General features: G+C 42.9%; 3 protein-coding genes across 7 annotated transcripts; all 3 read left to right on the forward strand.

The window, feature by feature from the left end:
* The first annotated feature begins 2,071 nt into the window (after positions 1–2,071).
* On the forward strand, positions 2,072–40,849 carry PLEKHA1 (pleckstrin homology domain containing A1). Of its 5 annotated transcripts, none has more exons than XM_076339180.1 (13): positions 2,072–2,233; positions 17,453–17,613; positions 20,235–20,291; positions 21,773–21,818; positions 23,876–23,973; positions 26,588–26,719; positions 28,387–28,530; positions 29,568–29,636; positions 32,716–32,780; positions 33,615–33,678; positions 34,923–35,012; positions 36,120–36,194; positions 38,355–40,849. In XM_076339180.1, the coding sequence occupies exons 2-13, from the start codon at positions 17,473–17,475 to the stop codon at positions 38,682–38,684; spliced, it is 1,311 nt and encodes a 436-aa protein (XP_076195295.1). In that variant the 5' UTR covers positions 2,072–2,233; positions 17,453–17,472; the 3' UTR covers positions 38,685–40,849. The 5 variants fall into 5 exon arrangements, with proteins under 5 accessions (XP_076195295.1, XP_076195292.1, XP_076195293.1 ...); XM_076339177.1 differs by having other exon boundaries at positions 36,154–36,224; positions 38,355–38,658; XM_076339178.1 differs by having other exon boundaries at positions 36,154–36,194; positions 38,355–38,658.
* Positions 40,850–51,961: 11,112 nt separating this feature from the next.
* Positions 51,962–86,972, forward strand: HTRA1 (HtrA serine peptidase 1). The gene is made up of 9 exons (XM_076339182.1): positions 51,962–52,420; positions 69,391–69,490; positions 69,819–70,023; positions 80,171–80,365; positions 81,062–81,094; positions 82,388–82,502; positions 82,627–82,684; positions 83,592–83,687; positions 86,252–86,972. Exons 1-9 carry the CDS (start codon positions 51,967–51,969, stop codon positions 86,418–86,420), a joined length of 1,425 nt encoding a protein of 474 aa, XP_076195297.1. The 5' UTR covers positions 51,962–51,966; the 3' UTR covers positions 86,421–86,972.
* A 14,776-nt stretch (positions 86,973–101,748) lies between these two features.
* LOC143160287 (scavenger receptor cysteine-rich domain-containing protein DMBT1-like) lies at positions 101,749–140,957 on the forward strand. Its single transcript, XM_076338013.1, is given in 21 exon segments — positions 101,749–101,812; positions 105,038–105,393; positions 105,867–106,218; positions 106,776–107,087; positions 107,645–107,956; positions 108,513–108,824; positions 109,382–109,693; positions 110,251–110,562; positions 111,120–111,440; positions 111,985–112,328; positions 112,498–112,527; positions 112,819–113,167; positions 113,725–114,036; positions 114,594–114,905; positions 115,463–115,774; positions 116,331–116,642; positions 117,200–117,511; positions 118,068–118,379; positions 135,276–135,300; positions 139,768–140,075; positions 140,620–140,957. Coding segments are annotated over 21 exon segments (5,919 nt in total).
* Positions 140,958–143,781: the final 2,824 nt, after the last annotated feature.

A 143,781-nucleotide genomic window follows, 5' to 3' on the forward strand; every position in this document is an offset into this window, starting at 1 on the left:
CTGTAATCTTTGCACACCTACTTTGTATTGCAGAAGAATGGGAAAGTATCCGTGTGATCTAATCACTTTGGATCTGAAGTTTACCTGTTTGTCACCACAATTTCTTTCAATTGTTACATTTGCACGCTCCACAGAAAGGAATACTGAAAATGTTTAATTGCTTCGAAGTCAGTGAGCTCAGCTGAGCTTTAAGTAGCCTGTGTACCAGTACAATATCGTAACACCAGAACTAGGAGCAGCCTCCTACTGAAAGTAAGTTTTGCTTTAAATCGAGGCATTAGAGATGACTATATTTATGTTTCTATACACATAAGGTTGCCTTGGACATCAAAGATTGATACCTAAATGGTTTAGCATGGAGACATTGGAGACATACCTTGTTGGGCTCACCTGCACTGTCTGTGTTATTCATGGGGGAAAAGCTGCATTGGTGGCAGGTGACTTCTCCATCTCACGCTGGTCGATGGCTGAGCTCTTAATCGTTTTGTTCCCCACGTGCATATTTTGTGAACATACCTTTATGAACAGTGCAACTTACCGAATTTGGCTATTTTAAAAAGTTTGTACCTCAGCTTAAGCAAAGATAGTTCTTTATATACCTGATTGTCTCCTCACTAAATTGCAGACATGGAAAGAATTAGGCCATCTCAAAAAGAAGGTTGCAGTAGTCTTCCACGATGGAAACTACAGTAAACTACAATATGAGGTTTGCTACTTGATTCTAATAAAATATATTCCCCCTTTTAAATGTAATCATCATCTTTTCCTTTCCCGAGCCCTATTATCACAACGCATGGTTATTCAAACCTTGTTTGGGAGGCTGAAGAAAGTATTTGAAAGTTAAGGCATATCAGACTGTAGACTGCCATGGTTTTCATTCTGCCACCTTCTGCATGTGCGTTATGAAACGGCTTTTGATTGCACGGCTTTTTGATTGCAAAAAGGGCGTATCGCTTTTGCAAAGGGCTCTTCCACGCGCAGTGCAATGGCAGGCCACATCCTGCAGTCGTTTAATGAGCTGCCACAGTCATTTTAGTTCTGTCAGCACGAGAAATGTCAAATCGGGACCTAAGCGGGGGAGGGACATGGTGCTGGCTACTGTTAACTGTCTTACATGAATGCCAGTAAAACACTGTTAAGTGAAAATCATCAAAAAAATGTATGAATAATTGTGAATGGAGTCCAGATTGAAAAGCTTCTGGCTCGTGCAGCTGCAGAGTGTGTGACCTAGCCAGGGTTTGATAGGAAAAAGTTGCCATGGGAATGGTACGGCATTGTTTGCGGCTGACTTCAGCCTTATTGTTGTGCTGTGATTACAGCTTTTGTTTCACTGTGAAGTACGGTTGTTAAATGCCAGCTTGAAACAAAGATGTATTTACATGCAACGGCTGAGTTCAAATGATTTCTATTTTCAGAGATATCACGGCTTTAAGTTAGGGAAAAAAAATCTCCATTACTATTTCGGAAAACACTAGGCATTTTAGTATAAAGTGTTTAAGTGTATGCTTAGAAGATAATTCCCATTAAAATCGGTTAAATATCATTACTGGAAATTGTTATTTGCCACTAGAACTATCGTGACCGATGGCTTCACAAAGCTTTGAGGCAGCACCTGAACCGACAAGCCTTCTGTGAGAAGCGTAGGGGAAGAGTCTCCACACATCCAAACGGTTAATTCCTTTTCTGCGGCTCCCTACCCATTAAATTTAATATTAAAAACAAAGTAATTGCATGTTCAAAAAACAAAGCTGCAGAAAATAAGCAGTGTCACATGTATTCGTGCAATGGCTGACAGCTGATGCTTTCCCCTCTGTACGGCGGTACGTTCCTCTCCACCTCCGCCGCAGCAGCCGCGGCCCAGGCAGCACCAGGCCCCGCCGCCGGGGAACTACAACTCCCGTCAGGCATTGCCCCTCAGGGTCGCGCCTCGGCGGAGCCGCCCGCGCCGCACTACATATCCCAGAAGGCTCCGCGGCACCGGGCCGCCCGGGGCCGCCCGGGAGGTGGGGCTGCGGCGCATGCGCGGGGCGGGGCGGGGGCCTCGGCGGTGTCGCCGCGGTCGGTGGCGGCGGGAGGCGGTGAAGTTTCTTCGGAGGGAGAAGGGGGCGGGAAGGGAAAGGGCAGCCCGCTGCGCCGAGCCGGGCCGGGAGGGGAGCGCGGCGCGGCAGGAGGCGGCGGGTCCCCCCGCGGCCCGGCTCTCCTCACGGGGGCTCCCGGACTGCCCTGGACTCCAGTAAGTGTCTCGGCCCGGGGCGGGGGCGCTGAGACGGGGCCGGGGGGGCTGAGGCGGCGGGGCTGCCTGGCCCGGCCCTGTGGGGAAGGCGCCTGGTTGATGCTCTTCCTTCCGTGCTTGCCCGGTGTTTGACCGGGCAGGGCACTGTCCTGTTCCCTCGACGCCTCTGCCTTTGTGTAGCTCCTCGGTCGTAAGCGGTTCGTGCCTTTCCCTTCCCTCCTCCCTCTCCTTTTTCTTCCTTTTCGTTTTCCCTCGAAGCCGCCGCCTTGGCGGGGGGGCTCTCCCCGTGTTTCACCTCGGGGGCAGTGTATAGGAGGCCGTGGCATAATTGCCTTGGTAAAGCAGTCAAGGCTCTGTCACATCCCCAGAGGTAAGAGAATGATCTCATTACCCGTAATATTTTTTTTCTTCGCCTCTCTTCTACTCAACTTCGGTCTTTGAGCATGATGGGAAGGAGCGATCTTATCTGGGCAGAGCCCTGCAGTGATGGTGCCTGGGAGGGTGTGGGCTCCCGGAGCAGCCCGCCTGCTCGGCTGCCAAGCCGGCTGCCAAGCCGGGCCTCTCTCGGTTGTGCTCGCGTTTGGTATTGAAATCTCAAGCTGCAGCTGCGAGGAGAGCTGACTGTGATTGGGACAGCTAACATTCAGTGGCTAGTTTGCTTTCAGCTTTCGAAGGCGCTAGTTCTGAAGAGGGCTGTTTTGGAAAGCTGTTGCCTGTGCTAGCAGTGCTAGCAATGCAAGCCTGCACCTCTGAGTTGCGTTCTAGCTTAGTTGTAACCTGGGCTGGTTATTTACTGAAGCAAAGTGTCTTTAAATGGATAACTTGACTATAAATTAATGTTAAACTGTAACTAATATTGTCATATTTGCAGTTTTTAGCACATGTAAAATTCCAGATAGGCAATTGACATGCTACTAACTTAACACAGACTTAAATACTGTATGTATTGTGCAGTTCCCTTAGGTGTAACTAATGCATAACCTTCATAAAAGGCATTGTATTATTGCATAAAATGTTTGCAAAGTAACATCAAGAGGACAACAATTTCTCTTTGGGGAACAGGCTCCTGTTTTGAGGCCTTTTTTAAAAAAAATGTCATTTTCACTAATCAATGTACTATGTAAGTTTATAAACAAGCAAAAAGAACAGTTTATCTTCAAGTGGGTGAACATTAATTTGTTAGGCTGAGCATTATGAATTAGGCATGAGCAAAATGGTGTTGCTCATCTGAGTAAAGCCGAGAGGGAGAATTAATTTTTTTTTAGATTCTTAAGAGCTAGATCTCTCCATGCTTCACCTTCTTATAAAAGTATAGTACTTTTAAAGAGACTACTAGACTTTGCTGCATATAGTAAACTGAATGGCATCAGCTTTTTTGTTGCCTTCTGACAGATTGCTTACTTTACTAAAAGAGGCAATAATGTCTGTAAAGATACATTTTCTGTTCTCCTCCCATTACCCAATCCCATACATGACACTGGAAGACAGAGCCATATTTGATAATACAGTTTGGGCCTATGAGATGCCAGGAACAGCTGCTCACTGTTGAATCCAGCAGGGTTTGGGTTTTTTTCCTTTGATTTGTCCACTTCCTTTTTATACTTGGGCTGTGTTCATTATGATGCAGCACAAACACAATCTTTACTGAGATGGAGCTGTGCGTGGCAACTTTGCTGATTGCTCTATGAGTTACTCTGTCTTCATGAATTTACTATACTGCACTTACAAGGATGGGGTTTTTTAATACTTTTGATTTGAAAGTAGTTATGAAGTATGATGAAGTCTTGTATCAGTTTATTTCACAACTGAGTTAAAGGTGCAACTTTAGAGCAAATTCAGTAGTCCTTGAGCAGGTCTATACATCCAATTATGTATAGGAAAACTTCTTTAAGTTTTATCGCTTGTTCTCATGAAGCTCCACGTTGGATAAATTCACAGGACACTCTCTGCATTCTAGTAAGTCTTAACAGTGGGTTTGGAACAGTAGACTTGCCTTTTAGGTCCCTGCAGTCTTGTCTCCTACTTCTGGTTGTTATTTTTACTTGAAAGAGTCACACAAGTAACGATATATAAAACTGTCAGGTATGTAAAGCAGAGAAGAGTAGTTTTCCTGTTTGTCACATGAGTAAGTGTTAAAAGTAGGCTGAAATCTCTCATGGTAGAGAAATTCTTAGCCTGGTTGATGTTTGGAGGAGAGCCTTTTAATTCAGGGATAAATAAGCACTTATGCTGCAGAAAGTGATAATTCAGGAGATAATACATTGATTTTTTTTGTGTATCCTAGATATCACTGAATACTAGACTGCTGGAGATAGCTTTGCATAAAAAGTAAAACTTTTTGTGACAAAAGAAGAACCAGTGTATGAATAAAGTAGGAAGCATCTTAATGCTTTTCCTCCTCCTCCTCTCCCCCTGTACTTATTCTTCCTCAGGAACAGTAACTGAGTGACAGAGAGAAGACACACACACACATGGGGAATAAGGAAGGCGTGTATATGAGGAAAAGACCTGAATGCAGGAAAAGGCCTTGGTTTTTCCAGGTAGCTGTGGCTTATTTCAGAAGACAAGGAAGCTATATCAGCAGGAATAATAAAGGCTGACTATATGTTAGAGTGTTAGTGTAGAAGAGAGGAAGTGCAAAAGTCAGTTTTTATTGACTGTAACAGATTAGAAAGAACTTGAGGACATTACTGAAATGTGAACAGATCTCTACTTGTAATACAGTCTCCAGTGTAGTGTTGGATGTAGCCCAAACTGCCAGGCCTGCAGAGTTCTTAATCTATTTTAGTAGATTTAGAATTCCATCGATGTCTTTATTACTAAATGTTCCCGGTTATTTGAGCTGACAGCTATCATAGTAAATGTATTTTCTTCAAAATGCAGCAAACCAGCAGCACTGGGAAGTGAGTGCATGTTGTGAGTGAAGTTTCCTTGCATGCCATGGTGTACACTTTCTTGTATCCAGCTGTATGTCAGTGTTTGTCTAAACAATAGCTTGTGATACAAGAGCATGTATCTTTCTTGCAAGATGTTTTTTTCCCCTGATAATTATGAACAATAGAAATGTTCTTAGAAAATACGTAATGAGGTTTGGAGCCAAATAAACCTTTGTGCAGTTATATAATTGCATGAAAATACAGGATAGTAACTTCAGTGCCAAAATACGGGAATTTAGGTAACTGGCTTTAGCATGAAACGCTTTTACAAAGTGGAGCAAATGCTGTAGATGTCACCAGGAAACAAATGATACAAGAAAGAAATACAACAGTCAGTACATGTATTCTTTTGTTTTTGAGCCTAAATGCAACAAGACATGGCTAGAAGCGTTGCTCTCAATGCTTTATAAAATTATGTAAGAAACATTAATATCAAAATTCTAGTGAGCTTATCTGACATACAGAAATAATGTAGCTGCTTTAAAAAAATTACCTGCCGAAGAGGTCAGAGTAACAAGTATGGTTCAAGTTCAGGTTTTGAAGTTACACTTTAATGCACAGAATGACTCAAATGAATTGGAATGGGAGATACGGCTGAGCTGTTTCAGAATTTTCTTCTACTCTTACGCTGATCCGAAATTAGGACTTTGAAAATTTGTAAGTCTAAGGTCATCTTGATACATGCTGTAGACTGACTTTGAGAAACATTTAGATACATATTTGTATATGGCTCAATTTTATAAATAACACTTTCCTGTTAGTGCTAGGTAAAGCAGCAGGGTTTTGTTACTGTTGAGGAAGGAAGCTTGGTTCATTGTCTCAGCACTAAGCAGCATTTTCTCCCTCCAGGGACTTGCAGAAGCATCTAGAATGTGTAGGTGTTTCTTTAATCTTGGAGAAGGAACTTATTAAGCTTTCTGGTGCAGAACTATATGAGCCACTTACTTTCAGCAGATGTTATCTGCACGAGTAGGGAGTTGCAGGTCTGGTAGACATTTGTGGCATTCAACCGTTTAAACAGTTTTCAGGTTTGAACATATGCCTTTGCCTTGAAAATCTGAATAGTTTCAGGTATTTTATGTAGAAGAAAGGTGGTTCAATGGTGAGGTTGCTGCTCTGGGACTTGGGAAACAGGTTCAGCTCACTGTTTTGCCAAAAGCTTCCTGTGTGGCCTGGGACAAGCTGCTTCTCTGTCCCTCCATTCTCATACTGAAACTGCAGAGCAGTAGCAGCTCTCTGCATCGCAGAAGTGTTACAAGGATATGTCAGTCAGGTTTGATGTGTTCAAGTGCGGTAGTAACACGGGGCATATAGCTCCCTTATGCTAGGAGGGAGAGGTCTAAGAGACTGCCCAAGTTTAAAGCTAGAGGTAAGCTCCAGGCAGAAGGAGTAAAATCAGAAAAATCGGGGGGGGGCGGCAGTTTTGACTGGAAATCTCTTGGATCAGTTAAAAAGAGAGAAAGCAAGTCCTTAAAACTTTAAGGAGCACTGCGTTGCTTTGTTTAACAAAGTATAAAAACGATGCTTAAAATACCTGCATGAACCAGGCAAATCTTTTCTATTGTGATTCTGCCACACAGGGAACAATAGCAAAGCTGCCTCTGTTCTGCTGTCAACTGTTCTTTTCTTTGGAAAATGCTTTTAATTCTAGCTAACCATTACATCCAAATGTTTTAGCTATCAATTTTGTTCATTTGTTCTGCTGGCATGATAGGCAGAATCTCTTAAATTCAGTCTGATTCATTGACTTTTCATGTGAAAGAGGTTGAGAAAAGATAGCTTCTCTACCTCCACACTCCCCCAAGGGGGGAAAGAATTTGCAGCCACCTCTAAAGAGCAGTGTCTTTAACTTTATAGAGCTAAAAGTATTTTGGATTTAAAATCCTTCTGGTGGAAATATAAGATGGTATTGTCATTGCTATAAACTGAAAATGTAGACTAGACAGCAATTGTAAAACTTTGCAAATGTGTTTTCATTGTTGAGAGTCAACACTCCCAGGAACAGTCTCTTTATACTGACAGATAGCTGATAAATTCGTTAGTTTAATATGTAATTGTTTTGATGTGTATGCTCTCCATGGGTGCTTTGGTACCCACCACATTTACATCCCATGTCCAAGAAAATGTGTTTGAACTTGTTCAGACTAGTGACTTAATTAAGTGTTCTTCTGTTAAGCGCTAAAACAGTTGCATGTCAGGTTTGTTGTAAGAGTGAGCAGTCCTCTTAAAACTGCACTTCAAAAGATGTTGTTAAATACATTGGTCAACGCTTTAGGGAGGCTTATAATAACAAATAGAAACTTGGGCTGTACTAATAATTCATCTGGCAAGTTATTGCTGTAGCTAGTAGACTCAGTGCCTGTATGTGTGCTAGTGCTGCAAGGTTAGGTAGCAGTGCTTAAAGGATGTTCTTGCTTCAGAAGTGTTCCTGATTATTCAGGACTTCAGGCTTTGGTTATATTTTTTTTCTCATTAACCTTTTTTTTTCCTTCCTTAAATCAAGTTCACTCCAGGTGCTGTAACTTACTTATACTATCTTGCTAATTTGTGCTGGTGCTCTGATTTTTGGGTGGAGGAGCAGGATTTCTTAGGGAGGTCCATTTGTTCCCTTCTTGGGGGAAGGGTGCAGTACACTACGTTGAAAACCAGTCTGTGGCATACTCATGGTAAGTTCAGGGTTTCCAGGCATGTTGCACATACACAGGACTTGCAGTTCTTCTGGAGTATTTCTGTCTTGCTGTGTACAGGTCAGGCAGCAATCCTGCAAAGTGCCAGGAGCCTGATGACTTCCTGGTAGTATTGGGATCACTCTGTAGGTGGAGCATTGTTATTCTCCATATGCATCGTAATTTACGCTTTGAGAAATGTCAGTGTCAGTGCAGAACAACAGCTGTGCAGTAAACTGGTATTTGTGTCATTGCACAAATAAGAAGAAAGGTAGGGAAGAAGGTCAGCAACCAGACATGAGCTGTACCTGATGCGAGGACAATTCCTTGGGCTCACGGCTTGCTTCCGAGGAGGAAGGCTGCTGGAAGTGAATTGTGTGAGAAGTTATAGTGAAGTATGTGCTCCAAGTGAAGTGTTAGTGTGCTAGCGCTATGCTACAAAACCTATCATTGCAGATAAGCTTTTATTCTATGGTGTTCCTCTCTGTGTCAGGTGAGACTCTTATTAAATTTACCAGAGTGGGATTTTATTTTCTTAATTTAACAAGTGTAAAAGGGGGGGAAGGTAATGACCTGAAAACCTTGCCGTTTGATGGGAGCTTAATTTTCTCCTCCCACCGTGGTAAACAGGAGCTGGCATATGTACTGTAAATGAGTATTGGTTCACTTACCTGAGACAGACAAAGCCTTATTCTTCCTAAAGAACTTTCACTAAACTTGCTCTTACTGAAGAGCTCTGAGGTTAGTCCTAATCACAGTGATTAATCCTTGTGTAGTACTAACATGATTGATAAGTAAGCTAGATTCTGGAGGAGACATCTGGTCCTTGCAGTAGTGGGAATTTTGGCCCGCAGAGTGGCTTGTGCAGTGAACTGAATGTGGTCTGTACTGTGAAGTCCACAGTATTAAAATAAGTGAGGTGAAATCTTAATGGCAACAATTTTTCCTTCCCAAACTATTAATGTAGATGAACCATTGCATTTTTTTGATTCTGCATTGAATTTGCTAAATTGGTTCTATAAAACCAAATTTGATAATCAGTGACTTGCTTTGTGTGCTTTGGTTTCATCAAATCTTTTTACATTTTTAAAAAAGGTCAGACCAAATATTCATCTGATAGTGTTCTTTTCATTATTTGACACTTCAAAGGAACTGAAAAATCAGTTATTTACAGTCCTTGTTAAGACTCCACAGTTGGTTATGAGTGTTAAAAAATATGCTTGCTTGCTTGCTTTGTTCTGAGCTCACTGTAGACAAAATTGTTAAATGTTGTCTTAAACTTGTGTTCAGATTGCCTGTAATATGCTATGCTACTAGTAGACATGTAGCGTGAAATCACAGTTTGCAGGTATTCAGCTATTCAGAGCTGGCTTTAGTGTGTCTTAAATGTTCAGTTTAATGGAATTAGTCTGAATGTGATATTCTTGCATTTAAATTTGGAACTTGCCTTTGGATCTGTATGTAAAAGGTAATCTTTTACTACTGCAATGCTCTTTAAGTTTCCCTCTGTTTGGCTTCTACCCAATGTTTTCAGCACAACATTTTGGTGCTACTAAGGCAGATAATTTTTTTTAAGTAGTACTTTCAAAATCAATTTAACACACTCTTATGTACATGTGATTTCTTTAACAATGTAAGAGTACTCTGTGAAAACAGAAGAAGATATTTTCAACTTGCTAATTTCCTAACCAGCTGGCCTTTTGATTTTTTGCATACTTCACAGGAAGGAGGTGTATGTTTGTTTGTGCTGGTGCGTTTGTACCCAGGATTCAGAGTGGAAATCAGCAACACTGGCTCAAAAATGGCAAACCTTTTTTTTTTAACCAGCCTCACCTTTTGGTATTGAACTTCCTCAGGTCAAATAAGCTTCATCAGCATTTGTAGTTTGATAGAGATAGTCTTAGTGCTTCAAAGTCATTGGGATGCTTTTGAGACTCTTGCCCTTTCATATTTGAAGACAAGTTTGGGTTGAATTTGAAATAGCTGGTAGTGTGTGGAATTTGAGTTCTCAGAGTGGTTGGCCTAGATGAAACAGTTACTAGTAATTGAAATTAAACAGTTTTTTTACTAATGAGTAACTAGTAGTAATAAGTAATTGTAATAAGTAATGTGCTTATTCCCTGCTTAATTTTTAATTTGGTTTAGTTGTAATGAATAGAACAATTTCTATAGACTAATGCATGTAAGCATTTTCAAGAACAAGGACCTAATTTGTCATATTTGGAGTTTTACATATAGCACTTATTTAAAATTTTGAAAAGGCCCATAATAACATTAAAAATAATTGTAAATAATAATTAACTCTGAACCTGCATCATTAAGCATTTTAACTAGTCTGTAACTGAATTCAATAAGCTTTTAAAAATTTATTTTAAGGATTTTATGCGATAAGTCAAAATGAATTGGCATAACTATATTTTGTTTTCTTCTGTTGTACTCATGTCTCTGGTTATAGCTCATTTTGAGTAACTGTATTACCGAGACTTAATATGAAGTGATGGAAACTGTACTTCTGACTGTTGTAAAAACTTTGTGTTATTGAACATATTCTTTCACTGTCTTTTAACTTCGTTTTACTTTATTGCTTTCTAGGCTAGGCATCACTCATATGTTATTAATAGGTAAATTTCAAGACTGTTTTTTATAATGGCCTCATTGCACAGGATGCTTCCTTTTATTTGTGTTAGCTCAGTGCATTTAGAGGGACAATTGAAATACTTGTTTTAGCTAGGCAAAAACCATTAATAGGTGAGGTTTTTTGTTTTGGCTGTCTTAAGAGATCAGCGATAGAGAGGAATTTTGCATCCTGTGCAGTGCATTTCCTCATTTCCTCATATCCCAAAGCCTTTGGCTGCTATTGCAAATACCTTAAAATGGAGAATAGGGGTTAAATTAAGAGCATGAAACATCACTTGCAGAAATTCCTGCAAAACTTTTTGAGGAAGTACCAGTCTGTTCCATTGTGGAACTTGTAGGTTAGTATTTGAAACAGGCCAGCGGATGATGGATTCAGGTAACTTCAGAACATTTTCTGTAGAACTCCAATCTTCCCCTCAAACATACTGAAATTTTTACCTAGACAAAGGTAACATTACTGCAGTTTAGCCTAAAGATGAAGAGCTTGTGCATGGAGTGATGTCGTTGTCCATGGTGAAGGATTGCGGCCTTCTGGCGAGCAGTGTGTCTGGAGTTGGGACGCAGACCGAAATGGCTGTGAAAAACCTTAACTGCCAGCAGAGTAGGGAGATGGTGGTCTGTGTTAATTAATTGCATGCATCTTTTGTGGTTAACTTCATCTCAGTTGTTTCTCGCTTCAGTTTAAGCCAACTGTTTCTCATTGGCGTATTATTATACCAAGGGTCTTGGGGTGTTGCAGGTTTTACTGGATTCAATCTGTACTGAAAGAAGGTATATCAAACTATACGCTTTGATGCATTTCTGTTGTAAAATGTATATTTTAATAAATGTTGGTTATATGTGGATGTTGAAAGCACCCAGGATTAATGCTGTAGCATTAGCATGTAGTAGTTAGTATGGAATAAAATTAGTCATTTGACTTAGAATCAGGGGATAGTTTGGACTTGCTGAGGTATACTGGAGAAGAAGGGAATAGTTGGCTTACACTGATTTAACAAGTCTTCCTGGAAAACAGCAGATCAGATGTGTTTTGAAGACAGAGTGATGACTGAGTAAGACTTAAGTGCAAGATAAGACTTCTGTTTTTGTTAGATGATTCATCAGTGCAAATGATGATTCTTCTGTATCATGGCCTGGTTGGAAGTTGGATTAGATGCTGAGGGAGGCATATATTGTTTGATATGTCTCATAGTTTGATCAGGGATAGGAGAGGTCAATGCTACTGGTACTTATTTCAGGTTTTTTAATTTTGAAGATTAACTGCTTATGCTTAGGAATTCTCTTCCAGGTGAATACTGGCCTTTTGCAGCTGCTTTTTTCCTTCTTCTTGACCACTTCAGAGAAGGAATCTAACTTTAGGGGTCAGTATATCCTGGAGACTTCCAGTTCTCATTTGTAGATGTAATTAAAATGTTGCTGCTAATTTCATGCTTCTAGCAAATCAAAGTTGTGTCTTCTCTGTTTAACAGAAGCATACAATATCTGTTGTGCCCTCCAGAACAAAAATGAATCAGTGAAGGATCTTTGGGAAATAGAGAAGCTCAGCGTATCATTTTAAAACAGTCAATCCTAAATTATCTTCTGTTGTTGTCAGAATTGTACCCAAGTCATCCCTCCAGCTCCTGGATTAGTGTTTTTGTCACGTTTTGGGTACTTAGAAAATTGTGGCTTTGAGGGGTTTGTGAAAGACGAGCAGAGACATTATCTTGGTTTAAATTACCTATATGGTGTTCCGCCGCTGCTGGAAGGTTTTCAAGGGGTTGAAAATAAAGACGTTTGAACAACTGTCCTGGAAGATTTATGTGACTTGTTTTCAGAGGCTGTTCCGAGCTGGTTGTCTCAGGGTTGTGGGTTCCCACCCCCCCTGCTTTGTTGTCCTGGATCTATGCAAGAAGGAAAGCTTTTATTGCTATGTTCTTCAAGGTATAAGCAGGACAGTCTGAACTCATCCCTTACCCTTGGGAGTCAGTAAATGGAGTAAATGGCAAGTAAAAGAGATAACCAACTGGAGAGTAGCTGATTTACAGCAGGAAGCTGATAGTAATTGCCTAGGCAAAAGCCAAGAGCACTCAATAATTAAGCTGTCCCTGAAACCGCAGGAAAGACTGGAGATTGCTGAGGATACTGCTTACCTTCCCTTTGCGGTGATGGAGCTAGTTTAAATAGTAGAGCTTAAAAAGGGGGGTGGAAAGGAAGGATGGGCATGACTCATGGCATCACTTTATGTTTATCAAGTGTAGTTTTATGAATGTTGTTCATCATTTCATACAGATGAGTAAGTAGTAAGGTATGTTTCTTAATCTTCTTAGCTAATAGAAGAACCCCAAAGTCATCTCCTGTGGTAGGTTAAATCCAAAGTTCAAAATGTCCATACGCTAATAGAGCAGGAAGGAGAAGTGTTACTCTGAAGAAATAAAAATAATAATAAAATTATACACTAAGCTTAGGGAAAACGCATGTAAAATAAAACTGAAAGGTATTAAGGAGCAGTGCTCATCTTGCTGTATTTCTTAATCAAGCTTTCATGTGGATAGTGCAAGGCCTATTGCATGGTCATTTATTCATACGAAGTTCCACTTTCTCTAGTAAGCCAGCGGTCCGTGGTTTATGCCTGCCTGTGGAAATCAAGCATTAGCTGTCAAAGGAGAGATTGGGCCACAGAAATGTTACCTTGCATGCCACTTTAATAGTCTTGTATAGACTTTGTACTTGAAGATACGGAGGCTGCAACCAAACTGTAAGGGAGGTGAACTCAAGAGCAGGTGCTGGTGTGAAACTAAAAATAGAAATTAATATAGGAAAGTTTAAGCAGTCTGTTACAAATGGTGAAAACGATGCTTGTGTGCCTCTGCAGGTTCTAGTCGTGCAGTCATGCATTTACAGTTATGGACTGGGAGAAGGTGATCTGTGATTTTTATTTATAGTGGTGCCCGGGAGGCCAGGCAGCCTTAGTTTGTGATATAAATGTTGAGGAATGTTGGTATATGGTATACCCGAGAGGAAAAGAGTGGTGAGAGGGGAAATCTGAGAGAAGCTGGGCTGATGAGGTCTGTACCTACTTAAATTAGCACACCGCCACTGGAAAGAGGGATGTAAGACTTCAAAAATAAGTGAGACGTCCTGTTTGGATTATAACACAACCCTCCGAGAAGGAATTTAAGGAGCTGAGAGTTTTCTGAATTCTTACATATGAGTGTCAATATACACCACAAAATGGGTTTTCAAAAATATTTTAGCTTCTGGTGGATTATGGCGAGAACTGAGAGGAAATGGGCCACGGGAATAATTTTTCTGAAGTACCACTATGTCATTGACCCATGTCTTCTCCCTCCCCTGTCCCCCCCTACTCCGGGGAGGGAAGGCAAAATAAAATGAAGTATGTAATCTCTTATAGATTTGATGCCTTCAGCTTTTCTCTCTAAGAACTCATAATCTTTTTATAATATTTGATTCTAAAAGTGGGCAGAAGAGTTATTACACTGTTCTGTGCTGCAGATTCTGCTGCAGAAAATAACTGTGTATGTAGTAAGAGCTGTAAAACGTACACAGACTTGGAGATTTTTGTTTTATAATTGCCTGAAATAATAATTTCATGAAAAATAAATCATATCTATGTAAGACAGCATCCGTATTCTGAAGACACTTTTAAGTTGAAGTTCTGGTGAATTGTTAGGCTGGTGATCTTCCAGCCAGACTTCCTACGCTGAAGGATTAATGTTGGAGTTCTGCAATTCCTTTTATGAATCTTCAGAAGTAATGTGGTAATTCCGTCTTTGTAGCTTTTTTTGGTCAGTCTGGAGTTGCCAGGAAGGGTGTCATAGTGGTGGTTTAGTCATGTGTGTTCAGTTGCTTTAGTAACTGGAAGAAAGGCACAAATTGATTTTTTTTTATGTGCGCTACAAATTGTGGTTTGTTAATGAAAGCTGAATAGAATTGGTATTAATTTACAGTGGAATCTTGCCAAGATGTAATATGATGGAAGCAAGACTTTTAAAACTTGAAAACAGTTGCATGATTTCATGTTTGACTTCAATTTTGTAATAAAGTTAGAGGGTTTCTTATCTCTTATTCTTTAAGAGCATCAGTCAGGTAGATGTCAGTAATCCCGTGAGGAATTTCAAACTAATCTGAAGAAAACAGTTTTACAACTTAAGTTTTTAAGTTAATGATAGTGTATCCTGTATTTTCATCAGAGGACAAAGGAACTGCAAATAGTATTATTTTGTAGGCTAGAAATTAGCTAGTAGTACTTTGAAATAGAAAATTTGTATGAATTTAGGGGTTTTCTTCTTTGAAAATTGGTTTATTGACAAATACGAGAAAGCTTCTGAATTTTGTCTTTTACCCTGGAAAAAAAAAATTTAAAGTATTGGAGTAGTTCAATGTTAGCTAATTGTATACTTCTAATGGAGCATTATGAGTATCCTTCTTTCATTTTTCGTAAAGGATTTTTGAAAGATAGAGGCTTTAACATTTGGTTGGCTTTATTCAAGGATTCTTAATCAATTTGTATCTTGTTTCAAAAACAGTTTTCCTTGTTTCGTTTTCTTCACATCTGCAGAGAATGCAGTTTAAGCCTGCTCAAACAGGAAACCAGCCACCAATATTTGCTTTTTTTAGGCACAAGGCTTTTCTGGGCTTCATAAACTGTTGATATTAAGCTGAAATTGTGTCCCAGAAGTGCTGTATATTTTGTTGAGGGACCACCTGGCACAATTGAGGACAATACTGGTAAATGACATTTTTTAGTTCATTTAAATGAAAACAATGTGTGATGCCAACTTCTGCCTGCTGAGAGGTATAATTTAGAGGATAGCTACCCTTAAGCTTGCCCCTAGCTACAGATGTGTTTACAGTGAGATGTTACTTCAGTGTGAAGTGATCCCAAGAGCCAGCATGTGAATTACTGATGAATGTTTGTTATGATTATGACATTGCCTTGAGAGTGCTCAAGTATTTGTTTTTGCTGTTACTTATAACTATAACTCAGTTACAGAACTTGTCTTAGATCTGTGATATCTAAATTGAGGAACATACCAATAAAATTTAGATTACCTTAGTAGATTTTGTTACTTTATTGAAGAACAAACCTATGCCTTTGAAGATTTAAACCATCATTGCCTACTTTAAATGTGGAGATTCTTTTACCTTTTGGAGGTAGAAAGAAAAATCAGTCAAGCACTCAATGGAAGGCTTAGACACGTTTAATGTCCTTGTAGCTAAATAGAAAATGTCTTGCATCTCAAACAAAAGTGCGTTAACTTTGTTATACGTAAAAATGCATTTAACTTCAGAATTTAATAGCTTATATTAAAAAAAAAAAACCCCTAAACCACTAACATTTTTAATAGTCTGTCATCACTGTGATATTGCAATCTTTTCAACTTTTTGCAAGTACTGCTGAATTGAGATTGTTAGATCTGGTCCCTGATGCCAAACTTAATGTATCAGACTTGAGTTCGCACCAGAGGATTAGTTCAATGTTGGGCACAAAAAAGGTTAGTTATCTTACAGATTGAGTTAAATGGCTTAAAACTCTTTACTAGAAATTCTTCTAATATGGTATCAAAATCATTATAATAGGTTTCTTTAAAAAATTGTTTCTCAAAGTGGTTGAAGCAAAATTTGACTAGTACTCTAATTAGTCATGTAAAAGGACAGCTGTAAATACAAGCATATATCTACATGTTTCTATATCTGATCCCAAAAAATAAATATATGTTTATCTGTATATCTGATTCCCCAAAACACTTTAAAATGTGCTTAACCGTATATCATGTTTTACTGTGGTGCATCAATAGCTAGCTACAGATAGTTACCAGGTATCTGCCTCATTGTGTGTGTATATAACTATATTTAAATCAAATAACTTTAAGCAAGGAAATAGTAAAGTTAAACAATTTCAAGAAATATTAAAAAGAAACTTCTATATTACACAGTGAAGGCTGAAAGATGTTAGGAAAAGTGTGAAGTGCTTAAACCTTTTATGTCTCATGTTAATATCTTTGGATATGTACTATTTCTGAGTTTTGTAACAAAATGTAAAGAAGACTGAATTGTTTCTTTCCTGCTCTGGGAAAATTTAAATGTTGGTTTATTGCCATTTGTAGAGGAGTATGCAAATTTATCTTTGGTCTTAAAAGGCTGGCTCTTAAGGTAAAATGACTGTCCTGTAAAATAAAAAGAAGCAAAAAAAATGATGCAATAGCCTGCTGTAAGACAGAGCCATAAAAGGTGAAGCAGGCAAAGTGGGAAAAGGTGGTCAGCAGTACAGATTTTTATTCTATTTATTTTTTAAAGCAAAACAAAAAAAGGCAACCCCCCCCAAACCCCCAAAAAAACCAAACCTCAAACTGAGTACCACGTGGATATTAAGGATTTCAGTTTCGGACTAGGAAGTGTGTTCACATCTCAGTTGCTGCACATACAACTTCATTTTGACTATTTAATGTATACGTATAAAAAGATGTCTGTTCTTAGACATTGTTAGACAGGAAGTTCTTTTTGTAGGAGAAAAGAAAAATGTGAACAATGTTTCTAAAAGCCATTTTGTTGAATTTGCTTAAGTAAAATATGAAAAATCACGTTGGACAGTAGAGCTGCTGATTAAGATCCTTTCTTGACCGTGAAAGGCAATGTCAAAGAAGGAAGTGTAAACCTAGTTGTGAAGGCGAATCTTTAATTATTCTTTAGTGATCTTGTAAAAGCTTGTCTTGATGGTTGTCTACTATTTACCACTTGTATCTTTGCACTTAGGGTATTAGATATCCTAAATATATGCTCCAAAGAAGTAAGAAAGACCTATCTAAAAACTCAGTGGTGGTAGTGGGGGGGGAAACAGCTACACTTCACTTACTCTTCTGTAGAAACTTCTTTAAGCTACTAGTTGAAACTGCTCAAAATGTCATGGGTAGGCACAGAACAGTCTTAAAATTAGTAACAAGGAACTTTGCTTAACTTACATGCTTTTTGGTCTGCAGTGTGATGTTCAGGGTCAGAAATGCCTTATGTGGATCGTCAGAATCGCATTTGTGGTTTCCTAGATATTGAAGAAAATGAGAATAGTGGAAAATTTCTGCGGCGGTACTTCATTCTGGACACACGAGAAGACAGTCTGGTGTGGTACATGGATAACCCACAGGTGAGATGTTCTTGGCAATAGTTGTCTGGCTTTTATCAATTTAAACTTTTTCAGATTTTTAACAAATTTACTTAAGAAAAATGGGGTTTAATGTTTATGGATCTGGAAGCTGGGCGGGGGCGAGTTACATAAGTGAAATCATTGTTAATCAGTGTCTCTTTGCTAATATGTGCAATATTTTAAAGAAAAAAATATAATTCATATTTCTGTTTAAAACATTACCAATTGCAGCTAGTAGCAAAACATTACAAACAACTCGAACATCAGTGAATTGCCGACAGGAGAACTGGGGAATAGATAGGATTCTGAATTTGATACCTCAGTAAATCAGTTATTTGTTTTTAATCATGACGTGCTATATTTATTTTGTTTTCTGTCAAGTGTCTTGAATGTGTGTTGCAGGTTCTCGCAGGCACTAAGTAGTGCTATGTAATAGAACCAGATGAGCCGAATCACATACTAGTTTCATTATTTCAGGTCTTTTAATTTACCTTTAACTCTATATGGAAGTATGTAGTTTTCCTTGCATTGCATGGGTCAGTTAGCAGTTTTATGTTACGTCAACTGAATCAGTCATTGGAACGCAATTTCTAATGATGCTTGTTGCAGTTTCAATATAGCGTGAATGGTACGTGAATGTGAAAAGCTTGTATCCATTATGGAGAACATCCTTTATATAAAAGCTACTTTTACAATGTACACGCATCGATGTCTTTTCTAGTATAGGGGAGAACAGGTAATTGCTTAGGGTTTGGGTACAGAGACAACGAAAGCATAGGATGTAGGTCAGCTGACAACTATCTGCCAGAATATTCATGTACCATTCTGCCAGGAGGACCACAGTTAAAATGCAGTAGAAGTCTACAGTTCAAAGGAACCAATGAAAAAAAATAATTAAACAATGTGTAGTTCAATGAATGTGACTTGTGACTGAAGCATTCAGAAGTTCTTACTGAGGAGAAAAAAGAAACAATTTCTGGAAATAAGAGACTTCAAATGTTTGATCTCAACAAGTGATACGAAGCAGTTCTTTTCTTCAGCTTCTCCTGTGATATAACCAGGGCATGTGTGCAAAAACTTGAAATGCCATAGAAATTGCAGTTCATCGGAAGCTTTAAGACATCAGTCTTGCAGTGTACACCTCTTAAAGGTTTTAGTTTAGGCTTTCTTTTTTTTTTTAATGTTAGAGTTCATGCACAAATGAAGAGGTGCCTTGCAAGGGCCAAGTTGAAGCTTCTTGATTTTCTTCTACTGCTGCTTTAGTTTTGAAGAACTGCATAGCTTTTATAAAGCCACTGTGTGAAGACCGTTCTTAATCCTTGAAGTGATGAAACTCTTCATATAGGATGAGTCTGTGGCGTGTGCAGAACTTCACTGGGCCCTTTGATGCGGATAGAAGTGCTCTATTTGTATCTGTGAAAATCAGTTCAGCTGTTCAAAGAAATAATGTTTTTAAGTCTACCATTAATCACACATTATTATCCTAATACAAAGATTATAAAACTGGTGTATGCTGGGATCAAAATCATTCTGATACAGTAAAACTTAAATTTATTTGGGCAGAATGGGAAGACTTTTTTTTTAAATTTCAGTGTTACTAGTCTATAGTAAACATAACCTACTTCTTACCTTTGAAATATGAATGGAGTATAAACCAATTATTTTTCCGTCTTTCTGACTCTGTGGGTAGCATTAGGCTCCTCTTTGCCATGTAGAAGTTCATGAGGCGCTATGGAATAATGAAGAGCTCTTTAGCTGGGGCAAGGATCAGCAAGCAGATGCAGTACCATTCTTATGGTCTCCAGGGAGGCCTGTAGTGGGAAGAATGATACTGTAACGTAAAGGGCCATTTTGAAAGTAAAAATTGTAATGGAAAAAAGTATATGGAAAACAATGCTTTATTTAAAGGAATAAAATTAGGAAGACTGTTTCATCAGAAACAGTTAATAAAAAAGTTAACCATGGTTTGTGATGCTCAGTTCTTTAACTGTTGTATTTCTAGGCTACTAGATGATTGTAAATAGTAATGTAAATGTTAAGACTAGTGTGCTAAGCAAGGGTGTAAAAACAATGGACAGCTCCTTTTTGGATTGTAAATATATTTAGGCTTAACTCAACTTTAGGAAGTATCATGGTCTTTCCCTGCAATAACTTCAATATTAAATGATAAGACTATGATTTTTCAATCTGTTTTGGGAAATACGTGGGACAGCCTTTGAAGTATCTGACATAATAGATGAATGTCACTTCTTGTCCCTTCCGCCTGCCCTGGTCAAAATACATAAGACTCTAACATCTGTTAAGGAAAAAGTATTCTTTCCGGATTTCCTGGATGCAGACCTGCAAGAATCCTTTTTCCTTTAGTAAAATACATAAACCTCTGAAACAATTACTATTTGTATTGTTTCTAGCAGTCCTTCTGTTTTTAGTTGATTAACAGATGTGTGTATAATAAACAAGTAGTTTAGATCCTGTTTCAAGCATACATTGTATATTGTCTATAAAAACACATAGGATTTTCTTTTTGTTTGTGGAATTGAGTTGTTTGCTTTTCATGCGTAAACACTGACTGTGATATGAGAATAAACTAGTTTCACTTTGTAACATATGATTTGTTTCAGAATCTTCCCTCTGGATCTCCACCTGTTGGAGTCATTAAACTTACTTATATTTCAAAGGTAAGATAATATGTAAGACACTTGTTGCTAAGTTTTGGTGATAACTACCAAGGGCTCCTTCTGAAGGCCTCAGCTTTAGACAATTTTAAAAGCCTCTTATGTAGCGCATGGGAAGCTTTTTGCTTGTGTGCTACTCCTGAATTTTAGAGAAGTGTTACAAACACTTCAATAGTATCAGGTTAAAATAAGAACAGACTAATTACTGTTTTGTCTAAGTTTGTTTTGTGATTTCAAATGGCAGCTCTTTGTGCTGCATAGAATTAATGTTTGAGCTGTATGTTTCAGTTGTTTGAGTTTTTGATTTCTAATTAGTCTTGGAGAAAAGGCAGGCCATTTATGAAGTGGAAGATAAGTCTTTGGGTGTGATAGTCTGCAAGTAATAACGATCTTTAATAGATAGAACAGAAAAATTTCTAGAAAATACTTAGTTCATTACACTCTGTATACACTCACTTCTGAATATGTCTGAAAGAAAACTGTGAACTAAGAAAGTCTCCATGGTTCAATTTGTAGCAGATACTGCATTAACAAATAAGTGGAGAAAAATAATTGACCTTCTCTTGTCTTTCTGCTCATTTCTCATCCTTCCTTTGCTTTTCTTGTCATACTGCATCTTCCCACCTTCCTTGTTTTGTGTTCTTGTAAAAGGTATCATTGATGCTGGTTGTATCATGAGTACATAAATGTCAGTGGAGATCTGCTTATGTCCTTCTTGGTTTCCTTCTTCTATGCTTACTCTGCCCCAAACCTCACAGTTGTCATCTTAAGAAATCTGAAATCTTGTATCTCACTTTTAATGGGAGCAGGGGTGGTCACCTGTGCTTTTGCACCTGTGTGCACCTTTGAAGGCAGCTCAAGCGTGCCTCCTGTGCAGATGCTCTAACTTTCCATAGTTCTTCTAGTTACGTAGTACGTGTTTTTTTTTTTCTGGCCAAAAAAAAGGTTTTGATGTGAGAGTGCTTTGCCTTCTCCCCTACCCTTGATAGAAGTGCTCTATAATGTAAAAATGTTGACACCTCTCTCAAAACAGGACACCCGCTTCTCTCCTTCCCCCAACACTGCAACATTTTAGAGACTTCTAAAGAAAAGTGGCTGCTATTCTTTTTATGTTAATGAACTAAAATAGAACTAATGTCCTTGACAGTATGAAATGTCCTTGAATTTTTAGTTCAGTTGAGATGTAGAACTTCAAAATGCAAGTAGAAGTGTTATGTTTTCAGATTTCAACATTTGTCTGGTAATGAATCCTTAAACTTAAGGAATAGGAACATATGGCTTAAGCTGTCTTCTTACCATAGGTTGCACATCTTAAACTGAATTTTATATAGTATTTTTTGTTATATCCGTATATCTTTATACCTAACAAGCTTGCTATGCTGCTAATCTTCAAATTTAGCCACTTGAAAGAGGAAAAAAAATTGTGATATCTGATGTATATTTTGTATGCACAGTGATATTTATAATCTTAATTTCCCTGCTAGGTTAGCGATGCAACTAAGCTAAGGCCAAAGGCAGAATTCTGTTTTGGTAAGTTCTTGCATGCAGTGTGTGCATCAAGTACATTCTTCAGAAATTTGAAACAAAGATAAAGTTCTGCAATTCTGTTACTAGATACAGCTGGTAGTGTATTTCTTAAAAATAGCTTGTATTCACTGTTTCTTCTTTAGTATGAGGGAAATACTGGCTTCTTCAGAAGGTGTTTTTGTGGCTTTTTATATTGCAGCTTAACAAGGAGTAGGTGAGAGCCGTTTTTCAGATATTTGAAATTTTTGAGGCATTAATAAGCTAATCAAAAATGATGGGTGTCTTCAGAAACGTGGCATGCCTGTCAGCTATGAAGACAAGTAATTTAACTATTTTAATCAGTATTACTGATAAAAGAGTTGATTTAATTGATCTAAAAATACTGTCAGCCAATGCTCTTACGTTAAATTTCAGCCTCTATTGATGCACCGAAGAAGAATTTGCTTGGGGTACCTTCTAGGCTTATTGGTACTTAAACTTATTTAAACCTGAGTAAAGCTTTAGATAATCATAAAAGCCCCTTGTGGTCTCTTTTTAGATTTTTCTTATAAGTAGTTTGTCCAGAATTTACCATAATTCCAGATTTGTTTGACAAGCAATTGGCATTCACAAAAGTATGTGTAGAGACTGGAATCAGCCTCTGCTCTGTTTATGAATAACCATTCCTTATGGCTGCATTCATGTTAAGAGTTATAGCTCAGATGAAAGTACTGAAAATGCCTGAAGGTTTTGTGACAATTAGTTAAGGCGTCCTTTGCCATGTGCAGTGTTGTACAGGCCCAGAGAAGGCAGCTCTACTGGACTGGTGCAGTCTCTGTGTTGGAGCTCATGAAATGCTTGGTAAATCACCCCTGTGTGTAAGGCATCAGGGATTCTACACTAGTACCTAGCATGGCAATTCAGTGCCATCTGCAGATTCCTCTGCACGTGCATGTGTAGAGGTGTTTGGCTTCATCAGTTGTAAAGTTGCTCTTGTCAGTGGGCCAGCTCTAAAAAGCCTTAACGGTCCAAGATGCTGGCTGAAAGCTTTTAATATTTCTGATTTATTAAAGTGGTTTTGATACTTTTTAGAGGAAAAAATTATGTTTATTGCCTTTTTATTTAAATGCTGGGAGTTGTTGTTTTAGTCAACTCATTATACAGTTCTGTATTTTGAATTTATATTTGCATCTAATGATGTTTGCTTCAAACCATTCACTTTGGGGAGAAAGATGATAGAAGAGTAAAAAGTATCTGTTTCTGGCATGTGTTTGCTGTTAGCAAAGAACTGTTATGTTACAGGTAGAGCAGCAAAATCTGTTCAGACTTTAGCTGCAATGCTTCAAAGTTCTGGGAAGGTTTTAGTCACTGTTCACCTTAAAACTAATTTCAAGAGAAGTTCTTAATTTGTGAGAAAACTAGCCAGGATTTTTTTGCTGTTACACAGAAATATGTTTGTCCTTTTTGGATAAAGGTATGCTGGTGTTGCCAGGTAGATATATAAACTTATTAAAAATATGCTTTCTCTGTCAAGTCACTAAAGTAGAATGAAGGTTTATGTTCTGGCTATTTTAAAGTTGTTTGGTCCTGAGCATCACATACTTAGTAATCAATACTGATTTTTTCCACAAATTAAAAAAAAAAAAAAAAATCAGTGATCATAGTCATGTTAATGAGTTTGTTGCAAAGGATAACAGATACTGGTCAGAGGATTAAAAGGAGAAATTGTAGAAGTCCCCATGTATAAAACTTTGTTGCTTAGGGAAATTGAGAAAAGGGAAATGGAGCTGTAGAAAATTCTGATAAAATTCAAGGCTTTATTTCTATCTAATAAAAATTATTTAACAAATCTGTACGATGTGGTTTAAGTGGAGAGCTTAAAAAAGAAAAATAGGTGGTTTTAGAATAAAGCAAGCCTGTCAAGTGGATATATATCTTAAGATGACTTTCTAAAAAGAAGTGCAGCAGAGAGCTTAAATACTTCCACTGGATTTTCCATCTGGAATGAAATCTTTTTATGATGGTGTTACGTTTGCTCTTAAATTTCAGTGTTGTTAACTTTTCATAATGGTTTTTAACAGTTATGAATGCAGGGATGAGAAAATACTTTCTACAAGCCAATGATCAGCAGGACCTAGTTGAATGGGTAAATGTTCTGAACAAAGCTACCAAAATCACAGTAAGTGGTTTAGTTGATATTTAGCAATGCTTTCAAATGGTGACTGTCTCAAGGTGCTTAAATGTAACCTTTGCCTCCAGTTTTTATGCTAGAGTAGTCTTTTTTATCTCTACAAACAAGTCTTGGCTTGGCTTTCCAAGACTTGGAGAAACTGTACAGAACTCTCCCTAAACTTGAGTTTGTTGTGCTTCTTGCTTTGGAAATTGGACAAAAATGTGATTCTTTTTTATTATAGCATATGATGGTTTCTAATAGTTTAAAATTAACCATACACATTTAATATTAATTGAAATATCCAGAAGACAATTGCAAGCAATGAAAAGATAGACAAACATTTGCCTGGTGTCAAAAGTTTGTATTTCTTAAAGTATCACTAAAATAATGAGCAAACACATCATACCATGTTCCAAAGATGCTCTTCTGATTTCAAGAAACATCCATTCAAAGAAACATTAATGCATTCTTCTGATAAGTGTTAAATTACTTGTAATTGTAAATTGTTTGTACCAGGACAACTTGTTGTCACATGGTAGAAAAACCCACGTATTACCTCAGTCTTTTCAGGAGGCAGAAGTTATGGTTTTATTTTCTCGCCAGTTTTGGGGAAGTGATGACATGAACTGTTTTGAGAGCATACCCTTACAAAGAAGCGATTTTGAGCATGGGTGCACACATTCGTATTTCTTGTCAGTAACTTTCTCATTTTTAGGTTATCTAAGGATGTTTCCATGAGTCGTTTGCATTGTTTTAATGTAGCCCTTCCTTTGGAATTATAAAAACGTTACTACTAATAATAAATACAAAACCCAGAAACACAAAGCCTTCTCACTTGGGTTTTTCATAAGGAGGATACACCACAACCAGGCTTGAAGTGTTTCCAGTTCAAGAAATAGAGTGAATAAAGAATTAATTGCATCAAATTAGAATTTAGTCTGCAAGCTGTTTATCATGTGTTTAACTTGCATTCTAAATGGCTGGTGAAATCATTAGTATTGTTTGTCTTTGAAGGAACAAGCCTTTGAACTGTTAATCTGTTCAGAGGTTATTTAGTAGGGCCAGGGACTTAATCAAATAATTAAGGTTATTCAATTATTAATTTTCATATGAGCTTTACTTGCTGCAGATTGTAATCCTCCAAGATTCGTTGCATTTTTATACTCTGAGTGCTGATAATCTCAAAATAACTATGAACCTTTGCAGTCTAGCACGTGATGTACCTATTTGAGTACTATTTGAAAATGCATTCATATGAGAAGGTGGTTGTGGGTTTTGTCTGTAACATTTTAAGTAGGAGTTTGTGATGGCTGAAGCACTTACCCATAAAGCTGTAGCTACAAGCCCCTTTTCTTGAAAGGCTGAGGCGCATCATCTGTGTGCACTAGGAGAATGTCTTATCCTTCAGCGCCAGAATTGGCTGTGAATGGAGTCACCTTTTACCTGTGCTAGCAAAGCTGGGTGTTGTGCGAGGCTAAGGGGACAGTGGAAGTGAGAGAATGAGCCTGAGGCCACAGCTGAGCAAGCTGCTGAGTGCCACCTTCACTTGGCCAGGAGGAAGCTGTCCTAGGCTGACATTTGTGCTCTCAGGGCTCTTTGTACTTTGCAGGCTGTTTTTTTGTAAAATAAGCAGTCCTGGACATAGGAACTAGAATCACAGCAGACTATAAAGTAGCTTTGTTTTTGTCTAGATCAGTTCAATTTCAGGTTTTGAATGTGCCACAGTCTTGCGTGGTAATTCACTGTGTAAAGACAATTTGTGTGTCCTTTCTGAAGGGATTTGCATGTCCTATGTAAATATCCAGTAGGTTGCTGGCTAAGATATTTTGGTGTGAGACTCTCGATCTCTTCTTGTTGAAGTCACTTCAAATTTACTATATTAATACTAGGGGTGAAAGGAGATTATAAATGAAAATGTCTTAGGTAGCCAGTTAGTGCATTTCTTAAGTTACAGGTGTTTACTTCTTGCACAAACTCAGAAATTTGAGTAAACATTTTAGATCAAAACACTTATTGGGGAAATTAAATTCCTGTGGTGTTTTGATTGCTTTAGTTCCACATTTGAGAGAGTTATCTAATAGTTAATGATAGTTAGAAATAGGTAGTTAAGGTCATTTTGGACAGAGGCAGTACACACAGTCTTCATGCCAGGTATTGGAACGTGAGTACAAATGTCATACTGGTCAGGCATCCTATTTGACAAAAGTCTTAATGCTGTAGCCCTGTGTTTATGGCCTTACTGTGCTAGCTCTACAGGCACTGGGGCATCTCCAGTCTAAAACACTTATTACTAAAACTGAAAGCAAGTGAAAAATAAAGAACCAGTTCTTCTACAAATTAGCAGTGCTTCTTGAAGATCAAGTATAGCACTTATGGCAAAGCTGGGAATCAATTTTTAGATTTCAGGACACCTGGTGAAATGTCTTTACTGGCACCGGTTTTCTTCTGAGAACTAATGCATAGCCATTGCGACAAATTTTCATGTAAGCTATTTCTAGCCTTTTACAATTAGAGGACATTTGTTAAATCCTGCTGAAGATAAATTAAAAATTCTTGAGTAATGATTAGGGCTTTTTTAGGTTTCATAAAACTTACGTTAATTACCGTATTCCACTTTCAGGTACCAAAGCAGTCTGATCCTCTCTGTCAAATGGATAATGCAAATCGTCAAGCTGAAAGCCCAGGTGGAAAGAAGCAAGTCTCTTACAGGACAGAAATTGTGGGTGGCGTTCCTATCATTACACCTACCCAGGTAATACCCTTAAAACAAGTGGGCTATTATTTGATAGAGGAAGCTTTGTTGTTTGACAGGTGAGAATAGGTTATGTATCACAATATAGCTGTCAGCTTCTCACCTTGCTCAAAGGACTCATACTTTGATGTGCACCGTTTATTGATACTGACTGGGTTTTTTTGAGGATTTTATTCCCTTTATAGAAGATCATAGAGAATTATACAAGACTATAAAGAATTACTTGAGTGTTGATTTTTCCTCACAGGTATCAGTTAGTATGCTGAAAACGTATTTTTGTGCGTGTGAAATGAATTGTTGGCGTTAACAGTGCCAAAGTTCTGTCTTTTTAACTGCCAGGAAAAGTGGGCAAAAAAAGAGGTGATTAAGTCAGCTGATTATATATACACTATGTTATTAGAGGTAGTAAGGATGACAGCAGATTAAACTATTGCAGAAGGGCCTTGAAATGGCATGTGTGGATAAGATAGCAAGTGAAAGTCAGTGAAAATAAATGTGATGTAAGGGATTCTGGGAAAAACAATCCTAGTTTTTATAGAAAACACTAGATTGTGAAATAACCATTTCCACTTGAGTGAGAGGTAAGAGTTGTAGTCACACTATGAAAACATCATCTTAGTGTTCAGTTACAGTGGAGGAAAAACCCCACAAATATTAGGAGTTACTACAAAAAGAATAAGGAGTAAAACAGAAAACATCTTTGTTGCTGTATAAATCCTGTCTTTGACCAGACCTTGATTACTGTGTCCAGTTTTGTTCTCAACTTAAACTAGAATTGGAAAGTTTCAGAGAAAGATTTCAAGGATGATTGGTCCATGTGGAATGATCTCCATATGAAGAACAATTGAGTGGGCTAGTAGTACTCTTCCGTGTGCAAAAGAAATAACTAGAGGAGGATGTGAGAGCTCTGCAAAATCATGATTGGCAGGAGTGGATAGTGTAAACTGTCTTTTCCAGTATGAGAGCTATGGGCTTTTAAACAAAGCTAATGGTGTAACCAGGTGAAACAAAGGGAAGGAGGAGTTCTTTCAGTGAGTAATAAAACATAAGGTACTCCTTGCCAACAGATGGCATGGATGCAAGAAACTTTCCCGAGTTTGAGAGATTGGACAAGCTCATGGAAGAAGAATCTATGCAGTGTTAAAAGATACAGACCTGTATCTGTTTCTGGAAGTTCCCTGAGCTGAAAATAGTTACAGTTTGGATTAATATCATGTAAATGACATGTATACACCTGAACTGCATTTAAAAAGTTGGTGAATTCTGATGTGTGTTACAGTCCTAGAAATAGCTTTTTCTTCACTGTAGCCTCCTCTAGTGTTTTGCCTTTAAAGTCACGTTATGAGTTTGCACTAAATACATGCATATATCTTGTCTTTAGGTCTGTAACATTCTTCACTGAGTGTCTGTCAATATTGTTTGAGAATACTCAGCACTTTCTTAGTTTAGTTTCTAAATGGAGCTTGCAGGTACTCAACCAGAGCCCTTGGAGAGTCTCGTATATTGTCTCTAGAAATCAGTTGAAATATTTTATCTTTTCAAACAAATTGTAAATGGGATTTGGGAGCATGGGATGATACAATTATTTCCTATTATAACTAGTGTAGTTATTCTTTGACCTTCAGAAAAAAACTGAGAGTATCCTGAACTTTCCTGCTTTTTTCTAGAAAGAAGAAATCAGTGAGTGCAGTGAAGGGGGTGATAGGAGTTATTTGAAGCGGTCACAAAGTCACCTTCCTTATTTTACTGCTAAGCATCCCCCAGATAATGCTGTTATCAAAGCTGGCTATTGTGTAAAACAAGGAGCCGTGGTAAGTATTTGAGATCAGTGTGTGTCGCTAATCAAGAACAAAGGTCCTAGGGTGGTAGTTGTACTTATGAAGTAGGTGATTAAAAAAAAAAAGAAATAATTACCAGTAACTTTAGCACTACTGACAATATTAAGGATGGCTAAAGATAAAACTTATCCTCCAGTAGCATGTAATTTATGTCTGTATTACTTCTTTTCATTACTTTCTTCAGTGTTAGGTTGTTGGAGACGTTTTGGAGAGGAAAAGTTGTGTGCACAGAGACTTTCACATTATGGTTAGTGCATGCAACTAGGAATTCTTCTGTTCTACAGTTATGTAGAGATCCTTATTTTGCTTACTAGAAGCATCTAAATGAAGGCAGAAGTTCAATGTCTGCATGCTTTTTAAACCACTAAAATGTTTAGAAAAAGCTAATTTTTCAGTTCAGAGGAAGAATTGTACAACTTGACAGACTGATTAACACAAGTGGAACTATTCATAGAATCGTTTAGGTTGGAAAAGACTTTCAGATAATGATGCCTTGCTAAAAGAAGGAACAGATAGTTCAGATTAAGCAAGATATGCATGCTTTGTGAGTTCTCAGGCTCATTTTAGATTATGAAGCTTCTTTTTGTAACATTCCTTTTTTAGTTAAAAATAAAGTAGAAACCTTTAACGTACTGTCTTTTAACATTTCTTACAGGGTATTTGTGTTGCTGAGTTGCTACAGTTTCAGTGGAGATTGCTGAAAAATTCTTATAATAGAAAATAGTGGCTTCCAGAATTGTTAATTTTTGCAGTTTAAAAAAAAAAAAAATAGGCAGTCTTGCAGAATTATTTTGGGGGCACTCTATATATACACAACATGCATAAATATATGTAATATATAAAAAGTATAAATATTATAGATGAATAATTATAAATAAATAGGAATTATACAATATATATTATAAATATAAGCTAGAATTAGAAATATAATTAAATACATAAACATGAATAATATATAGCATGTAAGTATATTTGTATTTTATATACAAATATTTGTTTTCCTTTAACAGATGAAGAACTGGAAGAGAAGATACTTTCAGTTAGATGAAAACACAATAGGATATTTCAAGTCTGAACTAGTAAGTTTCCAAATGTGTGTTATTTTTCCAGTGATAGTTGCAAGAAAATCTAAAGAAATATGCTTGTATTTGAAAAATGTGCTCTGCTGCTCCTGCAGCTCTTAACTCTGTCCTGTAATAACTTTTCATGATTGGGAAGAACAAAAAATTAATAGGGTGGCTGTTAACTTGGACTTTTGGGAACCTGTCTGTAGGGCACTGAAGAACAGTAGTAGGATATATTCTACAATCAACGTAACTTTTCTATTAGTATCTTACATCACTTTACTCACATATAATTAATTCTGTTCTTGAAACAGCTGATCATTATGTAGAGCGACAAAACCGTAATCTTGGAATTCTTAATGTAAAGTTAGAATTACGGGGTGTTTTATTATACAAATGACGGGATCTTTTCCCACGCACTTGTTTCACCAGGGCAGCCAAGACAGGCAAAGAACCCTGCTGTTCAGAAGCAACACTTACAGAGTTTGTTTCGGTTTCATGATCTTCCTTCCCCACTAACCAGTATTCAACCCTTTGACCAAATGTTAAGTGCCTTCAGGCTTCATTTAAAAATGAAGTGGCTGGTACTGGAGACAGTCTGTTTTCCCCAAAAAGGAATTCCACACTTACTGAACATGAGAAAATCTGTACCTAAGGAATGAAGTCTGAGTTATAAAGTATTATAAGTTAAGGAAAATTGAGTTTACAGGCCAACTGTAAGATGTAAAATGTCAAGAACCCAAATTTCAGGCTGTTTCTGAAGAGAACTTTTGCTTTACTTTTAATGAGGGAGTATACAACAGTAGCAGGAGTTTGATCTTGCATCATTATCTTTGTTAAACTGTCAGCATAACACAACTCTGACTCATTGCCTATAATAAACTGTCTATTTAAAAAAAAAACAAACCTGAGTGCAGATTGCTCACAAGCAAATTCTAACTCAGTGAAGAGTTGTGCTGTGTGAGAGTATACTAGAAAGATGGTAGAAATACATACATCATGCTCCTTTCTAGTTTAACTATTTTGAACAATATAAAATCTTGTAGTGTCCTCTATTCTTCAGGCTAATATGCCCTTGCTGCAGTTTGAGGAAGGTACTGGACTGACCAGCTGTCGGTCAACAGGGAAGTAGATCCTGCTTCACAATTTTTACTGAAACTAGCTTTTTTTCCATTTTAAGGGAGTCATCCCTGTTCAGGGAAGCATGTACTGAATAGGTAGGGAATATAGTGTCCTTTTTATTGGACTACATAAACAATTAGGATCTGCCTTGTCTGAAACATACATGTTGGAGAGACATTCAATCTGTACTGGAAAGAGCAAAACTTCCAGAGCACAGCCCACCAAGAAGAAAACACCTGCAACAACTTAACCATATGTCCATCAGACTTTTATTTATCTCCTACAAACACAAAAAGGGTAAAGCGCTGTCTTCTGAAGATTTCAAGTGGTGAATTATTTCTTTCAGCAATGTGTGGGATCTCCGTTTCCCCAATAATCTTCTGTTCCTAATGAGAGTAATACAAAGATAGGAAAAAAAGTTCAATAGTGATTATTTGTCAAGCCTTTTGTGGTTAAGAAGGCTATGGCATGGAGGTCGTATTCAGCTAGTGTAGCATCAGACTTCTAATTCTGGAAAACTTCTTTCTATTGGACTTCAGTTCCCAATAGTTGCGGTCTTCAGTCAAGTATGGCTCTTTCTTGAAGTTAGTTTGTCTTGACAGCCAGCCTGCTCACCAGTACTCCAAATGACTTACTGAGTATCTTGAAGTTTGCATCTGTAGAAATATATCCGAGTTCTCTGCTCTCAAAAATGTAAAAAAGTTTTTTGCTTTTTTTTTAAATTCAAAAATGTGTAGATTCTGGGAATTTTTTTTGTTGTGGTGGTTTGGTGTCATGTCATCGTCCCCACCCCTTAGTCATCTCCTCTTCTCAGTTGGAGGAAGAGCCCATGTCAGTCTTCAGGTGGAGCATAGTGGAATACAGGCAGTGTCAGACTCAGAAAATTATCATTTCTGAGCTGAGATCTTCCCTGCAACAGGTGTCTGTATTCCAGGAATGATCTTGCAGTTCACGTTTGATGTATTACTTTGAAAACTCTTGTAATGGATGAATGAACCTAGGAAGAGCAGGGAGGGGAGAGGGGGGAAAGAGGGGCAAAATAACTGAAAGCATTGAGTTTTAAACTCGGTACGTTTGATCTGCTATAGAGACAAGTGATCTAATGAAAACTGACATTTAAGGATGGTTATATTTGTGTGACATCCACTGTTTGCTATAACAACATAAATCTCAAGTATATGTAATAGAAATTGTAGAGAAAGTAGTCATTGCAGAGTTGACAGCTTTTGTTTTGTCTACCAGCTGGAGCAGTCCATTGTAACATTGCTTAAAGAAAACACATTAGGAGGTAAAATAAGTTGTTTGTTTGTGTTTTACTGTAACAACCACAGAAAAATAATAGTATGTATGACATTACGTTGTCATGGCAAAAGAGAACATTCAAACTAATACTTTCACACTTTTTTCCTGTTGTGTGAAACTTTGACAGAATTGTAACACTTATTCTTGTTACGGTAGCAGAATTTTCATATGCTTTAAGAATACTTGCTCTTTTACAGGTTTTGGTACGATTGATTTCTTTGTATTATTTTTAATTGTATTGAGTATAGGGTACAATTAATCTGACTTAAAGCCACGTCATGCAGTACAATTAACAAAGCATCTTGTATTGTAGCATTTCATAGCAAATGAATATCATCACAGTTTTACTGAAATAAACTGCTTGAGGCCAGATTCAATTTTGTGATCTAGTTAGGGGAAGGGGACAGGGGTGGTTGTCTCCATTATGGTAAGGTGAATGAATGTTTTTGGGTTTTTTACTTCTTGATTGCGCCTCCTCTTCGTTGCAAGTGCCATGGTTTGTTTCATACTTACAAAAGCAAATTAAATTTTGGTTGACATCACCTTTTGAAAGTCTCATTTATGTAAATCTGCTGCTGTCAACTGCCGTGACCCCTGGCTTTTTGACAGTATTCTAGTTGTTAGATATACTCTACTGAACTATTTTTGCCTTTTTTTTTTTTCCCCCCAGGAAAAGGAACCTCTCAGGGTTATACCACTTAAGGAGGTCCATAAAGTTCAGGAATGCAAACAAAGGTGAGGAGAGAAGCACTGACATGGTTACATGAGATGTAGTACACTGCTTTGTGATGGCTAGACTGCTTATTGGAAACAATGGAGAACTTTTTAATAGCTTTGGTTGATGTATGCATGTGTGATACTCTTATGGGACAGCAAGTAGATTTGTGCATAGAACTGGTTTTGAGGGTCCTGCATTAGTGTGTGTTTCCAACTTGTAACATACACTAGGATGTAAATGCATTGGACAAGGGTGGAACAAAGGAGTATCATGCAATCATGAGTCAGAGATGCATGGGTTCTGTCTGATTTGAGGCAGCAATTTTAGGAATCTTGGTTCTGCTTATATAATCTCTAAACCTTTAGAGGACATTAGCTTATGTTAAATGTCTGAATTTAGATGAGAACACTCTTCCTCCTGCTGTTTCCCTCCCACCAAATGGCAATATAGTAAGGAATTAATTGCCTTTGTAGTAGGTTTTTTTTTAGCAAGCTGCTGCTTAGGATGAATACTTTGCAAAGACATAACAAAATACAGATGTGAAATTTTACAGAAATTTGACTAGGACAATAAATATTTTTAACTTAACATGAAATGGTTTAGAATGTTCTAATTAAAAATACATGCAGTAGCATGCATGCCACTGATAAACTGAAGAGTCTTAGGATTAAAATGAGTAAGAAATGCTGGTTTTCTTTTTCTACTTGGTATTTACCAAAAAAACAACAGTAGAATGATAAAGAAATGCAAAGGTCTTCAGACAACAAATGCTCTGCTTCTCTGCACATCCTAGTCTCTCTTTAAAATAAAAAGTTGTACTTGCTTTTAAAGTATTTGTGTTTCATTTACAGTGATATAATGATGAGAGACAATCTCTTTGAAATTGTAACAACTTCTCGAACCTTTTATGTACAGGTAATTTCTTTTTTAAACATTGGACAAAACCAGGAGTCTGCCATAGTCAAAGCAAAGAAGCGCTGCTATTTTGCTTTTTAAGTTGTATTTAACTATGCTGTGATTTTCAGAGGGAATGTGGTCTTTGTTATGTTTCAGAAAGATGCATATGAGAAACATTCCACATAACAGCAACTGTTATGTTGGTAGTGTATGAAAGCAATAACTCCTAATGTGATTTTGTTGGCATTCGGGTCTTCAAATTCTGTAGGATCAACTCAATATTTTAAAATCTTTTATTTTGAAGTACAGAATTTTTCTCTATAGTAATTGACTTCTCAGATTCAAGTTACTGACACATTAAAATATCTAGTAAAGCACAGCAATATTTCGATTTCAGTACCTATTTGGTAATATGTATCCATATGCACTTTATTCACTGCATCGTTACCATGTTACCTTTTAAATGTTTGGATATAATGCGAATCACAGACTTGCTTTTCCTAGCTCTGTGGGAATGTGGTGCTTGTTGTACTGGAAATAACTTTTGAGTTTCCCTGGTAGGATCAGAAATGCCTGTGTAGTCTAATACAGACAGTGGTGCCAGATGCTGAGTAATGAGCTGTCCTATAGCTGAACATAATTAAGTGACATGTGGCAGATGTTTCTTGCTGGGTGGATGTGCTAGTTTAATAAAGTTGCGACCTAATTAGGAGACGGCTTTAGCTTTTTGTCTGTCTTCATCCCAGATATGTACCCCCTTGGTATTCACTGTTAATCTATTGCATCTTTGTTGGATTGTTGTTCTAAGTAAATGTGCAGCTGACCCCCGACAGAGACTGATTTTTAGTTTACTGTAACTCTTCAATAAATACCTCATAGAAGGAAAGTGCAGCAGTGACTGAAAAGTACAGAAGTTACGTCATTGGCCAAAGTCTGCTAAGAGGGGTCAGCAGATCTCCTGTAAGAATTTCTGTGGGCGCTTTAATTTTTTTGTTTGCTGAAAGTAAAAATTTGAGTCTAGAGTATGCAAATAGTATAAAAATACTTATTTCTTGCTTATTATTTTATATAACCATATACATACAATAGTAAATTCAGGGTAAGATTTTAAGAGATGTCTGGGTTAAGAAATGGAAGTCCCTATGGCTTTAAATAACAGACTACTAAAGTAGGGTAAGGCTGTCATTTTAATGCAGATGGTCAGGACACTGGGAAAGTTGAGAGTTGGTTATGTTAAATGTAATGCATATTGTTTGATCCAGGCGGACAGTCCAGAAGACATGCACAGTTGGATAAAAGCAATTTCTGGGGCCATTGTAGCACAGCGGGGACCTGGAAGATCAGCAGCTTCCGTATGTTATTCTGAACCTCAGAGAAAATGTGATTAGTTGATGTTCGCTTGTGCACGTTAAGTTCTAGTTGTTTTTTCCTTTCGCCTGTCCTCTATCCTGTCCTGTAGTAACATGGCATCTTTGCATGAACTTTCAGACAGACTGGCATAAAATATTTTGCGTTTTTAATTGAGCACTTATCTTAGTCTTACATGTATGTAACTTTATGTGCATTGTATTGTCATGAACACGTAGATAATGCAAGTGCTAACCTAGAAAAATTCTGAGTTCACTATGATCTTTGTCACTATGCTGCTACTAGTTTGGAAGTAAAATTGAAACTTTAATTCCTGTGAGGTGTTTCTGTTAATTGCTGAATTTTGCGATCAAATGACAATATCCTAACTTGTTTTTAACCACTCTCACTACTAAATTGGCATTCTCTATTGTTGATAGTTTATTGTATATGCGGATATAGATTCAAATTTAAAGTAACTTCTCTGAGATCTCTGCTCACATGAATTAGTTTTTGCTGTTGGAAACGTAGTGTGAACACCATGTAGCATTACTGAACTGAGGCACTGTGACAAATCTTAATATTTGTGAAGCCATGTGGATGCCAACATTTCATACATACTTGCATTTAAATTGTATTAGACGTTCAGTACAAAGTACATTAACTTGTGAACAGTGAAGGTTACTGTAGTGTCACAGTGTCTTCAAGTATGTCCAAATTTAACAAATGGAATACTTTACAGTTCAGATGTTGCAAGCTATGGTTTTCACTTTCTGGCTATGGGATGTTTTGTAATAAGCTGAGTGTATCATTACCCCCCATAATCTGAAATCTAGTAACTTAAATCTGGCTTTTGACTATACATTTGCATTGATACTGTGTTTCTGTTAACTCAATCTAAGCTCTCAGTTATTTTTTGCAGCTGGGAGCTGCTTCATGCTTTTAAATAAAACTTCCTATCATAAATTTTGTTTCTTTTTGGGGGAATGAAAATATGCAGATAATCTTTCTTTGTGTATCTTTTTTTTGTGGGGCTAACTGAGCAATCTAGCTATTACTGTCTGCATGACTTCTTTCTTTTTCCCTCTCTTCTCTTCTTTCCCCAAGTTTAGGTTACTCTAATCTTAGCTTTGCACTGTGTTCCAGATGCGGCAGGCCAGAAGGCTGTCGAATCCTTGTATACAGAGGTATACATCAAGAACTGGTGAATGCAGCACGTATGTGGGCTCTCATGTAAACTTGCCTTCTTAACAGAGGGCTAGGACTAGAGACTAATTTGCACTATAAAAAACTAAAAATAATGCTACCTGTTGTCATTACCATTACTGAAAACTAACGCATAAATTATATCATTCGCTTACAGGTTTGCACTGTTTTTTCTTACCTTTAAAATAATTGGAAATTAAAAATGGCAAAAACATGTATTTATACTTCAAAGCATACTATATATTTAAACGTAAGTTATGTGTTGTCATTTTAATAGGAAAGTATTAAAAATTTGCATGAGAGTTCATATTTCCATTTTACTTTACATTTTTTTTGAAACTGCGCAAAAGCAAAATTAAATTTAAGCTACCCACAAACTAATACAGATGCGTGCACACAAAAAATGCACGTCGCAACTCTAGTAATTGGAAGGATAATATTGTAGCCTGATTTGCATGGCTTATAAGTCTCTGCATGGAATTATTAGTTCAAATGTAGAAGCATTATAATGTATAATCGGTACGCTGTTCAAAGCAGTACACCTTAGGAGTAATGCAGCAGCGTAGTCTCTTAACTGTGAAATTACAGTCAGTGTGGGTAGTAAAATCTGAGTATCCTTCAGTTCAATTTAGCAAAAAGTTTGTTATAGAGATCTTGTCTTAATATCCCTTATTTTTGTCCTGTTTGTTGAACTAAAATTATTAATAATAAGAAAAATAGTAAGTAAATCACTGAATCACATTCTCCTAAACAAATGTTTTTCTTAAAGTGGAGTATCAAGTCAGGTATGAAATAAGGCAATGTAAATAATGTGAAATACTTCACTGAAATCGAACACACAACTAAAATCCAAAAAAAGTTGCACAGCTCCTTTATCCAATAATGTTAGTGAATTTATAAAAAGAAATACAGTAGTACTTGGCAGAATCCATTATGATTAAATTGATGAATTCATGTCATAGCATTCTAAAAGAAACTTGGAAAACTGCTGTGAAAAAATAAGTATTTGATTTAGGATGTATATTTGCATCTTGGACACACATCTGTGATGGTTTTTTTGCTAACAAATGTGCTTGAAAAGTGACTTGGTTTGTGTACACACATGGGTTCGCAGATTTCTTTAATTCATGTACTAACACTGGTGATGGCAGAAGTGGCAGCAGCTGCAGCTCCTAATACATGCAGAGTGAAGCATTCACTGCATCATCACACATCATTTTGATCATATCATTTAACACTGTATCCAGCGCTGGTTTAGATATCCCTAGGTATCTGAGACATCCTTACAGAACTGATAGATAGGATGCAGAACCCGAGGAATTTCTTGTTTTGGAGATACAGCTGTAGGTCAGGCAGGATATCCTAGAACATCTAAAATGGCAGTCTGTGCCTATGCTTTAGACATCTGAATCATTCCTAGGTGGCCTGGGAACTTGTTTCTATCAGTAAATAAATGGTGGAAGATTATTTTCACAGTATCAATCTAATAGAGTTATGTAAAAGTCAACAGAATGGCAGTTAACAATAACAAACACAAGAAAATAACTTGACCATTAGAAGGAACAGCTTAAAGATCAGTTTCTTTTCTAGGTCCACTAACTTTGGAAATTGTTATACAGTCTTGATAGCATAAAATAGTTACTGTTTTTGTTTGGTCCCTGAAACAAATTGGGGAGATTGGTACCCTAAGAAGAGGGAACAGTAAAATGTGCATTACTTCAGGATTTAGGATATGAGCGCCTGAAGTATATGAGTATGTTTGAATACATTTTTCTCTCGGAAAGATGTCACTTTCAATGCCCTGTAAAGTATGTATCTTCAAAAGGTTACTTAACATCTTAGTAAAATGAGAAGGTTCAATTTGCTGGACTATATCATAAAGTCTAAAGAGCTGCTGAGCTTGATTTGAGAAATTTAATTTCCTTGAATGAAGAAACTGATGTTGCTGTCACATACTGCTGTAAGCTCACATTTAATAATACACTGCCTTGAGAAAGCACCTGCCTCCTGCTGCTGTGGCTGATGCTTCGCTTTGTGTATTTTCTGTCTTGATTTTTTTTTTTCCTGAGTGTGAAATCTGAAACTGCAGCTTTCCAACATGACGTCAATGACTTCATCTGACACGTGCTGTTCTTTTCCAGGAGCATACAGAGTCTTCTTCCGAACCCAACCATGCTCTCCGTTCTGCCGTCCCAGCCTCAGCCACCTCACATTCCACAGCCGCTCACGGCAGCCCTCTGGTCCCAAACCCTCACGCCAAATACCCTGCCTTGGAGAAGCGAGGATTTCACGAATCTTTTACCAAGGCCAAGCCAGGGAGCTACAAGATCCAGGTTGTCGCTCCAAGAGAATCAGCTTCCAAAGTGACTGAACGGGGCCACTCGGAACCCCAAAGTAAAAATGGCACTCAGGAACAGGATCCTGGCCTTGTGGATCTGGATGATGCAAGCCTTCCAGTTAGTGATGTGTAGTGATGGAAGTGTTTGGAGAATGATCCATTTGTTCGGTCCTCTAATTTCCGTGCTTGGACTTTTAACCAAAGAGAATTATAGGAAATGAGAACAAAAAACCAGAACACTGATATTTTTTTTATATATGTGTGTGTGTGTTTCCATGCACACATGTGTATATATAATGTGTTTGTATATTGCCTTTCAGCTGAGGGTCAGAATTGGACCTTATGCATTTTCTCAAAGCCTGATAGTAAATCACTTACTAGGGAGGGGCCAAACTGCACAATTTAAAAGGAAAAAAAAACCCAAAAGACAAAAACAAAAAAGTACTTCTGCAAGTAAGCAAGGTACCAGTAACTTTGCATTCCTAATTTGGGAAATTTACTAAACTTATAACTAATGCTATATTGTGGAGAACTTACTGCCAACAAATGTGATGATTTAATTTCATTTTGAACTACAGTAGGATTTTAGGCATAGATGAGAATATGACTTTCAGATACCAGGAAATGCACAAAATGTTTCTTCTGTTCTTTAGGATCAACAGTGTCAACTGATTTGTTATCAGAACAAGAATTCTGAACTCCCTTGGGATTCTAATTATGGTGCTGTAAAATTTCCACTAAAATAATACTTTGAATAGTCAGCCTATTTTTGATGCACTCCTAAAGGTGGGTTATAACTTTTTGCACATTTGGATATTAATGGACTGCATGTAATAGTGTTTCGGAGCGGGGAGAAGAGAAATTGGACTTTTGAATTTGGACACTTTAGATCTTTTGAACTAAGTAGGGTTTATATTGTGTTATATTAGGCTTTGCAGCAATTATTTTTCTTAAATGTCTAAACGTATCGTTTGATTACTGTCTTGAGAATGGTTTTCTTATCAGTGCTTTGTGAACAGTTCTTGTTTCTATATTAATCAGTGGAAGACCTCCTTGTTTAGTTTTGTCATTATTGGTACTGAACTGTTCATAGTCACGCAACTGTGGCCTATAACTTTTGGTGCACTAATAATCTTAAGTGCCTGTGTTTTTTCTCACATTGTTGAAACACTTTTGGATTAGTTATGTACACAAACCATTCTTAATGGTTTTGAACGTTGGCTTGGAGTTGCTCTGAATAGCATAGTTCAAAACAGCTATTCAAAATAGAAAATTTATGCTAGGGATACCAGTGTTCTGGTATTGCACCTACTAGCTGTGCAATATGTTTTTAAAAAAAATGGGTGTTTGTTGTTTGTGTACACTGTGTTATGGGGCTTCAGTGATGCAAATGAAAAGAACCTTTACATTTCAAGTATTGGATTAGGTTGAGTGTGTACTTTTCATCGTTTTTGAAAAATGCTTGCTTTAATCAAAACCCCACAAATATCTCATGCTGCTGCTTACTGTGATTCAGATTGTCCAGCTTTATGATAGTTTTTTTTTTGTCTACTGTAACCTAAGATACATATCATACAAGTCCATCTTCTCTCCAACTTCCAAACTGACTTCCTGCTTGAGAGATACGGATGGCTTTGCCACAATAACTTGTTGATCCAAGGATAGAATAATTGGTGTCATATAAGAATGAAATACAATCTAATTTCAAAACCTTAAATTATATCAGCACCTTCTTTTTTTTCACCCATAAGCTAACTAACCACTGTCTTAAGGCAGTGGTGTTTGTAAATTACTGGTTTTGTTTGACTCTTTAGATATATGTGAAAACTAGCACAGAATTGGAAGTTACTGTAAATGTCTGAACTAGTATTGTAGGTTTTAACTTCTATAAAGATAAAACAATAGCTCTTTAAAAGCTTATTTTTTCACAAGTACATTCTGTGTGGAAGACACTTTGCATTGAAATATTTTTACTGTAGTCTAACATCTGAAATCACTTCTCTGGTACAGCTTTCACACTGCATGTTCATTTTATTATATTTTGGTATTGGCAATTTTACACATTGGGTGGAGGTAAAGCAGCTCCATTATGGGACTTATAAAAAGAGGAAAAAAGAAAAAAGAACTACTGTTGTAGTTCAGTAGCATAGGGAAACATTTGTGGTTGGTAATTGTCAGGGTCTCCTATTTATCAGTACTTTTATAAATCTATGAAAATTGTTAAATTATTTTAGAAACAGTGCTGTAAATATGTCACATTTAAATTGTCAATAAATCAGTTTGGGTAATTTAAAATAACATCCGACTGAGTTTCCTTGCACCTCGTTAAATATTTTATCAGAACAATATATTCCTTTTTAGCATATAAGAGGTCAGATTATCTCTTATCCAGCTATAATGTCTTTTTAATTCTTCAAAACTGATCAGGTTGTGTAGCCTAAGAAAGAAATCGAACAGAATGAGCTGTTCTTCTTTTACTGTTCTCGGTTTCTTCTGTGGAATTTTTACATGTTATGCAAAGGAAGTCGATCGGGTTTCTTTTTAATCAATGGAAGGGAAGAGATGATGCATAGTAATGTCAAGTTAACCACTCGGGCACTGTCTGAAAGGAGGGGGAAAAAAACCCACAACAAAATGTAACACGCATTTTTCTGGCATTATACTGTTGCATAACAAAGTTCCTCTCTCAGAAATGCTTTCCTGAAATAACCGCACCTATATGACATCTGGAAGCACCTCACTATCTGTACAGCAGACAGTGTGATCACACTTGAGTGACTGCATTTGTCAAGTCCATTTTTCCCTTTTGTAAAGTGGCACAGTTAGTCTGTCTCAACAGTGTACAAGCTTCAGATAACGAACAGTAATCTAATAAGATATTTTATATAGGCTGTACACAGTTACCCAAATGCCAGTTTGACTCTGACATCTTCTGACTGTGAATTATTCCAGGTATGTACACGTCTGCAGTTACACTAGTATCAAAACGTGCATGCTATTGCCCCCAACATTTTACTCCATAACATACGACTTCTAGAGGAGTCACTGCACTGAGTGTCTTGAAGCTTCCGTTCTAACCAGTTGCACCACTGGCCAGAGTTGGTATGAAATGTGTATATAATTGTACCTTTGGTTAGCCCATCTCTGTTTAAAATAGACATTTTCAGCTTTATCGTAACATCACTAAGTTCCAAAAGCAGCTTGATTGCAGCAGTATGGAGTTAATGTTCTGGTAAGGTCGTTGGTATACCAAGTTACATACTAAACAGACACACCCAGTCTGTTCATACATGTGTCCGTGGCTGGTGTCACCGCCACAATTTTGGGGTTTTTGATAATGGGGTGGCCTACGTGGCACCAGGCCTGCTGGCATTCACCTTTCTCAAAGGGGGAAGAGGGTCTTTGCTCATGAGCTAGCAGTGCCTATTGACAGCTTTAAACTATGCTTGGCGGGGGAGGGGGATAATATCAGGCTTGCCTGTGACAAGCTGTGGGGTGACGTGCCAAGGTTAGAGGGATGGGGTGCTAGTGAGGGCACTCAGCCTGTTGCTCTGAGATGTGCTGGCTACACTGGAGCACACCTCAAAGGAATTAAGGGGTGTTCCTCTAAGAAGGTGACATGGCCGACAGCCCAGCTGAAGTGCCTCTACACCAACGCATGCAGCATGGGCAACAAACGGGAGGAGTTGGAAGCCACTGTGCTGCTAGAAAGCTACAACCTAGTTGCCCTTACTGAAACTTGGTGGGATGAATCCCGTGACTGGAGTGCGGCTATCGATGGCTACAAACTGTTCAGAAGGGACAGGTGAGGAAGGAGGGGTGGAGGGGTTGCCCTCTGCATCAAGAAATGGATAGTGTGAAGAGCTGTCTGAAGAATAGCCAAGAGCAGGTTGAAAGCTTATGGGTAAGAATTAGAGACCGAGGTAACAAAGGGAACCTTATGGCTAGTGCCTACTACAGGCCACCCGATCAAGGGGAGCCTATTGACAAAGCCTTCTTACTCCAGCTACAGGAGGCATCGTGCTCCAGGTTCTCATTCTGCTGGGGGACTTCAACCACCCGACATCTGCTGGAAAAATAGCACGGCGAGCTCTAGGCAACCTGGGAGACTCCTGGAATGCATTGAGGATAGCTTCTTAAGCCAGATAATAGACAGGCCTACCAGAGGGGATGCGATACTGGACCTGATGGTCACTAATGCAAGTGAGCTAATCGGTGATGTCAGGATTGGAGGCAGCCTGGGCTGCAGTGGTCATGCACTGGTGGAGTTTGCAGTCCTGAGGGATATGGGTCAGGCAAAGAGTAAAGTCAGGATCCTGAATTTTAGGAAAGTGAACTTCTAGCTGTTCAAGGAGTTAGTCAATGGGACCCCCTCAGGGATAAGGGAGCAGAGATGGCAGAACAGAGATGGCAGATCTTTAAGGACCCTTTCCATAGGGCACAAGAGCTCCTGATCCCCAGGTGTAAGAAATCAGAAAAGGAAGGCAAGAGACTGGCATGGCTGAGTCAAGACCTGTTGGTCAAACTAAAGGGCAAGAAGGAAGTGCACAGGCAGTGGAAGCAGGGACAGGTATCCTGGGAAGGTATAGGGACACTGCCTGGTTGTGTAGGAATGGGGTCAGGAAGGCCAAGGCACAGCTGGAGCTGAACTTGGCAAGGGATGCAAATAGAAGAAGGGCTTCTACAGGTATGTCAGCCAGAAAAGGAAGGCCAAAGAAAGCGTACCTCCCCAATGAACACGACTGGCAAACTGGTAACAACAGACAAGGAGAAGGCTGAGGTACTCAACAAGTTTTTGCTTCAGTCTTCACTGGCAGCCTCCCTTCCCACACCTCTGGAGTGGATGGACTGCAAGATGGGGACTGGGGGAGCAAAGTCCCTCCCACTGTAAGAGAAGATCAGGTTTGTGACCACCTGAGGAACCTGAATATACATATGTCTATGGGACCTGACGAGATGCATCCCAAAGTCCTGAAGGAATTGGCTGATGTAGTTGCCAAGCCACTCTCCATGATATTTGAAAAGTCATGGCAGTCAGGTGAAGTCCCTGGTGACTGGAAAAAGGGAAACATTGCACCCATTTTAAAAAAGGGTAGAAAGGAGGACCCTGGGAACTACTGACCTGTCAGCCTCACCTCTGTGCCTGGGAAGATCATGGAACAGATCCTCCTAGAAGTTATGCTAAGGCACATGTAAGACAGGAAGGTGATTCGAGACAGCCAGCATGGCTTCACCAAGGGCAAGTCCTGCCTGACTAACCTAGTGGCCTTCTATGATGGAGTGACTACATCAGTGGTCAAGGGAAGAGTTACAGATGTCATTTATCTGGACCTCTGTAAGGCCTTTGACATGGTCCCCCACAACATCCTTCTCTCTAAACTGGAGAGGTATGGATTTGATGGGTGGATTGTCAGGTGGATGAGGAATTGGTTGGATGGTCGCATCCAGAGGGTAGTGGTCAATGGCTCAATGTCCAGATGGAGATCGGTGACAGGTAGTGTCCCTCAGTGGTCCGTCCTGGGACCAGTATGGTTTAATATCTTCATCAATGACATAGACAGTGGGATCGAGTGCACCCTCAGCAAGTTTGCAGATGACACCAAGCTGAGTGGTGCAGCTGACATGGCAGAGGGATGGGATGGCATCCAGCGGGACCTGGACAAGCTGGAGAAGTGGGCCTGTGTGAACCTCATGAGGTTTAACAAGGCCAAGTGCAAGGTCCTGCACCTGGGTGGGGGCAACCCCTGGTATCAATACAGGCTGGGGGTTCAATACAGAGCAGCCCTGCCAAGAAGGACTTGGTGGATGAAAAGCTGGACATGAGCCAGCAGTGTGCACTTGTAGCCCAGGTGGCCAATCATATCCTGGGCTGCATCCAAAGAAGCGTGGCCAGCAGGTCGAGGGAGGTGATTCTGCCCCTCTACTCTGCTCTGGTGAGACCCCACCTGGAGTACTGCGTCCAGCTCTGGAGCCCTCAGCATAAGAAGGACATGGACCTGTTGGAGCGGGTCCAGAGGAGGGCCATGAAAATGATCAGGGGGATGGAACACCTCTCCTCTGAAGAAAGGCTGAGAGAGTTGGGGTTGCTCAGCCTAGAGAAGCGAAGGCTTCGGGGAGACCTTATTGCAGCCTATCAGTACTTCAAGGGGGCTTATAAAAAAGATGGGGGCAAACTTTTTAGCAGGGCCTGTTGCAACAGGACAAGGGGTAATGGCTTTAAACTAAAGGGGGGTAGATATAGACTAGATATAAGGAAGAAATTTTTTACGCTGAGGGTGGTGAGACACTGGCACAGGTTGCCCAGAGAGGTGGTGGATGCCCCATCCCTGGAAACGTTCGAAGTCAGGCTGGACGGGGCTCTGAGCAACCTGATCTAGTTGAACATATCCCTGCCCATGACAGGGGGGTTGGACTAGATGATCTTTAAAGGTCCCTTCCAACCCCAACTGTTCTATGATTCTGATCCATGTACAGCAATACAGTTTACTCTTCCTAGTAAAAAATGTCAGAATAAATATTTAAAAAATAAACTGGCTGCAACTCATAAACTCATTTAAAGGAACTGAAAATACCATTTCCAGTTCATCTATCTTATCGCATGCACCTCTGCTGTTTAGCTTTCAACTTTTTTACCCTCTAATTATTTTCATAAAAATCCTAAGTTATTTTTTACAGCCTGTTGAGACCTGAACTGTGGTCCCTGAAAGGGCTCAGATGCTCTGTCTTACTGTGTGCTGTCTTGCCTGTTTTCATTTGCTATGAACTTGCTATTGCCCCTTTACTGAAGAGGGAATTGAATTATTCTTTATGGTTATAGATTTAAACCCACCATATTACGTTAAGAAATTTGCAGAAATTTAACTGCTAAACCTGCAATCTGCATGCCTGAAGGTAACTGCCAAAGGATAATGGTCCAGAATACAGTTTAATAAACTGGCATATGCCTTAACCTCATGGAATGACAGGATGTCAGCACCACCTAGAGGTCATGCTCTACCTTTAAAAATGATCCGGGTCGGGCTTTTACTTTTTAAGTATATTTCTGAATGTTAAAAATTAATTTTGAAACTCCAGTTGTTAAGTCACTGGACTACACAACGTTTTTTTAAAACTCTTGCTCCTTGTAAGCTTTGAATAGCAATGGCAGCAAAGTGGTTGATGACAAAACAAAATCGCCCTTTCTCCCTGCTGTTCTTGTTTATGATACCAGTTTACTCCTGAGGAAACTATGATGTTATAGGAAAAAAGTGAATAATCTGTTAATTTGTGCAGTGAATAATGAAAGTGTGAGGCTTCTCATGATGCTACTGACTGTGGAGAGCAATTACAGGCAATCAGAATATAGTAAAAAATAGTTGAAAAAGAAGAAATTGAAGAACTGACACTTTGGAGAATCTGCTTGTTCATACTACAAAGTAGCCAAACTCAAACCACAGCACTAATAAAATATATCGACGATAAAGAACTGATGTTTTCCCATGATAAACTAGTACAAGAGAAACCTATTGCTAATAGCTAGATATTCAGTCTGATAAGAGCCACCTTTTTTGAATGAAAAGCAAGTATGTGTTAGATGATTGTATAAAATGTGCATGCTCAAAACATTAATTATTGCTTGAAAGACGTGTATGTCTAGCAGTGTAAGGCAGTAACTTTCTGTACTAAGACGTCTTGAGCTGAGCGAGTTGTCTTTCGATCACTGCAGTTTAAAAACTCTGGAACGTACCTGGGAAACTGGTTATCCAGAATGATGCAGCTGGTCAGAAGGACCTTTAAAATGTCTCAACCGAGTGCAACCTCTTTGACTGCTGGACTGGAAAGGAAGCATCTCTGCTGCTTTTGGTAGGCAAAGTAATGCGACACAAAGATATGAGTTTGGAGGTAGACCAGAGTAACTGGGGCCACAGATTGAAGGAGGGGACCTAACCAGTTTGAAACTTCATTCTTTACTAACTGAGCTTCCATTTTAATAATTTTACTTTTTGACTTTGAGGTTTTGCAATTGCATATATAGGTTCAGAAGTCAAAATTCTATATAGAAATGAGTTAAAAGTGCATACGGCATCACACTGTATCTCCTGTCATAAGAATGGCTGTATTAGTAGAAAATGTTGATATTAAAAGGTTAATTTTTTTAGGCTTTATAGGAAGTCTATATTATAATGGATGGAGAAATTAGTGAGCACACCAAAAAGGTGCCCGCTGAAGGTGTGGGACAGAAATATTACTGTTCTTATAAAGATTCCATATTAATTTGAGGTGGGAGAGAGGGAAGAAATGAAAGAAGGGGAAATTTGGACAGGGCATTTCTGGTCTAAAAGTTAAAATGAAATTAAAAAATTGAAGCCCTCTGTGCTATGTATAGTTTTACCTTTTATCAGTTTTATTTAATGTCTTAATATTCATCTGTATTTTGGAGCACAACCTATATAACTATTTGGTGCTCCAAGCCAGTAAGCTGCTAAAGTACTTCTGAGATCTTCCATTGAAGTAACGAAGGCTACTGTCTGGAAAAGTTAACTGTGAGTCCTACTGTGTAACTGAATCATGTCTGCCTTGGTTTTTCACTTCAGATTTTCTGTGCAACACCTCTGAGAAAAAGAAACTGGTACTCATTTGCAGAGGCACTACGTAATGGTGCAGTAGTAGCTGAATATGGCTCTTCAAAGTGGTACCTTTGACACTGCAATTAGGGATTTGCATTTAAAATTACTGTCGGCACTGTAATTTTGCATATCAATATGCATAGTGAACACATCTTTTAAGAATTTAAACCACTCTGCTGCACTACATTCCTATTGCCCCCATTCTGCTAATGATAACTGAGCACATCAGGACACCTAAGTAATGTCTGTTCTCAATAGGTGGGTGTCAACTGCTGTTTTCAGAGCAGCACATTTGTTTTCTCTAAGTTAAGATTAAGTTAACTATGAAGTTTCAACGCTTGTTTTACAGTCCCTGCCTGCAGTGTAATACTTGCACTCCTAGTTGTAGGATTGCCCTCTGACATCAAGGAAAAACCATCTGCACACAAATACATATTTAATTTGTTCAGATTGGCAATTGTTTCTTGGGGCAGGTTGCTTGGTTTCATATGAGGCTTTACAAAAGACACCCTGATTGTTCACTTATTTTGTAAATTATGCCAACAGCTATGCTTGTCAAGCACCAGGGCTGAATTCACATCTGGAAAAGAATATGTAGTTTTAAATTCCCTGGTTTGCAGCCATTCTCTTTCAAAGTAATGGCATTTTTTTCTGTATGTAGCAATGAATCCAGCATACATTTTTAAAAAGGTTTGGTCTTGTTGGGTTTTTTTTTTTAAAAAAAAAAAAGTAAATCTTTGTTTAACAAGATAGAGAAGACCCACAAGGTAGAGAAGTCCTGGGTTTTTGGGGAGTAGGGTTGTTATATCCTGGCCAAAAGTATGCAGGACAGCATACTTTTTTCCCACAGAAAATCTGGGAGAAAGCCATTAGTGAATGAAGCAAAATGATAACATAGTCATAATAAACCTAGGAAAGCTTTCTGCAAAGTCCAAGCTGTTAAGTTTGCTCAGAATACAGGCATTCTGGCCATCTCAAACTTCCCCCATCCTCTTTTCTGGCCAGGATCCTTCTAGCCCCAGACCATGATGTGTTAACCCCTCTCTCTCCTGCCAAGTGTACTCTTTTTTTTCATCCTTTGCTTGCTTCTTGCTTCCCACCCGTTCCACGTGTGCCCAGATGCTCACTCCAAAGCCACCTCCTTGTCCCCCATGTGCAGCAGCAATGCAAGAATCCTGCGGCAAGTGCTGCTGGCTTCTCTCGCTCCCTCCTTTGCCCAGGAAGCTACTGGAGGTAGCCGCTCTTACCACAGGGCGTTTTGCTTCTTTCCGAAACTGAGATTTCAAAGGCAGTAAATGGTACATCTTGGGTAACATGGCAGCATCTTCCTGGGTGCCCAGGAAAACTTGCTTTCGTAATAGGTAATATAAAGCATACTTTCCTGCAATATATTGCAGGAAAGGCCAATCTCTTCTGCCCTGACCCCTACTGTGAGCAGGGCTGAGGCCGAATGTCGGGGCAAATTCTGGATCCCTGACAGCAATATCAAAACTTTCATTCCTTTAGAAGAATTTGTAGTATGTGATCTCTAGATGGAGCCTCCTACCATCGAGTTCCATTTGAAAAGTAAGAGATGAAATATTTTACTAGTGAAGTCTCTCAAGTGTGAGTATTTTTCAGACCACATTTTTAGCCTCTTATGAGTATTGATAAATGTCTTCTGGCTTGAATAGCCATTTTGTCTGAAAACGTTATGATGGGGGAGAAATAATAATTTCTGGGTTTATAGCGCCTTTCAGGTGTAAGGCACTTCTGCACAGATTAGATAGGTAATTAACAAATATATTTTTCAGTAAACTAAGTTATTAAACCCCCCAAAGGCTTATCTCAGCTGTTCTGGAAAGCAAGATGGGGGGGAGGTCCAGTCTTTTGTGCATCCATGTGAAACCTATAAAATTAGTATTATAAAATATTATGGTTTTAATACTCATAGAAGATTCACATCCTTACCTGGTTTAAGAAACAAAAAATGTAACAGCAGAAGGTCCTCAATACTAGTCCACTTATTTGAAAGTGAACTGCTAATTAATGATTTTCACATAACACGTTGGGATATATTTTATTTCCTTTGCAGAGTTTAACCCTTGACTGTCTATTAACAAATGTACTTCCCTTTTCTGTGCTATTTATTTAAGAAACAATATTGGCTAGTGTATTACAGGTCTTTAGTAGTCTGCAAAAGAGCTTGAAGCTGATAGTGCTGGCTAAATGGTGCAAAAAAAGAACGATACATCACTGAAAAGATAAATATACTCAACTGGTGTTTCAAACTTTTGTGTGAGACCACTATAAACTTGCAGTAGTTCTTGAAGTAGTTAAATATTTAGCTTAAGATTTGCAAACTTTATAAGATGAACAGTTAAGTAAACACTTTGTACTTTCATTGATTAATTAATCCTTTCTTGAGGTAAGGATGCATTCACTTTACTTAGATTTTGAACCAGGGTATTGACGTACTGAACTATAACCATTCCAAGTGGGTTTCTGTCAACGGGACTTTTGTTAATGTGTTTTGAGCCTCCCTTCATGCCTTGCCTTTGCTGCATAGAGTGATTGGTATCAAAGGATACCAAGCTAAAAAAGACACAAACATCCACGGAGAGAGGATGACTGAGCAAGGAGGTTTCCCACGGCATGTAATTTTTTTCCTCCCTCCGGAGACAAGGCTCCACTGGCTTCAAACAGTAAGTTATCTGACAAAGGCACAGTGATAGAAAAGCAGATAGCCTTTCTGGGCGGGGTAGGACTAAACACCACAGTAATTCACTGGTCTTCGAATATTTTGCTCCTGCTTCCAAATGGGAGCTTATAAGATCTTTTCTGAACCTGTATTTCTTTTTTCTTTTAACTAAAAACTGTTCATCTTTCCTTAAAGACTTGTCTTTATTTAAAAGTAAAGGGAAAACCAAACCAAACCAAAAAAACCCCAAAACAAACCCCAAAGCTTATTAAAAGTAGCCAATAAGTAATGGATAAACAAATAATAATTTGGAAACACTTTACCATTATATCTATCCATATTTTTTTTATATATATGTTTATATATACACATACATTTAAAAATATTTAAACTTATAAACGTTTTTAAACTTTTTCTTAGACTTTTTAACACTGTAATGATTTTAATACTAAAGAAGTTTTGCTGTGAATTGTTCCAGATTACTACTTTACTACTTTGGTCACTTCTGAAATCAAGCAATTCTCCTGAAACCTCTTTTCTTGCACAGCATAGAAGTTATTGGAAAACAGCAGATGTAAGGGGTTCATACTGGAGCTTTTATTGGGAACGTTGGAGTCTACGTGGTTTCCCACCTTCAGGTGGTAACCAAGCAGTTTTGCAAGTTTTGCACGTTTGTTGTTTTGTGGTCACAGTTTGATAAGATTTTATAAGTTCCCTGGAACAATTAGGTTTGAATTCTGACAATCCTGGGATGCTGCTTCCACCTGCTCAGGTGGCTCGTTGTCAAAGATTATTCCACTTTTTGTAGGAGAAAAGACTTTTTATTCTTCTGTATTAATGTAGTTGCTGGCATCCTCAATTTCTTAGTCGCAGCTCATCCAACAGTTAACAGCATTTCATCTTGCCTAACGGTTTGTAAAGTTCATTAGGTCCTTGGTTATCGGGTGCCTGATAAAGATGCACTTAAATAATTACAGATTGGTAGTCTGTTCAAAAGTTTAATCGGCTCATAATTAAAAAATTGGCTGTGCTCAATTTCCAGCTATTAGTTCTTGTTACATCTTTCCCTACTTGCTTTGGAAACGATGTCTTTTCCCTCGGAAGGTACTTGTGTGTAATCAAACTGCCTTTCAAACCACCTTGTATGTGCTGAAAGAGCATATGGCGAAGAGGCCTCTGTCCATGGGTTTTGGCGGTTGCACAGCTGCCAGATAAATCGGATCAGCCCGCTTGTGGGATGATGGAAGGCTAGGGATTTGGTTGTTTTGGTTTTTTTTTTTTTCCCTTCTTTCGGTTGATTAACCTTCTGCTAATTGCCAGTATCCACCTTACCCTGAGGCTCTGAGAACCTCAGGTGACGTGAGAGGGCGAGCAGAAGCCACCCGGGAGCAGCCTTCCTCCGATTCCCGGTGCCTTTGGGTACCAGAGGCGCGGTTCAGCGCCGGCCATCGCCTCCCAAGTCCTTTCCGAGCCGGGAATTCCTCGGGTCGCCGCATGCGGGAGTACCTGCCATTCCCGGCGGGGATGCCTGACATTTGCATACATTTGCATGTATCGCTTTACTCTCTCTACCACGGGACCGCCTGGCGGCCCTGCCCTCCGCATCTGCTCTTCCACCCATCTTCTTATCAGACAGAAATGTTATCGACGCTGACTTTAGATTGCCTTTCCCGTAATTCCTTAAGTGGGGAAGAGCGTTCAGCTCCACCCCCCTTGTTGGCAGGAGCCCGTTATCAGCCTTTCCGCCGTTCTTAATCCGTCTGTCGGGTTTTTGGTGCTGCACCGCGGCCGCGCCTTTCAACGCCAAGTTTAACAGCTCCCCGCGGTTACGGACCATTTAAGTTTGCCCCGAAAAGACATAGACGGCGGGGAAGGGGGGATGTTACGGCCCCGGGGGAGGCGGGGAGGGGGCGTTGTTACGGCCCCGGGGGAGGCGGGGGGGTTGCGTGTGTGCGTGTGTGTGTGTGTTACTGCCCGGGGGAGGCGGGGGGGGCCGTGCCCGCCGCTGCCGCCCCGCCCCGCCGCCCTCCCCGGCCGCGCCGCCCCCCGCGCCGCCGCTTAAAACCGCCCGCCCGCCTCGCCGCGCTCACCGCCCCGCGCCTCCCCTCGCCTCTCCGCCCGCCGCCGCGATGCCGCTGTGGGGCTGGAGCCTGCTGCTGGCGGCGCTGCTGCCCGCCGCCGCCAGCGCCGCGCCGCCGCCCGCCTGCCCGGAGCGCTGCGAGCGGTCGCGCTGCCCGCCGCTGCCCGCCTCCTGCCCCGGCGGGGCCGTGCTGGACGCCTGCGGCTGCTGCCGCGTCTGCGGGGCGGAGGAGGGCGAGCCCTGCGGCGGGCCCGGCGGCGGCGGGCCGCCCTGCGGTGAGGGGCTCCAGTGCGTCGTGCCGCCCGGCGGCGGCGTGCCCGCCTCAGCCACCGTGCGCAAGCGGGCGGCCGCCGGGCGCTGCCTGTGCTCCAGCAGCGAGCCCGTCTGCGGCAGCGACGCCGTCACCTACGCCAGCCCCTGCCAGCTGCGGGCCGCCAGCCGCCGCGCCGAGCGCCTCCGCCAGCCGCCCATCATCGCCATCCAGCGCGGAGCCTGCGGGCAGGGTAAGGGCAGCCCCCGCGGGGAGCGGGGGGGTGAAGCCGGGCTGGGCGCATCCCCGTGGGTGCTGCGGAGCCGGGACCTCGCAGGCACTGAGGTTTGGCCCGATCGTCCTCTGCCCCCTCCGCCTGGATGAGAACTCTCATCCTTCGGGCTCTGCTGCTGCTGAAGATCCCCCCTTCCAGCGAGGAGGGATCGCGCCGCTCCCGTGCAAACAGCTCCGCAGCAGAAAGGCATCCCATCCCGCTTGGTGGCTGGCGTCACGAGGAGAGGACCAAAGGAAAGGGCTGGCCTTGGCTCAGGTTTGGTATTCAAGTTCAGTGAGAAACTAGAGCAAGAATGCAGTGTTTGTGTTCGTTTGCCAAGTGTCGGGGCAAAAGAACCCTATATCCAACTTTAAAACTAAACGTCTCCTCCCTCCCCCGAGAGAAGTGATGCCGGGCGCGAAACTGGGGGAAACTGGTTGCAAAACTCCAGAAGCCGGTACGGACGAGGACCCGAGTCCGACTGTGCGGCTTCAACGAAGTGTGGAGAAATCCTTGAGTGCCCTCCCACCCAGGCGCTTTGTCACAAAGAGATGCCTTGGGGAAAAAAAGCCAAGAATGTAGAAGCTGTTCAAATCTGATCGCAGCGAATGGATGCGGCGTGTCCGCGTCGGCAGAGCAGGCAGCTGGCTGCCTTTGCCCGTTTTAGCGGATGCGCTCTGATTATTAATAATAGGTTTGCAGGAGAGGGTGATGCTTGTAACTAAACAGCGTGTTAAGCATACTTCAGGGTTTTGGGGGTTTTTTTTTGGAGGATGGGAGTGGCCGTCGAGAAGTAACAATATAACTAGTATTTTTCCTACAGCATTATTATTGTTTATTTTAGTTGAATCGGATGTCACTTGAGCACTCGGAGCTGCAGGACGGGTGCTAATTATTTGTAAGCCATATAAAGACACATTGCTGGGTTATGAAACCAGATGGAATTGCTGGACTGAACAGCCCGGTGAAATGTTCAGTCTCGTAGGAATGATAGGTGCAGGATGTGACACAGCGAGGCAAAACCGTGCTGGGGATAAACAAGGGATGGTCTTTACGAGATGCAACCCCTAATACAGGCTGGCTTAAACCTTGTACGCTCAGGCTGCATATGCCTTCCAAGCCATTCAGCACGTTTAGGGGGTAATATGTAAAAATTAGCATGAATTAAGCCTTTATTTCTGAAGTGGGAGTCACCTTTTAGTAAGTCAGTGCTGTTTCACTGAGGATCGATTCTTTTAGTATAGGTTGTACCATTTCTGCGCTTCTTTCTCTAAAAACAAATCTTTTTCTAGATTTAGCCATCATACCTCCAGCGGAAGAATATTCTGATGTATAGCGACTATATGTTCAGGTTGGGCAAAACACTGATCCTGCATTACAGGTCAAACTTACAACTTTGGTATCAATACAATCAATTTTTTGTACCACTGGTTTTCCCCTGTTTCAAAGCTGCGTTGTGCTCTGTGGAACACTGCTGGCATTTACTCACATTGGAGACAATTAAAGCTTTCACGCGACAGTTTCCTGATCTCCAGTATAATATAATGCCTTGTGATTTTTATTCTCAATTCATGAAACCAATATTGTTTTCTCAGTCTTTTCTGCTGAACCTTTGCAGAATTTGGGCTGGAGAGTAATGTGTGCCTCCGGTAGGTTGTACAGAAAATGCATAGGCTGCCTATAGACCTTGTGTAGGAAAACTCCAGTGTAGTAGATACATCATGTGTACGTCCAGACAATCATTTTGCCCTGTTGCCTCTGGTTAGAGCGATGCTTATTTTCTGTATCGCTAGGGACAAAAGGAAGATGCTAGAGAAGCTGACCAGTAGCACATGTTTATCACTAGACCAGAGCAAACATTGCTGCAAGCAAAGCTTTTTTCATCTGTAAAGAGCCTAAAATAAAAAGAAGTGGAGAGTAGGCTGTAAATTGCTGTTCCCTGGAGGCAGATCGAATCGCTGTTTTGAAAAGCCGTTGCCTAATATGTGACTCCTTAGAGTTAAGTTTTAATTTTATTTTTAGTTCATTTTCATGAGTGCTTTTGGTACCTAGAGATGGAGTTATCTTTGGTAAAATATTTTTATTCTTTCATAGTATAAATAATTTGGTGAATACAGTGCAGTGGCCCAGGGAAATGAGGGAATGGGGATGGAGAGAAAGTGTTTGGAAAGCACTTTTTTTTTGTTGTTTTTAAGTTTCACATCACTTTAGTAGCTGGTCAAGTACAATATTGTGTATACTGCATAAAATAAAGTAAAACTTTCTGTCTTTTCCAATTTTCATCTACTACAGTCCACTCCCGGTGCTGCTTTTGTCCTTCAGTGATTCTCAGTGCATCTGTTCAAATACCAGGTGTGTTTATGAGAGGATGCGGGAGAGGCGGGGGAAGGTTGCTCTGGGTCTGTGTGTGTAAGGGGGATGTTTTCCTATTCAAAATGGGAATCATGAGACTTAAAAAAAGACTCAATAAAAATTTCACAAGCCTCGGAGCTTGCTCTAGCCTTGGCCCTAAACACTGCTGAGAGGACGGATGGTGGCAGGGTGCAGCTGTGTGGCACCGAGGCGCTGAACAGGTCTCTTGCACCATGGTGATGTGCTCTGGGGTGCAGGATCAGCCCGCAGCTCGCTCTGCGAGCTTCACAAAGCTGGTGAAGGGTCTGGAGAACAAGTCTTATGAGGAGCGGCTGAGGGAACTGGGGTTGTTTAGCCTGGAGAAAAGGAGGCTCAGGGGAGACCTTGTCGCTCTCTACAACTACCTGAAAGGAGGTTGTAGCGAGGTGGGTGTCGGTCTCTTCTCCCAAGTAACTAGTGACAGGACGAGAGGAAATGGCCTCAAGTTGCGCCAGGGGAGGTTTAGATTGGACATGAGGAAAAATTTCTGTACTGAAAGAGTGGTGAAACATTGGAACAGGCTGCCCAGGGAAGTGGTTGAGTCACCATCCCTGGAAGTATTTAAAAGACGTGTAGATGAGGCGCTTAGGGACATGGTTTAGTGGGCCTGGTGGTGTTGGGTTGACGGTTGGACTCGATGATCTTAGAGGTCTTTTCCAACCTTAATGATTCTATGATTCTATGACATGCAGAAAGGGCAAAATGGGCTCTACCTGGAGAAACCCCAGGAGCAGCGAGGGGAGAGTGGGAAGCCTGGCTGTGGCTTTCAGTCAGGAAATGCATTGGTTAAACTAGTACAGTGAGTGCATGGGATGGGAGCAGGGCTGAAGCGCGCCCTGCCTGGGCTCACCTCTGTTAAAGTCAGGCGGGGCAGGCGGTGAGCAGGGTGACACGCTGTGCAGTGGCCGATCGACGCCTTTCATTAGTGCTGTGTCCCTGCCTGGGGCAGTGCGCTCTTTCCAGCTCTCCCTTCCGGCGGTGTGGCCATGGGCAGTGTAACCAGCGGTACCCGTCCTGCCAGTGGTGGGCAGCCTCCCCAGGGCATCCTGGGCAGATCTTCTCTCTGCCTCAGGCAGATGATGTAGCCCTGCTTTTCATATCAAAACCGCTGGCAGATGAGTGCTTGCAGCACCAGCAAGTCCATTTCTGCACCAGCCTGGGCAGGGCTGCCGAGCTGCAGCTTTCACAAAAGAAATCTTCACTTTCCATGAAGGACATGAGTGATGTTGGTAGACAGCGTTCAGGCCTGCAAAGCACGGGCTGGTAGATGCTCAGCGCGTGTGGGGCAGCATGGTGGTGTGGGGCAGTACCGATGAAAATAGAAAGGCACAAAAAGGTGAACATCCTCTGAGCAGAAACCATGACCATGTAAACACCGTCCCGTGCCCAGGAGTGAGGTTAGTGCAACAAGACCTCAATATTCTGTTATGAGGTTCATCGTGCAGGGAGGTTGTTTTCTTTTTCTTCTGCAAATATGTTTTTGGTGCTCTTAAATCCCTCCGGCTGACCAAGGGAAGAAGGCTTGGGATGTTCAACACACAACTTAAACCAGTCTTCCTTCCCCTCCTCACTTCTCCCAGCAAATGCTGGCAGGCGGTTCAGAACAGTGTGCCCTTCTCTCCATGTTGTGCTCCTAACACTGTAAAATACAAACTAACCTGGATTTGTCCTTTCACCTTTAACCAAGTAAGAAGAAAGTTCCTTGTGGTTGCTCTCAGTTCCTAACTTTTTTCTGCCCCTCTTTGAACTGGATTTTTGTGTTTTCATATTTTTATTAGGCTTATTATGTCTAATGTGGTATCCCAGTAACCTCAGCAGTCCTCAGCACACTGTAGCATCTGTCACAGGCAGTTCACACTTCTCTGTCACAGGCGTGCTTGCACCGTGATGTCATATGATGAGTTTGATGTGAGCTCTTCTGGTTTAGATTAAAGCAGGTCATTACTGCTTGCTTTGGGGGAAGGTGGAGGTGAGTTTAGGGGTAACTCTCAGTTCGAGAAAGGTGTGTATCACTAACAGATACAGGCTTTGCTATTCTCTTCATCACATTATCATTTCATAGTTCCAGAGATGGGGGGGGGAAGAAAAAAATCCATCACTCAAACTCAGTTTCTTGCAAAGTGGCTGACTTTGTATTTTAAAATGCACCAGGAGAAATTGCATCCAAGTGACTCTGTGTAATTATCTGGCAGAAGAAAAGGACCTCTGCAGTCAATAAACCATCTGTCATTAATTGAATCCTTCAAAAACAGCGTAAGAATGAGATCCATGCAGCAGAGGATGGGAAAGAGCAGTAGATGGACCTGCCTGAATTCCTTTGCCTATAGTACGGATAGGGCTAACGGCTGGCAGTGCTAAGCCTTGCAGGAATGAATAATAAGGGCAGGAAGAGAAACTCAGCTGAGAAATCTGGGAAGGTCGGGAACTAAGCCAGATATTTATCAAGAGGAAAGTTGATATTGTTGTTATGAACTAGGCTTTCAGCTGTTTCCCGAAAGATAACAACAGGCATATGATGGTTAGTGCGCTGAAGAAATGTTGGGAGACCTTCGCAGGTTACTTGGCACGTGTCGAGTCTTTTAAAAATGACCTGGCAGGACCAGGTGTTAAGGAACTGGATGCACAAATAAGCGCTCCAGTGCCGTTAATTTTTTTTTAGCCACCTTCATCTCCCTCAGTTGCTGTGTTTGGGTGGTCTGAAAGTCATTATCTTCTGACTTTCCTCAGTCTCTTTTGCAGCAGCAGGAGAAGGGGAGGGAGGGAAGAGGCAGCTGAAGGCAATGGAAATAAATAGCAACATATTTCCAGAAGAGAACCAATTCCCAAGTGTGGGATTAAAAAGCTTTTCCAAAGCCAAGTATTCAGCTCTGAGAGGAGGGAACTGTAAGAAGTGGTTTGTCTGAAGAAGCTCACCTTTTCCCCTCTCCACATCTAGATTTCCTTCCTGGGGAGCCGGCAGTAATTCTGTAGTCTCTAGACTTCAGACAATCAAGTCGGTAAATACAGATTTGGAACAAGGAAAGATTCAATCCTTTCATCTTCTGGGCTTTGAAATTTAAAGGTACCTGTGGACTGAACAGGAATACTTAAAGCCATGAGTAAGCAGCAGGAGTCTTATTAAGTAGAGTCTGGATGTGATGGAGAGCAGCGTATCCTCAGCAGTTAAAGGAAAGACTCTGCTGTCCAAGAAATAGGAGAAGCTGGAAAATATTTTTCAAATGTGAATTTACGTGTGCTTGGAGTGAAAGAAAGCAACGTTAGAAATAGAAACTGGGGTACTGTGGAACTTTTGTTGTAAATAAAAGTCATTCCTCACTCCCATAAACTGCTGGGGCCTCTAGGATCCCTGGCTGGACTTGGCAGTAAGTCTCACAGTGTTTGTAACTGGGCCCAAGTGAATATCTAGTACTATTTTGGAGGCTGTGTTCAGGATGTAGAAAAAAATAAAGACTTTATTTTGCCTTCTGGATATGGGTCATTGTGATTCCCAAATTGGTTCGCTTGCATCAAAGAGAAGAATATAACTAAAAAATAAGTCTCAACTCCCCTATATCTAAGGGCTATAAAATAATGCATTGATCTTACACTAACTGATGATGTTGACCTCATATCTGTAGGTAACAGGAGACTTATAATTTCTTAAACTTGTAAGACAGGACACAGGTGACTAGTTATTTTATTTTAAAATTTAGTGAATTGAGAAGATATTGGCTACCATATTTTAGTGACTGGAGATGAATTGGGCAGCCATACAGAGTAGCTAGCTCTTGAATTTTTGGGTTAATATCAGATACCCTTGTGCACTGATAAGACGAAGCACAAAGCTGGAAGCCAGCTGGATTGTGCAATTTGTTGCGAGTGCTCTGCCAGGAGCTTGTTTCTGGAGACAAAAATGTGTGCATGCGTATGCGCGCACACTGCAAAAAAATACATGTGTGTAACGTGTGAGTAGATCCATTAGCCTCTGCTTTTATTGCACACTAACTCTGCAGGTATTGCACACTAACTCTGCAGGTTGGCACCGGGACAGTAGCTGGTCCTGTCGGTGCGAGCAGCGCCGTGTTAATGGCACCAGTGCTGGGGCTGTGCTGAGTGTCACGGCATAGCTATGCTATAGGCACCCCGTTAACATTTTCTGTGTTACTAGTTAACCAACCTTGTTCTTGTGTCCGTCATTTTTTCCCATCAAATTCTGTCAGGGTTTCTCAGTCTTTCCATTTCCCTGCTCTGGTAAAGCTGCCTTTTTGGTGAGATGGGAGTGACGGATACGCAGTGAATAGTTCCTATATCCAGTTTTACAGGCTTGTTGCCAGAATATTGATGAGATGGAGCTCATCAAATTAAAAAAACACTTCATGTTTCTGATAGCACATATTTGTCCTGCCAAACAACTGACGGATAAAATAATGCATATTAAATCTAGTAACCGTGCATAGAAATTATCCAATGGTCTAAAATTTGAAATAGTTTATATAGCAGAGCATTAGGAGAAGCTCACAACGTTTTTCCAGAGGCCAATGTCGTTACGCCATTTTACAGATAGTGAATCTAGGGCAGGGGAAGATAAAGAGCTTTGCTCAAGGTCAGCCAGTATGCCAGTAGCAGAGCTGAGAGCAAACTGAGGTTTTATGAGTCCTTGCTCATTTTTCTGCCCCTTGCCAGCATTGCTGCTCCATTTTCCATTACTTTTCTTTTCCATTACTCTATTTCTTAAACTTGCAGACTGTAGTTTTGGCTTCGTTCTGCAAACAGCATCGATGATCTGTCAATCTGCATCTGCAGAAAGTAATTTTGGAGAAGGAAAGAAGTGGGTGGACCGAGCACTAATAAGGAAGAGAAGCCCAAACAACTCTCTCCCCTCCCACCATCCCACCCGCAAAATAAACACAACCCCCCAGGAATCTCATACTTCAACATTTGTGGTGGTAAAGGGATGATTCATTCTTTTTTCCAGGACAGCGTATGCACTGTTTGGCATGTCTGCCCATTCTGTATCAGAGATCTGTATGTAGACCTCTATCTATAAAGGTAAAGCTTGGCTAACCCTTGTTTTCTTTTGTATTCGGGCAGTAAAAGTGGGCAAGCAGAGAGCACTTATAAATCAAATAATGAAAAATATTCAGATGATCCAAAAAATAAAGCAAAATAGATGTGCAGATAAAAAAGCCATTATGTAAATAGCTAATGTTGATAGGGGAGCAGTGAATGTAATGATTAGAACTCTAAATATCATAAAAATATGCGTATTCGAGGGCGAAATAGAAACCTGCTCTTCTTTTAACCTTTAAGGAGAAACAGTGGAGCAGGGTGCTGTGTGATGGTGGCTGTCTCACCAGTGGCAGTGCCACCTCCTTTCTGTAGTGCTTAAAATAGGATGGCAGAAATACCATCTGCATTACTCCAGTTTCATTTCCCGAACACTCATTGATTTCTGATGTCTACATTAAAACAAATCTGGACGGTCCTAGTGTGATTCTTAAGACGCGTAGAAAATACTGCCAGAGGCTGAGGGATTTGTTCAATATGTAGATATTGTGGCTTTTGTGATATAGTTATGCTGGGTTGATGTATTGTACAATTATGAAGCCCCAGAGTAGGAGGGGTGTGTATGTTTTGTTATTGTTTTGAAGTTTTTATATAGATTTGATCCTTCTGCGTATCATCTCTGTGTCACTCTAAGTCCTGCCACAGCAAAGTGGTGCAATCAATGCCTTCTCCAGCTGCAACGAAGCAGCATCTTGGGAGGCTTTTTTTAGGTTTCTCGTTAGAGAAAAAAATGTTTAAAAAGCATGAAAACAAGAACTTGTTTTTATTCCCTGGTGTCTTCGTACCAGGGTTCCTGGAAGTTGAAACCAAGTCTCTCCAAAGCAGGGATTTCTTCTAAAGATTCAGTGTGAAAGTTTCTCACATACTTAAAATGAGATCTTAATGTTTTTGTAATGTTAAGAGGAATTTTGAAGATCGGACAGCTGTTGGTTACACGTAGGATATAGGAATTACCACACTGTTGTTCCCTAATAGGTGTTTGGGGGATGTTTTGCTGGTGCTCCACCTGCCATGAGTGGAGCTGGGTGATGACCCGAGTTGGAAGGGGCGTAAACTGAGCAGGGCTGGAAGAAGGAGAGGAGAAATTATTCCTGACTCATCTGTTATATTTTCAGCCTTCTACAGAGAAGAGAATACGTCTGCTTTAACCTGTTGACTGAAATATTCTTTTCATCTGTCTGCAGGAAATCAGGCAGACTCTTTTCCATAACTACCTGACTTACATTTCTTAATGTTTCCAGTTCAGACAGGACTACCGTTAATGATGTTTTCAAGCTGAGCACTCTCTGCCCTTGTCCTGAATTGCTCTTCACCTTTTTTTTTTTTTTGTGTCTGAGCATCTGCCTGCACCCTGCCCTCCCTCCTCATCCCCTGGACAGACCGGTGCACCCATGCAGGGCATTGCAAGCAGAGGGAGTGTTGCTGGCATGGCCACCTGGAGCCATGCATCTTTGTCAGCGACCTGCTGAGTTGCGATTAATTTGTCGTCTCCTCTGATGAGCCCAGGCTCGGCATTGCATTAATATGGCGATGCTGCTCCGGGAACAGTGTGTTCCTCCTTGCAGGGCTGCGTTCCTCCGGCCCGGGGCTCCAGCCTGGCTGTTTATGCAGAAGTTGGGTTTCCTCCCACCTCACCGCTGGTGTTTACAGAAGGAATCGCAGTTTCCTGTTGTGTTAGATGGAGCTGTCGCTCTGCTCTGGATGCCTGCCCTCCCTGCTTATGCCAAATTGCTTTTTAGCCTCATCAGCTTGAAAGTCTGTTGCTTTTGCTTGCTGCTACTATAATTGTGAGACTTTTTTGCAGGGGCAGCCAGTGCACTTGGGTTATAGAAGAATTTCTGGCATTTCTGAGAGTTTTTATAACATATTTTCTCCCTGTGAGGTTCTGCAAGGGTTGCTAAAGCCCGAGACTATTCCCCTGCGAGAAAATAGAGGTTATGTCCGTTTTAAAGATAAGTCTAAGACACTGAGGATTCAAATTACTTTTCACAAGTTGCATAGAGACTGGGTAACACAGCTTAGACCAAGATGCACGCATCCTTGGTGTTCTTCCTTCTGCACAACATTCCAACCATTTGACGTCTATCTAGCCATTCAGTAGTTGAGCTGTAACAGAAGATACTCTGTATCCGATTCATTTACTACTTACTCTGCCTTGTAGACAAGTGGTAGGAAAAGTTCATGTTTGGCTAAAATTTTAAGTTTTATATCTGAAGTTATATAGGAGCTTCCTACAAGAAAGCTGTAGGCACATTGCCCAAGGACATTACCCATTGACTGCTTTCAGTGGCAAGAAAATCTTGAATTACATCAGGACTGGATGCCAAAGAGGTCTGTTTCATACTAAGAAAGAAGCTGGACGGAATAGGCTGGACCAAAGTTCTCTGAAGACTCTGTGCTTTACAATTTGTTTATCTTCAAATACTTTTTGTTTTCTTGTTTTATAAATGCAGAAGAGGTCTGTATGCGTTGTTCTCTTCCTGTAGCCTGGTCATTCACGTGTTACCAATATCTGCTTTACTTAGTCATACATTTGCATTTTCAATAACTTACCCTCTTAAACTCTGATGGGGGGAAGCATTAATTTGTGGCCAGTAGTTGGGAACAGGATGCGCACAGAGACCAAGCTATCCGGTGCATCGCAGCAGCCTCTGCACCAGCAGCAGGAACATCCTGCTGCTTGGTGGGGTTTGTCTATTCTTTCACACCCTTTCCCTGAAAATCAGTAAAGTCAGCTTTTGTTCTTGAGAATATAAGTTAAAACGTGCAATTTATTCACCTTCATTTTTGTACTCAAAAGAGCTATGTTATGTGAGCGACCACACACTGGTCTGATAACTGTTCTGTGTTATCATTAATTTGAGAGTGTTTCGTTCTACAAACTTTGTATAGATTCCCTATTTTGTTTAGCTTGGCAACTTTTTTTTGGTTTGTTTAAAATCAGTGTTTAAAATTAATGGTTTCAGGCTTTTGGATTAGCAGGGAAAATACAAATTTCAAAGCCTGTTACTTGCAAGATCTCTGGTGCATGTGCCAGTGTCCTTATTAAAGGTTGCCAAGAAAGAATTGATCATCTAAACATTCTGATGATGAAAATGGACTTTATTTTCCCTTTGCAAGTTTGCATTCATGCCAAAAAGCAATTTTACTTTAAATCCTCACTTTAATTTTGCAGTGGTTCTTGCTGCAGGAAATATTTTAAGTGAATACCAGGTTTGTGCAGTTTACTATTTGGTAGAATAAAATGCTTGAAATCTCTCCATTATTTAGCGCTATGAAAATATTTTTGCTTTTAGGGATGTCACAGTAATACAGATTTTCTTCTCAGAAATCTGTGAAGTGTCTTTAGTCTCTCCTTGAATTATACAGGGAAAAAATAACTGATGTAATAGTAGCTTTATTAGCAAGGTGCTATGGTTTAGACCTCTCAAAATTCCCTCCACTGATCTGAAAGTTGTTCTTAAGCAAATCGTCTACAATATGTAAAATGTTGTTTCTTATTTTCTTAGTCTTTCCATTGTGTAATATCCTTTTTTGGTGTATTACACAATTTATCCTTGAACAGGAAGTGGAATATTTAGGCTTGCAGTTTTATGTAATTTAAAAAAAAAAAGAGTGGCAGCAGATTCCCATACATCATTTTTTCCTTGCGTCTCTCCAGCGGAGCCTGCCGATACCACCATTTTCAGTGTGAGCTAAGCACATTTGCTGGAGTTTTTGTTTCCATAGTAGCGTCAGAGGTTTTAACGTTTTCCTATATGACATGAATGGGATTTTCTACAAACATCAGCGGTTGGAGTTTTATTTGGGAGGGTGGAAGTTCTCCAAGTAAAACTTTACAGTCTTGTGGTTTGTGTTAGTAGTCACCGATTCTGCCAGCCCAGAGGGTTCGTGAGTGCTTAAGCCCTTCTGGTTTTGTTCTGCAGAGAAACCCAAACCCAAGCTGTTCTTTCAGACCCTAGTGTGCGTATGCAACTGGGATTGTGTATCTGAATATAACGCTAAGCAGGCAGTGAGTACAGGAGGAAGTAATCATCTATTTTCAGCAACTTGGGTAGCTTAATACATTTAGTTAGCCCATAAACTTCAGCAGGTTGCAGTGGCTCCGCTCGTACTCTGTGTTACTGGGCAAGGATTTCATAGGCACACTTCTGATCATTATGGAATTAACGGGAGAAGATAGATTAGCCATAGGTCCCTGGATTCGAGCCCCATTTTCTTCCGCTGGCACTGTTAGCCTGATGTTAGGAGACCATGGACCCCACCAGTTGAGATGGTAACACTGGGTCTGATGAACAGGGCAGGGGTGAAACAGTCCTCCCGGCTGAGCATGCCGCCGCTCAGGTGCAAGCATGAAGCAAACACAAAGGATATTTTAATTTGGGTTCCCTGGAAGGACAGGGGCGTTCATATTTTCCAATATGAAGCACCTTTAATGATGAACCTGGAGATGGTGCTCCACTGCTCCACCCTCCCTGCAATTTGCATATGAACATCCTCTTTAACAGTTATAAAATTACAAATACTGATAGTTGCAGCTGTCTTGGATGATTAGTTTCATGGAAAGTTGTGGGGTTTTTAACCTTAATGGGAATGAAAGTTTCTTGCTGTTTTTAAAGAAATTGAAGGCTCGATTCCAGACTGAATCTGAGCTTTTTGACTTGGGACATGAGGATATCTGGTATGGTCACATCAAGCGAGGGTGGGAGGGAGTGACTTGCTGGGGTGTGCCTTTTTTTCCCTTCCTTGTATCTAGGGCAAAAAGTCCCATTGAATGAGATAGTTGTATTGGTTCTAACTTCAGACAGTGGAAAGGAGACACAGGAGTATTGAGGATGCCTTAGCACAGGCTAGCTGCAGAGGGTGCAGAAGAGAATGGGCAGTGAGCTGAGCTGGTCCTGATGGATGACAGCAGAACCCTCTTCTTTGAAAGGGGGAAGACACATGAAAACCGGTTGGGAAAAAGATCCATTTCTGACTGTGATGTGCCTAAAGCTTTATGTGAAGAACTGTTCTCATGAGAGGTGGACCTACGGTGAGAGACGACCTTGCAGAACAGCAGATACAATTCTCACAACTGAAGGGGAGAGGTTACTTCTATGAGATTTCTATCTCCAAAGCATCCTTTCAGTTTAGCTCAAGATATTACCAAAAGCAGCATGTATGAGATGTAAGCATTAAAGCATCAATGCCACTTTGAGTAATGACCTAATCAGAACCTAGATCTTAATACGATTTTTGGCTCACCTTTATGTAACCAAATTATTTCAGTTGTTTACAGCCGGGTGTGCTTTTTTTTTTTCCATGGCTTGGTATTCTGTCTTGCCTCCTAGCAGTTTGTTTACCGATATTAGCCCATTAATGTCTGTTGGCAGAGATTTTCCTTTTCATTCGAGGGCTGACAGCCAGCACACCTTTGAAGTCCTTGAAGAATTAGTTGCCGTGGGAATTTTTCATGCTGTAACCTATTTATGGTTTTTTAAGTCAGTTTTTGATCATTAACTGAATTCGCAACAATCATCTTCATAATGTCATTAATAAAGGTTTCTTAACCATGCTCATGGGCACCTAGGGCGTTGTGCAATAGTTCAACAAAAACATTACAAAACACAAATAATCACAGCATATAAATAGAAAGAGGGACAGTCTGCAAAGATCTGAACATCAAAGCCTGAAGGTATTTAGGAATTAGAGCTTTATTCAAGCCCACCTTTCAATAGTTAAATAAAAACCCCAAAAAACCCAACCCTAAACACAAAACAAAACAAAAAAAAAAAATGAAAAGACCCTACTAGGAACAAAACTCCGGAAGGGTGTGGTTTAAATAAAAAAGAAAAAGGCCAGAAAATTGGGGTAACTTTATTCTCATGAATTCCACACTGGTTATACCAAAGAAGCAGTTTTTAACAGAGGATTCTACATTTTGGGGACCAATTTAAGTATGGAATTAAAGAGCTACCCACCTGCTTGTAGGGTACCTATAAGTCAGGATGGACGTTGTGGTTAGATGTATGTATCAGAATACACGGGCAGTGGGGATTAAATAGTCAAAACCATATCATCAATCAAAGCTATCGTCTTTTTTGTTGCTTAATAGTCAAACACAGTCCGCTAAACCACTACAGAGTCTTCAGCTCTGTAAACCTGAAAACTTGAAGGATGCTGCATGATAGCCATCCCACTCCTAAACCTGTCTTTTCTACTAAAACCGTGAACTGTCAGTACAGCTGGAAAAATGTGTGTGTTAGAGAGGAAGGTATCTCCTGAGAAGTTTTGAATTTCACTGCTGTCTTCTACAGTGGCTGGTGATGGCTGGAAACTACCATGTGGTGGTTGAGGAATAAGCATCTGCTCATATTAGGTTTGTATTATTGGCATTTTTCTGGCAATTTAGGCTCCCACATAGTAAGTAGCCTGTGCCTACTGGTGATTCAAATCTAAGATAAAATTTTACATGGTGGTGGTTGCTTATAGGAAAGATAAGTGCACCTCTCACGTGCATTGCTCAGTAATCCCAAAGAGCAATTAGCTATGGTGAGCATTAAGTATGTAAGTAATGGGCAAATGGTATGCATGCACACGTGTCCATTTTGGTCTCATTTTTTTCCCTCATGATATTTTTTCTCAGCAATAGAAGAAATTTTCAAAATATTAATACTTACACTATAGCCTTCAGATTTTATGTTGTCACGTGATGGTAAAGACCAGTTGATAGGAATTTTTTTGGTTAGCATTCATCACTGAATTCATCTGAATGGTACTTTGACTTTTGTTTATTTGCTTTAAAAAGGTATGTTTTCCATTTAAGTGGGCATTTGTTCAAAAGCTGTTGCAAAACTGTGTTACGCAATGCAAGAATTCCTAATACATAAGCAATAGGCAGGCGTGGCGAGCTGTTGTACGCTTTTTAGGTCAGTATGCCATGAATCAGTATTTATTACCTAACTTTTTCAGAGTATGAAATTTTGACCTTTTAACTGTGCAGCTTAGTTTGGGACTGCGCAAGGAGGCAGATTATATGCAAAATACTGTCACTTCTGAGATCTTGGCATTCGTAGCCTCCGACTCAAAGTGAAGGCAGCTCGGAGATGAAGTATTAGTAGTCTCACCATGTACAGCTTAGGCATCCTTTCTCTTCTTGAATAGCTAAATGCAAAAAAGATTGAAGGCATAAAAAAAGCTGTGTGTTTCCTGTGCAGTGTTCTCATCTGGGAGCTCTTTTTTTCAAGGGCAGGATGTGACCTTTGAATGTCTTCGGCGTTGTGACTGAGATTAAATCATTTTATAAGCAGCGATCAAAAAGCATATTGATGGATACAGTGGTGCCCTGTGGCGTTTTATCCCAACATCACATTAATCCAATCTGATAATCTGTCAAAGCTCCTATTTAATGTGAGTGAATACTTCTAAACTGCAGTTCTCATTCTGCTACTCGTTTTCCAAAACACTCCCATTGTAGTTGTCAGCTTTATAGCGATGACGTGGTTCATTTGATACTGGATATTTCTAATGAAAAGAACATAAATCCTTTGGTAAATTGATGTTTGTCAATTATCAAGCCCTTATGCCTTTCTGGCATAAAAGTCCAAGGATAACAGCTTATGCATAAGTCAGACAAAGCACAGAATGCTTTTGAGGAAAACAGTAGGTTGAGGACACAAGTTTCCTGATCAACATTCCTGCTTCATAAAGCAGATTAACGTCTCCGAACCATGATCTGAAACTGCATAGCGGATTATGTGGTTACTGCTGTGGCTGCTGTTCATGACTGATTGCATTTAAAAGCCCCTGAGATGCTTTGCAGGGTATAAATGGGAAAAAACATGTTCTTGAGTGATCAGATAGTGTTTGGGTTGAGCATCCACCCAGTTCTTGAGGGCAGTATATGCTAGTTGGCATTGGTAAGTCACCTGAAACCCCTTAATCAAACCAGTATCTGGTTAATATTAAAAGCAGCAATGTTTTGTTCCCAAATCATTCCTCTGAATCTCCTGCCGTGCGTTTTTGCTTCCAGTATGTACTTAAAAATTCGCATAGTTTTCCAGTCTTGTTTTCAGATAATGAAGGTCATTCAGGTATCGGTATTGGGATGATTTTATAGGATAGTCCTGTGTCTCCTTCTACAATTCTGCGAATAAATAGTCCTGTTACACCATCACAGGCATTTACAGCATCCACAAGCTGCTTACTGCTTTAATCTCTGGATGGATTTAGAAGCCAAATGGCAAGGATGGATGGGAGCAGAATAGCACATTAATACTCATCTGAAAGTCAATTGCAGATTTGGCTTGTGCCTTTATGACGCAAGATGGATGCATCAGATAAAATGGGAAGACTAATGAAAACAAAGGGTGTTTCTTGCCTCTAGGGAAATATAAAATAACTTCTTGGGGTGTTCCAATTGCTTAGCTGCTCCCAATTTAAAAAAAAGTTTTGCCCCCAAACTACTTGAGAAGGCAAAGCTGTGTCGGAACTGTGAATTTTTTCCAGAGATTTTTAGACATCTGATGGTGCAGACAGGTTTTCTGTTGGCCACAATGGGAGTTTGGTATCCAGTTGCTTTTGAAAATCCCACTGACCTCTCTTGAATGCTCAGTGACCATGAGCTTTTGTGTTACAGCACTGCCCAGGAATGCAGAGCTTTGTGGTCCCATTGTTTTCGTGTGTGTGTGTATCTATTTTATAGCCTTGAGGGTGGTTCAGAAACTCCGAGTACTTGGGATCCACTCCTCTGTGGAGCTGATGGACCACAGGTGGTTGCAGTGGAAAGGATGCCTTGAGTATGGTTGTGTAGAGCCTATGTAATGTGCATCCACGTTTAGGTGCCAGGCAGAGGCTGGTAGCTCAAGCTGTGTGGGGACACTGGTGGGAGAGGCAGCGCAAACCTCGTACCCGAATTAAACTTTCACAGCAGCTGCTGTAGGCTTACAGAGGGGTTAGGACCTTGTTGTCCTCGGCATTTTACAAATGCAGCAGCATGAGACTTCAAAAACCACTAAGAAGGCGTATTTTGGCAGAGGAACAGAGCCCGTTTGTTTAATCTGAGAAGACCATACAAGCTAAATAGACCATCCAGAAAAGAGGTGAGAGCAGAAATGGAGGCATCTGAGTACAAAAACCCTCTCACAAAGGAAGAGCGGGTCAGTGCCGACATGGACTAAACCCTGCGCTCCTCCAATGCCTCAGCCCCGGGAGCCACCAGCAGTGGGGCGTGCTGACCCAGGGTCTGCAGCTACAGCCACACTTGGAGCAGCGGATCTGCTGCCCCATGGCCCAATTACGTGCACTTGAAACAAGAAGGTTTCATGGATCCGTTTGTCCTAATGATAAAGTATGCTGCCTCTTCTGTGCAAAGAGGCAGAAGGGGAATCTGGGGGCAAGGGTTATGCTGCAGATGACTTTTAAGGAGGGAAAAGATATCCACTTGGAGCCTTTTTTAATTCAGGTGTTTTGCAATGACCCTTCTCCTATCACTTGAAGAACTCATGACATGTTTTCTGTTTCTATTTCAGGCCAAGAACATCCTAATAGCCTGCGGCACAAATACAACTTTATTGCAGATGTGGTGGAGAAGATAGCTCCTGCTGTGGTTCACATTGAATTATTTCGCAAGTAAACAAGATGCCCAGTTTTGATTTTTGTATTCTTGAAAACAGCTGCCAGTGTGCCAGAAATGTTGATTGATGCTATGTAATAGCAAAGAGGTTTTTGAGATGATAAATATTTGTCATGCTTAAGAATTAAAGATAATTTAAGAGTCCTGGGGGAAAAAAAAAGTTAAACTAATGCATGTGCATTATCTTCTTAATGATAGTAGGTAACAGCAGATATCCTAAAGCATTAAAAACCACCAAACTCTTTTTGGCTGTGTATTATTTGGAATGATTTGTGATCTTTCAACTTATTGCAGCGATAAATGTTGATTTCCCATATCTTTTAGACTTCCTTATTCGAAGAGGGAGATTCCTGTTGCCAGTGGTTCAGGGTTCATCGTCTCAGAAGACGGACTGATAGTGACAAATGCCCATGTTGTCACCAACAAAAACCGGGTGAAGGTGGAACTGAAGAACGGTGAAACATATGAAGCTAAAATTAAAGATGTTGACGAAAAAGCTGACATTGCACTAATTAAAATAGATTCTCAGGTGAGTCGTTAAAGCAAGACACATTTTTATTCCTCTTAATTTAGTATCCTGCTTTCCCAAAAGCTATTGCTAACTTTCAGGCTTGAAGGAAAGGCTAGTAGTTTAGTGGTCTGAGTTATAGAGAATCCTCTAGCTAGGTGGATACACATTTTTAAAAGCCAAGTTTGTGGTTGGTAGTGGTTAATTTTATCACTTCTCAGTGTAGTGCAAGCAAGTACGTCGCACTTTTTTATGCATCCTCAAAATAAAAACCAACATCGTTTACTGGCTGGTTTACACACACATTGGCTAATATAACTCTCTCCCTCTGAGAATAAATAGGGGTTGTTCCTTTGTGGTTGGTAGAGGGACATATTAATCTTTCTTGTGTGCCTATACTGAAGTCACAGGTTGCTTTTAGAAAATACATTTGTGCCTGTGAAGGGCTGCACCACACTGATATAGGTATTAAAATGGGAAGATATCTTGGGAAGCATCTTGAACATGCAAATTAAAGCCAGCTTGGAAAGATGCTCTTACACTGCAAGTGGTTTTCTGGACAAACGGGAGTGCAACTGCCCATCCATAGTCTTCCTCCATGTCAAACATAAGGCTGTCAGCAGAAAAGCTGTCATGCGGTTCTGCACACGTCAACAGCGTGGCGCAAGTGGAATATTGTGTCGAAATACTACTGTGCAATGTAGATGCAATTAGATCCATGTGATTGCTTGGGGTGCTGCTCATTTTGGTTTCCCTTGTTTGGACTGTTAGTTAATGACCTCCAAATTTAACGGGCAAGAACGTTTCATTTGAAACACATGACTCAAAAATGTGTAGATCTTGCAGTGTTGTTTTAGTTCAGACCTATTCCCCAGTGAGGTCAAAAGTGTTTGTGCCAGAGTCCATGACTAAATCAGACGTCTAATGCAGAACTCTTGGGTGACCCAAGATATGAAGCGCTCCTGCTGCTCCCTTGCCACTTTTGTCATTTAAAAGTTCTTTCTTTTTTCTTATTTAAAAGCTTCTTCACAGCAACATGGCAGAAAACCTTAACAATACCAAGAATGTTTTTTTGCCATGTTGTTTTTTTCCCTCTGTTTTCCTGAGGTAACCTATTTACACATTTACCAATCATTTATTTTCTCATTTTTATATTAAAATAAGCAAAGGCAGATCTGCAGTAACAAAGCAAAGGGAAAGATCCGCAGGATGAGAACTGGCAGCATTAGGCTGAGTAGGATATGGCAGGGAGCGAGGGGCAGCTGGAAAAGTGATTTAAGATTGGAAGCACAGTATGGTGGGGAAAGTAGACCAGAAAATGCTGGTGAGAAGGAAGGGACTCAAGACGATAGGAGGGTGAGCTTCAGAGAAGGAAGAAGCTGGTAAGTCAATGAGAGATGACATTGAACTGATGTGACAGATTGTTTTCAGGACTTAAGACAAGAGCAGACATAGAGTTTTATGTTATTTTTTGAGCCTAAAGAAATGGCTCCAAAATTTCCCTGGTAAGCTGCTTGTGGGAAGGGAGAACCTGGAAGACTGAAAGCAGCTTGGAAAAAAGAGAATGCAGCCAGATGAGTTGCCTGTAGTGGAAACCACTGCTAAACAGGACTGGAACTGGCGATTCTAGTTATGACTTGCAAGATGGCAGAGACTCTTCTTTTTTAAAAATCACTGCTGTGTAATTAAATGATAGTCATCGTCTTCTTCCATCAGTTTAATTTTTGAACGTAGTTGTGACCCTGTTTGCAAACGGCACATCAGCATTGCAACCTAATTTATTTTTATATATATTTGCAAATTCTTTAAGGCAGGAACTTTTTCTGTCTTAGAGCTATCTAGAGCCAAATCAGCTACATTTTTCTTTGTGGGGGTGGAGAGGGGAGGAATTGATCCGTTAATATTCAGTTGTCTAGGAGAAAAAGGGTTGGTTTTAACGAAACTTTGGGAAGTGTCTCAGTGCCTGGAGGCTGAGCTCTTGCAGAAGGAGATGAGCGGGCCCCGGCTGTCTTCCTCGCGTAATGTCAGTTTAGCACGTCTGTCTGGGTAGCAGGAGATCAAATTTCACGTCTCTGCTCTAAATTAGATAAAATATGGATATAAACTTGGGTCTGACATATCCTTGGTAAGTGTCCTATCAGATGTACAACCCAGTACTTTGTGTGTTGTTCCGCCCTGGCCCTTACCTGTTGCATTTCAGGATAATTTTGAGAAGTCTTGGGGAAAACTTCTTGTATGGCTTGTTTTTTTCTGGGATGAGAGACCAGTTTTCCAGCTAGGTCTAGTGACATGGCACTGGGAAATCCCAATCCAAGGTGAGGCCTGAGGCACCTCTGTTTGCAGGACAGATGATGCTTTGCACTTGGAGAATTAGAAACACAAAACTTTAAGTGTTCACAAAAAGTTAAAATGGAAACGCGGTCAGCTGAGAAGTTGATTTTCAGACTGAACTTTCATGTGACATTTTTATATATCCATTCAGGTTCAGTGTTTGAGCTTTCCTTTTTGTACTGAAATGCCTTACAATCATTCAGATTCATAAAAGGCTTTTTAAAATCACAGAGGTAATAATTTGTTGGAGTTGAAATGTATTTGATGACTAAAGCGGTCAATGTGACGGTACAAATAACCCTTTAAAAATCTGGATATAGCATGAAAACAATCCCTAAGAATTTTGCTGAAGTAAGAGATGAAGTTCTTCCTTTGAATAAATTATTTGAAGGTGACATCAAAGATGCAGAAATTTTTTTTTTCTTCTGTTTTTCTGTGGCATGTTAAGGCAGGATCTGAAGGATGAAGAATGCCTCTGTGGTTAGGAACAGAGCTGGGCTTGAAGTATGAGTTTAGGCTGTCAGCTATTTCTAAAACTGTTAAGATTTTGCAGCAGCCTGCATGCTGTTTTTCTTTAAGCTGTGAACATCTGGCCAAAGACATTACTAGAACTAATTTGGCTTTGCTGAGTGCAATAGGAAATTGAAAGAGGGTAGTAAAATCTGGGCATCAGTAAGGATGAACAGTTTCCCTGATTAAATTCTTCTCCATGGAAAAACATACTGCAGTCAATGAGGAACAGAAATCTTGGAGGAGTTCTTCTAATCCTAAAATACACTTATTTTTACAGTCTATAAAAGAGATAAACTATATTTCTTGTGTCCATAGAGAGACACAGCAGTTTGCTGAGGTGTTAAAAGTGGGAAGTAAGATTGGAGTCATGTGGTAAATGCGAAGGCAATATAACTATCCTTCCAAATGCAAACAGCTTCGAGGAGACAGCAATACTAGAAAGAAACGGTTGCAGACAATTTGGATATGAACATGTAAAATTTATAAAACTTCCCTAGGAAAATTTGGACTTTGGCAGCATAGGCAGAGGCTGCTGAAATAATCCATCTTGTGTGGCACGTGTGATACTGCAGTGAACCTGAAACCCCTCAAAAATATTGCACAACACTCCAAAGCTAGCAGATGCTTTCGAGCTGGCAAAGCTTGATTATGAAATTAATCTCAAGACAAATAACTACCTTGTTAAATGAGAATGTGTGATACAGGTGCTGAAAACTGTGAACACCAGAAGAAGGAAAGAAAATTTTAGGGGTGGTTTAATGGGCAATGTCAGGATTAATGGAAGGTAGGGTTACTGGTGTCTGTATCCCAGGCAGGATTTGGCATCTAAGTGATACAGCAGTAGTGGGTTTGTGACTGATCTTTAATTTACGGTGGTGTTTCAGCCCTTTTGCTTAAGGTTTTTCCCGCATTTTACTAATAACCACTTAGTTTGACACTCAAATCGACGAGACCTTCTGCCCTCATTCCTTTGGTGGTTTCGTGAGGCAATGCAGCATCTGTATCTTTGTGGTCAGAAGGGATTTGCTTTTTTTCCCCTGTGTGTACAAACTGGAGGAAGCAGGAAAGCAAACTTTCCTGTTTATGTATCAATATTTTAATAGCCCGCATTTTGAAAAACCAAACTACTTGAATACCAGATGTAAGTGGCTTTTCTAAAATGCTATTTTACTTTGAAATCTGTTGCTGGATATTACGTTGCTTCCTCTCGAGAGCCTGAGGAAGCCCACATATTGGTTCCAGAAGTCCTCAGGACCGATAGAAATGAAATAGCTTGTAAAAAGCTTGCATGTTAACTCCTGTTTACTTATCAGTTTGGGCAGCAGTGGTTTCCTGCCATCTTCAGCTCCTAGTAGCCCTCGCGGCAGGGACGATGTGCCGGTCCAGCTCCCCGCACAGCGAAATGCTGACACAGCTCCAGCGTGGGTCTACCAGCACCAGGGTGTTTTATTTTATTTTAAGGGAGAACAGCAATATCTTGCCAGGTAATTGAAATCTTGGCATAGGATTTGTCACCAAATCCTGGTGACATAGCAAAACAACGCTTCATCCTTTTTTCTTTTTTTCTGCAAGCTTCCCATGCTCCGTCTTTAGATTAGGAGACTCGGTTTTGTTTTTCTAACTATAGATGAAATACTTTTGGAGGCTCGTAATGCATTCAGCTTGGGTTTTTCATTTTCTTTGGCATTTTGTCAAGCAGTTTCTAGATTGTAGATGTTACTCTACATTTTCATATGCTCATGGCCTGTGTTTTTATTTTGCCATAACATATTCTGAAAGTTAAATAGTTTCATTAATGAGAACAGAAATGCAATTCCCAGGGAAGTTACATGCCTTGCCAGAGTTACTTACAGCTGAATTAGCAGACCATACAAGCATCTGTTTCTTTTCCACCTAAAAATAAAAAGCATGAAGGAAATCTGCCGCTATTTAAAACAAATTGAACTCTGAACATTTGTCTTCTCTTCATCAGTTTATTGAACTACTTCCTGCAAATTCATGATCTTCCTTCCACAAACGAAGGGGATTACAGAGCAGAGAAGGGATTTACTTGCTTTCTGTGCCAACGTAGAGACAGATTCACTTACTTCATGGATGAAAAAGTTCCAACCGAAACACCTACTGGTTATGGCCGTCTGTCTCTTGTTTTTTATTCCTCTGTGGCACTGGCTGTGCCCGGTGGTGGTTACGTGCTGCCTCTTCTTTTAGTTTCAGAGCTGATTTGTCAAGGCTCCACTTACTTTATCTGACTCGAGCTACGTTGCTAATGTACATCAGGTGAACATCTGGCTCCTGGCTGATGATGCTGTTCTTCTATGCTTGTCCTAATCTCTCGTGCCACAATAGTTGTGTCTTATTGTTGGATGAAGCCGTTTCTTGTGGTGGTGTGCAGCTCTCCACTTCATGGGAGTTATGTTTATCCAGGGTTTGAGTCAAATCTGTATATGAAAATGTCTGAAGCCCTTTGGGATGAGAAAGGCTTAAAATATTAACGCTAATTAATGGCTCCTTCTCTGGCTGGGTGTAAACAGTGAGTCATGTGCCACTTATGGTTTTGCATGTTTAGTCCTATTTCTGTGTACTTGCAGAATGCCTGCTTGCAGATTTGTTTTACTGAGTAGACACGCATCCCAGCAGAGCCCCGAGGCTTCATCAAATGAAAAACGGAGGGAAAGAATGTGTTATGTGTTGCCCAAGGTCACGCAGTGAGTCACTGGGAAAGCTGTTTAGGTGCTGGGTGTTTCTGGCTCCCTGTTCATTGTGCTGCAAGGCATGTTCGTTTGCCTGGATTTTAATTAACTGTTGTGGCAAATCTGTAGTTAACCGAAGAGAATCACGATTTGTAACAGTAGTTATGTCATCCTGATGACCATCAGATGTTATGTAAAAATTGAAGAGTGCCCATTTATAAAGTATAGTTATTAAGGGCCCTAGACCCAACCACTTAAACTTGGTTGACTGCTTGAACATCCTAGGCAAGAGCTTGCCAGGGGAAGGGTATGAGGGCACAGGCAGGGTGTTCTGATATGATTCTAGTTACAACTGCTGCTGTAAGTGCTTGCCCTGCATTTCCAGCACTCCTCTTGTGGACTGCAGAAGGACATACTTACCACTTGATCACTTGATGCCCAGGGATTTTGATTGGCTTTATACTGATTTCACTTCAAAACCACCTCTACAATTTAAATAAATACTTGGAGTTTTTTGAGAATGGAAAGTTTAGTTCTGAATATGGCAATGTTATTTTTAAGCTTTTTTAGAGAGAAACCCCAAAATTTGAAGTCACTACAATGCATATATTCATCACAACCAATTCTTTATGGCATTTACTTGTAGAGGCACTAGTAAGAGTATTTACATGCAGTGCTGTTAGTGCACTCCGCACCACACTGCAAAATTATAAGGAATAGAGAACACATTTTCCAAAGCTATGTTTCATAATATGTGCAGAGCAAGGCGATTTTTGCAATTGATTTTTGTTCCTAGGAAAGGAAAGGTTAGCCAAACTCTTTCCAGAAGAATCACACAGATGACCCACAGCCAATCCATACAGCGTTAGACTTTGAACTGAAGCCTAGCTAGTAAAGGCAAAGGCTTGAAAACTCAGCACAATCAAAAGTAATTGTATTAGTCAGAGATTGTTCATGTATTTTCTTTCTGCTGCCAAATGCGATTTTGGCTTTGTGACTGTTTTTGTAACTCAGGAACATTGTATAAATCTTTAACTTTGTACACGACCAGTCTTTTTTTTCTGTTATGAAAAAAAAAAAGACTTCTGTTTTCTTTTGCTTGTCTATGTTTCATTTGCTGATAAATGTCCTCTTTCTCTATAAAGTATCCATTTTCAGTGCACTGGGATAGAAACAAAAGCCACTTTTTGTGTTGTTGTTTTTTTTTTTAAATAAGGAAAAGGAGTGCCAAAAAGAGATGCACTTCTTGACCAACGACATCTTGAAAACACGTGCTACGTAAGCTTAATAGCATCTGGCAAGGGAAGGAAGGGCCAGGGTGCTCCCTCTGTCCAAACAATACCCATATGGGGCTGTTTGTGTTGCATATACTGCATGCTTCCCAGCACAGCTAATCATAGCTGCCTCTTCCCCACTGTACTGGAGAGGTCCCTTGGAGTCAGGGCTGTGGTCTGAGGTTATGAACTGCTCAGCAGTGTTGCCTTGGGATGTTGCTGCTTGTCTGCTGTGCTGTAAACACGATGGGGAAACTGGGTATCGCCGTTGAATCCTTGTCGTGGTTTAACCTCAGCCGGCAACTGAGCATCACGCAGCTGCTCACTCACTCCCCCCCACCCCGGTGGGATGAGGGAGAGAATCGGAAGAGGAAAAGTGAGAAAACTCATGGGTTGAGATAAGAACAGTTTAATAATTGAAATAAAATAAAGTAAAACAGTAATGATGATGATGATGATGATAAAAGAATATACAAAATAAGTGATGCTCAATGCAGTTGCTCACCACCCACCGACCAATGCCCAACCAGTTCCCGAGCAGTGGTCACCCCCTCCCCAGCTAATTCCCCCCAGTTTATATACTGAGCATGACGTCACATGGTATGGAATATCCCTTTGGCCAGCTGGGGTCAGCTGTCCTGGCTGTGCCCCCTCCCAGCTTCTTGTGCACCTCCAGCCTTCTCAGCCGGTAGAGCATGGGAAGCTGAAACGTCCTTGACTAGTGTAAGCACTACTTAGCAACAACTAAAACATCAGTGTGTTATCAACATTATTCTCATCCTAAATCCAAAACACAGCACTGTACCAGCTACTAGGAAGGAAATTAACTCTATCCCTGCCGAAACCAGGACAATCCTTCTCAGAATTAAACCACAGCCTTGGTTGGGTTTATCTATGGCTGTGGCACTTGATAGGGACCATGGATAATTATTATTTAATAGTAGGGTACTGCTGGTTGTGAAAACTTTCCTCATAATATAGGGATAATTACAAAGGGAAATGTTTTTCTCCTTACTGTGTTGCCTATTCTGTTGCTCTTCCAACTGATTCTGTTTAACAAGCAGTTGGTTAATTATTTTCTTGATATCTGGAGACTAAAAGATAAGTTTCCATCAAGCATCTTATCCTGTCTGGAATTTGGCAATGAGTTTTACTGAAACAGTCTGTTCATCTGAGTAAAATTTTGCTGGTGGAATTGTAACAAAGTTGGATAAAGGATACACAGGACCAGGCTTGTTAAATATAATAAAACCATAACTTCTGTATTTGCAGCAGCATATAGTGATGACTGATGCCTTTATTTTTTACTTTCTACTTTACAGACATTGTGTATCTTCTAGGACATTTGAAATAAAACTGTAGGTGAAAAATACAAAGTGATGGGCATTTGGGTTAGTTTATATTAGTGGATTTTTGTCCCTAAGGGTGACTTACCAATACAGGCTTTCAAACTGCTGCTGACGAAAGACTCCTAAAGAGCTAGCTCTCGATTTCCAATTTAAACACATAATATTTTCCCTTTTTGCCAAAATTTAGTAACGATTCAGCTTCTATTAACTTCTGAAACAAAATTATCACTTAACTTGGGAATCTGTACAAATAATCAGGGCATACTAAATATTACCGTGTTTCTTTGCTACGTGAGCACACAGTATATACCTTTTGCATCCCATCAAGTATAGGTGCACAAATTTGTGTGCTTTGGAACAGGTATGGGATGAAAAAGGCACCTTCCGGAAGTTTTCCAGAAGGAGTGAATTACAAGAAGGGGTATTAAGCCAATATGTACCTCCATTTTAGGTACACAGCTCAAGAATACCTTGAAGGTATGCTGTTTTTTAATAAAGTGACTATGTTACCCACTCCTTGGAAATTGGCTTAAGTTAATCTCTAGGTGGGGCTTCCACTGCATCTAGAATCATTGGCCTGTTTTGAAAGTTTATACTATTGGGGACGGGTTTGTTGAGCAAAGGAAAGAATTTTGAAGTGGGCCGAGCTTGGAGGAAAGCTATGTTAAAGTTAGGTTTTCCAAGCAAAGATACATCCCTTCAGACTTCTGTTTTGATTTTGGGTTCAGTAACCTCCTAATCCTCCAAATCCTTAAGTGGAAACCTGAATTTATACATGTCCAGGTCCATTGATGCTAATAGAAATAGTCTAGTGACATGATTAAATATGTAGTTAAATACCTGGGGAGGGTCAGGATCATTTGGACAAACATAAAAGGAGTGAAAAACGTGTAACATCACTGAAAGGGTAAAGACTGATTTTTAAAAATGCAAAGCAAAGGAGAAGTGGAGCTTAATGTGTATTTTACAGGCAGGTGATAAATAAAGGCAAAGTATTTATTTGAAATATGATCTGTTTCAGAACACCCTTCATAATTATTTGGTGAGTAGGAGGCCTTAAGAACTTCCAAGCTGTTTTCTGATTGCTGCGGGGGGTTTATTGGTCCAGTTTGAATCATCTGTTATCCAGCCAGTTCAGTTCCTGTGCGGATACAACATGTCTTGGAGAAACCATACTCGGTTCCCTTGATCCATTGCATTGGCAAGGGTGTGTGGATCCAACCTTCCCTCCTCTTTTTATTTAATTGCTGTAAATTGCAGTGATCTCTATTGTTGCTGGATTTTAAGAATGTTTTGTGTCTTAGTGGGAATGTCTTCAATAACATGATAGTTAATAAGTTTAGAGATGAGATCTTGAAAGCAAAATATAATGGTATCCCCTACTGCCATAACAGAAAAATCCCATAAAATCTTTAAATCCTAACATCTTCAGAAGAAGACATCAGTGTATGTAGGAGGCAATATAATTATTTAGAAGAGATACTCCATTGAAAAAAAACATAAGATGAAACATCAGGTGGTGTCTTATGAGAATATAAAATGCTTTTAACTACACATATGCATGTTTGATACACTTTGCTTTCATGACTCTTTAGTGTTCACTCTTAATATATTATTTTTGCTTTAGCAGCTGTTGGCTAATTATTTCAAGAAGCTGTTGGAAACAACTCATTCCTAGTATCATCAGATGTTTGCTTTGTACAGCAGAGCATTAATATTCCTTTGGTCTTTTAATTGTTTTTGGTTTAATGGGTACCCGTTGTGGAAAAAGTACTCCTGCAGTCTAAAGAGCCCACCCTTTAGAGCAGAAGTTCGTTGAGATGTTTCTGTACAGAGCCACATGAAATATTCAAAGAAAACAGAGCGAGCAAAATCCCCAAGGAATAAAAGCCTTTCTTTTTTCCTCTGCTCTATTAATGTAGTCACATTTCTGTAGAATTTGTTCTACTGGTGTAGTAGTGTCTTAACATTTGAATTTTGTTTTTTAATTTTTTTTCATTTTGATTTGTAGGGTAAATTGCCAGTTCTTCTGCTTGGTCAGTCTGCAGACTTGAGACCAGGAGAATTTGTGGTCGCGATTGGAAGTCCATTTTCTCTTCAAAACACAGTGACTACGGGGATTGTTAGTACCACTCAGCGTGGAGGGAAGGAGCTGGGGCTCCGCAACTCCGATATGGACTATATTCAGACCGATGCCATCATCAACGTACGTCCTGCTCTGAGCCTCGTCCCCTTCAGCTCTTAAATTTCTTGAATAGTTGCTTTGAAAATTTCACCAGTGATACAGTTCTTAAGAACAGTTGAGCATAGTTGGCTTTTCTTTCATCCATGTAAATACGGACATCTGTGCTGCAGCAGCACTCGATTGTTATTTAAAACCACAGCAAGTACAGTATCTGCCTTCACTTCAAAATTCTTATAAATTACAAGGGGGAGGCGATATTCTCTGGCAAATAAGTCTCTTTTTGAAATCTATCATGTTTTCTAAAAAAAAAAAGCCAAGCTTAGTTTAAGGATTCAAGTTTGTTTCTGCATTAAGGCAAAACAATAGTTTTTGTACTTATACTGTTGGCCTTGTAAGAAATCTTCAGTAACAGCTCCCAGAGCTGTCCTAAAATCTTGTAAGTTGCTAGTGTGGTATTATTAAAACAAAAGAAAAACCTTGGCTTTCTTAACTTACTCTGGCAAGAGAAGAAGGACTAAGCGTTTGCAAAGCTCAGCTGAAAGGGATGATGTTAAGTGTAGTTAATGGGTTTGGATGTTAAGACTGTTCTATTGCACGTATTTAATAGACAATGAAAAAATTACTGCAGAAATATTTCAAAAATTTCTTTTATGTTTTGCTTGCCATGAATTAAGAGGTAGATATTAAAACATGTTCTTGCCATATGTTTATTTTCAGTATGGAAACTCCGGAGGACCCCTAGTAAATCTGGTAAGAGTTTCTTTATGTTTGTTTGCTTAGTGTTAAGCTTTTTAATTTTTACTTTTTAGTTTAAAAACAAAACCAAAAAACCCCACCCAAACAAATACACAAACAAAACCCCACACCAGAAATGTGATTCAGAGTATTCGATATCTGTCTGACTACACAAAATTTGCATGGTTCTTACGAATCACTTGTCTATGTTTATGTTGGCAAATCACAAGATGTGCTTGCATTTCAGTATTTAAGGTGCTTATGGTTTGCATAGTTTTGAGCAAGTGTAATGCCTAATTTTTTTTGCCCATGCCTTGTAAAAAGCACATTTTAAGGTTGAGGTGTTTGCCCTCACTGTATACCATGCAGGCAGCAATATATTTTTTTGCATACTGAAACTCAGCTTAATGGTTCAAAAACATATCTACCCCTTTATTTTGAATCACACTGAGGGGGTTGAAAAACCCGCGTATTTATCAGGGTTTATTTGCTCATATTGTAGAACGTAGTCAGCACTGACCTTGCAGCAGCTGTGGATAAGCCCAAGAGAGAGCAACTGAAGCAGGTTGCAAAACCCAACTGCTGTGTGAGAGCTCTCAGATGGGGGCACGCGGGGTTGAACAGAGGAGAGGCAGCGGTCCTCAGTGGGGGACGGCACAAATTGGAAGAAAGAACTAGTCAGAGTTTCTGCCTTGGAGATTTGGCAATTTTTTTTCACCCAACTTGCAGTACAATTTCAGCACCAGTAACCTCCATTTAAAAAATTGTAGTTGGCTAGTTTTTATCTGGGATAGATCAGGGAAGGAAGCTGCTGAGATTTTGGAAGTGTTCGAATCATCAGGTGTCAGCAGTGATGTTTAATCTGAAATTCTGTCTTGGAGTCACATTACCGGGAAAAGCTTTTGATTGTCGCTGAAGTGTCATTTTTCTTTATATTATTATGTGATATTTGCTCAGCACCTCACCGGCTGATCGGTGCCATGCTTCGCGAGGTGCCTGCTGAAATAAACAGACCGAAATTGGCTGTAGAATATGCTGCTCATCTGCTGCAAGCTGGAGAGCTGCCCAATTCTGATCTTTCTTCTGCTAGTGGCAATATGAATATTGACATCGGTTTTCCAAAATTGTAGAATAGTTTTTTATCAATAGATGATTCAGAGAAATTAGACTTTAAGAAACCATTTAGAAAATTGAAAACCAGTTACAGAATGTGTTGTATGAATTTGTCTTTGTGATTGCTTGGAAGAAATCATCCGTTTCTCTTCAAGACGTTTCACGTTTGCTAATAACAATTTCTTATTTCTCCAGGATGGTGAAGTCATAGGAATTAACACATTAAAAGTTACAGCAGGGATCTCATTTGCTATCCCATCGGATAAAATCAAAAAGTTCCTAACTGAATCCCATGACAGACAAGCTAAAGGTACTGTACTTCACTGCTTTGAAAGAGAAAAACATGAAAGTAGTAATAAAACAGAAAGTCAACAGCCGTTGAGGCTCTCTTTATGGTAAGAGCAGTTGATCAAGACCTGTTTTCCTTTTTGTAGGAAAAGCTATAACCAAAAAGAAATACATTGGCATTCGAATGATGTCTCTAACTCCTAGGTAAGTAAAAGTGGTGGTTCCTCACCTTTCCGACGTGTGGTCACTGCATGCATTTGGATCAAGCTCATGATCTGCAGAAACAACCAGGAGGCTCGAACCAGCAGCGTGTGCCTCTTTAGGTGCTGGTGACAACTCACAGCCAATTTTTGCTACCTTTTTCTCTGCATCTGCTACATGGTTGAACTCTCCTCTAGACTCTATGAGCTAGTTTTTAAACAACTCCCTGGCTTTTTCTTTTCCTTAATGCTTCAGAAGAGAATAGTTAGCAATTGTTAATTTGCCCTGGGGCTCTATCATAGTTGTTACCAGCTGTCCTGTGCTGTCATGAGGGTCAAGGAGAAAACAAGACAGTATGTTTTCAAGAATTACAGCAGCTACGTGCATATTTCCATTTATATAAAATTATTTTCATTGAACAATTCACTTAATGTAAAATGAAGCTTTTGTGTGGACTTGTTTATTCATACTCAAACCAGAAAAGGCTCATGAGCAGGTGATACTACGTCCTGTAGAAATACCTAGAAGTTTTTACATGTGCAGGTGCAGGATCAGACGTATAACAAAGCATTGAAAACTGAAGGGGTTTTTTTAGGTGTTTTTAGGTGTTCAGGATCTTCTAGTTCTAAAATAACGACCAAGTTTTGAAATGTTTTAACTCAGATCCTCTGTATTTATTGAAATGATGGTCTTTACCAGAAATAGGCATTAAAAAGCTGTATGCACGCAAAAAGTGTAATAATTCTTGAAATACTTCTAAGGGTTAAAATGAATTGTGAAGTGTCACATCAACATGTGTAAAATACCTCAGCTAGTGAATGTTAAGTGAGTTAACTAAGTAAAAATGCGTGATTTTTTTTTTCCCCCTATCTTGTCAAAATATTTTTGTTGCTGTTTCTTCATTTTCCAGCAAAGCTAGAGAGCTGAAGGATCGCCATAAAGACTTTCCTGATGTTGTCTCTGGGGCCTATGTTATTGAAGTAATTCCAGAAACACCAGCTGAAGCGTAAGTTGAACTACTTTTTTCTCAAAACCACTGCCACTGACTTAAGGGGTAATGATGGAGAATGTTCTCTGCTTAACTGGCTATCTTGATTATGCTAAATTAACAAAATTACAACCATCTGATAGCTATTAGGTTGTCTGCTGGAAATCGGTTTGTGGTTTCAGTCCAGTCCCCAGTGGGCAATATTGCAAACGTATCAGGGTTGCAGCGAAGCCCTGTCAGCGTTCCTGGCTGAAAGTGCGAGGATTCAGTGGGCGTGAAAACTCAATTTTCATTTTTCTGAGAGATTGCTTCCAAGACATCTGTTGTACCAATGCCAGTGCTGAATAAAGACGTTTGCTTGTGCATGCTCCCCATGGCCCTGCTGGTCACTCCTGTAGAAGAGCAAGGGAGAAGCTTTGCTTCCACCTTGTGAAGACGTGTCCATCTCAGCCCAAGCACCTCAGTGTTGGGCAAACCCACCAGCTCTCCTGGCATGCCTCTATCAGGGGTGAAATCCTCTCTTGGCACAAGATACTCTTCCATGTGAGAGCTTTGTCAGGAGTCACGTTACTAGGAAGTGCTTTTGGTTTTGGCCAACTGGTCTTTTTCTTTGTATTATTCAGTATTTGTTCAGAACCTCACCTGCTGGTTGGTACCATGCCTCACGAGATGCCTGGCTGAAGTACAGCATCTGGTCTATGGTCACCTGCACTGGTCTGGCTGGCTCTTGCTGGAGACACTTTCCCTTCAGAGTTCGGTTAATACAAAACCGCTTAGTAATCCAGGGTAGGAAATAGGAAACTTTATTCATTTTCTGAAACTAGAGATCATTTAAGAGAAGAGTAAATCTTTGTGGCAAGAAAGAGGCGTGTGTAGCACCAAAGGCATGTAGGCAGAAAGCTGCTTGGAGCAGGCATGTGTTATCTCTTCGGGAGGCTGCAAGGATGGTTGGATGATGTCTTTTTGTTACAGTTTGGATGCCACTGTAAGACATACAGTGTTAGCTGTCAGGCTTGCTTTCTAAATTATTGCTGCTTTGTGTAGGTTATTCTTGTTGGCAGTGCTGTTCATGCAGAATTACTGGTCTGTAATGTGAAATTAAACTGCAGTTAGCGTAGGAATAATGTGGCTGCTCCATTGTGGCACTGAACTTACTGCCTTGACATGCAGGTCCCATATGAAGGTGCAGAAAAATCATTATAGGAGTATGGATAATAGTTAGCAGAGAGTGGGAGAAGGACATTAGAGAGGTAGAAGAAATGTGAAGCAATGTAGCCCCGTAACTTGAAGGCAAACTCAAATCAGGATGCTTCATCCAAAGGCTGGCCTGGCAATTAAAATGCAGCCCATGTTAGCTCTGTCTCCCCCATTCGTAGTCCCCTTGCCTATGGATTTTCCCGTTCTGCTGATTTCCTCTCCAATGTGCATTGTGTAGACCTGCTGGGTAGGGGATCAGAGCAGTTCTGCAGCGACCTGTCCTAGGTATGAGTCGAGAGGAGATGCTGCATGAGAGACCAGGATAATCCAGAATGGTTTGTTCCATGAAAATGTTTTAAGCCATGCCTTCGGTAGGCAACCAGATTTGTTGCAAAAGTTGGCCAAGGCGTCCTGCTTGCAGGAGACACTCATGTAAGGCGTTTTCTGCGGGCAGAAGAGGCCGATGACTGCTCTGTGGTTTTGTGAAGAAGGATTATGCTGAAGGGCTGAATCATGTCTGATCTGGTTACTTGGTTAATATTTCCATAACTTGGAGCCAGATCGTTGTGCAAGACCGGGCAAGACGTTGTGGTCGATGGTATCCCTCACCACCCCATTTCTCGGTCCCAGCAGCAGTCTCAGCCAGCTGGGGGAGAGACCCGCAGCCCCGGGCAGGGGAGCCCTGTGGTGCCGGCTCCGGTTCTGCCCTGTCTTGCTTTGAGTCGGGAGGGGTTTGGTTTTGGTTTGCATGTGGTGCTGAGGTCAGGAGAAGGGATTCTGAGGACTACGGGCAGGCGGGCAAGGGGAAGGACAGGCATGCATTTTTGGTGACTGGGCTAGATCACTGCGTGTGTTATTCTGCTTAAGTTTAAAACACAGGTAAGGTGAAGTGGCTGCCAATAAGCTATGCATGGAGAACAGCGTGGATCCGGGACTGAAATTCCTCATGTGTTCCCATATGGTGCCGCTCAGATTGCTTTGCTATGTATACACGAATAAAAGCTTGGAAAATTTCCCCTCTAAAATGAGTGCCTTGTTGCAATTATTTTAAAAGAAAAATATGCCTCTGTCTCTTCTACTGAATCAGCATCTAGGATCCTTATTGCGGAATTACTGCACTATTTGCAATTGCAAATTCCTTTGAAGACAGTGAAATACGGGATTCATCTAACTTGTACCTCCATCCGATTTCTGAGGTTTCTGCATTGTTTTGTAATCTTCACCGCTTCTTAAATTCTGATTGCTTTTTGCATGCCCGCTGTGTCTCTCTGCAACTGCTGTTGGGTGGGAAATAGGAAAAATCCAGCAATCTTTTTTTTTTAAACAATATTGTAAAGACAATAAAATGGCAATTATAATAATACATTGCTGCTTTGTATTTTCAGTGGTGGCCTGAAGGACAACGATGTGATTATAAGCATCAATGGACAGTCGATAAGTTCAGCCAGTGATGTCAGTGACATTATTAAAAAGGACAGTACGTTGAACATGGTTGTACGCAGGGGCAACGAAGACGTTATGTTAACAGTAGTTCCTGAAGAAATCGATCCCTAACCACAAACATGAGCTGGATTTCATGTTTTCTTTTAACAGCATTGGACTGCTTATATTCTCTCTGTGCTGGTACAGGAAACGTTAGACTTCTGACCAACATTCTGCTTGTTCAGTGGATTAGTATTGGCCAACAGAGTACTTCTAATAGGTTTAAGGTGCAAAAATCAGTGTAATTTCACATACTCCAGATGATAATTTTTTTCCTTCTGTATTATGTATGCAATGTATTCTTTACTGGCTGTTACATTCCCCGCTTAACAAATCAACGTTTGCTTCCCTCTGTTGAATAGATTTACCATTATTTCCGCTAAGATTTAAACAAAACCCACACACACAATGTGTGTTGTGGTATTCAGGTATTTATAGGTTAGCTGTGTTTTAACTGGAAATACCATTGTAAAGGAGTAGTTCGTTTAAAAGAAAACACAATTGGGAAAAAAAGTTTGGTTTATAAACACGAAGAAATCCCAACCAAAATAACCTTTTGAGGATCCCATGCAGGATTTTAATACTATGATATTTTCCTAGTGTTATTAAAAGAATTCAACATTACTACTTCTTGTGAGTGATTCATTTTACTTCCCCTTGTGGAGTGTTTTTCTTTGAACAGCACATCTACCTGAAAGGATGTCCTGATGGTCTCCTTTTTATCATCATAAACCGAAATACTTATTTTTCAGTATGTGCTTGTATTTGCGCTCTTGTGCATCTGCTTTTCTTAGTATGGCTGGCTCGAATTTGTCATATTGGCTATCACAGATTGCCTGTCTTCCAGATGTTAATACATTTTCCTTATTGTTTTAATTACAACTTCACCAACGCCTGAAATCTGTTTGCGCACTATAGAAATTGTCGTATTGTGGTATTGTGGGTCACAGATCCTATACCATTCTAGTTCAGATATTAGGATGATTGTAATCATTGTAGATCTGGCCTTAAGCTCTTTCAAACAGGATGTTTTATTCACAATCTTGAGTGCTGGTGTGTGTATGATAGGACCTGGTTTTGACTAGGATATTGGGCATTCCTTTAACACAGAGACTAATCTTTATACATATATTTATGGATGCCCTTGAAGCTTGGGTAGTGAATAGGATTGCCTTATTGTGAAGGAGAACAATCAACCAAATTTAATTACAGTGTAATTACTCATTGGGTAAACAATAGGCTAAGCAGCTTTTCCTTTCCTCTGTTGAAATATGTATCTCGGAAAATAAATCCGAGGGCTATAGACAAGTTTCGGTGACTGTCATTCCTAAACATGCTCTTCTTTTGGAAACTGCTTCTTAGTAAAACTCTTCAACTGGGTAGCTGGCAGTTTATGATTTTTAAAGAAAGGGCTGTATTCCATGCAATTACAGCAAGAAATCTTCTGGACCCGGATCCCTGACAGTGCTCCTTCTCCCACCAGCTGTATTTCAGTTCTGTTTCAGCTGGCTTATCCCAATTTGGGAAGCTTCTGTATCCCCAAGTGCCAGTGCCTGCCCTTACTCACCTGGAATTGCTATAATAGTCATACAGTGTATTGACACTTGGCATGACTGAACACCTCATCACTGATTTACTTGTTCTGTCACTGTGGTAAATCACACGTCTGAAAATCTGCCAAGATATTATGGTGCCAAGTGCTGAAGGTCTACAATACTTTCTAGCATGAAAGATTCAAAGTAGAATGATCTTGCGGAGTTGCTTTGTAGTATATTTGCACTGCAAGTTCATCTTACCAATGTAGGTTAATGTTTCATCTTCCTGTTGAAGTGGTACTATATCTTGCAGACCATCCATGCCCTGTGTAGTGCATGGTGTGGTGACATACAGCTCTTGGCAAAAATGAATTAAAAAATCCCACCTACCTTCTCTGCTTCTGCACCTAACCCAACTAGCAAAAAAATAAGCTAAAGACCCAAAGCCAGGGAATTGTGTTTAAAACAGAAGTTATTTTTCATCTGCCTTTTTATTTCAAAACAATTAGTTGCATAATTTACAGAGCTGGTTGATTCTCTTTGTTCCTATTGTTTGTTGTTGTGGTCTTTTAATATGCAAAACCATTAATTTTTTTTACTTGGTTTCTAGCTAGCTACTTTGGGCTTACCGATGATGTCCCTAGCACAGCACATCTTATGCCTGTGCTTTACGTAGATACTGCTGTGAGGCATAAATGCCTCAGGACGACAGCTCGGGTTTGCATGTGCAATAGGAAAGAGGCAAATGAACTTGACTTCTGTAAATGGTTTTCCTTCGCCACTGGGATTAGTGAAATATTTGACCAGATTTCTAGGCTCTGTAGTCAAGGCCCATAGCTCCATCTAGTGGGATGCGACATGGTCTCTTATTGCAGCCAGTCATTTTCCATCATATGTTTGAAAGTGGTTTTCTGATTTATCTTTTTTTTTAATTTATAATTAATTTCTTTGCGTCAGATATCCAGAACCACATGCATATCCTGAGAAATGTTTAGAATTTACTCTTCTAGTATTCAACCATGTTTGCAGCTACCCAGGTGGTTTCTTACAATCAAAATTGTCTCTAAATGTTTTTTAAGTATTTAAAATAAGATTACTGATAAGCAGAGACACACAAGCAAAGTTTGTCTTGAATACAATTAATTAGCATGTATTTTTGATGTATTTTTGGGTTATAGATTTGGAATGGTTTTTATTCTTTGTTGCTTCAATGCACAGTTCTTTCCAAAGTGCAACTTGAAAATACTTTGTACAGAGTAGCTTTGGCACAGTTTGTATAAATATCAGTTTCCTGGAAATTTTAGCAAGTGTTGGACGCTAAATCAGGGAAATTGGACATTCTGGCTTGATTTTCAGTATTTTGGAATGTCTGAAATGGAAACTGGAGTTGCTGCGTATGTGATGCCGAGTAGATGGCTACGTTTGGCTACACTCAGAGGTAGTTTTGAAAAGCTAGTTCACTTATTCCATGAGGGAAATGTCTCGAGCTGTAAAAGAAAATGATCATGACTAACAATTGTCTGGTTTCTGTGGCTTATATGCCAAGCAGTAGGTCCTGTGGTTTCAATACCAGAGGACACTTTTTTCCTCCCCCCCCCCCCCCGCCCCTATTTTGTATTTATGTTAAGGAAGCTGAGGATGTTTTTAAAACTACATCTTTCCAAATTACAGTGAGAGACACATCTAGTAGGGCATTAGATTATGTACATGTTCTTATTGTTTATCAGAAAAATACTGTAGAGGTGATTAAAACTGCAGTTGCAAATATGCAGGAGAAATAGTGGTGATCAAGAAGTTAGTAGTCACCAATCCAGAGCAGTGAATGAGTGCCACTGAGTATTTATTTGCATGCGATGGTAGGTCACTTCAGGAGTCCTTTTCATCCTTAGAGTGAGGATAAAAATATGTTCATTGGAGGTTCCAGGGATCTCCTTGCTTGAATTATATTTGAGATTATTCCTGTTGTTCCTGAATTCCCATATTATTTTGCACTGTTTCCTCTTCCAGCCAGAAAATAAGGATGTGACTTGGCATCCTTTATGTGGTTTCCCCCCTCCCTTTGCTCTAACTCCCTCCCCATTAGCACCGCTGATGACTGTCAGTGAAAGGAAACCGAAATTACACCCTGGGATGACGTTAAGTCAGACTTTGAAGTTAAATGTCAGCGAGCTGTTGTGAGGCTTTCTTCACACCAAGAGGCAGAAACGTCCCTAAGAGACAGGAAGGAGCGAGGCGGAGAAGTGATGGCTAAAGGTCTGCCTCATCTTGCTGTACCCTCGACTTTAGGATGCAAACCTCAGCCTGGCAACCTCCCATCTGGATCCCGAAATTCAACCAGCATCGGATAAAGTTATCTGGAGGCGAAGGGATTGGTAGCATTACTCATAATGTGAAGGGCAGCGTCGTTCTTGACTGTATAGAAATGTGTAGAAGAAAGCTTTGCTGATTTTACATTCTTAGTGTGTGTATGCTGTACGTCTGTACACCCTATGCTGTGTGTCCAGCTGTGCTGTACGGGTGTCTGACACACTCCATCTGTTTTGTTCCCCTCAGCCTCTGCAGAGCAAAATACAGGTGTGAGGTGTTATTGAGAAAGCTGTGATTTAGGCTGTGTCTGTGCAGTAGCTGTGGGGTCTTGCTGTGTCTGCCTGGCTGCCCCCATTTTCCAAAGCCCCTGAAAGCTGAGAGAGGAGCAGCAGCCCGTGGGGCTCATCTCCACCAGAAATAGGTATTTATAAGCACCTCTGGTCAGGTAAGTCCACGAGGGGGCGAACTGAAGCTAAAAACTCAACACGATCCTCGGTGGAAGCTGCGCGTGCTGTGATTGTGATAATCACGTGCTGCACTGTGATTATCAAGCACTTTCTGCTGGTGCTGTGTACAGTGGTGCTGAGTGGGGGCGACCACTCGGAGGAGGAGGGTGATGCAGGGGGAAAAGCAGACGTCCATGAAAGCCTGAACTGAGTGTCTGTTCAGAAAGAAGAGCTGCAAGTTGTTCTCATAACAGAGTTGATTCCAACTTTCTGAGGGACTGGGCAGGTCTAACAAGGAAAGAGTAGGTTTTGTCTGCATCTTGGGTAAGTTCACGTGTCTGGCAAGGAAGGAGAGTTGACAGTCTGGATTGGAAACCTAGAAAGTTTCAGGATGCTGTGACTGGTTTAAAATCCTGTACAGCTTTGCTCCTATAGGAAAGAAAAATCCAAACCTGCAAGTCAACCAGAAACGGGCAAATATAACAGAAAAGAAGCTCTAGCTGTCACCCTCTGGTGCAAAACAAGCCTGTAATAAAACACACCTGTAATTAACTGGAGAATAAGAGTACATTTCCTCACATCCAAATCAGAAAGCATGGTCAGAAACAGTATCTTGCTTGAAAAGCAGGGTATTGGTGAGGCTGGGGGAGGCCGAGAGCTCAACTACAATTTGAATTGCTGAATGCAGTCGTGGCAGCACAATCACAGCATTACTCCTACCGCTTATGAGATGCGGCTTGTGAAAGGAAGCAGCAGGGTTAGTCATCATCTGTGGTTGAGGGGGTACGTCTCATTTGAATTGGAGGCTGTGAACTTGAAAGGAAACCTTCCTTTTCAAGAGGGGAACAATCTAGTCACTGGCAAAAGAATGCTGCGTTTCACCAGCATGGTTAGCAGGAGCCAAATATTTTATTGATGTAACAGAAAAGGGTTTACAACCATGCAAATGTTACCATTACGTATACAGACTTTCGTAAAGAATAATACCGTACTGAAGCTATGAAATGCATCTTATTTCTTTCTTACAATCTATTAGCTTTGCTTTTATTCATCCTCAGCTAAGTGGGGGTTTTTTTGTTTGTTTAACGAAAAAGCACTTCACAAGAGAAGGCAGGAGTGCTGTGCAGAAGGAAGAGCTCTATTGGGATTGGTTCCAGCCTGTGCAACAGCTTCCTGCAAGCACTGAGGGACGTTGCAAACCTTGCCACCACGTGCAAGGGCTTCCTCTGCTCAAATTGCTTTATTGCCTGAAGAACAGAGTAATTTTTTTTTAATTTTATTTTTTTATTAAAAGAGAGTCTGCCAAAGCTCTTTGCTCAACACTGTTTCTGTCCTGGAGGAACACACAGAGTGAGATCAAATCAAATCCCATGCCACAGATGTTCATAGTGTCATTTGATTTGCTACTAGAAATGCTAGATACTACAGCTCCATTCTTGCTACAACTCAGGATAGGAAGTGGGAGCAGCTTTAAATACCTTGCCATTTCATCTCATTTGGAGCCTCATGTTGCCAGCTCAGTCCTTGGTGTACAGCAGAACAAACAATTTCAGGACTGTTGCCTGACAAGTCACTAGGGATATTCCTCCAACCACACATAATATCTCCATGGCTGGAGAGGTGATGCATCTCCTACGCACAGCCCAGTCATCTGCACTTGAATCAATCCTGTCTGAGGTTTCCATAAATTTGCTGACTCCCATCAGCTGTACAGTTAGTTTTTTTCCTGACGCTGAAAAATCTTTCAGGTTGTTACTGAAAAGCTTTACTACTTACCCTGTCTGCTATAGGCATGGACGTTGCATGTTGCCTGCTTCCTCTTTTCAGCAACTTATTTGTATTTGAAGACTGCTATCACATCGCCTCTTTGGGCTTTTTTCCTCTGAAGACAGAGGACAATTGTCCTCAGCAATTATTTTAATCTCTTTTTATCTCAGGTCACATTTTCTATACCTGTCCTCATTCCTGGGCTGTTTTCAGTTGATTCAAATCCTTCTTGACGTGAAGTGCCTGGCCGGAGGGCATCACTTGCAGCCATATGGATAAAGTGCAGCCACACGCAATGGTCCAGCTGCACCTTCTAGCAACTCAGGAGAGACTGAAAATTCATTTATCTGTGGCTAGCAGTGGAGTGATTTTATATAGAATAATATTTATTCTTTAACTCTAGCTTCAGTCTGTGAGGGTTTGAAATTCCAGCCTGGTTTTGGCACCTAGTTCCCCTCTCCAGGAGCTGCTGTGCTGGCTCACAGTGCTCGTGTACCCCGTGGCACTGTGTCTACCAATCGTTAGCACCATCCGACTAGACTTCTCTTGGTTATGTTAAATATTTAGTGGTATTGTTTTGATGCAACGTGGATATGTAGTAATAAGTTGATGAATTTACAATTATTTTTTCCACTAAATTATTAATCCATTTTCAAGAAGAAGTATTGCACACTTTATTTTATGTGTGATTTCATGAGAACAGGGAGGCCTTTGTGTCTCATTTCTCATTGTTCACATCATCTCAGCGGTAAACATTATCAAAGAATCTTACGTTTACTGCTCAGTTCTACATAGCTTCCATATAAAATTACATACAGTATACTAAGAGAAATATATATATATATATATAAAAAAATATACTATCCGTATTACTGCAAATAACATGTTTTCTGGTGGGATAGTTTTCTTTCTTGATAGTCTATCTGCTCTTAGGTACTTCTGCAGGCTGTCTGTGCTGATTGAACTGGTCTCTTGTAGCTCTGACTCACTTTTTCTTCAGCTGTTTCCCTCACAAGTTAGGACATCGCGCACAATCTCCCATGTTAGAAAATCTTTATACATAATGGGCTTTCCCCTGCAGCTGCAGCTATACCATGCAGTTGTGGGCCATCAGATAAACTGAAGATTGAACAAAGCAACATATACGTTCTCATCTTTATCACAGAAGTGCTAGACTTACTTAAACAGAAATCAAGTGGCAGAAGCTTTATTGCTAAAATTGAAAAGGTTATTTATTTTATCTATCTTGATCTAGATTTCATGATATCCAGCTGTTACTGTAGGGAAATCTTCACGTAACTTTCATATAACCATCAAATATAACATGCTATTAACCACTTATTTTATGTAATTGTAAATCCTGTTATTTAGAATCAACCATTAATTATTACGTTCAAATATGATAATTGCCTGTGCAAACCCCTTTGGTCAAAATTACATCCGCACGTTATATTATGTTAACTATGCTGCTACTACTAAAACTTGAAATTTGCATGGATTACAGGAAAACAATTCAAGGAACCTACCAAACATGAGGTTAGCTTCTGGATATCACGATGCCTACATTAAAATTTGTTTTATGGCAATTCATTTTCTTAAGTCTATTTTCTTTGCCGGCATTTCTCCCAGGCAACAAGAACTCAGAAGGGTTAATGCAGTCTTTCTAAGATGAACTGATGTCCAAGTCAAGTGTATATAGGTTCTTCTACGGAAGTGGGCATTGCTCAGAAAGGCAACAAGACGTATAGTCTGGGGTGGACTTTGCAGGAGTTGGACAGCCTCGTATTTACAAAAATGTATCATATTATGACTTTTTTTTTCTTTTTTATGTTGTTTGAGCCCTTCTGTGGTAGATCTTGAATGAGAACTTGGTGAAGGTGCCCTGTTGTTGCAGGTGTCATTGAAAGTGAAGTAGATCAGCATGATACTGGGCAGATGGCTGGTGCAACGAGTGGGGTGGTGCCACCCTGGAGTTCCCCTGGGACTCAAAGTCCTATTCAAAGCGTCAGGCAGGGCTGGGTGCTGGTAAGAAACATGGTTTTCTGGGAGGATTTTGCCTCTGAGTTTTGCCTGGCACCTCATTATTGTGATATGCTGCCTGTATGTTTTTTATAAAATGGTGTTTGCAATTCTCATAGCTGCTGCCCTGCAGGGAATCAGTTTGGGATCTGCTTTATGGGATTTTCTGTTTCTGAATCAGACCCTTGCGACCCCTCAGCCACAGCAGGGAAATTGTGCTTCCAGGAGTGTCTGCTTCAGCAAAGAAGTATAATAAATTTATTTAAAACAAAGGCCACAGAAAATTATTCCTATACACTATGCAGTGATTCTGAAGAACAAGGAATGGGAAGTGGCACAGAAACCCAAGGCAGAGAAAAGTGCCTTAATCTGACCCCAAACCTCCTGTATAGAAGGGCAGTGCAGGGATAAGGAGAGCTGGGGCTATCTCCACCGAGAGCATTGGTTCCAGGCTAGAGCCATGGCCAGGGGCTGGTGCCTCAGAGCAGGGACCTGTATTTGGGTGCTGTTGGTCATTCATGGCTTTGGTAAGTGCTTGAGCTTCTCTGAGTGGGAGACTCCCAGGGTACAGCCTTAAATGTCTGAACTTCTGGCATTTGGTGTTGGAAGTCAATTTTGCCTTCAAATATTGCTCTGAGTACTCAGGAGGCTGAAGGACACTTGGCAAGTACTATGCAGTATTTTGGAAAACACGTTACAGTAATGAAGAAGGACACAACTGCAGAATTCAGTCATGTGTCTGTGCTGGTCAAACAGTTGTTCCCCTCATGAAGCATATTTTTGTGGTTTCCTTTTTTTCTTTTCAATGTCTTTATGGGCACAGTCCTTGGCTTTGATATTTTGTTTGTCTGTGGGCTTATTTATTTTGTCAGGATGGCAGAAGTATTTGATGCAATCATGTCATATTGAGAAAAGGAGGCATAATTGCTAAGTTTAGAACTAGCAGTGACCAGCCCAGCCCAGCTGAATTCATGAAATTGTTGCCCTAAATTCAAAACTAGGTGGGATGGATTGTTTAGGAAGTTGGCCAAACTGTATAGGCAAAAGTATGCATTAATAATATATAGCACTGTTAATTTTTCTCCCACTGCATAAACAATGTGGGAACATTATCAATATTTGTGTAAAAGCAGTGTTTTAAACTTTATTTAATGACAAAACAAAATGTTTTGTCATTTTTTTTGGGTGAAGCAATTCATAACAGGTTGTGAACTTTAGCACCAACTTTGGTTTTGGAGTTTTCGGTTACAAGAAAATGTGAATTTTCAAGCTGTGACATCTGTCAAATGCTTCTGGTTACCATTAAGTTTATGGTAACATTTTTACCTTTCAATGAAATTTTATGGGATTGTGGTTTAATGGATCATTCTACTAATTATTTTCCTTTCTTTGTTCAGCAAACAATAAGAGACCCATCCTCCTTTTGCAAGCTGCTGCTCACCCTTTACAACTTCTGCTGTTTTGTCGGGTATTAGATCAAGTTTATTCAACAAGCATAAGGCAAGATTTAAGGGAGATCTTGTATGGATGGAAGCTGAACTGCCCTTCCCTATCTCTTGCTGGCATCAGTTGCCACCAGTCTTGGAGGCGCTTAAATTTAGTTATTGGGAATCAGACATTTAGCACCTGCCTAAAAGGTCTGAAATGGTGGGTGATCTCAGTGAGTGCCATATGCACTATAAGTGGATGAGACTACTTGCAGATGGGAAAGTAGAAGCTATTTTCCTTCTGAGCATGGGTGGTTCCCATCTTAAAATGGCTTAAGAGTTAATCTGTTCAGCAAGGAAACGTTCAAGGTGAGAAGGGGTCAAATCCGTCTATCTCATCCCAGAAAACCAATCTAAACACTTGACTATCAGTTGGCCAGGGTAGGAGAGGTCTCCGTGCTTCTACCTGCATGGTGCCAGACACAAAGAATTGTAGGGTAAGGAGCAGCTTTTTAGCAGTGGCTAAAGGGTGCTTAAAACTGTGCAAGCCTCAGTCCTCATCCCTGCTCTATTGTCTCTGTTCCAATAACTGTTTATGTAAACCTTAGGTATTCAGACTTCATAGTGACAAGGATATTTTCTGAGATTATATTTTTCATTTATTTTTCCTTTGCCATTGAGCCTTTATCTATCTTTACCAGCTGCAGGTCTGAGTGTGTTGATTTAAGGAATGAAGAGCATATGTTTATATAAGGACTAACTCATGCTCTGACACACTGTATAATACATTGGGGTGTTTGTTACCAGAAAGGAAACAGGGATCAAACAGTTCCTGCTCTGCAAGATGTCCCCTCATTGTAAGGTAAAAGCATTTGATTTCTGTTATCTCATACAGACCTTTGGTAAACAGATCTTGGTGCATTCAAATGTGGTAATAAGTTTGCGTACCTCACTTGGGTGTGAAGAAGAGGTTAGTGTTCGTTAGCTGGGGTGGGTTGGAATCGGTGGAGGTCCAGGAGAAGGAGAGGAGCTGGAAGCAGATGAGGGGCAACCAACAGAACACAAAATGGAGACAAGGCACAAGTTGTGTGTCTTCATGACCATCTGCCTAGTACCTTTCTCAGATAATCCCAAGTCCCCTCTCTTCCTCAACAGTTCAACATCTCTTGCAGGCATGGGCAAACAGTTCAATAATAGCAGAGCTGGTGAATAATAAATTTTTCAGTCGCAATCTTACACTGCCTCAAAGGAAGAGTGTAGTTTTGCTCTCAGGTTCTTCAAGCTTTAAAAAATAGATTGGGTCAATTTCCAACAACTTTAGTTGAAACATTTCATTATGGCAGGTACAGAACAGAGATTTTTACACTTTAGCATTTTGCTCAAATGAAATCGTTTGCTGAATTTGACCTGAATTTGTGATCAGCCTTTTTTCTCCCCATTTTTCAAAAGTATTCACTACAGCCAGGGGTACAGTTACTGTTCAGGAATGTGTTGTAGATCCTGAGTATCATAAGAGCAATACAATTATTTCCTTATGCAGCTCTTGACTCTCACAAAGAGCTGTCCTCACCTGCTTACTTGGATACTCTTAGCTGTAACACACCAGGCACAGGTCTTGGCCAAACACTTGCTACTCTCCTGCACAGGCCCTGTTGTGAGCTATTAGTGTGAATCTAAATGTCATTCCTCTTGGGAAGAAGGAGCCAGCAATGGAGCAGAGAGGAAAGGGCTGGGAAAGGAACAGCAAGCCAAGAGAAAGAGGGTGAATAAGAGGAGTGGTAGCCCCACATAGCCACGTGGTGGGAACTGCAGAGTCTATGCAGTTGTCCACAGCTGTGACTTCTCTGTTGCTGGTACATTGCAATCAAGTAAGATCTTTAATCAGTTTTGTCCTAGCTGTCCATGGGCTCTCAGACATCCATAGCGAACACAGCCAGAGCTGTGTAACACAAAAACAGGGCATGAACTGAAGAACAAGCTTGCAGAAGTGGTGCTGAGAGAAGCTGTGGAGTATGAGCTAAAGGGCTGTATGGCTCAACAAAACAGCAGGAGAGGATGGGAACCAAGGAGTGCAAGCAAGTCTTCTACAGGGAAAGTCAATTTGACACCGTATTCTATTGTTTACAGATTGTCAGATGCACCACCTTACTTGTACACATTTATTCCTTAATAGCTATTGAGAAATGACCATTACTGGAAGAAAGTGCAGCAGAGGGGTGGCAGGAGGCCTGTGTACAAGGAAAGAAGCCAGTATTCCCATGGCCAAGCTGCACAGCTGTCTCCAGTTGCTGACTGAATTAATTAATCTTCACTGTTCCAAGCAAACATAGCTTAATCATAAATCTTGATTTCATTATGCAACAAAACCATTCCGGCCTTGCAATTTGCTTTGGTAACACTTGTGTAAACAAAGCTTTGGACGGAGGTGCAAGGAGAGTGAACAAATGGGGAGACAGGATGGGGACCAGGGGAAGGTGTGTGCTCTGGAGGCTATCTCAGCTTCAGCTGAATGATCGGTACGTGCTTTCTGCCCCTTGCTGTATCCCATGCTAGGGAAGCACCATTTGACGCTGCAATAGAAACTACGGTATCAGTTGAATTTAAAGGAGGTAGTGGGAATTTATCAATAATCAATTAATAAAGAAGTGTGAACAACTTTCATCCTTTCTCCCACGCAAAAGACAAACGTTTCATCACATAGTTGACTTTTGAAGCAAGTATGGATTCAAACTGAAGCTAATGTTTGTACACCCTCACCAAGCTCCAGTTGGTGTCAGAGTCAACAAACAATGGCCCACCCCATCAGCCATCCTACCTTGTGGGAAGAAAGGTAGTTTTGTGCAAAAGACAGGTCAATACCAAAGGACTGGTTTTGCCACTGGCTCTTTGGATTTTTTTTCTGCAGTATCAGGGACAATGTAGTGACCACTACAAATGAAGCAAATGCAATCCAGTATGGTAAACGGAAGGAATGGTTTCGTCTTGTGCCAGCTAATGTCTTGATCTCTGACCCAGCGTCTCTGGCTCTTTGGCGTGTTCCAGCCGGTCCTGCAACAGCCCCACCTCAGGGCACAGCTGAGCCATGCTGGTGGCTGGGAAACTATATTTAAGAAGAGCAAAATGCCACACAGGAAATGAGGACTCAGGGGGGGAAAAAGTGTGAGGAACAGCCCTGCGAACACTGAGGTCAGAGAAGATGGAGGGGGAGGAGGTGCTCCAAGTGCCAGAGCTGAGATTGCCCTGCAGCCCATGGAGGGCCCTGTGCTGGAGCAAGGGGACATTTCCTGAAGCAGCTGTGGCCATGGAAAGCCCACGCTGGAGCAGGCTGATCCTGAAGGACTGCAGCCCGTGGGAAGGACCCACACTGGAGCAGGGGAAAAGAGTGAGGAGGATGAAGCGGCAGAAACAAACTGCTGTGGACTGACTGCAGCCCCCCATTCCCCTTATGCCCTCTGCGCCACTCGGGTACAGGGGAGGTAGAGGAGTCGGGAATGAAGGAATAAAGCTGAGCCTGGGAAAATGGGGAGGTGTTGTTTTAATTTTTCTGTGTTTCTCACTATCCAAATCTATTTTAATTAGCAATAAAATAAATTATTTTTCCCCAAGTTGAGTCTGTTTTCCCTGTGACAATAATCAGTAAGTGATTTTCCTGTCCTTATCTTGACCCATGAGCTTTTTCACCTTATTTTCTCCTCCTGCCCTGTTGAGGAGGAGGGATGAGAGAGGGGCTGGGTGGGCGTCTTGCAGCCAGCCAAGGTCAATCCTCCACACTTGTTTTCTTTTTATCTAGGGACAGAAGAACAGAGGCACTGGGGTCCAAGCAGTGAATGCCAGTCCTCAAGCAGGATGGCCATGCAGTGACACTTGCCATTGCAGCTCTTGGGGCTTGTGTGGACCAGCCACCCTGAGCTTGCCTCAGACTTAATCTTTGGAGTTGTCTCATGTTCTCCTTTTCCATTCAAATATTAACAGCTTTTGTTGAGTTTTCAATGTTTTTAATCTGTTTTTCCTTTTCTTTCATCTCTCCAGGTATGCGACAGCTGCCCGAAGCTGTTTACCAAGCCACCTCCCTTACTTCCTTCAATCCCTCCGAATGACCACTTCTTGCATCTGGCTTGCAAAACCATGATAAGAGAAGACTACCCATGTTTACAGAGTCAATGAACTGTTTGCATGTCTAACAAAGTAACCCTTTCTTTTTTTCCCTTCCCACCATGGAGTTTGTGCTTCCTTTCTCCCTTTGATCTTCTTCTGACTTGCCTCTGGTGTATCAGGTTGAGTTTGGGTGCTGGCTGTTCTGGGCCAGGACAGTTGTATTGCATGTTTCAAAAGGCACAAGAAACATTTCTGAGTTCCTGAGAAGGAATATATTTACCAATCAGTAATGAATCCAAACCCATCTAAAACTAGCAGCAGGAACAACCAGCATGTCAAATCTTTATCTACTAAAAGTTTTTGCGCAGTTTATCTAGGAAAAAAAATATGTGGAATTGTGCATTACAAGAGTAACTAAGACCCTAAGCCACTTGATCGAACTTTGAAGATAACCCTTCTTTGACTTGGGGATTGGACCAGATAGCCTCCAGAGGCCCCTTCCAGGCTAAATCTTTCTGTGATTACGGCGTTTTATATACTGTTCAAATGTTGCCAAATTTAGCAGTGCTGTGCAAATGCGGTTTCTTTGATTGGCACTCGGATCCACTGAAAACTGACCATGACCTGAAATATAGTTCCTCTTTGTAAAAATCCATTGTAGAGTTCCATTGGATCCCATTATTTATCTGTTATCTTAAATACGTTGTAAATCCTGGTGGGAGGACTGTGTCAAGGGATCTGTAAAGTACTTAAGAACTTCGGAAATAGAGAATTTGGGATTAATTTTCCCTTATTTTCTATACTTGCCCCTATCCCCGGACTTAAACTCCTTGTTTTCTGGGAAGATTTGTGTAGTTTAACAATGATCAGTGTATGACCACTGAATTTTGACTTGAGTTTATGACAAAAGTCAAAAGTTGACTTTGGTGGTTTCAGATTTGCAGTAGATGACTCACAGAGCTTAAACGTACTGTCTGAGTCTTGCTACCATGGTAAAGATATATCCCGGTGAAGGATGAACAGGGGACATCAGAAAGTTGAAAGTAGTCACTTTCTACTGCATTTTTATGGGACATGTAGTAGGACAGACATACTCATAAGAGTAGTCTAGGAGAATGCAAGGCAGCTCAGCATCCTAGTTCCAAACTTTTCTACCTCCAGAAAGTTAACTAATGTGTAACTAATATTTGAGAAATACATGACGGTAAGTTTTGTGTCATATTTGACTCAGTCCCTGAAACTGTACCTTCACAGCAACTTTAAGGGACTGGCGACATGATGGTTGCCTCGGGTGATGCCCTCCCAGCAGCTGGTGGGTGTGCCTCCCCACGGGAGTCCAGACCAGTCAGAAGGGTCTCCATAAGCCCCTCGATTGTTTCCCACCATGCTCTTACCCTTCCACATCTGCAGTCACAAAAAGGAAGGCTCTGCTACACAGACTTAAAAAACAACTTTGGCTCAGGTATGACTCAAACCCGAGAAAGGGACATGTTACATTTGTGACAGCAACAGAACTTCATAGCTGAAAGAGGAATGGGATGGAAAAATAGCAGCCATTGCAACAACTTTTAATCTCTACCTTCTCTGAGGAAGATGTCAGGTGTTGTCTTCTTGTAGAACCAGGAAGCTATAAATGTTTGGTTACAAATCAAACATACAGTCATGGAAATTAGGGAAGTAAGAGCAGTGAGGGAGTGTGTTTGGTGTTGACTTACTGAAGGGACAGATTGGGCTGCTGAGCTACACCCTTTAGCATCTCTGCCTATAAATTCTGCTGCCCTCCTATATCAGGAGCTCCAAGAAGATGGCTGCCACCATGATCTTGTCTTGGATGGTAATGATAAGTCTTCGAATTCAGATGGATGCAGGTAAAGAGTCTCACTTCTGATCACCTTCATGGCTATATTTCACATCAGGTTAATGTTGAGATTTAAGGGTAAAAGAGGATTTAGCAGCATGGCTTAGCTCTTTCAAAAACCATGAGTAGGTCAAACCTATGAGCTGAGAAAATCAATTGTTATACACATTAATTTTTTGAATTAATTGAAACTTTTATTGAAACTGCTTAATGAATTTAAATTTTTGTTCTCACCATTTTTTGTTCTCACCTCACTAAAGAGGCTAGTAAAGAAAATTCAAATTAATATACTGTAAAGCCAATGATACGATTTTCTGAATCTTTTTATTGGAGTAATGAATTTAAAGACTAATATGTATTTTCTGGATGAAATGCATGTTTATTTTAAAGAGTGTGAGGTGCTCTCTGAACCATGTGTTTTGTATTTGATTAAGTATATTGTTACGACTAACACATTGGTGTTTAATAACAGAGTGCCCTAGATAAAACAAGTATGGCACATGTCCCTGTTGCTATTATTATTGTAATTATTAGACTATAATAGGAATTACTGTAATTTTATATTATTCGAATTTCCTATAGTCTAATTCCTGTTACAAGTGTAATTTGATTTGGTTGCAGAGGCAGTGATCTGCCCAGACACTTTCATCCCTTTGAGGACCGATAGAAATATCGGTGGGTCTGATGGGAGGGAGATGCTTCAAACAGGGTAAAATGGTCTGCCTGTGTTCAAAAAACAGTTTCTCCTTTGTCAGGTGAGGCTTCCCTGGCTGAGCAGAGTGCCAGCATGGTGCTGTGAGAAACAAGGCATTTCTTTTTAAGAAGCTGCTGTTGCATTCTTTGTGCAGGAAGGGGGAATGGAAAAAGACCAAAAGTGTTTGCCATAGCTACTGTCTTTCCATCCCTCCCTCTTTCAGATCTAAAGTTCTGACATTAACTTGACTTGGGCTAATGAACTAAAAGCAAAAACCTGTTTCGCTTTCTATGTTCCCACACACACCTGCATACACAACGGAAAGAAATAACCATTCAACCTTGCAGATGCACGTGGAACTACCCAATATTTATTTAACTTTATATAATTTAATGGAAGCGCAATAGTAAGACACAGTTGCTGTCCTGTACGGTACCACGAAGTCCCAGAGGTGTGCATTTTGCTCACAGTTGCGCTCTTGAGACTTTCACGCACACGGAATAAAAACCTGGAGACTATAACAATCCCGTCTGCACATTTACACAGGCAAATGAGAACAGTGTTCAGCTAGGTTGGGTTTTCTCAGAAAACAATATTTAGTATCGCGCAGGACTTTCTGAATACTGTTGATATTTTACAGGGATGAATTCTTGCATTTACTATTCCCAGCAAACACCTCTTGAGTCGTATCATGCCTGCCAGCCTCTCACCTTGTCTTGGCACAGTGACTTCCCTGCTTTAATTCAGACTCATGCACTTGTAAGAGCAAGGCAAAAAAAAAAAAGACATAACTCTCACTCCTCCTTCAGGGAAGAGATCTGAAGTGCTATGCTCCTGCTAGGAGTTTCTTCTGACCGGGACACCTGCCTGTTCACTGTTCTTTGCAGCTATAAACAAGCAAACAACATCCATCATATCCCTGGGGATATGAAGGCTATAGAGTGTGTTGCCTATTTTGCCCACTGCTTTCAAAAAGACAGTACAAAATGCTTGAATTATAACAATAGAAAGCAGAGAAACAAAAACTAAGCCAAGGAAATGAGAATAAGAGACATTTAGAAAAATAAAATAATAGAACAAAGAAGCCCAAAAAGTAACACCAAAAGCAAGCCAGAGTGTGAAATTTTTGCAGGCAGCCTGACTCACATCCACAACGAGCTACAGAGTATTATTCAGGTGAGGGATGATTTGAATAAACGATATGTTATATAAACGTAACAGTGTGACTCAAACCCAAGGCTTCATACATCACTTCTTAAAGAAAAGCGCTTCAGCTGGGGAGGGTTTTGTGGCATCTGTTAGGGGAGGACGAGACTCACCACCTTTGTTTTCCATTTGTAAAACGGTTGCCTCAAGTGAAACTTATGGATCTGGGAGAGGTAATCTTCATACTTTTACTAAGATAAAAAGTTGCTCGCTTGTTTTTTCTCTTCTTCCCTTAACAGCTACAAGTACCACGACCCAAAGTACCAGCATGCCGATGTCTTCAGGTGTGTCTGCATTTTTCATGTTTTTGGTCTATGCGCTACTTCTGGTCTGTACTAGTTAGTATCCCAGCTTGCGGGTCTGAAGCTGCCCGGTGGCAGGTGGGACAGGTAGGAGCATGGTGCTGCGAACCACACACCCCAGCGCAGGGCATTGGTTTGCCAGTCATGCTCGTGGGGCTATGGGCACGTGGCATGCAAACCTGGAGAGAGCAAAGCTCCAAGGTGGATTGCACCGTGTCCCGAAAGATGCATCTCTCGACAGAAAACATACCTCGTCTGAATGTGTTTATCACTTGCATTGTCAAATGTAGTCACTCACTAAAAGCAGCCATTTCCAGCTAGAATCATAGCATCATAGCTTCATAGGATCGTGGGATCAAGGATGGTTTGGGTACGAAGGGGCCATTAAAGGTGATCTAGTCGAAACCTCCTGCAATGAGCAGACACATCTTCAACTAGAAGATGGCTCGGAGCCCTCTCCAAACTGACCTTGAATGTTTCCAGGGATGGGACATCTACAAGCTCTCTGGGCAACCAAGAAATTAGCACTTCTTTGCCTAAAGAGAAAATCTGCTGGAGACGTGTTCGAAAATTGTGCTTTCTGTTGCTCCCACCACGGAAGAGCACCCTGCTGAGACCCCCAGGCTCTCCATCGCCCACGTGACAGGGTGGCACCAGCATCCCCGGTGCTGGGAGAAAACCTGGCCGTGCTCCTTCATCCACAAGGTCCTCACTTGCTTCTTTCTCTTCCTCCCCTAACAGGTGCCACAACCACCACCCCAGCCAGCTTCACGGCATCCGTTCCACCAGGTGGGTCTGGATTTGTCATGGTTTTTCTGGCCACTGCTTTTGCGGTACCAGGTAGTGGCTAAACGGGGTGGCGTTTGGTCTTCTCCATGGGGGAGCAGAGCCAGGGAAACACACGGCCTAATTAAGCCGAGGGTGGCAGTCCTGGTGGCCTGAAACTCGTGGAGCATTGCCAATGCCCCGGCGAGAGAAGGTGCCTGCGTGCTAGAGGGTTTTCCCATGTTTCCCCTGTCTCCTCCTTCCCAAGGTGCCTCCCTGAGCCTGGTGAACGGCAGGAACCGGTGCGAGGGGCGCGTGGAGATTTCCCACTACGGGGGCCGGGGCACCGTCTGTGATGACGGCTGGGACCTGAACGATGCCGAGGTCGTGTGCAGGCAGCTGGGATGCGGCTTTGCTGTTTCTGCACCGTCAAGTGCCTCCTTTGGACAAGGCACTGGCAATATCTACCTGGACGATGTGCACTGCACAGGCAGCGAGTCCTCCCTCTTTCAGTGCAGGCACGGTGGCTGGGGCGTCCACAACTGTGGCCACAGTGAAGATGCTGGTGTTGTGTGCTCAGGTACCATTGCTTTTCCTTCCTAAGTACCAGTCTGCTTTCCAAAAGTGGCCCTTGTCGGCCACAGTTCGGTACGTGTTGGAGGCGTGTTCAAAGATGGTGCTTTCTGTTGCTCCCACCACGGAAGAGCACCCTGCTGAGACCCCCAGGCTCTCCATCGCCCACGTGACAGGGTGGCACCAGCATCCCCGGTGCTGGGAGAAAACCTGGCCGTGCTCCTTCATCCACAAGGTCCTCACTTGCTTCTTTCTCTTCCTCCCCTAACAGGTGCCACAACCACCACCCCAGCCGGCTTCACGGCATCCGTTCCTCCAGGTGGGTCTGGATTTGTCATGGTTTTTCTGGCCACTGCTTTTGCGGTACCAGGTAGTGGCTAAACGGGGTGGCGTTTGGTCTTCTCCATGGGGGAGCAGAGCCAGGGAAACACACGGCCTAATTAAGCCGAGGGTGGCAGTCCTGGTGGCCTGAAACTCGTGGAGCATTGCCAATGCCCCGGCGAGAGAAGGTGCCTGCGTGCTAGAGGGTTTTCCCATGTTTCCCCCTGTCTCCTCCTTCCCAAGGTGCCTCCCTGAGCCTGGTGAACGGCAGGAACCGGTGCGAGGGGCGCGTGGAGATTTCCCACTACGGGGGCCGGGGCACCGTCTGTGATGACGGCTGGGACCTGAACGATGCCGAGGTCGTGTGCAGGCAGCTGGGATGCGGCTTTGCTGTTTCTGCACCGTCAAGTGCCTCCTTTGGACAAGGCACTGGCAATATCTACCTGGACGATGTGCACTGCACAGGCAGCGAGTCCTCCCTCTTTCAGTGCAGGCACGGTGGCTGGGGCGTCCACAACTGTGGCCACAGTGAAGATGCTGGTGTTGTGTGCTCAGGTACCATTGCTTTTCCTTCCTAAGTACCAGTCTGCTTTCCAAAAGTGGCCCTTGTCGGCCACAGTTCGGTACGTGTTGGAGGCGTGTTCAAAGATGGTGCTTTCTGTTGCTCCCACCACGGAAGAGCACCCTGCTGAGACCCCCAGGCTCTCCATCGCCCACGTGACAGGGTGGCACCAGCATCCCCGGTGCTGGGAGAAAACCTGGCCGTGCTCCTTCATCCACAAGGTCCTCACTTGCTTCTTTCTCTTCCTCCCCTAACAGGTGCCACAACCACCACCCCAGCCAGCTTCACGGCATCCGTTCCTCCAGGTGGGTCTGGATTTGTCATGGTTTTTCTGGCCACTGCTTTTGCGGTACCAGGTAGTGGCTAAACGGGGTGGCGTTTGGTCTTCTCCATGGGGGAGCAGAGCCAGGGAAACACACGGCCTAATTAAGCCGAGGGTGGCAGTCCTGGTGGCCTGAAACTCGTGGAGCATTGCCAATGCCCCGGCGAGAGAAGGTGCCTGCGTGCTAGAGGGTTTTCCCATGTTTCCCCCTGTCTCCTCCTTCCCAAGGTGCCTCCCTGAGCCTGGTGAACGGCAGGAACCGGTGCGAGGGGCGCGTGGAGATTTCCCACTACGGGGGCCGGGGCACCGTCTGTGATGACGGCTGGGACCTGAACGATGCCGAGGTCGTGTGCAGGCAGCTGGGATGCGGCTTTGCTGTTTCTGCACCGTCAAGTGCCTCCTTTGGACAAGGCACTGGCAATATCTACCTGGACGATGTGCACTGCACAGGCAGCGAGTCCTCCCTCTTTCAGTGCAGGCACGGTGGCTGGGGCGTCCACAACTGTGGCCACAGTGAAGATGCTGGTGTTGTGTGCTCAGGTACCATTGCTTTTCCTTCCTAAGTACCAGTCTGCTTTCCAAAAGTGGCCCTTGTCGGCCACAGTTCGGTACGTGTTGGAGGCGTGTTCAAAGATGGTGCTTTCTGTTGCTCCCACCACGGAAGAGCACCCTGCTGAGACCCCCAGGCTCTCCATCGCCCACGTGACAGGGTGGCACCAGCATCCCCGGTGCTGGGAGAAAACCTGGCCGTGCTCCTTCATCCACAAGGTCCTCACTTGCTTCTTTCTCTTCCTCCCCTAACAGGTGCCACAACCACCACCCCAGCCGGCTTCACGGCATCCGTTCCTCCAGGTGGGTCTGGATTTGTCATGGTTTTTCTGGCCACTGCTTTTGCGGTACCAGGTAGTGGCTAAACGGGGTGGCGTTTGGTCTTCTCCATGGGGGAGCAGAGCCAGGGAAACACACGGCCTAATTAAGCCGAGGGTGGCAGTCCTGGTGGCCTGAAACTCGTGGAGCATTGCCAATGCCCCGGCGAGAGAAGGTGCCTGCGTGCTAGAGGGTTTTCCCATGTTTCCCCCTGTCTCCTCCTTCCCAAGGTGCCTCCCTGAGCCTGGTGAACGGCAGGAACCGGTGCGAGGGGCGCGTGGAGATTTCCCACTACGGGGGCCGGGGCACCGTCTGTGATGACGGCTGGGACCTGAACGATGCCGAGGTCGTGTGCAGGCAGCTGGGATGCGGCTTTGCTGTTTCTGCACCGTCAAGTGCCTCCTTTGGACAAGGCACTGGCAATATCTACCTGGACGATGTGCACTGCACAGGCAGCGAGTCCTCCCTCTTTCAGTGCAGGCACGGTGGCTGGGGCGTCCACAACTGTGGCCACAGTGAAGATGCTGGTGTTGTGTGCTCAGGTACCATTGCTTTTCCTTCCTAAGTACCAGTCTGCTTTCCAAAAGTGGCCCTTGTCGGCCACAGTTCGGTACGTGTTGGAGGCGTGTTCAAAGATGGTGCTTTCTGTTGCTCCCACCACGGAAGAGCACCCTGCTGAGACCCCCAGGCTCTCCATCGCCCACGTGACAGGGTGGCACCAGCATCCCCGGTGCTGGGAGAAAACCTGGCCGTGCTCCTTCATCCACAAGGTCCTCACTTGCTTCTTTCTCTTCCTCCCCTAACAGGTGCCACAACCACCACCCCAGCCAGCTTCACGGCATCCGTTCCTCCAGGTGGGTCTGGATTTGTCATGGTTTTTCTGGCCACTGCTTTTGCGGTACCAGGTAGTGGCTAAACGGGGTGGCGTTTGGTCTTCTCCATGGGGGAGCAGAGCCAGGGAAACACACGGCCTAATTAAGCCGAGGGTGGCAGTCCTGGTGGCCTGAAACTCGTGGAGCATTGCCAATGCCCCGGCGAGAGAAGGTGCCTGCGTGCTAGAGGGTTTTCCCATGTTTCCCCTGTCTCCTCCTTCCCAAGGTGCCTCCCTGAGCCTGGTGAACGGCAGGAACCGGTGCGAGGGGCGCGTGGAGATTTCCCACTACGGGGGCCGGGGCACCGTCTGTGATGACGGCTGGGACCTGAACGATGCCGAGGTCGTGTGCAGGCAGCTGGGATGCGGCTTTGCTGTTTCTGCACCGTCAAGTGCCTCCTTTGGACAAGGCACTGGCAATATCTACCTGGACGATGTGCACTGCACAGGCAGCGAGTCCTCCCTCTTTCAGTGCAGGCACGGTGGCTGGGGCGTCCACAACTGTGGCCACGGTGAAGATGCTGGTGTTGTGTGCTCAGGTACCATTGCTTTTCCTTCCTAAGTACCAGTCTGCTTTCCAAAAGTGGCCCTTGTCGGCCACAGTTCGGTACGTGTTGGAGGCGTGTTCAAAGATGGTGCTTTCTGTTGCTCCCACCACGGAAGAGCACCCTGCTGAGACCCCCAGGCTCTCCATCGCCCACGTGACAGGGTGGCACCAGCATCCCCGGTGCTGGGAGAAAACCTGGCCGTGCTCCTTCATCCACAAGGTCCTCACTTGCTTCTTTCTCTTCCTCCCCTAACAGGTGCCACAACCACCACCCCAGCCAGCTTCACGGCATCCGTTCCTCCAGGTGGGTCTGGATTTGTCATGGTTTTTCTGGCCACTGCTTTTGCGGTACCAGGTAGTGGCTAAACGGGGTGGCGTTTGGTCTTCTCCATGGGGGAGCAGAGCCAGGGAAACACACGGCCTAATTAAGCCGAGGGTGGCAGTCCTGGTGGCCTGAAACTCGTGGAGCATTGCCAATGCCCCGGCGAGAGAAGGTGCCTGCGTGCTAGAGGGTTTTCCCATGTTTCCCCCTGTCTCCTCCTTCCCAAGGTGCCTCCCTGAGCCTGGTGAACGGCAGGAACCGGTGCGAGGGGCGCGTGGAGATTTCCCACTACGGGGGCCGGGGCACCGTCTGTGATGACGGCTGGGACCTGAACGATGCCGAGGTCGTGTGCAGGCAGCTGGGATGCGGCTTTGCTGTTTCTGCACCGTCAAGTGCCTCCTTTGGACAAGGCACTGGCAATATCTACCTGGACGATGTGCACTGCACAGGCAGCGAGTCCTCCCTCTTTCAGTGCAGGCACGGTGGCTGGGGCGTCCACAACTGTGGCCACAGTGAAGATGCTGGTGTTGTGTGCTCAGGTACCATTGCTTTTCCTTCCTAAGTACCAGTCTGCTTTCCAAAAGTGGCCCTTGTCGGCCACAGTTCGGTACGTGTTGGAGGCGTGTTCAAAGATGGTGCTTTCTGTTGCTCCCACCACGGAAGAGCACCCTGCTGAGACCCCCAGGCTCTCCATCGCCCACGTGACAGGGTGGCACCAGCATCCCCGGTGCTGGGAGAAAACCTGGCCGTGCTCCTTCATCCACAAGGTCCTCACTTGCTTCTTTCTCTTCCTCCCCTAACAGGTGCCACAACCACCACCCCAGCCAGCTTCACGGCATCCGTTCCTCCAGGTGGGTCTGGATTTGTCATGGTTTTTCTGGCCACTGCTTTTGCGGTACCAGGTAGTGGCTAAACGGGGTGGCGTTTGGTCTTCTCCATGGGGGAGCAGAGCCAGGGAAACACACGGCCTAATTAAGCCGAGGGTGGCAGTCCTGGTGGCCTGAAACTCGTGGAGCATTGCCAATGCCCCGGCGAGAGAAGGTGCCTGCGTGCTAGAGGGTTTTCCCATGTTTCCCCCTGTCTCCTCCTTCCCAAGGTGCCTCCCTGAGCCTGGTGAACGGCAGGAACCGGTGCGAGGGGCGCGTGGAGATTTCCCACTACGGGGGCCGGGGCACCGTCTGTGATGACGGCTGGGACCTGAACGATGCCGAGGTCGTGTGCAGGCAGCTGGGATGCGGCTTTGCTGTTTCTGCACCGTCAAGTGCCTCCTTTGGACAAGGCACTGGCAATATCTACCTGGACGATGTGCACTGCACAGGCAGCGAGTCCTCCCTCTTTCAGTGCAGGCACGGTGGCTGGGGCGTCCACAACTGTGGCCACAGTGAAGATGCTGGTGTTGTGTGCTCAGGTACCATTGCTTTTCCTTCCTAAGTACCAGTCTGCTTTCCAAAAGTGGCCCTTGTCGGCCACAGTTCGGTACGTGTTGGAGGCGTGTTCAAAGATGGTGCTTTCTGTTGCTCCCACCACGGAAGAGCACCCTGCTGAGACCCCCAGGCTCTCCATCGCCCACGTGACAGGGTGGCACCAGCATCCCCGGTGCTGGGAGAAAACCTGGCCGTGCTCCTTCATCCACAAGGTCCTCACTTGCTTCTTTCTCTTCCTCCCCTAACAGGTGCCACAACCACCACCCCAGCCAGCTTCACGGCATCCGTTCCTCCAGGTGGGTCTGGATTTGTCATGGTTTTTCTGGCCACTGCTTTTGCGGTACCAGGTAGTGGCTAAACGGGGTGGCGTTTGGTCTTCTCCATGGGGGAGCAGAGCCAGGGAAACACACGGCCTAATTAAGCCGAGGGTGGCAGTCCTGGTGGCCTGAAACTCGTGGAGCATTGCCAATGCCCCGGCGAGAGAAGGTGCCTGCGTGCTAGAGGGTTTTCCCATGTTTCCCCCTGTCTCCTCCTTCCCAAGGTGCCTCCCTGAGCCTGGTGAACGGCAGGAACCGGTGCGAGGGGCGCGTGGAGATTTCCCACTACGGGGGCCGGGGCACCGTCTGTGATGACGGCTGGGACCTGAACGATGCCGAGGTCGTGTGCAGGCAGCTGGGATGCGGCTTTGCTGTTTCTGCACCGTCAAGTGCCTCCTTTGGACAAGGCACTGGCAATATCTACCTGGACGATGTGCACTGCACAGGCAGCGAGTCCTCCCTCTTTCAGTGCAGGCACGGTGGCTGGGGCGTCCACAACTGTGGCCACAGTGAAGATGCTGGTGTTGTGTGCTCAGGTACCATTGCTTTTCCTTCCTAAGTACCAGTCTGCTTTCCAAAAGTGGCCCTTGTCGGCCACAGTTCGGTACGTGTTGGAGGCGTGTTCAAAGATGGTGCTTTCTGTTGCTCCCACCACGGAAGAGCACCCTGCTGAGACCCCCAGGCTCTCCATCGCCCACGTGACAGGGTGGCACCAGCATCCCCGGTGCTGGGAGAAAACCTGGCCGTGCTCCTTCATCCACAAGGTCCTCACTTGCTTCTTTCTCTTCCTCCCCTAACAGGTGCCACAACCACCACCCCAGCCAGCTTCACGGCATCCGTTCCTCCAGGTGGGTCTGGATTTGTCATGGTTTTTCTGGCCACTGCTTTTGCGGTACCAGGTAGTGGCTAAACGGGGTGGCGTTTGGTCTTCTCCATGGGGGAGCAGAGCCAGGGAAACACACGGCCTAATTAAGCCGAGGGTGGCAGTCCTGGTGGCCTGAAACTCGTGGAGCATTGCCAATGCCCCGGCGAGAGAAGGTGCCTGCGTGCTAGAGGGTTTTCCCATGTTTCCCCTGTCTCCTCCTTCCCAAGGTGCCTCCCTGAGCCTGGTGAACGGCAGGAACCGGTGCGAGGGGCGCGTGGAGATTTCCCACTACGGGGGCCGGGGCACCGTCTGTGATGACGGCTGGGACCTGAACGATGCCGAGGTCGTGTGCAGGCAGCTGGGATGCGGCTTTGCTGTTTCTGCACCGTCAAGTGCCTCCTTTGGACAAGGCACTGGCAATATCTACCTGGACGATGTGCACTGCACAGGCAGCGAGTCCTCCCTCTTTCAGTGCAGGCACGGTGGCTGGGGCGTCCACAACTGTGGCCACAGTGAAGATGCTGGTGTTGTGTGCTCAGGTACCATTGCTTTTCCTTCCTAAGTACCAGTCTGCTTTCCAAAAGTGGCCCTTGTCGGCCACAGTTCGGTACGTGTTGGAGGCGTGTTCAAAGATGGTGCTTTCTGTTGCTCCCACCACGGAAGAGCACCCTGCTGAGACCCCCAGGCTCTCCATCGCCCACGTGACAGGGTGGCACCAGCATCCCCGGTGCTGGGAGAAAACCTGGCCGTGCTCCTTCATCCACAAGGTCCTCACTTGCTTCTTTCTCTTCCTCCCCTAACAGGTGCCACAACCACCACCCCAGCCAGCTTCACGGCATCCGTTCCTCCAGGTGGGTCTGGATTTGTCATGGTTTTTCTGGCCACTGCTTTTGCGGTACCAGGTAGTGGCTAAACGGGGTGGCGTTTGGTCTTCTCCATGGGGGAGCAGAGCCAGGGAAACACACGGCCTAATTAAGCCGAGGGTGGCAGTCCTGGTGGCCTGAAACTCGTGGAGCATTGCCAATGCCCCGGCGAGAGAAGGTGCCTGCGTGCTAGAGGGTTTTCCCATGTTTCCCCTGTCTCCTCCTTCCCAAGGTGCCTCCCTGAGCCTGGTGAACGGCAGGAACCGGTGCGAGGGGCGCGTGGAGATTTCCCACTACGGGGGCCGGGGCACCGTCTGTGATGACGGCTGGGACCTGAACGATGCCGAGGTCGTGTGCAGGCAGCTGGGATGCGGCTTTGCTGTTTCTGCACCGTCAAGTGCCTCCTTTGGACAAGGCACTGGCAATATCTACCTGGACGATGTGCACTGCACAGGCAGCGAGTCCTCCCTCTTTCAGTGCAGGCACGGTGGCTGGGGCGTCCACAACTGTGGCCACGGTGAAGATGCTGGTGTTGTGTGCTCAGGTACCATTGCTTTTCCTTCCTAAGTACCAGTCTGCTTTCCAAAAGTGGCCCTTGTCGGCCACAGTTCGGTACGTGTTGGAGGCGTGTTCAAAGATGGTGCTTTCTGTTGCTCCCACCACGGAAGAGCACCCTGCTGAGACCCCCAGGCTCTCCATCGCCCACGTGACAGGGTGGCACCAGCATCCCCGGTGCTGGGAGAAAACCTGGCCGTGCTCCTTCATCCACAAGGTCCTCACTTGCTTCTTTCTCTTCCTCCCCTAACAGGTGCCACAACCACCACCCCAGCCAGCTTCACGGCATCCGTTCCTCCAGGTGGGTCTGGATTTGTCATGGTTTTTCTGGCCACTGCTTTTGCGGTACCAGGTAGTGGCTAAACGGGGTGGCGTTTGGTCTTCTCCATGGGGGAGCAGAGCCAGGGAAACACACGGCCTAATTAAGCCGAGGGTGGCAGTCCTGGTGGCCTGAAACTCGTGGAGCATTGCCAATGCCCCGGCGAGAGAAGGTGCCTGCGTGCTAGAGGGTTTTCCCATGTTTCCCCCTGTCTCCTCCTTCCCAAGGTGCCTCCCTGAGCCTGGTGAACGGCAGGAACCGGTGCGAGGGGCGCGTGGAGATTTCCCACTACGGGGGCCGGGGCACCGTCTGTGATGACGGCTGGGACCTGAACGATGCCGAGGTCGTGTGCAGGCAGCTGGGATGCGGCTTTGCTGTTTCTGCACCGTCAAGTGCCTCCTTTGGACAAGGCACTGGCAATATCTACCTGGACGATGTGCACTGCACAGGCAGCGAGTCCTCCCTCTTTCAGTGCAGGCACGGTGGCTGGGGCGTCCACAACTGTGGCCACAGTGAAGATGCTGGTGTTGTGTGCTCAGGTACCATTGCTTTTCCTTCCTAAGTACCAGTCTGCTTTCCAAAAGTGGCCCTTGTCGGCCACAGTTCGGTACGTGTTGGAGGCGTGTTCAAAGATGGTGCTTTCTGTTGCTCCCACCACGGAAGAGCACCCTGCTGAGACCCCCAGGCTCTCCATCGCCCACGTGACAGGGTGGCACCAGCATCCCCGGTGCTGGGAGAAAACCTGGCCGTGCTCCTTCATCCACAAGGTCCTCACTTGCTTCTTTCTCTTCCTCCCCTAACAGGTGCCACAACCACCACCCCAGCCAGCTTCACGGCATCCGTTCCTCCAGGTGGGTCTGGATTTGTCATGGTTTTTCTGGCCACTGCTTTTGCGGTACCAGGTAGTGGCTAAACGGGGTGGCGTTTGGTCTTCTCCATGGGGGAGCAGAGCCAGGGAAACACACGGCCTAATTAAGCCGAGGGTGGCAGTCCTGGTGGCCTGAAACTCGTGGAGCATTGCCAATGCCCCGGCGAGAGAAGGTGCCTGCGTGCTAGAGGGTTTTCCCATGTTTCCCCCTGTCTCCTCCTTCCCAAGGTGCCTCCCTGAGCCTGGTGAACGGCAGGAACCGGTGCGAGGGGCGCGTGGAGATTTCCCACTACGGGGGCCGGGGCACCGTCTGTGATGACGGCTGGGACCTGAACGATGCCGAGGTCGTGTGCAGGCAGCTGGGATGCGGCTTTGCTGTTTCTGCACCGTCAAGTGCCTCCTTTGGACAAGGCACTGGCAATATCTACCTGGACGATGTGCACTGCACAGGCAGCGAGTCCTCCCTCTTTCAGTGCAGGCACGGTGGCTGGGGCGTCCACAACTGTGGCCACAGTGAAGATGCTGGTGTTGTGTGCTCAGGTACCATTGCTTTTCCTTCCTAAGTACCAGTCTGCTTTCCAAAAGTGGCCCTTGTCGGCCACAGTTCGGTACGTGTTGGAGGCGTGTTCAAAGATGGTGCTTTCTGTTGCTCCCACCACGGAAGAGCACCCTGCTGAGACCCCCAGGCTCTCCATCGCCCACGTGACAGGGTGGCACCAGCATCCCCGGTGCTGGGAGAAAACCTGGCCGTGCTCCTTCATCCACAAGGTCCTCACTTGCTTCTTTCTCTTCCTCCCCTAACAGGTGCCACAACCACCACCCCAGCCAGCTTCACGGCATCCGTTCCTCCAGGTGGGTCTGGATTTGTCATGGTTTTTCTGGCCACTGCTTTTGCGGTACCAGGTAGTGGCTAAACGGGGTGGCGTTTGGTCTTCTCCATGGGGGAGCAGAGCCAGGGAAACACACGGCCTAATTAAGCCGAGGGTGGCAGTCCTGGTGGCCTGAAACTCGTGGAGCATTGCCAATGCCCCGGCGAGAGAAGGTGCCTGCGTGCTAGAGGGTTTTCCCATGTTTCCCCCTGTCTCCTCCTTCCCAAGGTGCCTCCCTGAGCCTGGTGAACGGCAGGAACCGGTGCGAGGGGCGCGTGGAGATTTCCCACTACGGGGGCCGGGGCACCGTCTGTGATGACGGCTGGGACCTGAACGATGCCGAGGTCGTGTGCAGGCAGCTGGGATGCGGCTTTGCTGTTTCTGCACCGTCAAGTGCCTCCTTTGGACAAGGCACTGGCAATATCTACCTGGACGATGTGCACTGCACAGGCAGCGAGTCCTCCCTCTTTCAGTGCAGGCACGGTGGCTGGGGCGTCCACAACTGTGGCCACAGTGAAGATGCTGGTGTTGTGTGCTCAGGTACCATTGCTTTTCCTTCCTAAGTACCAGTCTGCTTTCCAAAAGTGGCCCTTGTCGGCCACAGTTCGGTACGTGTTGGAGGCGTGTTCAAAGATGGTGCTTTCTGTTGCTCCCACCACGGAAGAGCACCCTGCTGAGACCCCCAGGCTCTCCATCGCCCACGTGACAGGGTGGCACCAGCATCCCCGGTGCTGGGAGAAAACCTGGCCGTGCTCCTTCATCCACAAGGTCCTCACTTGCTTCTTTCTCTTCCTCCCCTAACAGGTGCCACAACCACCACCCCAGCCAGCTTCACGGCATCCGTTCCTCCAGGTGGGTCTGGATTTGTCATGGTTTTTCTGGCCACTGCTTTTGCGGTACCAGGTAGTGGCTAAACGGGGTGGCGTTTGGTCTTCTCCATGGGGGAGCAGAGCCAGGGAAACACACGGCCTAATTAAGCCGAGGGTGGCAGTCCTGGTGGCCTGAAACTCGTGGAGCATTGCCAATGCCCCGGCGAGAGAAGGTGCCTGCGTGCTAGAGGGTTTTCCCATGTTTCCCCTGTCTCCTCCTTCCCAAGGTGCCTCCCTGAGCCTGGTGAACGGCAGGAACCGGTGCGAGGGGCGCGTGGAGATTTCCCACTACGGGGGCCGGGGCACCGTCTGTGATGACGGCTGGGACCTGAACGATGCCGAGGTCGTGTGCAGGCAGCTGGGATGCGGCTTTGCTGTTTCTGCACCGTCAAGTGCCTCCTTTGGACAAGGCACTGGCAATATCTACCTGGACGATGTGCACTGCACAGGCAGCGAGTCCTCCCTCTTTCAGTGCAGGCACGGTGGCTGGGGCGTCCACAACTGTGGCCACAGTGAAGATGCTGGTGTTGTGTGCTCAGGTACCATTGCTTTTCCTTCCTAAGTACCAGTCTGCTTTCCAAAAGTGGCCCTTGTCGGCCACAGTTCGGTACGTGTTGGAGGCGTGTTCAAAGATGGTGCTTTCTGTTGCTCCCACCACGGAAGAGCACCCTGCTGAGACCCCCAGGCTCTCCATCGCCCACGTGACAGGGTGGCACCAGCATCCCCGGTGCTGGGAGAAAACCTGGCCGTGCTCCTTCATCCACAAGGTCCTCACTTGCTTCTTTCTCTTCCTCCCCTAACAGGTGCCACAACCACCACCCCAGCCAGCTTCACGGCATCCGTTCCTCCAGGTGGGTCTGGATTTGTCATGGTTTTTCTGGCCACTGCTTTTGCGGTACCAGGTAGTGGCTAAACGGGGTGGCGTTTGGTCTTCTCCATGGGGGAGCAGAGCCAGGGAAACACACGGCCTAATTAAGCCGAGGGTGGCAGTCCTGGTGGCCTGAAACTCGTGGAGCATTGCCAATGCCCCGGCGAGAGAAGGTGCCTGCGTGCTAGAGGGTTTTCCCATGTTTCCCCCTGTCTCCTCCTTCCCAAGGTGCCTCCCTGAGCCTGGTGAACGGCAGGAACCGGTGCGAGGGGCGCGTGGAGATTTCCCACTACGGGGGCCGGGGCACCGTCTGTGATGACGGCTGGGACCTGAACGATGCCGAGGTCGTGTGCAGGCAGCTGGGATGCGGCTTTGCTGTTTCTGCACCGTCAAGTGCCTCCTTTGGACAAGGCACTGGCAATATCTACCTGGACGATGTGCACTGCACAGGCAGCGAGTCCTCCCTCTTTCAGTGCAGGCACGGTGGCTGGGGCGTCCACAACTGTGGCCACAGTGAAGATGCTGGTGTTGTGTGCTCAGGTACCATTGCTTTTCCTTCCTAAGTACCAGTCTGCTTTCCAAAAGTGGCCCTTGTCGGCCACAGTTCGGTACGTGTTGGAGGCGTGTTCAAAGATGGTGCTTTCTGTTGCTCCCACCACGGAAGAGCACCCTGCTGAGACCCCCAGGCTCTCCATCGCCCACGTGACAGGGTGGCACCAGCATCCCCGGTGCTGGGAGAAAACCTGGCCGTGCTCCTTCATCCACAAGGTCCTCACTTGCTTCTTTCTCTTCCTCCCCTAACAGGTGCCACAACCACCACCCCAGCCAGCTTCACGGCATCCGTTCCTCCAGGTGGGTCTGGATTTGTCATGGTTTTTCTGGCCACTGCTTTTGCGGTACCAGGTAGTGGCTAAACGGGGTGGCGTTTGGTCTTCTCCATGGGGGAGCAGAGCCAGGGAAACACACGGCCTAATTAAGCCGAGGGTGGCAGTCCTGGTGGCCTGAAACTCGTGGAGCATTGCCAATGCCCCGGCGAGAGAAGGTGCCTGCGTGCTAGAGGGTTTTCCCATGTTTCCCCTGTCTCCTCCTTCCCAAGGTGCCTCCCTGAGCCTGGTGAACGGCAGGAACCGGTGCGAGGGGCGCGTGGAGATTTCCCACTACGGGGGCCGGGGCACCGTCTGTGATGACGGCTGGGACCTGAACGATGCCGAGGTCGTGTGCAGGCAGCTGGGATGCGGCTTTGCTGTTTCTGCACCGTCAAGTGCCTCCTTTGGACAAGGCACTGGCAATATCTACCTGGACGATGTGCACTGCACAGGCAGCGAGTCCTCCCTCTTTCAGTGCAGGCACGGTGGCTGGGGCGTCCACAACTGTGGCCACAGTGAAGATGCTGGTGTTGTGTGCTCAGGTACCATTGCTTTTCCTTCCTAAGTACCAGTCTGCTTTCCAAAAGTGGCCCTTGTCGGCCACAGTTCGGTACGTGTTGGAGGCGTGTTCAAAGATGGTGCTTTCTGTTGCTCCCACCACGGAAGAGCACCCTGCTGAGACCCCCAGGCTCTCCATCGCCCACGTGACAGGGTGGCACCAGCATCCCCGGTGCTGGGAGAAAACCTGGCCGTGCTCCTTCATCCACAAGGTCCTCACTTGCTTCTTTCTCTTCCTCCCCTAACAGATGCTACAGCCACGACCACTGTTCCCACTCCACCATCGACTACTCCAGGTTTGTCTGCTTTTTTCATCTTTCCGATGCGTTACTTTGGGGGTGTGTTACTTACTAGTTTATAGGTTGGAGTTGTATCCTTTGCACATTGTAATACTTTTAGAAAAAATCGTCATTGGTACTAACTGTTTAAATCCTGCATACTGCTCCTCTGTCTGTCTGATTCTGTCCCTGGGGGTGGATTTCTGACCGTGTTGATTTTGTGGGAAATCTTTTCTTTCTTCTCTGGATTTTATGTTATTTGGGCCAGCACCTCTTGCTTTCTCTCATATGTATGTTTGCCTTATGCCTACCAAATGCTACAATAGCAAGGGAGCGTCAGAGTTGTCTGATCACAGAATCACGGGATGTTTGAGATTTGAAGGGACCTCTGGAGGTCATCTGGTCTTACACCCCTGCTAAAGCAGGGGCAGCTAGAGCTGGCTGTCCAAGAGCATGTCCAGATGGCTCTTGACTGTCTCCAAAGATGGAGAATTCACCACCTCTGTGGGCAACCTGTGCCATTGGTCAGTCACCCTCACAGTAAAAAAGTGTGTCCTGATCTTCAGGCAGAACATATACGGATCATCTGAGATGGGGGTCTCCAGTTGGAAAGGCTCATGTCTTGAGGTTGTGTGTGTGTGTGAGTGCAGGCAGAGGAATTGCTTGGTCATGGTTGTAGCCAATGAGAAGTATGTTACTGCTCATAATTTTGGGGTATATTCCTCTTCATTTAATACTAAATAAACAATGCACCAAATTATCCCAATATAACAGTGCAGGTGATTTCACACCCAGTATAGTCACTTATTTCTTTGCAGCTGAGCAGTAATTTCACAAGTGCTTAGGAAGCATTGTTTTCGACCACTTCTTAAGTATCATTATTCCTCTGATTCCTATTTCAGCTGTTTGTTCAAGCACATCATTTGAGGATAGTGCATATTTTAAATAGTTATTAGTTTACATAGTTAATGTTAGGTCAGTTAGTGAGAGAATGGTTTTTTTCATGTTTGCTAGAAGCTGAAAATAAAAATTTAAAATCTCTTAGTCCATAGTAGATCTTTCTATGCAGGTATCTTGTTCTTTCTTTAGGTTAAAAGAAGTAAATATGTGTTCTTTCTAATTTGGAATATAATTCAAAAGATGGTGTCCATTTACATATTTCTCTTTTCTTGGAGTAGTTTGAACTTGGAGTTGTACTGAACTTTCAGTACAGTTTTTGTACTGAAAAGTATCCTAGAAATTTGTGACTTTATTTTACTTCTTAGATCTTGATTCCCCTGTTATTTGATTAGGCTGCAACTGATCTATATATAATCTTACACAATTTTTTGACTGTGACACAGGTCTTCATGTTTATGAATGTGATATTTGTCAGCATTCTTATTTGGAAACAAAATAATTTTGATCCTTTTTTTCCTTCCCTTTGGTCATTAGCAATTGTTATAGAGGCAAACCAGGCTCAGCTGTGACTTTTTCTCTTTCAAGGAACAGCTGACCTCCAGAGGTCCAGCCTCAACGATTGTGCAGTTCTATGACAAATACTCTATCCTGCTAGTGCAGACATTGAAGACCAGCATTATAAAAGCTATTCATTGTGCTTAGCATCTCCTAATCTGCATTCACATGATATATGAACCTAATAGAAAGACCACTGAAGCTGGCAGAAGTCACTGCCTCTAAATTTTAGGCTTATAAATTCTACATAGACACATTCCAAAAGCAACCTTAAATGGTGTATACATATATTTTTCTTCTCATATCTTTCTCTGCAGAAGATTATTCTTGTGGTGGCTTGCTTTCCTCTCCATCTGGGACATTACAGAGTCCATTTTACCCCAGAAATTATCCAAACAATGTCAACTGTGTTTGGGAAATAGAAGTAAAGAGCAACTTTCGTGTCACACTCCAATTTAGAGATGTTCAGTAAGTAAAAATTTATTACTTGGGAAGATGATATATGGGATCGACATCTTGGACTTACTAAGCTGGTAGCTGCTTGATTTCAAGGATGTTTTTCAATGCTTTTAGTACATCTGAGATGAAAAATGTATTAATTTTTATTTATTTAGACATTAATTTGGCTGTCATCTAATGAGGCATAAATTGGAGGCTGTAATTTCTGTTCCAAAGACTTGATAGTCATATCACTAAAATGTACTCATTTGCTATGAACAATTAATCTGAGTTAAAAAAAAAAAAAAAAGAAAAAGAAAAAGAAATTTAAAAAAAAAAAAAGAAGCATTTAACTAAATGGTCATGTTTGCTCCCCAGGATGGAAGGTGGCAGATGCCTGTCTGACTATGTGGAAGTCTATGATGGGCCACTTCATACCTCTCCTCTCCTTGGGAAATTTTGTTCTGGTTCTTTTCACACATACACATCTTCCTCAAACCTGCTGACTGTCCGATTTTACAGTAACTCTCGGTACACATACAGAGGGTTTCAGGCTGACTATTATTCCACGCCAGCAGATCAGAGCACTAGTAAGTTCATGTTTAAAGCAGAAACCTGCTTCTCAATTTTTTGCTAATTGACTGATTGTTAATCTTGCTGTACTGCTTCAATGAATCACCCATTTCATGTTATTTTAAATTAAATCTGTAGCATTTCACAGAGATGCAAGTGTATGGTTTGGATTCTGAACTCCTTCTGCAATATCAGCTGCTTCTACAAAAGATCTTGTTTATTTAAGTATAACCGTTTTCAGTCACTTCAATGAGCTTGTAACGTAATTTCTTTGCCATCTGCTAGCGCTGTTGTGTTTGCCAGACTACATGCGTGCAGTTGTGAGCCGATACTACCTTCAGTCACAAGGCTACTCTGCTTGGAATCTCTCCTTGAATGACCCCTATTGCAAACCCAACATTACATCAGAGTATGTTATATTCGACATACCATACACTCGCTGCGGCACAGTCAGAGAGGTATGACTTTAAATGTTTCAACAGAATATGCAGATATTGTGAGTGTGTAAAAATTCAAACCGAAGAATTCATTTTGAAAACCAGCACAAATTGAAAGCTATACTGAGGTCTGCAGGGACTGGAAGTGTCCTGGTAATTGTGGGCTGCCTCTCCCTCTTCTGAGGGATAAGGTTTATTAACACTCATATTTCCTGCATCTGCTGCCCGAGCATTCACTTATAGTCTGTTATTGATCTTCTAAGGAATAAAGTGTGGGAGGAAGCAAATACTTGGCATTTTCAAGGTCCCAAGCTGAGTGTGGTGGTTAAAAAGGTCTCAAAGCCTTTACTAAATATGACCAACTGTGGTTTAGGTCAGATTTGAGCTTAAATACTGTGCTGGACCAGATCCTTCAGGCATTTGATGTTCAAAGAATTGTACAGGTTGTATTTAATTAGTTATGTCTGTGTGTAGTGTGAGTAGTTTTCTAGGTCCACATTGTAGTCACTGAATATTACATGTAGATTACAGATTCTTATCTTGAGAACAGAAATTACTAGGTTCAGACTTCTCCACAGCAGACTTTCCGGGAAATAATGCATTTACTGTGCACATTGCTCTAAGGGTACAGTAAAGTTTAGCATGCATAATAGGAAACCTGACTATATGAATTAATTTTGCATTTTATTTTATATGCCAAACAGGGAAACAACAATACAATAAGCTATTCCAACCTTATTAGGGGATCCTCTTCTGGTACTGTCATCACAAGAAATAGAAATCTTCACTTGCGTATCAACTGCAAAATGCTCCAGAACACATGGGCACAAATAATGTATGTTGCGGAGGACAATTTTGAAGTCAATGAAACTCAGTATGGCAGATATGATGTAAACCTTACATTTTATCATTCTGCATCCTTCTCACGGCCAGTGAATGACTCACCATACTACGTTGATATCAACCAGAATTTGTTCCTTGAAGCTTACCTGCACAGCTCTGATTCAAACCTCATGTTGTTTGTGGACACGTGTGTGGCATCTCCCACTCCCCACAATTTTACGACTGTAACCTATGATATAATCAGGAATGGGTAAGCTCTTATGCGTTGCAATTACAGATAGAACTGCCTTTGAACTCCTGTATCTCATCTTTTTTTTCTTCTTTTAATTTTTTTTTTTAATGGAATAGTGTGAATACAGCATAATGTCAGCTTCTAACTAATTAATGAACATAGGCATTTGAGGTTTATTGGGGGAAGGGGAATGGATTGACCCAAAAAATAACACACCAAGCTTAAAATGACAAATAGACTAAGTTGCTATGGCCAGTTCACCATGGATTTTTATTATCAGAGAGGTAACAGTGACATATCTCAGGTAAGGATAATTTACCTTCAGAAAAACATACAAACACTAGGTATCTAGACACAAGACAGGCTGAAGGGAGGTAACATGGCTCAATGCTGCCAAAGAAGGGCATCTTGCTTTTCCTAACTGCAGATTTCTGAACGATTTTCATCATGTTTAAAAATCACTTTTCATGTTATGTGTTGTATTGTCTGTAAATGACCGATTGCAGTGTGTATTCATGAGAGTTTTTTTGTTTCTTTTTAGGTGTGTTCGAGATTCTACCTATGCTACATATTATTCACCCTACACACACATGGTCCGGTTTAAATTCAATGCCTTCCAGTTTATTCGTAACAATCCATTGGTTTACCTGCAGTGTGAACTAGTGGTGTGCAGGGCCTATGACTATTCTTCCAGATGCTACCAAGGTTGTATTACTAGGTCCAAAAGAGAGGCAAGCTCTGACCAAGAAATTGTGACTGTTGTTGCTGGCCCAATACAGCTTCAGGAAGCTGGTGCTGAGAATAGGAATGCACGTGATTTTAAATAAAACTTTGCCTCCTTTAACAGATAGCATCTTTAAATGCCATCTTAATTCTGAATGAAACTATGCTGCTGCTGGATTACCAGCAGCTCTACAATAAACATTAGGAATGTGCTTACTGACTCTTGCCTATTAATCTCACCTCACATCAGTTGTCTTTGTCTGTGCATCATAAAAATGCTAATTCAGCAGCTCTGCAGGGCATCTGATGAGACACGGTACAGGCAGCTCTGTGGAACTCACCTGTTCCCAAACTGCCTGTGACTTGTAGCTGCCGTGTCTGAAAGACCAGTTTGAAAGCTTCCAGACAAATTTGTGATCTCTAAGCTTTTTGTTTGGTTTTTTTTTTGTTTTCTTTATGGTAAAACTGAAATGCTTAGGTAGCTGTTTAAGTTCTATAAACAAGTTCTACTAATATAATCTTTGTTTGATGTGTATCTAGAGTACCCTGGATATATCAGAGTGCAAGAAATTGCTTGATCTTTAAACCTGATCTAGAATGTAATTTTTTTTCTTTTTTAATATTTTGGAAATAACAAGATGAGGGACCAGATGTAACCAGGTCCTCTCATCCTTCCCAGAGCTGGACCCTTTTGTCATCCAGGAGAACACGAATTCAGCTCCTGCTCCAGCTGATGTTTCTCATGCACCATTTATTATCGCTGTCAGGATCCTGGCAGTTGCTTTTCACTCTTGTTAGGTTTCTTTTGAAACAAAGTGAAGAAACCAATTCCGTACCAGATCACGTAAGCCTTGGTAAACACCTGCAGCTGATCACATTGGCTGTGTAATTTGATGGATTGAGTAATTTTGTTGCATTTAGTAATTTCATTGACAATTCAAGATTAAAATCCAAGCATGAAAGGCTTTCTGTGGTGATGGCTCACCCCATGAGAAGAGGTGGGCTTGACATAACAACTCAGCATTGAAGGAAGCCAGAAGACCAGGGAAAGTTTGCAGCCCAATAACAACCCTCAAATTAGTTGCCACCTGCAATATTAGGCTCTCAAATCTTAATACAGTACCTGAATCATCAGCTTCCTCCTCTCAAGTTGGATATCTTGACTCTGCTAGTGAAACACACAGCCTGAGTTGTGAGGAACCCAGATAGCCAGTTCCTGCTCCACACCAAACATGAGTTTGCTTCCCGCTTCCTCAGGTGTAAATTAAGATCAGGAGTCCTTCCTTTCTACAGGGCAGTTGTGAGTACCTCACAAAATGTGTGCTGTGTGATAGCCAGTAACAGAGCCCATCTGTGTACCTCTGAAAGGTACTTCAATAAATCTCAATGTGATGCCATGTATGTATTTCAATTTACCCTTCAGGCAAGGCTAGCACTGTTGAAACTGCCCTGTGATGTTTTCTCTTCCCACTGCACTCAGTGCTAGCAGGCAAAATATTTGAATGCAAGTACTACTGTTGTACTCTCCTAAGCCTTCTTTTAAGTCCCGTTTTCTATCACTTCCAATTTTCTGAGATGGAGATTAAATTTTGCATAAAAATTGCATGGCCTAATGAAATGTTTCAGATGGAGAAGGTTTTATGCAGCTAAAAATACCTAAACAATCACGCACAACTGAAAGAGAAAAAATTATTCTTCCAATTGCATATGGGTCCTCATACATAATGTCTGAATATTTTGTGACTAGTTCTTTAGGGAGGTCCTTCTTGTTGAGAAAATGAGCTATTTGAGCTATTTTCAATTATGGCTGATTTCCAATATAAAGTATGTAATTACAAAATCAGGAAGACAATGTTTCTAGTGTGATATTACTGTCTTGATTCCTGAAAGTGTCTCTGCATTTGAACTCAAAGTTTTTCTGTCTTGAAGAGCATAATCTGTAATAAAGAATTTTTTCAAGCAATATGTTGTTCATATATGGGGCTCTCCTGCAAGAACACAGGAACATCACATACCTGGGTTCTGTAAAAATCCAAGAAGAGCTTATTTGTGGTCCAGATCTGCTGTGAGATCAGCCCTGCATAACAGCTTATGTCTATGACTTACTGCCTAAGCCAGGCACCTCTGTAAAATTCATACAAATCCTTATTATACTATTACCATGATGGTATAATTACTGCTACAGCCTAACCTAGCACTTCACTGTCAGCCAAAAGCAATTCTGGAAAACAACTTAAAAGTCCCATGTCTAGTTTTGGGTTTTTTTTTTGTTTTTTCTTTGTCAACAAAGAAGGTCAAATGAAGTCAGTATAACTTTTTTTTAGGTAATACCATAGCTCTGCTTCATAGCAGGCAAAGGTGCCAATTTATCTGCTTGCATTTCTGCAGGAAAAAAAGACAACTAGCAGCAACAAATTAACATCACCGGAGCTAATAGTGCCTTCCTGGAGTGCTGTGTGGCACAAACATCTTGGCAGTTGCAGGATGGCAAAAAGGATGCCACTCCAAGAATGCCTGTCTGCAACCCTCCTGCTCCCAGCTGCAACATTCCTGACTCCTCCTCAGGGCATGGCACAGCTCTGCTGGGTCAGTGCTGTAGGGGTTGCAGAGGTGAGCTAGAACCATTTGCCCCATCAGATAACCGTTACATGTAACATCTGGTCATCACAGGGCTCTGAGAAGAACAAACTGCTGTATAACAAGGCCAAGTGCAAGGTCCTGCACCTGGGTCGGGGCAACCCCCGGTGTCACTACAGGCTGGGGGATGAAGGGATTGAGAGCAGCCCTGCCGAGAAGGACTTGGGGGTACTGGTGGATGAAAAGCTGGACATGAGCCAGCAGTGTGTGCTCGCAGCCCAGAAGGCCAATCGTATCCTGGGCTGCATCCAAAGAAGCGTGGCCAGCAGGTCGAGGGAGGTGATTCTGCCCCTCTACTCTGCTCTGGTGAGACCCCACCTGGAGTACTGCGTCCAGCTCTGGACACCTCAGCCCAGGAAAGACATGGACCTGTTGGAGTGGGTCCAGAGGAGGGCCACAAAAATGATCAGGGGGATGGAACACCTCTCCTATGAAGAAAGGCTGAGAGAGTTGGGGTTGTTCAGCCTAGAGAAGAGAAGGCTTCGGGGAGACCTTATTGAGGCCTTTCAATACTTAAAGGGGGCTTATAAGAAAGATGGTGGCAAACTTTTTAGCAGGGCCTGTTGTGATAGGACAGGGGATAATGGCTTTAAACTAAAGGGGGGTAGATTTAGACTAGATATAAGGAAGAAATGTTTTACGCTGAGGGTGGTGAAACACTGGCACAGGTTGCCCAGAGAGGTGGTGGATGCCCCATCCCTGGAAACATTCCAGGTCAGGCTGGACGGGGCTCTGAGCAACCTGATTTGGTTGAAGATGTCCCTGCCCACGGCAGGGGGGTGGACTAGATGACCTTTAGAGGTCCCTTCCAACCCAAACTATTCTATGATTCTATGATTCTATAAACTGACACGGCATCAGTCTTGGCTATCCGACTGCAGCTTCTGGAAGCCAGACCCCATCACAGCCATCAGCCAACTGCAAATCTTTTCCTCCTGTTTTCCCAAAAAGCAATTGTGGATGGTACATGCTGCACTGAGATACTTGGAGATCCTCATGTGCTGGGTCATCAGTAGGCAGCTTCTAGAAAGATCTTTGAAGAAATTGGTGCCTTGAAGAAGTGTTGTGCTTCCTTGTCCACTGCCTGCGGCTGCCTGCATGAGCTGGGCTGCTCTCCTGCTGCGCCTCTGGTGACCACGGCACAAGGTGGGGCACAGCAGAGGCAGAGCACGACGTTGTTAGCAATGGAGCACACCTCATCAGAGCCTTCATTGCACAGCAGCTTTGCTTTGATGTCTCTGGAAAGTGCATTTTCATCCTGTCCTGGTTTCGGCTGGGATAGAGTTAGTTTTCTTCCCAGTAGCTGGTACAGTGCTGTGTTTTGGATTTAGGTTGAGAATAATGTTGATAACACACTGATGTTTTAGTTGTTGCTGAGTAGTGCTTACACTAGTCAAGGACTTTTCAGTTTCTCATGCCCTGCCAGCGAGAAGCTGGGAGGGGGCCCAGCCAGGACAGCTGACCCAAACTGGCCAAAGGGATATTCCATATCATACGACGTCATGCTCTGGGGGGAGTTGGCCGGGAGGTGGTGACCACTGCTCAGGAACTGGCTGGGCATCAGTCGGCGGGTGGTGAGCAAATGCATTGTGCATCACTTATTTTGTACATTCTTTTATCATCATCATCATTATTATTATTATCCCTTCCTTTTCTGTCCTATTAAACTGTCTTTATCTCAACCCACGAATTTGACTCTTTTTTTTCTCCCTGATTCTCTCCCCCATCCTGCTGGGGGCAGGGGGAGGAGTGAGCGAATGGCTGTGTGGTGTTTAGCTGCCTGCTGGGTTAAACCACAACAATCCTTAGCGCTGGATTGTGTGTGATCAAGGCTGGCCTTGGACTGTGGCCAAGGCAGGTGGAAATGGACTTCAATGGCTGCTCTCAGGTCAGCTCCACCTGAGTCAACAGACCTTTGGTACCTTTACTGCAACATTTAAAAGCTTAGGATACTGGAGAAAGCAAGACTAACCTTCTTAGGTGTAATTGGAGCTGTGAATGGGCAAACCCAGCTACTGTTACAGCGTCTTGTTTTGGAACATGTTCAAAACTTCCCAAGGGGAAAAAACCTAGATCAGACTTCAATGCCTTTCGACTTATCACATTACCACTGTGATAATGTAATTGCATACAGCTGGAGAAAATTTTTCTGTGGAAGGTTTCTGAAGAAGAAGAGAGCTAAAAGATAACACAGATTGAGGACTGAACTGGATGGGAGTTTAATGACTCACAAGTACTTAATGTTTAAGACCAAAGTATGTAGAGTAGCTAAAGGGCTATAATAAATTTATGTTATCATGAAACTACAACCTACATAATTGCAGCAAACCCCCAAATGTCTCCATAATTTTCCCCTCTATTAAATACTGGTGAATGAATAGAAAAGATATGAGCATCCCTATAGTGATATTTACACTGTTATATTTGCACTAAGGTCTGATGTTTTCCCCACCATTCCTTGGTTATGTATGGTGAGTCTCCTCCATCTATATATCAAATCTCAAATTTTAGGTCAAATGGTGTAGTCACTGAAGTGCTCTTAGTAAATTCAAATAATGATTGTTAATAACTAACATCTACTCTTACATTTTCTTTTTTTAATCATTCTTTCCTTAAGTGCTCTGCTAATTCTCATTTGAAAAGGCTTCTGTTAGTATTTCAAGGTTTCTTGTCAGTTCAGTAAAAGCCTATATTATTACTATTCTTAGCTCATGTTCTTGGTTCAAAACTACACCGATCTTCCCACACTGTAGGGTGGCAGCTACAAAGAGCACAATGGAATAAGTCAATGGCTATTGTCTTTTTCTTTTTTAAGGGATGACTCATACATCCTTATGACAAGACAGAGTAGATTCATTGTGTTATTGTATTCACGTGAACCAGGGAATGCCAAAGCCAAAGGCAGTTGCAGCAGAGTGAAATCCTCAGGAAAAAAATATAGGTCATACAGGGGATGAGATGTATGAGATTCTTATAACAGATAACTTGCAAACACAATGCAGAATCTTTTGAGAGTATTTTAAACATTTCTATAGATCCACACTGTTCTTGTACCATATTTGTTGAGCTCACAATCAATCTAATAAAACTGAGTGTCAGTGAAAGCCATAAGAACATATTATATCACCTCGCTTTAAGGCGTATCCATCACCTTTCCCCCTTTTTTTTTTTCCTTCTGGGTTTTTGGCGGGTTTTTTTTGACAAATAGACCAATACAAAATTCCTCTTATCTAACAAAGATATGTTTGCAAGTCTGAAGTGACTGGATTAGGCAGCTAAGCCTTGCCTAACCTTTTCAGCAGGCTGTGAGCACTTGGGCAGTCAGTTAATGTGGCCAGTGCCTGCCCATGCATTATGCTACAGCCAACTTCTAGGCTCTCGTCTTTATACTAACACTTAGCTGTTATTTATGTAATGGCAAGCACAGCCTGGTGACCTCATCACTTGCTCAGACCTCTTGAGAGCATTGCTGTGTTTTCTCTTCATGCTAAAGAACAAAACCTACTGCTTGGCGTTAATATGGTCATGCCCCAGTTGTGCCAGGCTCTGTAGAAAGGCATAGCACAGTCTGGTTTGGCCTTTGGGAGTTTTCCAATGCGGAGGTTGAGGTATGTTGCCCTCAGTATGCACCCTTGTTGTGAAATTTATGAACTGAGTGCACCAGTTGAGCAGTAAGCATGTCAGCAAATATCTTCAGAATGGATTTTGAGAAGTGTACTGGAGGCCTGATCTTGCAGAGGTTAAGGCAAATGTTTAACTACCTTGATAATTTCCAAAGATTTTGGGAGACTAGTCATAGCAAAAAAGTTATGCACATAGCTTAGTTAAACATTTGCAAAGTTTTGTTGCTCATTCTAATATTTCATTTTAACGACATATCTTGGCTCCCAGTTAAATGTCGATACATAGTGCAATACTTAATACAGCAATATATGTGTAAAATTGACTTCATCTAGTATGGCAAAATTCTCTAACTTCTTTTCCCTGTATACAAATTGTTATATAATGCCTAGTAATGGGGGGTAGGGAGAGGAACAGGTGAGGTGTATCTATATTTGTCATTGTCCATCCATTTATTAAACACTATGCTCCTGTTGCCTCAGATTATCATATGTCTGGCACCCCACATATTATAAAAAGCACACAAGCAGAAATGATCTGCCCAGTTAGGTGGGGAAAAAAAAGAAAGACAAAAGGAAACAGCACATACCGCACTTTGCATTCCATCTTGCTACGTTTGTGATTCAGAGAAAATAAAACATACAGCTCAGAAAACTAGGTTATGTTGCACTGGGTATTAGACTGGAGATATGAAGAAAAATTTTTTTAATTGATAATTTTTTCTTTGGTGCAGATTTTAACTATTAAAACTACACATTCCTGAGTCAAACTGCTCGATCCTTTCAGATCTTTGATTAGCGCAAGGAAGAAATGCAATGAAAAGTATTAGGAAGTGTTAAGAAATATTATAGATGCAAACAACAATCTAGTTCTACTTGAAATAACAAATCAAGGCACACAACCTTTGTATGAAAGGTATAAATGCTTGGGGCCTTGAGCAGAGAAAAATCTAAAAGCAGTAATCCTGAGTTTTCCATTATGGCCCTTTGTTTCTTCTGTTTTTTAACCTCTGAAAGAAGATAAAATTCCTGAAAGAGACACAGCACTGAGCAGCACAATGTAGACATCTGCTGTCCAGGCTACCAGTTTGGGAATCTTTGGGAAGACCTTGCATGAGCTGGGCTGAGTGGGGAAATCATCAAAACCAGCACTGGCTAGCACTGTAGACTTATATCTTTGGGAATCAAGACCTTTAGTTCGGTTGGCTTCTTTAGGATTAAAAGTATTAAGTAACTTTAATGTGTTTTTTCTCTCCCTTAGAACGAGAGGTGTTTCTCTGCACCTACATATACTTGAAACACAAGTATGGGACTGGAATTCACAGTTACATCACTGTCGTGGTTTAACCCCAGTCGGCAACTAAGCACCACACAGCTGCTCCCTCACCCTCCTCCGCCACACCCCAGTGGGATGGGGAGAGAATCAGAAGAGCAAAAGTAAGAAAACTTGTGCGTTGAGATGAGAACAGTTTAATACTTGAAATAATAATAATAATAATAATAATAATAATAATAATAATAATAATAGTAGTAGTAGTAGTAGTAGTAGTAGTAGTAGTAGTAGTAGTAGTAATGGAAGGTAAAACAACGAGAGAGACAGAGAGAAACAAAAACCCAGGGAAAGAAAAAAAACAAGTGATGCAACGGCTCACCACCTGTCGATCAATGCCCAGCCAATCCCCGAGCAGCGGCCCCCCCGGCCAGCTTTCCCCCAGTTTATGTACTGAGCATGGCATCACATGGTATGGAATATCCCTTCGGCCAGTTTGGGTCAGCTGTCCTGGCTGTGCCCCCTCCCAGCTTCTCACTGGCAGAGTATGGGAAGCTGAAAAGTCCCTGACTTAGTATAAACACTGCTTAGCAACAACTAAAACATCAGTGTGTTATCACATTATTCTCACCCTAAATCCAAAACACAGCACTGTACCAGCTACTAGGAAGAAAACTAACTCTATCCCAGCTGAAACCAGGACAATCACAAAAAGGAATTCTTACTCTATTAGCTTTTGAATTTCCTTAAACACCATACCTATCAAACATTTAGCGACACTTTTTTTATCTAATATCATTCCAAGTAAATAAACGTATTAATTTTTAAGTAGCTTAATTCAGCTTTTTCTTTGCATTTCTATGTTTTATCAGAATAAAAATTGCTTTAAGATAATTTTTTGGATGATGACAAGTTCTGGCAGGTATACAGGATGGACAAAAAGTCCTTGAGAAAGATATCATATTGTGGCCAGAAAATTCATTTTAAATACATTTTCAAAATTTACAGGGTCATTAAAAGGCTTCAGAAATATGCTATTTTTGTCAAGTTGTGAGAAGAAAGGGAAAAATATGGAGGCTAGCTAAAACCAGACACGGAAACACATTCTGGAAAGGAGCTGGAACAGTTGAAAGCATTTAGACAAAATGGTATATACAGGTCACTTTTAGCTTTCTGCAGGAGGACTTTGCTGTTTATCAATTTGTATCAGCTGTAAAGTAGCATAAAAGTTGAGCAACACATTATAAGTGGATTGGTGCTGAGAGTAATCACTGTGAAACTGCTAAACAACTGACTTTTCTGTGTCTTATATTGAAATAATCTTTCACACAGAAAGAAATGCATATTAATTCCCTATATACTTTCCTTGGGTTTATACGTAAATCACCTAGCACACACCTGCAGTACAACACCTCTGATGGACTCTGTCGTTTGTGAGCACATGTGGCTTTTCATGCATCGAGGTATTTTTGCACATGAAGTGATAACTTTCCTTGAGCAATTCCCTTGGGCAACTAACAACATCATTTCCTTCCTGCTGGTCCTTCTCCTGGTTTGAAGGTGGTGTAAGACAGGAGCAGATATGGCTCATAAGAAGCAACCACCGAGGTTGTACTCACACTCTTTTCCAGAAACCCTTCAAATGTAGGCTGTTCTGACTGCTGAGGACCTTCATTCATTATGTCACCAAAATGCACATGTATCATGTCGTGAGAGAAGTGCAGGTCTGGTCATACGATGGGAGAGTGCTTGCAGGTTGGCTTGCATCCCTGAAGGCTACTTGTACGTCCCACATCCCAGGCATATCACTGGAAGGCAGCTGTGCTACATGTTCCCAAATCACCTCTGTTGGTCCCTGGCTGTCCAGGGTCTGCAAATGTAGGAAGTTCCTTGAAACTGGCAGAGAGTGCAGGGAAGCTCACAGAAGACGAGTGTCCAAAAATGTATGAATTACGTATCAGTAATTAACTATAAGCACTGTGAAATTCTGCTTAGCCATTGGCTAGGTGTTGCCAGCCGTCTCTTCCATGCTTTATCCTGCTTTTGCCAGAGGTCTTGCAGTCTTACGGGACACCACCAGGCCCAATGTGGGAGGTGCAAGCTGAGCAGTGCACAGAAATTAGAGGTGAGCAGACTAGAGATCTACAGAAGAATTTAACTTAAATAGGGGAGTGGGCAATGAGAAAGCAAATGCAATAAAACTGTAAAAGAGGTGAAAATAGCATGAAATGGGTGACTATTAAAATAAGGAGGTAATTGCTAGGGACAGTAAAAGAGGCAAGATTGGACTGTTGTTTTAGGCATGACCAAATCAAATGGTGTGGTTTGCCACTGGCGCTGGTAATGCATCACTTGAAATCTTTATAGAAAGGTACTTACGAATTTAGCAGAATGTATGTTCATCTTTTGGTACATATACTATTTAATAAGAAGCGTAAACAGCTCTACAAAAGGATTAAGGGCATATATTCAACTCTACATACCAGATAGGGGCAGTCAGCCACCTAGCTGAACAACAGCTGCCATATAGGCATATGCAGAATAATATAGTTGCCTGAAACGCCCAGCCTCAAGAAAACCATCAAAAGGCTGTATACAGTCTATATTTCTGCTTGATTAAGTCTGAACAAGGGAAGAAAAATCACTCTACGCTATCCAATATAGCTATATCCAGATTTCAAATGCAAATGTGCTGACAATCAGAGGTGACAATGAGGTTACATACAAGCTAAAACTCGGTTATTGACTTTTCTGCTACAGGCAGAAAGAATCGGTTCAAAATGGAGAACAGCATTCAAGAAATGGGATGTTACCGCAAACTCTCAATTTGTAATTTCTGTAGCTTTTCCAGATTGTTTTGTGGATATGAGACCCTACCCAACCAGGACAATATCCAAATGTTAGACTTAGATACAGATGGCATACAGATTTATTTCACCCATATATAGCTCTTCATAAGATTTCTGATATTTATTTTTGCCACTTTCTTAGACTTACAATGAACTTTTCTCCTGTTGTACGGACAAAGCAAAGCAGCGTAAAAGTCTGAGAAATATTGGGTGCTCTCCTGATGGGGTATTACCCATCTGTGTACAACCTGAAATGAATGGGAACATATCTAAGAACTTAAGCCCTGCAGAGCGTTCCTGGGCAGAAACAAAGGATCAATGTGAAGACAGATGTGTTCAAGCTGCCTCCTGCAAGAAGCACATGGCAGAAAACTAGTCCATGGATCTAGAACGGACTGCTACAGTAAGTAAAATCTTTTAATTTTTTCTTTCTCAAACTGAAAGAAAATGATTGATCAAGGGAGATAGCAGAGCTTTCTATAGTCTTTAACAGCTCTAAGTGTCACTAAAAATGACCACTATGTTTGAAAACTTCAATTTTTGGTAGTTTGGACCTGCATTTTTTATTGAAATTGCATAAAAAAGGTAACATTTGTTTCTTTAATCCAAGTGTAACACTATAATTTAGTGAACGCTTGTTCCAGTGAACAGCTGACCTCTGATAGAAGATATCATGAGTTAACTGAGGCTGATTTTCTTCGACAAACTTCTTTAGGTTTCATATGCCTGACATTTTTTGTATTATGGTAAGACAAATTTGATCCCATGTATTCTGTCTCAGTGATATGTGGTCAAGAGCTGAGGCAATAGTTTCCATTTCCTACTGATGTAAGAACAGCAACAGATTGCTGATATGCTATCAGGAATGCAGCCTCATACATCAGGTTATTTAGTTTTTTATGGTACTTTATTTTGCAGCAAACTTCCTGCTGCTCTGATGTCAGTATGTGCAATAGAAAGGAGAGGTAATCTAAGGCGTATTTTGTACAGAGGACGCTGGCATTTTAGCGGCGGCAAATCAAAGGTGCCTGTTATCAAACCTGAAGACATAGGTCCTCATATAAGTTAAAGAACATTTACTGGAAATGTCAGAAATGCACCAGCAAGCTGGAATTGGTAAGGCCTGGCAAGAACTCTGACAGCCAAGTTTGTGTTAAAGAACCATGCTAACAGATTTAATTGCTGTGGATGAATTTAACCACAGCACATTTAGCCCTCCTCTGTTCTTGAATCTCCTGATGTCATCCATAAATTTTCTGTTCACAGTGTCACAGACCAGCTAAGGCTGGATGATCTGGAGATCCTCTAGTCCATCCCCATGCTCAAAGCAGGGTCAGAGAAAGCAGGTTGCTCAGGACTGTGTCCAGTTGGGTTTGAATATCTTGAAGAATGGAGGAATCTATAACCTCACTGGGCAACCTATTCCACTGCTTGACCACCCTCACGGTGAAATTCTTTTTTCTTATGTTTAAATGGAATTTACTGTACTTCAATTCATGCCCGTTGCTTCCCATCCTGCCATCAGGCATCACTGAGAAGAGTCTGGCTCTGTCTTTACTCCATCCCATCAGGTATTTGTACACATTGATGAGATCCCCCTGAGCCAGTCCCTTAATCATCCTAGTGGCCCTTTGCTAGACTTGCTCCAGTATGTCCATGTCTCTTTTGTACTGGGGAGCCCAGAGCTGGAACTTGCACCCCAGGTGTATCTCACCAGTGCTGAGTAGAGGGGGTGGATCACCTCCCTTGACCTGCTGGCAACACCCCTCTGAATGCAGCACCAGGATGCCACTGGCCATCTTTGCTGCAAGGGCACATTGCTGGCTCATGGTCAATTTGTTCACCAGGACCCCCAGGTCCTTTTCCGCAAAACTGCTTTCCAGCTGCTTGGGCTCCTTCGTCTGTACAAAGGTCTTATTTTTCAAGAATTTAGAGGCAGGATTATGACCCCATAGCCCCTTCCCAATGACAGTGTGTGATGACTCCACTGAGCACATGGTATTGTTTTTGCTTTTGTCAGGAAGTCAGGAACAGTAGAGCTGTGAATAGCAATGTTCAGGCCTACATTTCTCTATTAACATGTGAATACAATCAGTTGTATTTACCATTGTTCTCCAGTTTGTTTGCTCTTCTCAGTGACTTCTTTGACAGCTTCTGATTCTTTCTGGCCTCTGGCCTTTTGTCTTTCCTTCCTCTGTTCTAGCACTGTGAACCTTTGCAGAAAGAGGACTCTTTATTTCCTTTGTCTCTAGACCCAAACTGTGCTTTTCTGCAGGAGGAAGGTTGGAATATACCGGCAGTAATCACGAGTTATGTCGACTATTGCAGTTTGGTTGCAGTTTGTATCACAGCCAAAATGAACAGCCTGGATTAAGTGTAATGAATAAAATACTAGACCAACAATTGCCCTGTTTCTAGCTGGCCTGTATATCTCCTCATCAGATGAGGAGAAACAGTAGAAGTGGAATATAGTGACTCCAGCAAACAGATTAGCAGAACAGGATTATGGGCCGCTGTGCCCTAAGCAATCTATAACTCCATTAAGACTTCACATAGACCAATGGAGGAAACAATTTCAACAGGACTTCTGATCTTACTTCAACCCATACTTCCTTCCCTTTTTATAAACATTGTGATTCAAAGGATTGAAGGAAATCTTGTTGGCAAATTCAGCTAAGGAACATAGCAGTAGATTGAGGGAAGACATTGGTAAAGCAGAGCAAGGTCAACAGAGGCCCACAGATGAGGTCCACTTAGGGTATGTTACAAATAGCTGGCATTAATTTACTTTTGATACCTGGCATAATCCCATTTATGATGTGCTGTTTGTGTACAAGCAGCAGGGAAACAAGCCTGTAATTTCAAGTGGAAACCATCAGAAATATAAACGTTTATGAGACCAGGGCTCTCTGCTGAAGGATTTATCGGAAAGCCTGCTATGAATTTGCTGCCTCACCTTGCAATACATTACAGTCTACTTAATTAAGTCATTAGCTACAAGTAGTAAATAAATAAAATTGGGATAGTGGGGGTAAAGAAACACGTAGATTCACCAGTCTGGTTCCAAAGGTAACACTGGACCTGCACATACAGTTAAGATCATTTATAATAAGGGCAGTAGCACAAATTATCCAGGAAATTAAAACTTTATGATTCATATATAATCATTCTGTAAAGATCAGGTAGTCATAAAAATATTGCATAAGAAATCAGACATAATGTGGGCCAGACTGACCTTGGGAGCCTCACCCTTTTGCAGGTACAGGGTATAAATTCTGATGCTCTGCTTTATTGGCATCTCTTGACAAGATGGGTACCACCAAGAACTTGCTGTGGTTATTCCTCTTAAATACAGCACTCCTGGATGCCACCTCAGGTAAGCCACTTAAAAACTTAAAGAACATTATTCCAAAAAGGGTAGGAAAAAGGGGATGTCTTACTTCTCTACACTGGTTCCATACATGTAACTCACATGATAGTATAATCAACTTTGTGCAAAGATTAGAAGACAGAATGAAATTAAATAACATCATGATGTCTTATTAAAAATATGAACCAATCGATATCATGATTAACTATTATTCATGTTGAAGTAAATTTAGTGCAATGAAATTAATATTGCTCGAACTGTTTTGCAGTAGTGTCTTGTAGCATAGTTTCAATCAAATAAAAAAAATACTTCCATGAAAATACTATTGAAATACTTTATTTCTACAAATCTGTGGTTTTCAGTATGGAATTAAGAGGGAATATAGTTTCTTTGGCTGCAATGCATCTTTGCTAAAAAAGACTTCAAATTCAACCTTGCAGATGCACGTGGAACTACCCAATATTTATTTAACTTTATATAATTTAATGGAAGCGCAATAGTAAGACACAGTTGCTGTCCTGTACGGTACCACGAAGTCCCAGAGGTGTGCATTTTGCTCACAGTTGCGCTCTTGAGACTTTCACGCACACGGAATAAAAACCTGGAGACTATAACAATCCCGTCTGCACATTTACACAGGCAAATGAGAACAGTGTTCAGCTAGGTTGGGTTTTCTCAGAAAACAATATTTAGTATCGCGCAGGACTTTCTGAATACTGTTGATATTTTACAGGGATGAATTCTTGCATTTACTATTCCCAGCAAACACCTCTTGAGTCGTATCATGCCTGCCAGCCTCTCACCTTGTCTTGGCACAGTGACTTCCCTGCTTTAATTCAGACTCATGCACTTGTAAGAGCAAGGCAAAAAAAAAAAAGACATAACTCTCACTCCTCCTTCAGGGAAGAGATCTGAAGTGCTATGCTCCTGCTAGGAGTTTCTTCTGACCGGGACACCTGCCTGTTCACTGTTCTTTGCAGCTATAAACAAGCAAACAACATCCATCATATCCCTGGGGATATGAAGGCTATAGAGTGTGTTGCCTATTTTGCCCACTGCTTTCAAAAAGACAGTACAAAATGCTTGAATTATAACAATAGAAAGCAGAGAAACAAAAACTAAGCCAAGGAAATGAGAATAAGAGACATTTAGAAAAATAAAATAATAGAACAAAGAAGCCCAAAAAGTAACACCAAAAGCAAGCCAGAGTGTGAAATTTTTGCAGGCAGCCTGACTCACATCCACAACGAGCTACAGAGTATTATTCAGGTGAGGGATGATTTGAATAAACGATATGTTATATAAACGTAACAGTGTGACTCAAACCCAAGGCTTCATACATCACTTCTTAAAGAAAAGCGCTTCAGCTGGGGAGGGTTTTGTGGCATCTGTTAGGGGAGGACGAGACTCACCACCTTTGTTTTCCATTTGTAAAACGGTTGCCTCAAGTGAAACTTATGGATCTGGGAGAGGTAATCTTCATACTTTTACTAAGATAAAAAGTTGCTCGCTTGTTTTTTCTCTTCTTCCCTTAACAGCTACAAGTACCACGACCCAAAGTACCAGCATGCCGATGTCTTCAGGTGTGTCTGCATTTTTCATGTTTTTGGTCTATGCGCTACTTCTGGTCTGTACTAGTTAGTATCCCAGCTTGCGGGTCTGAAGCTGCCCGGTGGCAGGTGGGACAGGTAGGAGCATGGTGCTGCGAACCACACACCCCAGCGCAGGGCATTGGTTTGCCAGTCATGCTCGTGGGGCTATGGGCACGTGGCATGCAAACCTGGAGAGAGCAAAGCTCCAAGGTGGATTGCACCGTGTCCCGAAAGATGCATCTCTCGACAGAAAACATACCTCGTCTGAATGTGTTTATCACTTGCATTGTCAAATGTAGTCACTCACTAAAAGCAGCCATTTCCAGCTAGAATCATAGCATCATAGCTTCATAGGATCGTGGGATCAAGGATGGTTTGGGTACGAAGGGGCCATTAAAGGTGATCTAGTCGAAACCTCCTGCAATGAGCAGACACATCTTCAACTAGAAGATGGCTCGGAGCCCTCTCCAAACTGACCTTGAATGTTTCCAGGGATGGGACATCTACAAGCTCTCTGGGCAACCAAGAAATTAGCACTTCTTTGCCTAAAGAGAAAATCTGCTGGAGACGTGTTCGAAAATTGTGCTTTCTGTTGCTCCCACCACGGAAGAGCACCCTGCTGAGACCCCCAGGCTCTCCATCGCCCACGTGACAGGGTGGCACCAGCATCCCCGGTGCTGGGAGAAAACCTGGCCGTGCTCCTTCATCCACAAGGTCCTCACTTGCTTCTTTCTCTTCCTCCCCTAACAGGTGCCACAACCACCACCCCAGCCAGCTTCACGGCATCCGTTCCTCCAGGTGGGTCTGGATTTGTCATGGTTTTTCTGGCCACTGCTTTTGCGGTACCAGGTAGTGGCTAAACGGGGTGGCGTTTGGTCTTCTCCATGGGGGAGCAGAGCCAGGGAAACACACGGCCTAATTAAGCCGAGGGTGGCAGTCCTGGTGGCCTGAAACTCGTGGAGCATTGCCAATGCCCCGGCGAGAGAAGGTGCCTGCGTGCTAGAGGGTTTTCCCATGTTTCCCCTGTCTCCTCCTTCCCAAGGTGCCTCCCTGAGCCTGGTGAACGGCAGGAACCGGTGCGAGGGGCGCGTGGAGATTTCCCACTACGGGGGCCGGGGCACCGTCTGTGATGACGGCTGGGACCTGAACGATGCCGAGGTCGTGTGCAGGCAGCTGGGATGCGGCTTTGCTGTTTCTGCACCGTCAAGTGCCTCCTTTGGACAAGGCACTGGCAATATCTACCTGGACGATGTGCACTGCACAGGCAGCGAGTCCTCCCTCTTTCAGTGCAGGCACGGTGGCTGGGGCGTCCACAACTGTGGCCACGGTGAAGATGCTGGTGTTGTGTGCTCAGGTACCATTGCTTTTCCTTCCTAAGTACCAGTCTGCTTTCCAAAAGTGGCCCTTGTCGGCCACAGTTCGGTACGTGTTGGAGGCGTGTTCAAAGATGGTGCTTTCTGTTGCTCCCACCACGGAAGAGCACCCTGCTGAGACCCCCAGGCTCTCCATCGCCCACGTGACAGGGTGGCACCAGCATCCCCGGTGCTGGGAGAAAACCTGGCCGTGCTCCTTCATCCACAAGGTCCTCACTTGCTTCTTTCTCTTCCTCCCCTAACAGGTGCCACAACCACCACCCCAGCCAGCTTCACGGCATCCGTTCCTCCAGGTGGGTCTGGATTTGTCATGGTTTTTCTGGCCACTGCTTTTGCGGTACCAGGTAGTGGCTAAACGGGGTGGCGTTTGGTCTTCTCCATGGGGGAGCAGAGCCAGGGAAACACACGGCCTAATTAAGCCGAGGGTGGCAGTCCTGGTGGCCTGAAACTCGTGGAGCATTGCCAATGCCCCGGCGAGAGAAGGTGCCTGCGTGCTAGAGGGTTTTCCCATGTTTCCCCTGTCTCCTCCTTCCCAAGGTGCCTCCCTGAGCCTGGTGAACGGCAGGAACCGGTGCGAGGGGCGCGTGGAGATTTCCCACTACGGGGGCCGGGGCACCGTCTGTGATGACGGCTGGGACCTGAACGATGCCGAGGTCGTGTGCAGGCAGCTGGGATGCGGCTTTGCTGTTTCTGCACCGTCAAGTGCCTCCTTTGGACAAGGCACTGGCAATATCTACCTGGACGATGTGCACTGCACAGGCAGCGAGTCCTCCCTCTTTCAGTGCAGGCACGGTGGCTGGGGCGTCCACAACTGTGGCCACGGTGAAGATGCTGGTGTTGTGTGCTCAGGTACCATTGCTTTTCCTTCCTAAGTACCAGTCTGCTTTCCAAAAGTGGCCCTTGTCGGCCACAGTTCGGTACGTGTTGGAGGCGTGTTCAAAGATGGTGCTTTCTGTTGCTCCCACCACGGAAGAGCACCCTGCTGAGACCCCCAGGCTCTCCATCGCCCACGTGACAGGGTGGCACCAGCATCCCCGGTGCTGGGAGAAAACCTGGCCGTGCTCCTTCATCCACAAGGTCCTCACTTGCTTCTTTCTCTTCCTCCCCTAACAGGTGCCACAACCACCACCCCAGCCAGCTTCACGGCATCCGTTCCTCCAGGTGGGTCTGGATTTGTCATGGTTTTTCTGGCCACTGCTTTTGCGGTACCAGGTAGTGGCTAAACGGGGTGGCGTTTGGTCTTCTCCATGGGGGAGCAGAGCCAGGGAAACACACGGCCTAATTAAGCCGAGGGTGGCAGTCCTGGTGGCCTGAAACTCGTGGAGCATTGCCAATGCCCCGGCGAGAGAAGGTGCCTGCGTGCTAGAGGGTTTTCCCATGTTTCCCCTGTCTCCTCCTTCCCAAGGTGCCTCCCTGAGCCTGGTGAACGGCAGGAACCGGTGCGAGGGGCGCGTGGAGATTTCCCACTACGGGGGCCGGGGCACCGTCTGTGATGACGGCTGGGACCTGAACGATGCCGAGGTCGTGTGCAGGCAGCTGGGATGCGGCTTTGCTGTTTCTGCACCGTCAAGTGCCTCCTTTGGACAAGGCACTGGCAATATCTACCTGGACGATGTGCACTGCACAGGCAGCGAGTCCTCCCTCTTTCAGTGCAGGCACGGTGGCTGGGGCGTCCACAACTGTGGCCACGGTGAAGATGCTGGTGTTGTGTGCTCAGGTACCATTGCTTTTCCTTCCTAAGTACCAGTCTGCTTTCCAAAAGTGGCCCTTGTCGGCCACAGTTCGGTACGTGTTGGAGGCGTGTTCAAAGATGGTGCTTTCTGTTGCTCCCACCACGGAAGAGCACCCTGCTGAGACCCCCAGGCTCTCCATCGCCCACGTGACAGGGTGGCACCAGCATCCCCGGTGCTGGGAGAAAACCTGGCCGTGCTCCTTCATCCACAAGGTCCTCACTTGCTTCTTTCTCTTCCTCCCCTAACAGGTGCCACAACCACCACCCCAGCCAGCTTCACGGCATCCGTTCCTCCAGGTGGGTCTGGATTTGTCATGGTTTTTCTGGCCACTGCTTTTGCGGTACCAGGTAGTGGCTAAACGGGGTGGCGTTTGGTCTTCTCCATGGGGGAGCAGAGCCAGGGAAACACACGGCCTAATTAAGCCGAGGGTGGCAGTCCTGGTGGCCTGAAACTCGTGGAGCATTGCCAATGCCCCGGCGAGAGAAGGTGCCTGCGTGCTAGAGGGTTTTCCCATGTTTCCCCTGTCTCCTCCTTCCCAAGGTGCCTCCCTGAGCCTGGTGAACGGCAGGAACCGGTGCGAGGGGCGCGTGGAGATTTCCCACTACGGGGGCCGGGGCACCGTCTGTGATGACGGCTGGGACCTGAACGATGCCGAGGTCGTGTGCAGGCAGCTGGGATGCGGCTTTGCTGTTTCTGCACCGTCAAGTGCCTCCTTTGGACAAGGCACTGGCAATATCTACCTGGACGATGTGCACTGCACAGGCAGCGAGTCCTCCCTCTTTCAGTGCAGGCACGGTGGCTGGGGCGTCCACAACTGTGGCCACGGTGAAGATGCTGGTGTTGTGTGCTCAGGTACCATTGCTTTTCCTTCCTAAGTACCAGTCTGCTTTCCAAAAGTGGCCCTTGTCGGCCACAGTTCGGTACGTGTTGGAGGCGTGTTCAAAGATGGTGCTTTCTGTTGCTCCCACCACGGAAGAGCACCCTGCTGAGACCCCCAGGCTCTCCATCGCCCACGTGACAGGGTGGCACCAGCATCCCCGGTGCTGGGAGAAAACCTGGCCGTGCTCCTTCATCCACAAGGTCCTCACTTGCTTCTTTCTCTTCCTCCCCTAACAGGTGCCACAACCACCACCCCAGCCAGCTTCACGGCATCCGTTCCTCCAGGTGGGTCTGGATTTGTCATGGTTTTTCTGGCCACTGCTTTTGCGGTACCAGGTAGTGGCTAAACGGGGTGGCGTTTGGTCTTCTCCATGGGGGAGCAGAGCCAGGGAAACACACGGCCTAATTAAGCCGAGGGTGGCAGTCCTGGTGGCCTGAAACTCGTGGAGCATTGCCAATGCCCCGGCGAGAGAAGGTGCCTGCGTGCTAGAGGGTTTTCCCATGTTTCCCCTGTCTCCTCCTTCCCAAGGTGCCTCCCTGAGCCTGGTGAACGGCAGGAACCGGTGCGAGGGGCGCGTGGAGATTTCCCACTACGGGGGCCGGGGCACCGTCTGTGATGACGGCTGGGACCTGAACGATGCCGAGGTCGTGTGCAGGCAGCTGGGATGCGGCTTTGCTGTTTCTGCACCGTCAAGTGCCTCCTTTGGACAAGGCACTGGCAATATCTACCTGGACGATGTGCACTGCACAGGCAGCGAGTCCTCCCTCTTTCAGTGCAGGCACGGTGGCTGGGGCGTCCACAACTGTGGCCACGGTGAAGATGCTGGTGTTGTGTGCTCAGGTACCATTGCTTTTCCTTCCTAAGTACCAGTCTGCTTTCCAAAAGTGGCCCTTGTCGGCCACAGTTCGGTACGTGTTGGAGGCGTGTTCAAAGATGGTGCTTTCTGTTGCTCCCACCACGGAAGAGCACCCTGCTGAGACCCCCAGGCTCTCCATCGCCCACGTGACAGGGTGGCACCAGCATCCCCGGTGCTGGGAGAAAACCTGGCCGTGCTCCTTCATCCACAAGGTCCTCACTTGCTTC

The sequence above is a fragment of the Aptenodytes patagonicus genome, chromosome 5 (assembly GCF_965638725.1).
Source record: "Aptenodytes patagonicus chromosome 5, bAptPat1.pri.cur, whole genome shotgun sequence".
In the NCBI taxonomy this organism is placed as follows: Eukaryota; Metazoa; Chordata; class Aves; order Sphenisciformes; family Spheniscidae; genus Aptenodytes; species Aptenodytes patagonicus.

Bases quoted from the DNA above. Each gene is read 5' to 3' on its own strand.
- PLEKHA1 (XM_076339180.1), top strand. From the start codon at position 17,473: ATGCCTTATGTGGATCGTCAGAATCGCATTTGTGGTTTCCTAGATATT. The intron at 26,720-28,386 runs GTAATACCCTTA...GCTTTTTTCTAG, and splicing joins CTATCATTACACCTACCCAG to AAAGAAGAAATCAGTGAGTG. The intron at 32,781-33,614 runs GTGAGGAGAGAA...TTTCATTTACAG, and splicing joins GTTCAGGAATGCAAACAAAG to TGATATAATGATGAGAGACA.
- HTRA1 (XM_076339182.1), top strand. From the start codon at position 51,967: ATGCCGCTGTGGGGCTGGAGCCTGCTGCTGGCGGCGCTGCTGCCCGCC. The intron at 52,421-69,390 runs GTAAGGGCAGCC...TTTCTATTTCAG, and splicing joins GCGCGGAGCCTGCGGGCAGG to GCCAAGAACATCCTAATAGC. The intron at 69,491-69,818 runs GTAAACAAGATG...CATATCTTTTAG, and splicing joins CACATTGAATTATTTCGCAA to ACTTCCTTATTCGAAGAGGG.